Source organism: Schistocerca piceifrons, chromosome X (genome assembly GCF_021461385.2).
Source record: "Schistocerca piceifrons isolate TAMUIC-IGC-003096 chromosome X, iqSchPice1.1, whole genome shotgun sequence".
In the NCBI taxonomy this organism is placed as follows: Eukaryota; Metazoa; Arthropoda; class Insecta; order Orthoptera; family Acrididae; genus Schistocerca; species Schistocerca piceifrons.
The window spans coordinates 628,554,740-628,676,635 of NC_060149.1; the positions used below are offsets into that span (position 1 = coordinate 628,554,740).

The following is a 121,896-nucleotide window of genomic DNA, read 5'->3' on the forward strand; positions in this document are numbered from 1 at the left end:
TTGTTGGCGGTTTTCGCTACAATCTACTGGTGTTGTAAAACTCCTACACCTTCGTCTATCCCGGCTGCTGTGGCCGAGCGGTTCTAGGCGCTTCAGTCCGGAACCGCGCTGCTGCAACGGTCGCAGGTTCGAATCCTGCCTCGGGCGTGGATGTGTGTGATGTCCTTAGGTTAGTTAGGTTTAAGTAGTTCTAAGTCTAGAGGATTGATGACCTCAGATGTTAAATCCCATAGTGCTTAGATCCATTTGAACCTTCGTCTATATTTACATCTAAATACATACTCTTAAAACCGCTAAGCAGTGATGGCGTAGAGTACGTTGTAGCAGTACTTCGAATTTCTTTCCTATTTCACTATCACATAATGACAGATTAAATAATTATAGTCTATATGTCTCTGTATATGCCCTAATCCCTCTTAGACTCGCCACGCTGGATATAAAGTGGTGGTAACGCAATGGAATCGCAGTCTTCGTTGAACGCATTTTCTCTGAATAGTGTTACGCGAGAAGAACGTCTTTTTTCCGAGCTTTTCCTCTTACATACTCGTGCGTAAAAGTGACACTTATATTCTTGAGCAGTAAATAGCGATATCTACAACAAAGCTCCATGTATCTGCAAAGTTGTTTTTGATCGCGGTTCGCCTTGTCACATGGTATCCCCAATAAAAGCATAAGAAACACACTGATGTGCGTACGTACACTCTAAGTAAAAGCAAAAAACTACGCACCAAGAAGTAATTATCCGATTGGAGCGGAAATCGGTGATGTGATGTAAATGTACAGACAAACAAATGATTACAATTTCAGAAAATTTGGATGATTTATTCAGGAGAAAGAGCTTCACAAATTGAGCAAGTCAACAACACGATGATCCACCGCTGAATCTTACGCAAGCAGTTATTCGGTTTGGCATTGATTGATAGAGTTGTTGCACTTCCAGTATCGTACTAAATTCTGTCCAGCTGGCATGTTAGACCGTCAAGATCCCGAGCTGGTTGGAGGTTCCTGCTCATAATGCTACAAATGTTCTCAACTGGGGACAGATTCAGCATCGTCGTGACAAGGTAAGGTTTGGGAAGTACGACAACAAGCAGTAGAAACTCTTGCTGTGAGCGAGCGGGCATTATCTTGCTGAAATGTAAGTCAAGGATGGCTTGCCATGAAGGGCAACAAAGAGGTGCGTAGAATGTCGTTGACATAGTGCTGTGCTGTAAGGGTGCCGCAGATGACAACCAAAGGAGACCTACTATGAAATGAAATGGCTGTCAGGCCACATGGCAGGTGACAGTCAGGCTGGTATCTCACCACTGTCTGGGGCGTCTCCAGACACGTCTTTGATGGTCATAGGTGCTCAGTTCGAAGCGAGACTCGTCACTGAATAAAATTCTACTCCAGAAAATGAGATTCCAGGCCGAAGTGTCTGGAGACGACCTGGACAGTGGTGGGACACTATCTTGACTGTCACCCGACATATAACCCAACAACCAACAGCGATGATCTGAGATGCCATCTCTTCTCATATCAGGACCCCTTTGGTTGTCATTTGTGGCACCCTTACAGCACAGCGGTACGTCGACGATATTCTACGCTCCGTTTTGTTGACCTTCATGGCAAGCCATCCTGGACTTATATTTCACCAAGATAATGCCCACCTGCATATGGCCAGAGTTTCTACTGCCCTTCTTTGTACTTGCCAAACCCTACCTTGGCCACAAGGTTGCTGGATCTCTTCCCAATTGAGGACATCTGGAGCATTATGGACAGGGCTCTCCAAACAACTCGGCATTTTGACGACATAATGCGCTATTTCGACAGTATTTGGCACAAATCCCACAGAAGGGCATCCAACAACTGTATCAGTCAATGTAAAGCCGAATAACCGCTTCCGTAAGGAGCAGCGGTGGACCAACGCGTTATTAACTCGTTCAATTGCATGAAGCTCCCTCTCTCGAATAAATCATCCATTTTTTCTGAAATTGTAAACATTTGTTTGTCTATAAATGTACATCACATCTGCTGATTTCCGTCCCATTCGGATAATTACTTTGTGGTGGGTCCTTTTATTTTAAGTGTATAAGATCAGCCATATGCTGCAAGATGTATCATCTCCTTTGCAATAGAGTCTAGATCATGTGGAAGAGTAAATCAAAAGCTGCAAAATACTTGGGAAATGTATCAAACCACTAATATGTCTGTCCTTGTGTAGGGTGTTGCTGTGCATTATGGGATGCTTACCTAATAGGTTTCTTAGAGAAGGGCACAGACAATTTAAACCCACATCCTCACCTTATGCTTCCTCTGTAGTAAACGTCCCATAATACATTATTTTATATGGATACACCACCTGTATGAGTGTGTGTTATCGATTTCCACGTTAAATAATTAAAACTGTAAGTAGCCAGATCATAGTTTATATCATTTTCTTGGTTCTGGTGGTCTGGAAGGTGTACTTCTACAGAGTTCAGCCCTTATGTGTTCTTATTATACAAATATGCAAATTTCAGATCGACAGTGATGCTACACTTTATATACCCAGACCGTTTAATACGCATTAGTTTAAGTTGGCTGTATTTCTTAAGACCTGTGAAATAACATTGTTTGTAGGAACCATTCCTAATGTTTATAAAACCAAATATACCAAATACATATTGCAAAATACATATACTTGGTGTATTTGGTTATATTTCTAATTATGGAATGAACTGTGCGTTGGACGCTGTAGAAATCTGTCTAAATGTGTTAACTTCTAACAAGCGATACTCTGTACCATGTGCTGCTGTAATGGGCTTCAGCAAAGATGACACACACACACATATATATATATATATATATATATATATATATATATATATATATATATATATATATATATGTATTATGGTATTGTGGAGAATAATGTCCTGCACAGTGAACAATGTGACACGTATAAAACATGTGTCATATATATATATGAATGGTTTCTACAAAAAATGTTATGGTATTGTGGAGAACAATGCCCTGCACACATAACCTTCCATCTACCAGCCACGGTTCCCTGGATCGACGCATTGCCGCACAGGAAAGACGCATTTCAGCCGAGCAGTAAATGCAGCATTTAGAGAAGTTCAGAGGAGGGCAACAACACATGACAGTGATTTTGAGTGCTGCGATACCAAGTGCCACAGTGGCTCTAACTCTGTTGTGTGTAGCTCTTATTCTTCTAAGGCGGAGAGCCGACCGTCAGCATAAAGCACCAATACTCCAGATTCCAGTAGGCTGGTGAGACTGAGGGTATAACACTGTAGAGTGAATGCTGAAAAGATGTAATTTAGGGATAGGATAAAAAGAGGCGACGGGACAAAGTATGAAGATTAAAATTATTGCCAGAAGCGCAAAATAAGTGTGATGTATACACTCATAAGCAAGCAGTAACAAGCAGCATATTACGCAAGATTGTATGCAGTATCTAACCCATGTGGGCAAGCTGCCCAGTTATTTTAGTTATAAATTTTCTCTGAGCTAATAACGAGCATCAAAATGGATACAGGGATTAGTGAACACAGGGTTGTCGTAGCGAGACTTAATACCGTAACTCCTAAATCCTACAAAAGTAAACGAAAAATATATGTAGGCAAAAAAGCAGACAAAGTTCGCTTGACATCTTCCTGAGAGACATTTTGTACTCCTTCCAAATTAACAATGTATGAGTAGAAGAAATGTGGCTTGAATTCAAAGAAAGAGTATCGACATCACTAGAGATATTTATACAAAATAAATTAACAGATGACGGAGCTGGTCCTCCATGCTACACAAACCAGGTCAGAACACCGTTGCAGAAACGACGAAAAAAAGCATGCCAAATTTAGACGAACGCAAAATCCTGAAAACTAGCAATTTTTGCAGAAGCTCAAAATTTAGCGCGGACTGCCATGCGAGATGCTTATAATACGAAACGAAAAACTTTGTCTCGAAACTTGGCAACAAATCCGAAGAGACTCTGGTCGTATGTAAGGAATGCTAGCGGCAAGACACGATAAATGCCTTCTCTGCGCGATAGCAGTGGAGATACTGTCGATGACGGTGCTGCTAAGGCAGAGTAAAATTCCTTCACCAAAGAGGACGAAATAAATATTCCGGAATTAAAATAAAGAATAGCTGCCAACATGAGTAATTTACAAGTGGATATCCTAGGAGTAGTGGAGCAACTTAATCACATAATAAAAGCAAGTCTTCCGGTCCAGATCGTATACCATTTAGTCTCCTTTCAGAGTATGCTGATGCAATAGCCCCATACTTAACGATCATATACCACACAACTGCTCGCTCGACAAAAGATCCGAACCCAAAGTCTGGAAAGTTGCACTGGTCGTATCAATATTCAAGAAAGGCAATAGGTGCAATCCACTAAATTTCAGGCCCATGTCATTAACGTAGATATGCAGCAGGATTTTGGAACGTATATTGTGTTCGAACATTATGAATTGGCGGGAAGAGAACGGTCTATTGACACAGAGTCAACACCGATTTAGAGAATATCGTTCTTGTGAAACACAACAAGCTCTGTGTTGAGTGCTATCGACAAAGGATTTGAAATCAGTTCCGTATTTTTTTTTTATTTCCGGAAGGCTTTTGACACCGTACTTCACAATCGGCTTGTAAACAAATTGCGTGCTTAAGGAATATCGTCTCAGATATACGACTGGATTCTTGATCTCCTATCAGAGAGGTCACAGTCCGCGGTAACTGACGGAAAGTCATCGAGTAAAACAGAAGTGATTTCTGGCGTTCCCCAAGGTAGTGTTATAGGTCCTCTGTTGTTCTTATCTATAGAAACGATGTAGGAAACTATCTGAGCAGCCGTCTTAGCTTGTTTGCAGATGTTGCTGTCGTTTATCGTCTGGTAAAGTCATCGGAAGATCAAAACAATTGCAAAACGATTTAGATAAGATACATATATGGTGCGAAAATTGGCAGTTGACCCTAAATAATGATAAGTCTGAGGCCATCTCCATGAGTTCTAAAAGGAATCCGTTAAACTTCGGTTACATGATAAATCAATCAAATCTAAAGGCCGTAAATTCAACTAAATACCTAGGAGATACAATAACGAACAACTTAAATTGGAAAGAAGACACAGAAAATATCGTGGGGAAGGCGAACCAAATACTGCTTTTTGTTGGCAGAACACGTAGAAGATGTAATAGACCTACTAAACAGACTGTCTACACTACGGTTGTCCGTCCTCTTATGGAGTACTGCTGCGCGGTGAGGTACCCTGATCAAATAGGGTTAACGGAGTACATCGATGAAGTCCAAAGAAGAACAGCACGTTTGTATAATCGAGAAATACGGAGAAAGTATCACCGACATCATTAAAACAAAGGTGTTTGTCGTTACTGCTGCGTCTTCTCATGAAATTTCAGTCACCAACTTTCTCCTCCGAATGCGAAAATATTTTGTTGACCCCGACCTACATAGGAATAAACGCTCATCATAATAAAATAAGTAAAATCAGAGCTCCCACAGAAAGATTTAAATGTTAGGTATTTTTTCTGCGCGCTGTTCAAGAGTGGAACAACAGGGAATTATTTTGAAAGTTGATCGATGAACCCTCTGTCAGGCTCTTAAGTGTGATTTGCAGAGTAGCCATGTAAATGAAGATGTAGATGTAGATTTGTACACCCATGAAGTATCATTTGAAACTGGCGTTAACTTCAACCCAAAACACTGGATCTTGTTCATAAAGGGGGATAATGTAGTGGACCGACCATATACGGGCATAATAGTGTGATACATGAAATGCATTCGCAGTTGCGAATATGGACAACCGTCAGCTGTATTATGGAATGTTGACTATGAAAATTTGTGCCGGACTCGGAATCGAACCCGGATTACCTATTTATCGCGAGCAGTCACCTTACAATTAGGCTATCCCCGCACAACTCACGGCCAGATTCAAACTTCCATATGTCGTCCAACATATGTCTAAAATCTGAACTCGTATTTCATTATCTGTATTCCCATTCAGAGGACACATTTTGATTGAAAGTCGCTTGCCTGGTGTCGGCGGATAAATATGATACTGTAGTGCCTTTGTCGGTCAGAAATACGGTGCAGTGTTCCTTCGGAAACGAATGTCCGGAGGAACATTGCATCGCATTTCTGGACAACACAAGCACTGCAGTATCCCTACAACAGTGTGAGCCTGAGCTGTGTACTGCAACAATATTGTCAACAGACGAGCGAAGGATGTTGCCACTGTAATAATTCAACAAGGCCGATGCATTGTTGCAAGGCAAGATAGATTGCTGAAGCAGAGAAATCAGCAGTACTGCATAGATTCGTGAAGCAAGGGCAGGGCAAATTTCCGCACTGAAAGCGGCAGTGGTGTTTTCAGAAATGTGACTGGTAGTGGCCCATATGCACAACAAGCGTGCAACTACCTACTATAAGTACTGGACATTTTGTAACGAAATTATTCTCTGTCTCGCAGCTCTATCAGGGCGACGAGGCTGTGCCGGACGAAGTCGCCGCATGGACCTGTCAGCAGATGTCAACAATGGAGGCCATAGCAGGGCAACAGCTCTACACAGGAGTTAGTAACATGATGCAGCAAGCCAGCCCAGGTCTACTTTAGCAGCACAGCCAACTCGTGCCCAGAGGGTAGCAGGTCACTCTCCAAGCACATCAGCCGTCTTCCGCCATCGCAAGATGGCCATCTCATTGCAGTGGGCAGCCCCCACGATGACCCAGCCGAGGTATCACCTGATGCCATAGCAGATATGGCATTGTCGAGGATACATGCCACTAGCACGGAAATCATGTGGCCGGCTTACGTAACTAGGCCGGCAGCACGCGGTGGAGACTCCGCGTCAGTATCATGGGGTTTGCATGCAGCCAGACCATCAGAAATCAGCGGCCAGCAAATCACTGACCTGATGTATTACACAGCCCAGATGTTTCAATGAAGAACTTGTTATATTTGTAGCTGCCTTTCACTGGAGCCTCCAGGGCTACCACCTCACCTCCACCACCCACTCCCACTCGCACCATCCTGGCTCGTAGCCACCCCTCCCTGCGCTGGGAGCGCTATAGAGGAATCAAATGGCGTCTTTTTATCACTGAAGAAGACTCAATTCTACATTTTAGCTCCAAAGGCATGATTCCATAATGTTGACCAGCTTTTTTCCGAAGGAAGTGTTAAGATCACAATGCAAACATATTAGGAATTGATCTACTAGATATTATCTATCTCAATATGGAATGTTCATGTTTGGTGCCTATTTAGCTAAATCCATCACGGAATCTCTAACGCAACTATATAGATTATCCAAAAACATACCATCTATTGACATTCTTTATAGTCATGTAAGTTTCGTACTTATGTGGTTCTTAGGATGAAAATCTTGAAAAGTGGAAGAAAATCAGTGACATTTCAACAAATTATCCCAAGATGGTAAACAGCAAAGTAGCAATAGGAAGTGGTCATACATACGAGTGTTTACAGAATATGTCACTGTTTTCAAACGCACTATGACACCACACATTAATAATACAGTGATAAGTTCCTTACTTTACAATGTAGACTCAATATTTAGCAATAGTTCATTACTTAAAATAATTTGCTGCGGTTTTATTAAACATTATGGGCAACGGCCTTGCCGCAGTGGAGACACCGGTTCCCGTGAGATCACCGAAGTTGAGCACTGTTGGGCGTGGCTGGCACTTGGATGGGTGACCATCCAGCCGTCATGCGTTGTTGCCATTTCTCGGGGTGCACTCAGCCTCGTGATGCCAATTGAGGAGCTACTCGACCGATTCGTAGAATACCATCATAACAACCGGGAGAGTGGTGTGCTGACCCCACGTCCTTCCTATCCGCATTCTCCACTGAGGATGACACGGCGGTCGGATGGTCTCGGTAGGCCATTCGTGGCCTGAAGACGGAGTGCATTATTTAACATTATGAACCCCGTATTTACATGCATCTTTGGATTAAGATCTTGAAAAGTGAGTATTTGGAGTAGTGTGTGCGTGGGGGGAGGGGGGGAGGGGAGGAGGTTAGCCAAAAAATGTAACAAATCGCCTTAAAATTGTAAATGGCAATGGGAGGTGTCATTCATTGGAGTGCTAACAGAAAGTGTGATAATATAATTAAATTGTAGGATTTCAGCCACGCCCTTCAATTTCCCAGTAGCACACAGTAATGTCAAAGGGTTTTAAGCAATTTCGTATTCTAAAATAAGACACAATTTATAGACTTCTTTAAGTAGGATAACTCACTCTCTGGCACTACATGATGATCCTTCCACTACGGTGCACATACCTCGAAAGATGAGGCTCACACAATTAGCCTAGAGCAGAAATGACCAAACTTCATACACCTGTATGCCATTTTTCCCAAAGAAATATTTAATATGGCTATGGCATGCCACAAACTAATAGTAGAACTTCATTTTGGTATCTTTTTTTTCTTATTTATTTTGTGTCTATTTAGACACATGATAGCGCTTGAATGTATGCATATTTTAAGATTTGACAGTGCTTAGAAATTTCGGTTCTACTGATTAATGAGAAAAACTGGATACTTCCATATTGACACTCTTTATCTGCAACCAGAAATAGACCTTTCATACGGAACTTTTAAAATAAACATTTTCAGTTTATCTAAATGAAAGAAAAATTAATGTGACTTCTTCTGTTGAAAATTCGATGTCAAATAATTAGCATTAGGTGCATACTTTGTACCTTCTAGTGTACTGCAAGCTATACTTGAGCGTATGACAAGCGGTCGCCGCGCGGGATTAGCCGAGCGGTCCGAGGCGCTGCAGTCATGGACTGTGCGGCTGGTCCCGGCGGAGGTTCCAGTCCTCCCTCGGGCATGGGTGTGTGTGTTTGTCCTTAGGGTATTTTAGGTTAAGTAGTGTGTAAGCTTAGGGACTGATGACCTTCGCAGTTAAGTCCCATAAGATTTCACAGACATTTGAACAAACGAGCGTTTATTATTCATTCATTTCAGAAAATAACGACTCACAGGCATAGGTAGATCAAAATATTGCGACGATAGCAAACACCAGCTTCTTTAGACAGCTATATGTGTCTCGAATTGAATTCCACGTTTATATAATTTTAGTGTCAGCATTTTTCTTCATATTGCCTGACAGTCCTTCTAATTCGTTTACTTCCAATTCTTTTCTTGTTTCGATAAATTTTCGAGTCCATATTAAACAAGACTGGAAATCAGTCAGTTGCATTTCAGTTTCTTCAATATCCAACCAATCAAATTTAGACAACCTCAACCCAGTGAAGTCACATCTGGATACATAATAAATTTTAGTGTTTCCAACAACTCTTTGAACTGAGAAAATTCCGAGGAAAAGACTTCGACTGAAGAATGTATTACAAAGGAAAATAACTCAGTGACTTTTTCGTGGTCTGGCTATCCATGTAAATCCAAATCGCTGGTAATTCTTTTCAAATTTGGGAATTACTTCTAGTTTTTTGAAACAACATCGTTATTAAAAACCTGCAGTTTAGCATCAAAAACGAGAATAAGAGCTATAATAAAAATAACTGTTTTGTTTGTGCCTTGAAGCTGTACGTTCAAACCACTGAAATCCTGGCACATTTCAGCAAGAAACATACATTTTATAAGCCGTGTAACATCCATCAACTGCGAATATTGCGCATTTTCCCCTCATTTTGTAAAAAAACAACCTGATTTCTTCGACACAATCTACAAAGCTTTGAAGTACGTTGCCACGGCTGAAGCTGCGAATATTGTTATACATCATTAAGCCTTTGTACACCGATCTGACTTCATCTAATAACGTTTCAAACTATTTTTATTAGAAGCTTGCAGCTATAGGAGGTTCACTATTTGTGAGCTTTCAGTTAACTACGCACCCTCCGACTCAGAGTTGCAATATTAAAGTTTTGGTTGGTTTCGTGGTCTAGGGGCCAGGATACGTAGTTGCCGAATTACAGGCCAAACACTGCTGAGTCTACAGTATACGATAAGAACACACGCATGAAACGAATGGTCGAAGGTTTCTATCACTCGGCAACTGCGAATTATGAATATAACATATAAATTTATAAATGAAAGATTGCAATTAAATAAAATCTACAGGTACTATCTTAACGACTTTAAATGATGAGTACAACAGTAGAAGTACTTTCGAGAATGTGGTATATTTCTGCAAAACAATTATTGGTGTCGATGGTCCAGCAATTAAATAAAATATAAGTTGAATAACAGGGAAACAATAGATTCCTACTGCACGTAATTAGTTATGAACAACAACATAGCTCGCGAGATATTCGCTTCTAAACGCACACTACGTCTTCACTGCACGGAAATCACACAAATCCGAAACATTTCTATCCTCCGCGACCACGCGCAAACTGCTCCACTGTCCAAGTCTTTCCGCCGGCTGTGCGCCCTTCGCGCAGTACTGTCCGCGTCCAGCACTCACTCCCGTGTCGCACTCCCCTCTACTCCACAACCTCCATACGTCTCCTAGTAACGAGCGCTGTGATTGGCTAGAGCGCTCCCTCCATGTCTCCAAGCCAACGTACACTCACTAACATAGTGAAACACTTTCGACATAACTTGAAATTAAATAAATATTCCTACGGCTGGACCATACACAGGCTCTAACACACATTATTAAATACATAAATTAAATAAACATATGTCAAAGGACTAGAACAAAAGGTAGGCCACTAGCCTAATGTCTCTGTGCTTTCTAAAACAGAGTGAATATTTGACCATTTTCTTCATGAATAGTATATATCGGATATAAACAAAGACATAGACCAATAAATATATTTATAAGCATGCTGCTACCGTTTTTTCGCGTAACTGTGGAGTACTTACGGCCTTACGCTATCGATAGTAATCGGCCACTTTGACCCCCAATAACTCATGTACCATTTAAGTTACATGCCTGTAATTCACACCAATTTAAGTTTACACTAACAGCTTTCTAAAGACACGTCTATCGACGAAATCGGATGAAGCGTTTAGATTTTGGAAATTCGTTGCTTGGCGTTACTTGTATAAATTACAGTCAGATACTAAACTTTAAACTAATAATGATATTGAAAATCTGATTACACCACCAGAATCGTCATGCAAATAATAGTAATGTACATGTTTCTTTTTGAGGTATCATGATTCATCTGGCGACTATTAATTTCTGTACGAACTATGAAATGTCTGCCATTAAGGTTTCACGAAGCCCGCCATCTTTGGCCATCCCGGCGCACTGCATCACCAAGGAATTCCCAGCCATGTGCTCGATGGACCACGTGCTCCAGCAGTTGTGAGGCACCACGCAGATGCTAACGAGCTCGGACCTGCCGCGCAGCCCAAGCAGTGGCCGCCAAGAATATTTCCAGGGCGCCGCAACTCACCCTGTTCCTGTTACCTCACACTATTTTTGGGATTTCAGCCATTATATTATCAATGGAAGCGAAACCAACCTTTGCACACAAGGCTCGTTGACATATGATGCAACAGAAGTCAAGAAGAGAACGTCCAATGGGTGCTAGAAATAATCTGATACAACCTTTTATTATTATTATTATTATTATTATTATTTTTGCCCACCATACAGGGAGCAACGTCAGTCTTGTAGCAACAATTTTGCTTAAATCTATTTCTTTTTCAGTAAGCGAATTTGTACCAGCTGTACAAAAATCTACGCCCTTAGCAGGAACTGGCAACGATATTATCACAATCATTTCTTCTTTGAGGTCACTTGCAACACAATATGGATCACACACAGCTTAATGCGCAGATTTAAATGCATCGGTACTTTCGTCAAGACACAGTGAAATATAAGGAGAGGACTTGGTGTCATTCTTTTTGTTGTTCTCTTGTTTTTCCGCCAGTATTAGAATTCTGTCTATTATTATATTTTGTATTGCATTGTACAGAAAATTTCCAAAATCTTCAAAAAGTGATGAGGCGCTTGATAAACAGGATCCCTTCAAAAACTCTCCATCGGCAAAAGGTTTACCGTATCAGGGAGCCCTGGATCTCGATATTTCCGAATTTTCCCGCAGTTTTCGCAGTGTCGCCGTGGTTACAATCGGATTTGGCATGGTTAATGGGAAGTGGTGGCCGAATGCCCTTCCTGCCGCCACCCCATACCCCCCCCCCCCCCCCCCCCCCCCCCGCGGGGACGAAATCAGTGTACCTCAGCCTTCTGCGTCCAAAGTAATTCATGAAATACTGCGAACGTGTTTCAAATGTCTGTGAGTCATGTAACTGAGGTGGGACATGGGGACCAGCCTGGTATTCACCTAGTGGGATGTGGAAAACCGCTTAATAAACACATCCAGGCTGGCTGGCACACCGGCCCACATCGTTAGTCCGCCAGGCAGAGACCGAGTCCAGGAAGCAGTGGATTAACGCTCTCAGCTAACCTGGCGGGTCCTCGAGCATTTGAGAAATAATTTTTTAAAAAATCGGTTTTTGAAAAATATGTCCATTTTATAGCGCACATATTTCGCAGCATATATGCTCGAGGAAATGTAGCACATGTTATTCGCTCTTAAGTGAGCCAAAGTGCAGAGCCACGTCTTTTCACACAGCATTCTTCTATTGCACGTCATTTTATTTCGCTCTGTGGAACTCAAACGTGTATATTTCGTAATTGAAGACATCAAACCTATGTTTAGGAAACTGGAAATTAAAATGTCCCTGCGGTGCCTCTCCTGCTCCCAGTCGGACGGTTTGACTTCCTACCCTCCTTTAAAAAAAGGAAAAAAAAGGTAATACTGGGTGGGATTATTTGTGACCGGGAGAATAAGAACTCTTCAGAAAATCTGCACTCTTTATTGCCTATTAGCTAATAGCTTTCTCTTTCATGTGATATAAAATTAAATATAGGAAACATAAAGTCGTCGGCCGCGGTGGCCGTGCGGTTCTAGGCGCTGCAGTCGGGAACCTCGGGACTGCTACGGTCGCAGGTTCGAGTCCTGCCTCGGGCATGGATGTGTGTAAAGTCCTTAGGTTAGTTACGTTTAATTAGTTCTCAGTTCTAGGGGACTGATGACCTAAGATGTTAAGTCCCATAGTGCTCAGAGCCATTTGAACCAAACATAAAGTCAATAAAGAAAAGAGACAAGCAACTATGCCCCAGCATTTTTTTCTCTCTAATCTTGCTACAGCTTTACACGGCGTGCTTTCCTTTCTGCGCAGGAATCTTTAATCTCATCAAAGTTCGTCAAATGTTTTGCTACATGGAAAATCAAAGTGTCGTTGTCTAATACCGAAAAAGCTGTAAATGCGTACGAATAGCGACAACTGTAACACACGCCAAATAAGCGAGACTGTTTTGGCACAAATGGTGATTTTGATGTACTTAATTTACATAAATAACACTACAGAACATAATTCATGTAGTACCAATATCAAACGCTAATTAGACCTACTACAAGCAAAAAGTTTTATGTTAGGAAACATTTTTACATTTCATTCACACAATAGTTTCTCAAGCATAAGATCGAAAAGTAGTAGTACGAAATTTTTATATAAATTTGTAATCGTCATATTCTACCATGTAATTTGTGCGACGTCCCCATTTCTTCTCTTTCCTAGTTCTAACAAACAATCTTGACATCACTAATATTGCAACTATTCCTGCCATTGGCAAAACTTATTCTCCGGTTAACTTCAGTAACCCTGCCAGAATCTCAGGTTCAGTTATCCCGCCTTTATAAGCCGGTTAGGCGTTATTACATGTTCGTAAAATGCGTTTTCAGCACTATTCCGGGAATATAACTTAAAGCGGTTGCTAAGCGGGGAGTGTACAACTGGTAACGTAGCGATCTGGCAAAAATTTCTGAAAAGTGAAAATCTAGTGAATCTTTGCAAGATATGTTGGATAGTGTCTCTAGTATACCCGTCGACCACGTCACGTCGTTCTTTTCAGTTCTGAGCACACAGTGAGCGCGTAAACATGTCTAGAAAGTAGTGTCTCCCGCCAAGTATGAGGCCCTGGTTAGAGATTTCACCTGATGTCAGGCAGCCCGCATAACATAACCGTAATTAGTTTCCTTCTTGATGACGATTCTCGGTCGCACTCTGCAGGGGCAATGAAAATGCTCCTGCAGCGTTTTCGATTGGAAGTGTTTGATGACCAACAATACAGCCCGTAATTGGCTCCTCCTGAGTTTCATCTCGGCTCACATGAACAGCTGGCTATGAAGACCACATTTTGGAACAGTCAACGAACAGCAGACTAGCTAGAGAACTGGCGATAAGCACAGGCGGCTGCCTTCTATGGCGACAGTATTGGAAAGTCTTTTACGCTACGACAGATGTCTTAAGTCGGTGCGGCGATTATGTAGAGAAGTAACTGGAGGGTGTAGTTAACTGTTGCAAGTAAAACATTTTTGATTTTCACAGTGGTTTCCATTTCGTGACCGATCGGACCTTACTTTACGAATAGTCCTCGTAATATGTAATTTTTTTACCTGTTATTTCTGTTAGTCGTTTATTTCCGCTCTGGTGGTCTGAATCTATGGATTTCGCTAATAATTATAACAATGCTGGTCATTCGCACACCCAATGAACCACATAAACAAACACCAGTTGGCATTCACCTGTTCCGGTTTATTCGGCTCAGCTCTTATAGCCCCGTCCCCTTTAGTCTCCGGAATTTTTTTTTTTTATTTCTAGACGCGATGGGGATTTCCCTTGCAGAGACATCATGCACACTATGCACACATTCAAAAATCAACTTATGATTCGTTCGGAAATCAATTTAGAATGCGTTAAAAATGTTCAAAAACTAACTGGGATTCGTTTCAAAATCATATTAATAACCGATAGACCAACCTACGCTGGATGCTAAAGCGCTTTGTGGAACAAGGTTTTTTTCTAAAAGAATATTAATTTGGCGCCCCGAAATTGCCGCTCAGGCAGATTCCCCAATTTGCGCCCCCCCCCCTCCTCCCTCCCCCCCACCTTCACCCCTAGATACAGGCCTGGTACCAGGCAATAATACACTCCTGGAAATGGAAAAAAGAACACATTGACACCGGTGTGTCAGACCCACCATACTTGCTCCGGACACTGCGAGAGGGCTGTACAAGCAATGATCACACGCACGCCACAGCGGACACACCAGGAACCGCGGTGTTGGCCGTCGAATGGCGCTAGCTGCGCAGCATTTGTGCACCGCCGCCGTCAGTGACAGCCAGTTTGCCGTGGCATACGGAGCTCCATCGCAGTCTTTAACACTGGTAGCATGCCGCGACAGCGTGGACGTGAACCGTGTGCGCAGTTGACGGACTTTGAGCGAGGGCGTATAGTGGGCATGCGGGAGGCCGGGTGGACGTACCGCCGAATTGCTCAACACGTGGGGCGTGAGGTCTCCACAGTACATCGATGTTGTCGCCAGTGGTCGGCGGAAGGTGCACGTGCCCGTCGACCTGGGACCGGACCGCAGCGACGCACGGATGCACGCCAAGACCGTAGGATCCTACGCAGTGCCGTAGGGGACCGCACCGCCACTTCACAGCAAATTAGGGACACTGTTGCTCCTGGGGTATCGGCGAGGACCATTCGCAACCGTCTCCATGAAGCTGGGCTACGGTCCCGCACACCGTTAGGCCGTCTTCCGCTCACGCCCCAACATCGTGCAGCCCGCCTCCAGTGGTGTCGCGACAGGCGTGAATGGAGGGACGAATGGAGACGTGTCGTCTTCAGCGATGAGAGTCGCTTCTGCCTTGGTGCCAATGATGGTCGTATGCGTGTTTGGCGCCGTGCAGGTGAGCGCCACAATCAGGACTGCATACGACCGAGGCACACAGGGCCAACACCCGGCATCATGGTGTGGGGAGCGATCTCCTACACTGGCCGTACACCACTGGTGATCGTCGAGGGGACACTGAATAGTGCACGGTACATCCAAACCGTCATCGAACCCATCGTTCTACCATTCCTAGACCGGCAAGGGAACTTGCTGTTCCAACAGGACAATGCACGTCCGCATGTATCCCGTGCCACCCAACGTGCTCTAGAAGGTGTAAGTCAACTACCCTGGCCAGCAAGATCTCCGGATCTGTCCCCCATTGAGCATGTTTGGGACTGGATGAAGCGTCGTCTCACGTGGTCTGCACGTCCAGCACGAACAGTGGTCCAACTGAGGCGCCAGGTGGAAATGGCATGGCAAGCCGTTCCACAGGACTACATCCAGCATCTCTACGATCGTCTCCATGGGAGAATAGCAGCCTGCATTGCTGCGAAAGGTGGATATACACTGTACTAGTGCCGACATTGTGCATGCTCTGTTGCCTGTGTCTATGTGCCTGTGGTTCTGTCAGTGTGATCATGTGATGTATCTGACCCCAGGAATGTGTCAATAAAGTTTCCCCTTCCTGGGACAATGAATTCACGGTGTTCTTATTTCAATTTCCAGGAGTGTATTTGCAGCCAAGAAACTTGTGTCACTGGTATGACAATTACATGTTTAATCATAGATGTCGATTGTCTATTCCTGTCTTTAATAGCACATGCAAGAAATTACTTTTGATCTGGTTCTCTTTTTGGATGCATGGGGTCCCGGGTTCGATTCCCAGCAGGGTCAGGGATTTTCACCTGCCGCGAGATGACTGGGTGTTTGTGTTGTCCTCATCATTTCATCATCATTCATAAAAGTGGCGAGATTGGGCTGATCAAAGGTTCAGAATTTGTATGAGCGCTGATAACCGCACAGTTGAGCGACCCACAAACCAATCATCATCATCTTTTTGGACGAAGAGATTTGTGATGTGGTTCACAGTACCGTTTTACACCTCCTGTTCTACATACCTCACACCATCTTACTGCCTTTACTAATCATTCCATATTTCTCAGTCTACCAAGTTTGAAATTCTCTATTACATTGATCTTGCGGTTTTTGTCTCTTTGTCGAACTAGTCATGTTGAATAATACTCACAAATTTAAAAATGATGCTAACTGTGTGTAATTGCAGCACACAATGTAAGTGCACAACAAACAAAAACAAAGGTGAACATTGTTTCGCCACAACAATTTGGAAGTACAGTACACCGCACAGTACTTGTCAGCAGAGAACAGAAGTCATCAGTGTTCTAACAGATACCAACCTATGGGATCTAACAGTGGATGACAGTGCTTTTGAGTGCGCTGTGACTCACAGTGAGTGGGCATGAGCGAAGGTTTGTCACCCATAATTTCTATGAGGCCTCGACACTGATAGCCTGTTTGTGATGAAGTTTGGTACTACGATTTCAAATGCAGATGAACAAATGAATTATTTCGATTGGGTAGGCTACATGAATTCCTCATTTACGCCTTGCCCAAATTATTTCGTCACATGCCACTAATCACACGGATGCTGCTGATTTGTCATTCATGGCCTAGAGGGAGAAGGGGAAGAGAACAGAGGACTCACTTTTCCTATCATCTACAATTCATCCAATTGACCTTTATCAGTTGGGGGAGGGGGGGTGACATTGATTTTTGTGCCAGAATCGGCATATTGCATGGGTGAACTTCATTTTCCTACCATTTTATGTCATATAATTGGCTAGAGACGTGGGCAATGTAAGGTGGGGGGGGGGGGGGGGGGGGACTTATCTTGACACGTTATAGGTATCAGGTTATATAGTGACCCTGAATTTACCACATACAGTTGCCAGTGAAGTGTGGGTAGGTTATTAGGTTATATTGTGACCTAGAATCTGGTCCCAGAAAATACCACAGGCAATTGTCCCTAGAGGCCTGGGTTGGGAGGGCAGAATGTCACTTTACATCATGACCTCGAATTTGGTTCCCGTTCTCTCTTAGTTCCACTACTGCTGCCAAGAGGAAACTAAAAACAGTACTGGCATCACGCTACTGACATAATGAAGATGGGCCTGAAAAGGCTCCAAAACTAGTTTGTGGAAATAAACAAATTCTTCATAAGAGAGTGGTTGCAGTTATTTGTACTTACACACTAAAAGGAGTAGTACACAAGTAGATCTAACAAAGTGTAATAAAATAGACGAAATAGGAAAGTGGGTAACCAACTATGAACAGCACAGTAAGTGCAATATCAAAGCAAGTTAGAGACAAAGCCAACACACACCCCACTGGCGTAAGTTTCTATGCCTACTAGCTCTGCAGAAGATGAAAAGATTGAAACAATGTATGACGAGATTCTGAAGAAAATATTCACTGTGTTAAAAGAGACGAAAATTCCATTGTGATGGCAGAGTAGAATTCGGTTGCAGGCAAAGGAAGGGAAAGAAAACAGTAGAAGAGTATGGACTGGGGCAAAGGAATGGGAGTGGAAGTCGCCTGGTAGCATAATTTAATGGTTGCTAACACTTGATTTAATAAACAATGAAAAATGCATGCATACATGGAAGGGGCAGAAAGACACCTGAAGGTTTCAGACAGATTATATAAAGGTAAGATAGAGATTTCGAAACTAGATTTTAACTGCAAAACATCTCCAACGGCAGATGTAGATTTTGACCATATGCCATGAATTTTTCATTATATCTAAGAAATTTGCAAAAAGGTAGGAAATTAAAGAAATGGGCCGGCCGCTGTGGTCGAGCGGTTCTAGGCTTTTCAGACTGGAACCGCGCGACCGCTACGGTCGCAGGTTCGAATCCTGCCTCGAGCATGGATGTGTTTGAAGTCCTTAGCTAAGTTAGGTTTAAGTAGTTCTAAGTTCTAGGGGCTGATGACCTCAGATGTTAAGCCCTATAGTGCTCAGAGCCATTTGAACCATTTTAAAGAAATGGGAACTGGATAAATTGAAAGAACCAGAGGCAGATGAGGATTTCAAAGGGAGCACTAGATAAGCGGAGAAATGACTGGAATATAACATGAGTGGATAACTTTGCGACATGAAATAGCGATGGCAGCAGGCAAAAGGTAAAAACACAAGACTCAGTAAAAAACCCTGGACAACGATCGAGATACTGAATGGAACCGACGAAAGGCAAAAGCCTTAACATGTAGCAAACAAAGCAGGCAAAAGGGAATACAGACTTCAAAAAAAATTGATTGACAGAAAGTGGAAAATGGCAAAGCAGGAATGGCTAGAAGAGAAACACAAAGTTTCAGTAGCACGTATCGCTACGAGAAAGATGGCTGCCGGCCTGCCGCCTATGAAGACATGAAAGAAATCTATAGAGAGCAGAAAAGCACCAGTGTAAATATCAGTTGTTCAAACGGCACTCCATTACTAAGCAAGAAAGGGAAGGATGAAAGGCGGAAGAATTATATTGAAAGGCTTTCCACAGCAAACTAACTTCAGGGAGAAGAGAGAAAAAGCAAGTAGATGAGATATGACAGCGCGAGAAGAATTTGAGAGGGCACTTAAAGACCTCAAACGAAACAAGGCACCTCGGTCGGACGACACTCCCTCAGAATTACTGAGATCTTTAGGAGACCATAAAAACCGAAACTCAGCGATCAGGTCCAGAGAACCGCGCAATGCCGACTGGCCGCCGTGTTCTCTGCCATAGGGCGTCATTCAGAAGGGGCATGGAGTGGCCTGAAGTCAGCTAGCCGCTCTCTCGGCCCTTGTCGGCTTTCCAGGCTCTGGAGCCTCTGTTTTGTAAGATATTGGCTTGGTATATACGTTCGTTGCGTTTGTCCATACGTTTAATAATACAACAGATACACATAACAGGGACTTTAGTCATCAATAATATATTCTGCTTCACTATTTACAACAGTCTGCCAACGCTGGGGTAATTTCTCGATTCCGCGACTGTAGAAATCACGTGGTTTTGAGGCGAAGAACTCGTCGAGCAGTGTTCGGAGCGCATTTTCATCCGGAAAGGAAGTTCAAACAGTTCAAATGGCTCTTAGTACTATGGGACTTAACATCTGAGGTCATCAGTCCCCTAGAACTTAGAACTACTTAAACCTAACTAACCTAAGGACATCACACACATCCATGCCCGAGGCAGGATTCGAACCTGTGACTGTAGCGTTCGCGCGGTTCCAGACTGAAGCGCCTAGAACCGCTCGGCCACACCGGCCGGCCTGGAAAGGCAGTTCCTTGAAGGTTGTTCGATAGAGAGCGGAAAAGGTGAAAATCTCAGGGCACAAGATCAGGTGAATAATATGGGTCCGGAATGATTTCCAAACTCAGTTCCTGCATAGTGTATTTTGTCAGTCTAACTAAATGCGGGCGAGTGTCATCGAGTTATAGCATCACGTCACGCGATCTTTCCGGTCGTATCGGCCGGTGTGGCCGAGCGGTTCTAGGCGCTTCAGTCTGGAACCGCACGACCGCTACGGTCGCAGGTTCGAATCCTGCCTCGGGCATGGATGTGTGTGATGTCCTTAGGTTAGTTAGGTTTAAGTAGTTCTAAGTTCTAGGGGTCTGATGACCTCAGATGTCAAGTCCCATAGTGCTCAGAGCCATTTGATCCATTTCTGGTCGTTCTTCTTGGATGGCGTCTGCAAGACGTCTCCGTTGTTGACAGTAAAAGTCAGCAGCGATGGTTGCGTCTCGGGGAAGCAATACGTAGTTGGTTTAGAATATACGGTACCCATGCACCCGATTTTCGACCCTTCCCCATTGCCTGCAAATGTCGCACGATGGTGGAATGATTACAGTTCATCACTTTTATCAGTTCTCGAGTACAATGGCGAGGATAATTGTGGATTAATGTGTTTAAAAGGTCTTCACCAAACCCCGATCTTCCTGAACGTGGAGAGTTACTAATGTCAGAACAATCCTCCTTAAAACGAGAAAACCATTTTCTTGCCGTGATCTATCTAGTGGCGTTATCACCACACACGGCGCAAATGTTTCTGGTTGCCTCTGCTTCTGTCACCCCTCTGTTGGACTCAAACAGAAGAATATGTCAGGAACGTATAGATTTCTCCACTTGGCACTCCATTTTGTAGCGCCCACAGCTCCTCTCATTATCTCCAAATAACAAAATGACAATATGTAAACTCAGATAGCAACAGTCAACTAGAAATAAAAAATGACAATCTATAAATAAACCCATAGCAACTGAAGACCAACATGCAAAACAAAAACGCTACGAACTTGTGCAACAACCTAATATATTAGGCAGGTGAATTACCCTCAGACTTCAAGGAGAATGTAATAGTTCAATTCAAAATAAGGCAGGTACTGACAGGTGTGAATACGCGTATTACAGAACCATCAGTTTAATAGTCACAGGTGCAAAACACTGAAACGAATTACTTACAGAAGTATGGAAACACTGTTAGAAGCCGACCTCGGAGAAGAACAGTTTGGATTTCGCAGAAGTGTAGGAACATGCGAGCAATATTGGCCCTGCGAATTTTCTTGGCACGTATGTTGAAGAAAAGTAAACCTACATTTCCATTTAGACCTACGTTTATACTCTGCAAACGACTGTTAAATTCGTGGCAGAGGGTACGTCCCATTGTACCAGTTATTGGAGTTTCTTGCCGTTTCCATTCACGTATGGAGCGCGGGAAGAATGATAGTTTGAATGACTCTGTGCGTGCGGTAATTATTTACAGCATTTGCAAATTTTTATTGGAAGAGCAGTTGAATGGAATGGACAGTGTCTTGAAAGGAGGGTATAAGATGAACATCAACAAAATCAAAACGAGAATAATGGAGTGTAGTCGAATTAAGTCGAGTGATGCTGAGGGAATCAGATAAGGAAATGAGACACTTAAAGTAGTAAAGGAGTTTTGCTATTTGGGGAGCAAAATAACTGATGATGGTCGAAGTAGAGTGGATATAAAATGTAGACTGGCAATGGCAAGGAAAGCGTTACTGAAGAAGAAAAATTTGTTAACATCGAGTATAGATTTAAATGTCAGGAAGTCATTTCTGAAAGTATTTTTATGGAGTTTAGCCATGTATGGAAGTGAAACGTGGACGATAAACAGTTTAGACAAAAAGAGAATAGAAGCTTTCGAAATGTGGTGCTACAGAAGAATGCTGAAGATTAGATGGGTAGATCACATAACTAATGAGGAGGTATTGAATAGAACTGGGGAGAAGAGGAGCTTGTGGCACAACTTGACTAGAAGAAGGGATCGGTTGGTAGGACATGTTTTGAGACATGGAGGGATCACCAATTTAGTATCGGAGGGCAGCGTGGAGGATAAAAATCGTTGAGGGAGACCAAGAGATGAATACACTAAGCAGATTCAGAAGGATGTAGGCTACAGCAGGTACTGGGAGTTGAAGAAGCTTACACAGGATAGATAACATGGAGAGCTGCATCAAACCAGTCTCAGGACTGAGGACCGCAACAACAACAACAACATTTGTAAATTAATAGAAAGCGTTTTCAACTTCGTCTGGAATAAACTCTTCGTTTTTCTAAAAGTAACAAAGACAAAATACAGGGGTGGCAGATTATCTACAACTTGCACTAAAACCAGAGTCGGAGAAATGGTTCAAATGGCTCTGAGCACTATGGGACTTAACATCTGTGGTCATCAGTCCCCTAGAACTTAGAACTACTTAAACCTCACTAACCTAAGGACATCACACACATCCAGGCCCGAGGCAGGATTCGAACCTGCGACCGTAGCGGTCACGCGGTTCCAGACTGAAGCGCCTAGAACCGCACGGCCAGAGTCGAAGAACATTAAAGGGAACAGTGGTTGAGAATGGAGTAAAACAGTATTGTAACATACCCCGTTGTTATTCAATCTGTGAGCAAGTAGTAAAGGAAACCAAGGAGAAATCGGGAGACGGAATTAACATTTAAGGGAGAAGAAAGAAAAACTTTGCGGTTTTCCGGTGACATTGTTATTCTATCGGACACAGCAAAGGACAGTTGATTGAAATAGATAGTGCCTCGAAGAAACATTATAAGAAGAAGATCAACAAGGATAAAGGAATGTAGTCGAATTAAATCACATGATATTGGAGGAATTACATTGGGAAGTGAGGCGCTAATAGTAGTAGATGAGTTTTGCTTTTTAGGCAGCAAAATAAACTTCGATGTTGGAAGTAGATTGGATGTAAAATACACACCAGCAGTAGCAAGACAAAGTATTTATGAAAAAGACCAATTTGTTAACATCTTTACATATTATAAATCAAAGTTCTCCACCGTGTTTTTCTGTATATATGTGAAGGCTAATATTAGGAGCTACTGTAGGGCTTTTGAAACAGTTTTCAATAATAGATGGACTGATTCACGAGAAAGATTTGTCTAAATAATTTACTATCGCCACTCCAGAAAATTCGTCCGGCAGTAGATACTCAATGCTACCCATGCGGAGACGGGGCGGGCCACTAGTAGATTATGAATTTGTTAGGAACTACTTTCTGACGATAGTCGTCTAGAGCCTAGCGTGCGGAAGTGGAATGTGAACGTTAAACAATATGGACAAGAAGAGAACAGCAGCTTTTGAATGTGGTGCCGCAGAAGATTACATTGGTAAGTGGGATAGTTAATAAGGAAGTAGTGAACTGAACGGGGGGGGGTTAAGAAAATTGTGCCATAACTTGTCTAAACAGGAGGATCTGCAGCGAATTCACGCATGGTGCAGGGAATGGCAATTGAATCTCAATGTAGACAAGTGTAATGTGTTGCGAATACATAGAAAGATAGATCCCTTATCATTTAGCTACAAAATAGCAGGTCAGCAACTAGAAGCAGTTAATTCCATAAATTATCTGGGAGTACGCATTAGGAGTGATTTAAAATGGAATGATCATATAAAGTTGATCGTCGGTAGAGTAGATGCCAGACTGAGATTCATTGGAAGAATCCTAAGGAAATGCAATCCGAAAACAAAGGAAGTAGGTTACAGCACGCTTGTTCGCCCACTGCTTGAATACTGCTCAGCAGTGTGGGATCCGTACCAGATAGGGTTGATAGAGGAGATAGAGAAGATCCAACGGAGGGCGGCGAGCTTCGTTGCAGGATCGTTTGGTAATCGCGAGAGCGTTACGGAGATGATAGATAAACTCCAGTGGAAGACTGTGCGGGAGAGACGCTCAGTAGCTCGGTACGGGCTTTTGTTAAAGTTTCGAGAACATACCTTCACCGAAGAGTCAAGCAGTATATTGCTCCCTCCTACGTATATCTCGCGAAGAGACCATGAGGATAAAATCAGAGAGATTAGAGCCCACACAGAAGCATACCGACAATCCTTCTTTCCACGAACGTTACGAGACTGGAAGAGAAGGGAGAACCGATAGAGGTACTCAGGGTACCCTCCGCCACACACCGTCAGGTGGCTTGCGGAGTATGGATGTAGATGTAGTTGTAGATGTAGATGCAGAAACTTTGGGTCGGCTACAAAGACACATCCTGAGGCATCAAAGAATCGTCGGGTTGGCAGTGAACGGACGTGTGGGGATAAAAACCGTAGACGGAAATCAGCGCTTGAAATGGACGTAGGTTGAAGTACACTGAGGTAACAGAAGTCGTTGGATATCTCCTAATATGTGTCGGACCTCCTTTTACCTGGCCTCGTGCAGCAACGCGACGTGGCAAGGACTCGACAAGTTGGAAACCTCCTATAGAAATATTAAGCCACGCTGTCTCTGTAGCTGTCCATATTTGCAAAAGTGTTGCCAGCGCAGGATTTTGTGCACGAATTGACCTCTCGATTACGTCCCATAAATGTTCGATCGGATTCATGTTCGGAGATCTGAGTGGACAAATCATTCTCTCCTATTACCCTGAATGTTCTTTAAACCAATCGCGAACACATGTGGCCTGATAACATGGCGCATTGCCTTCCATAAATATTCTGTTGTTGTTTGGCTGTAAATGCTCTCCAAGTAGCCGAACATGACCATTTCCAGTGAATGTTTGGTTCAGTGGGACGAGAGGATCCAGCCCATTCCATGAAAACACAGCTCACGCCATTATGGGGCCACCAGCTCTTACCAACTGAAATAAGGACTCATCCGAGCAGGCCACGGATCTACAGTGTAGAGTCCAACTGATATGGTCACGAGCCCGGGAGAGGTGTAGTCGATGTCGTACTGTTGGCAAGGGCACCCGCACCCGTCGTCTGCTGCTATAGCCCATTGATGACAGATTAGCCTCACTGTAGTAACGTATGTATTTGTCATATGTCGCACATTGATTTCTGCAGTTATCTCACGCAGTGTTGCTTGTCTGTTAGCACTGACAATTATAAGCAAACTCGGCAGCTCTCGGTGGTTAAGTTAATCCCACCGGCCACTCCGTTGTCCGTGGTAAGAGGTAATGCCTGAAATTTGGTGTTCTCGGCACACTCCTAATATTGTGGATCTCGGAATATTTGTTTCCTAATGATTTTCGAAACGGTATGACCCATGCGTCTAGCTCCAACTACCATACGGCATTTAAAGCCTGTTCCCCTCGTGCGGCCATAATCACGTCGCAAACCTTTTCGCATGAATCACCTGAGTACAAATGAATGACAGCTCCTCCAATGCAATGCCCTTTTGTGCCTTGTGTACGCGAAACTACCGCAATTTGTTTATGTGCATCTCTCTATTCCATGGCTTTTGTCACCTGAATGTATTTACGCAAAGATAAAGAGGCTTGCACGGAATAGACTAGCGTGAGAACTAAATCAAACCCGGCTTCGGACTGAAGACCGCAATAATATTTTTCCATCACATAATATTTGTCCTGTGTCTTTTGTCTTTAGATACTTCGTGTATCTCATAATTCAGAGAGAAACAGAGAACCTGCCTAATATTTGTGACATTAACTAGGGGGAATCTAAGCTAGTTAACATCAAACACGGCAGCCGTATAAACTTTCACTATATAATTAATCTAAACTAAGTAAATTTAACCGTATCTAGGTCATTGTCCGTCTATCAGCTGAATGCGGTGAGATAATCTTCACTCATGCTCATAAATTAAGGTTAATTGCAGAATGTGGTGCCACACAACGTGGCACTAAACAAAACTGGCGCTAATAGCATAGGCCCATAGGGAACACATACGACACAGATCTGTAAGTCCACGGTATTGGTAATAAGTTGAGAAAACCGTCCGGAAACACATGTGCTACAAAACGCCACTGTATCCTGCGCATGTACCCCGACATCAGTATGGGCTATGATCACCGTGCACACATACAAAGGCCATACAACGGGTTGGCATACCCTGGATCAGGTGGTCGAGCAGCTGTTGGGGTATAGCCTCCCATTCTTGCACCAGTGCCTGTCGGAGCTCCTGAAGTGTCGTAGGGGTTTGAAAACGTGCAGCGATACGTCGACCGAGAGCATCCCAGACGTGCTCGATGGGGTTTAGGTCTACAGAACAGGCAGGCCACTCATTTCGCCTGATATCTTCTGCTTCAAGGTACTCTTTCACGATAGCAGCTCGGTGGGGCCGTGCGTTATCATCCATCAGGAGGAAGGCGGAACCCACTGCACCCCTGAAAAGGCAGACATACTTGTTCAAAATGACTTCCCGATACACCTGACCTGTTACAGTTCCTCTGTCGAAGACATGCAAGAGTGTACGTGCACCAATCATAATCCCACCCCACACCATCAAACCAGGACCTCCATACAGGTCCCTTTCAAGGACATTAAGGGGTTGGTATCTGGTTCCTGGTTCACGCCAGATGAAAACCCAACGAGAATCACTGTTCAGACTATACTTGTACTCGTCTTTGAACATAAACTGGGACCACCGTTCCAATGACCATGTACTGTGTTCTTGACACCAGGCTTTACGGGCTCTCCTGTGACCAGGGGTCAGTGGACTGCACGTTGCAGGTCTCTGGGCGAATAAACCATGTCTGTTCAGTCGTCTGTAGACTGTGTGTCTGGAGGCAACTGTTCCAGTGGCTGCAGTAAGGTTCCGAGCAAGGCTACCTGCAGTACACCGTGGCCGTCTGCGGGCACTGATGGTGAGAGATCGGTCTGCTTGTGGTATTGTTCACTGTGGACGTCCCATAGTGCAGCGCCTGGACACTTTTCCTGTCTACTGAAATCATTGCCATAATCTTGAGATCACACTTTGTGGCACACAGAGGGCCCGTGCTACACGACCTGCTGTGTTTGACCAGCCTCCAGTCGCCCTACTATTCTACCCCTCATAACGTCATCAATATGTGTTCTTTGAGCCATTTTCAACACACAGTCACCATTAGCACGTCTGAAAACGTCTGCACACTTACTCGCTGCACTGTACTGTGACATGCACACCAACATCCCTCTGCATATGTGACTGCTGCCAGCGCCACCGTGCGACGACCGCTACCGGCACGGTAGGTCAGCGTGTTCGGTCGGAGGGTTAGCTGCCCTCTGTAATAAACAAAACAAAAAAAAACTGAGTTAATCGATCAACAACGAACTTAAACGGATGTCTTACGACGTCCGCCCCTAGCAGATGCAACGAAAGAAAGCGAACAAAATGGGACAGCCGGCACGGTAGCTCAGCGTGTTCGGTCAGAGGATTAGCTGCCCTCTACAACAAAAAAACTGAGTTAATGGATCAACAACGAACTTAAACGGATGTCTTACGAAGTCCGCCCCGAGCAGATGCAACGAACAAAAGCGAACAAAATGAGATTAAAAAAAAAAAAAAAAACCGCAGGTCAAATGCACTGCATGGTGATACCCCGAGGTGATTTAGACACGCAAACTGCCCACCAGAGCGTTGTTTCACCATGTATCAGCATTATCCTTAATTTATGAGCATCAGTGTAGTTCCTCCCCTATCTTGTGATAAATTTCCATTTGTCTTACCAAGCGGTTATTGTTTTCTTTTTCCTTCACAGTTTATTAATCTACATGAAATATTGGAGTTTTTTGTTGACTTACATGACACTAATTCATTGCGAAGGAAACTTGTTATCTATTTCGCTTGGCTTTTTTTTTTTTTACAGGCATTGTTCATAGCTGCTTCACTAATTCTTTCACTGTTAAGAAACGGTTCAGGTGTTTGAAATTATATGGTACATATCAAGTTTATTTGCGTGGCCATCCTCCGCAGCAAGCATGGACACATTTGTTTTGTAAATAAAACCACCTTTTCTTGCTGCCACGTAATTTATTTATCCCAGACGCGTTTCGCCCTTTTCTTGTTCTAAGATATCATCAGTGAGATATATAACGATACAGTTTTGTTAATTTTAGATTATTAAACAGTTTTTACGTAAAAAAGTAATTACTTACGATTTTCTGATCTCCATTTCCTCTCATCTGATCTGAAGGTCGCACTATCACTTTAAAGAAGGTCAGAACGCAAAATTGGTTCAAATGGTTCTGAGCATTTTGGAACTTAACTTCTGAGGTCATCAGTCCCCCAGAACTTAGAACTTCTTAAACCTAACTAACCTAAGGACATCACACACATCCATGCCCGAGGCAGAATTCGAACCTGCGACCGTAGCGGTCGCGCGGTTCCAGACTGTAGCGCCTAGAACCGCTTTTTTCTTTCTTTTTTTCATTTTGTTCGTTGTTGATCGTTAAGGTTCGTTTGTTGATCCTTCCACTCAGTTTTTTTAATTACAGAGGCCAACCAGCGCTCTGACCGCACACGCTGAGCTACCGTGCCGGCTGAACCGCTCGGCCACTCTGGCCCGCACAAAATTGTGCTTATATGTCAGTAATAAAGTGGTAGTGCGACCTCCAGGCCAGATGAGGGGACGCGCAGATCAGCAAATCGTAAGTAATTACTTTTTTACATAAAAAATCACGATGTGAACTGTTTAATAATCTAAAACTAACAAAACTGTATCGTTATAGATCCCACTGATCATGCCTTAGAACAAGAAAAAGGCGAAACGCGTCTGAGATTGATAAATTAAGTGGCAGCAGGAATATATGGTACATATCGTTTGGCAACGGATCTCATGGCTATTAAAGAGTCTCTTAGAGCCACTTGTGTATCTTTGGTCTTCAAAATGTGTAACTGTTGAGTATAGCGGCGATAATTATAGCATAATATTAATCTTCCGTCATATCTCAATTCTCTGGCCGTCTCATTGGCTGCATAGTGGTGTTCAGTCATAATATTAATTGATTTACCGTGGTAGTGAAAAATAAAGGATGATAATTTACAGAAAGATGTATAATAATAGTCTACGCGTTAAATGGCTCCTTTAGCCAAATGGGTGACGCACGTAAGCCAACCTTCCGGTAGCGCCGATGCCCGAAAAACTGAAATCGCGGATTCACGCCTCGGACATGGGATTTTTAAGTGTGGTTACCGTGTGGCAGTGCGTGGTTCTATATCGTTTAAAGAAAAGAAGACAGAAATTAGTGGTTGCAATTGCGATGAATACACTTCAGACAGAACAACGGCGGACTAGTAAGGGAGCGGAAGGGGCGGTCCCCCCCCCCCCCCCCCCCACAATGCATTTGGTCATGAGGGGTCTCCAAACCTCCAAGACCTCGATATTTGGAGGCGCTCCAAGACCAAACCACTTTTAATTAAATTCCAAACAATGCCAAAATATGTTCAGTAAACAAGAGGGAACTTGGGAGTTCTAGGCCACACACGTATGCAAAATATAGACACAGGTATTAACTTACCTATTAATAATTTGGACAAGAAGAGAATAGAAGCTTTCGAAATGTGGTGCTACAGAAGAATGTTGAAGATTAGGTGGGTAGATCACGTAACTAATGAGGAGGTATTGAACAGGATTGGGGAGAAGAGAAGTTTGTGGTGCAACTTGACTAGGAGAAGGGATCGGTTGGTAGGACATGTCCTGAGGCATCAAGGGATCACAAATTTAGCATTGGAGGGCAGCGTGTAGGGTAAAAATCGTAGAGGGAGACCAAGAGATGAATACACTAAGCAGATTCAGAAGGATGTAGGTTGCAGTAGGTACTGGGAAATGAAGGAGCTTGCACAGGATAGAGTAGCATGGAGGGCTGCATCAAACCAGTCTCAGGACTGAAGACCACATCAACAACATTATCACGCCGTGGCAGTTATCCGAGGATGTGTTCAGAGTTTTTAGAATTTTTGTAAAACGTAACAAACTGCTGAAGAATAAAGAAAAACGCTTGGTAAGACAAGTGGAAAAGAGATAGGGGAGGAGGTAGGTTATCCCACGTATTCAGCTGACAGACGGTTGATGAGCTAGATATGGTTGAATTTAATTAGTTTAGATTAATTATCTAGCGAAAGTTTATACGGCTGTCGTGTTTGATACTCGTATAGATTCGCCCAAGTCAATGTCACGAATATTAGGCGGGTTCTCCGTTTCGCTCTGAATTATGAGATAGACGAAGACTCTAAAGACCGAAGACAACTTACAAACTGTATAATGATAACCAGTTGTTTGCTAGACTTAATTGTTCTACTCGGGGCTCGCACGGAAAAATTTAAGTGCTCGTTTTTCCCGCGTGCCGTTCGAGAGTGGAACGGGAGAGAGACAGCATGAAGGTGTTTCATTGAACCCTCTGCCAGACACTTTATTGTGAATAGCAAAGTAATCACGTAGATGTAGATGTAGACGTAGATGTAACGTTTTCTGATACCTGTGCCATTTATACAAGTGCACTAGAAGTTTAAAAATACGCGTATAAGTGCAGTGATTGATCAGTTTTTTTAACTAAAGTACGTACTACACTCTGAAAATTACTTTTTCAAAGGTTGTACCATAATCATTGTATAATTTATTTTATGTATACGAAAATCCAACTGGATGAACTAGAGTAGAGCGATCTAGATTTAAGCAACTGTTTTTACTAATTGTAGACCTCAGCATCAAAACTATAGTCATCTAGACTTTATACGCCGGAACTGATCAGTACAAAAAAAAAACAAAAAAAAAAAACACGTTTTGCAACTGTTTGATGTCGAGAAAGACTGCAGCGTATATGTCAAAAGATGTTCAACAACAGCTGGGCTGGATGTTGCGATGTGCGGGGCTCTAGGTTATGTCAATGCCACATCAATGTAGGTGTACATGGGGGAGTACAATGAAAATTTCGAGAAGTCAATACAAAAGCTCGTTCAGTTGCTGTGCTAAACACTCCATAAATCTTTGTGGAGTTTATGCATCCTGATCTGTTCCCTCCAGTGTTTATGTTCATTGTTCTTATATTTTACAAATGCATAGATGGATATTTCTTGTCGCCAAAAATAGAAAAAGTTGGAAACGGTTGTCTGATACTGGTTGGAGTGCTTGTTAATTCAGTTAAATTCATAAAAGAGAACTTGAAAACAATTTTGGGCACTTTGAAAGATATGCAGGATTCATCTAAGGCAATCCTTAATACTACATCTGGAACAAGCTTGCTCCTTCCCGCTATATGTGATTTTATCTTCTTGACCTACATCAACTTTTGGCAAACGATACTAGAGAAGGCAAATTTAGTCCAACAATATTTACAGTCTCCAAAAATGCCTTAGGATAAAGTACAAGCCAAATTAAAAACACTGAATAAGTTTTTAGTGATGGAATGAACTACATTTATAGACAATGCTGTTACTTTTGCCACTAAAAAAAAAAAAAAAAAAAAAAAAACTCAGTGACATTGTCCGACGAGGAAGAAAAAGGGTACATAAAACAGCATCGTGTGAACTAACTCATGACACCGGATTATCGATTCAAGAACTTCTTCGATCACTGTTGGAGCCCATAAAGCGATTTATACAAGAACTGTCATAACGATATACAGCCATGAAACAAATCACCAAAATTTTCCAAATCGCTGAAACAAAATTTATGCTTGAAGCTTCCGCTGACGCTCTGGCTGTAGCACTGGAGAATCTTGTGGAAATTTATAATTCGTTTAATATGGAGCGGGTGCAGCAAAAAATAAAAACATCAACTTGAATAAAAACATCAACTTGAATCCGATATGAATGTGGATATCCTTCAATTTTCATGTGAATGGGACTTCAGTGAATCATTGCCCTGTAGAAGTTTTTCTAAACTGAAGCTAATACAAAACTGTCTTCGTTCGATATCTACATCAGCACTCAGCAAGCCACTTGACAGTGCGTGGCGGTGGGTAGTTACGGTACCACCGCCTGATCCCCCTTTTTTATTCTGCTTGCGAATGGCGCGTGGGAAGAATTATTATTGGTAAACCTCTACATTAGCTCAAATTTATTGAATTTTCCCGTCGTGATCATTTCGCTAGACGTATGTGGAAGGAAGTAATATATGTTCCGACTCTTCGCGGGAAGTGGTCTCGAAATTTTAATAGTAAACCTCTCCGTGATGCACAACGCCTCTCTTGTAGTCTCTGCGACTGGAGTTCATTGGCCATCTCTGTAACTCTCTCGTGCCGACCAAACGATCCCATGACGAAACTCGCCGCTCTTCATTGGAATTTCTCTACTTATTTTATCAGCACTACCTGTTAAGGGTCTCAGATTGATGACCAATACTCAAGAATCGATCGAACAAGCGCCTTGTAAGCCACTTTTTTAGTGGATAAGTTACATTTCTTTAAGATTCTTCCTATGGATCTCAATCTGGCATTTGATTTCCTAATATTTGTCTTACGTGTCGTTTTGTATAGTTACTTCTAAATACGGTAGATACTGATTCCAGCAATTTGTTATCGATAGTGTAGTTGTACAGTAGCGGATTTCTTTTCCTGTGTATGCGCGGTATGTGACATTTATTGATGTGCATGGACAACTGCCAGATCCTGCACCATTCATCAATCCACTGTAGATCATTCTGCAAATCGATACTGTCTTCTGGCGTTGCTTCTTTCTTGTAGGCAACCACATCATCTGCTAACAGCGTTAAAGAGCCACCGACGTTTTCTACTAGATCGTTTATATACACTGCAAATGGTAACGGTCCTATCACATGTCCTTGGCGTACTCCGGAAATTATCTTTACATCTGTCGGACTTATACCGTTAAGAAAGACGTGTTGAGTTCTATCTGCAAGAATGTCTTGAATCCAGTCGCAAATTTTGTCTGATACTCGGTAGGCTCATATTATTTTTCACTAGAGGGCAATGTGGGACGTTGTCAAATGCCTTCTTGAAGTCAAGGGACACGGCATCAATCTGAGATCCGTTGTCTACAGCGCTGTAGATCTCATGGAGGAACAGAGAGAGCTGAGATTCGCAGGATCTCTATTTGTGGAATCTATGTTGATTTTTATAGAAGAGGTTCCCGTTCTCCAAAAACATCATAATTCTTGAGTATAAAACATGCTCCATAATTCTAAAACAAATTGCCGTCTACCGAATAGGCTAATAATTTCGTGCATCTGTCCTACGACCCTTCTTGAAAACGGGAATGGCCTGTGCTTTTTCGCACTCGCTAGGCAACCTTCTTTGCACCAGCTATCTACGATAAACTGCTGCTACAAGAGAAGCAACTTTTTTCGCACAATCTTTGTAGAACCTTACAGTATCTCATCTAAAATTGATGCGTTACCAGTACCGAGCGATTGTATTTGCTTTTCTATTGTACGGTCGTTTATCTCAATATCTGCCATTTCGATGTTCGTACGATGCTTTAAAGGAGAGAACGTATTACGATCTTCCATGGTGGAACAATTTCGGAAGCCCAAATTCAGTATTTAGGCCTTCTCTTTGTTGTCTTCTGTTTCGATGCCAGTATGATCGGTGAGTGACTGAATACATGATTTCGAACCGCTTGCTGATTTTACGTAAGACCAAAAGACTCTTCGGGTTTATAGTCACAGCGGTTGACAAAATTTTACTTTCAGATTCCTTGAATGCTTGTCTCATAGCTCTCCATACACTCATTTTCGCTTCGTTCAGCCTTCGTTCGTCAGCTAGTTTCTGACTTCTCTTGAACCTGTGATGAAGCTCTCTTTGTTTACGTAGCAGGTTTTCTGACACGGCTATTAAACCACTGTGGGTCTTTCCCATCCCTTAGGACGTTGCTCGGAAAATACTTGTCTAAGGCATATGAACAAGGACAACCAGCCAAACTCTCCATTTTAACAATTGAAAAATAAAACTTTCAAATGAAATAGATTTAACGACGTTATTAAGAAGTCCAACAAAATAAAGGCGCGTACAACTATCATGTACTTAAGTTACGAAACTAACTGATATTGTAATTGTAGAAGTTTGTTTCTAGATATTTATAATTAAAGGTAATTTTCTTTTTCTGTTCCTTATTATTTCTTAACACTTTTCGTGATGGTTGCTGTGCTAAATGATGATTCGTATTCTGTTTCTCATCTATATCTTTAAGTTTGCGTATTACAGTTACTAGAGCCTAGTGTACACACACTATAAATAGTGGATTTTTTGTTGGGTATTACATCTATAATATTTATCATTTACAAAATGTGCACCACAAATACATCAGTTTCTAAGCAGGCCAGGGGTTCATTTAGTTATACCGCTCCGGGCCTCCGCCGGGCTTAGTCGGCCCCTGAGACATGACAGTGTTAAATATAGAAGAGTTAGCTTTGTAGTCGCATATCCTAAAGCGAACACGTTTAAAAAAAATCTTGCACTCATGAAGTTTGTACAACAGTATGGACTTGCGCAGCAATTTTACTCAAAGCGCAACAGAATCTGCATTCCCGTGGCATTCATTTATGCCGCGAAAACAACATCGACCCTTGGTCGCGTTCGCCACATTTCATGCGATATATCGATTCACAAGGTCGATAAAGTAACAACTATTAGAGTAAGAAACTGGGAGCAGCAGTGTGCATTTATTTTGATAGTAGTTTGTGTTGTCGTTCGTTTGAATAATAGTTGACGTGTATAAGAAACAAAACGAAATAAATTTGTTGTTGTCATGGCAGGGTATAGGAGGGTAAACTATTACGAACTGTGTCGGCTATGTACGTCAAGTGAGGGAACAAAAATGCATATTTTCCGAGAAGAAGGACGCAGGAGACAACTCCCCACAAAAATTCAGATTTGCTTACCCGTTCAGGTGAGTGATGGTAAAAATTACTGGCTGTCGGATTTCATTGATGTTTGTCACTGTGCGACTTCTGCATTGAACGTCAAAAGGCTTCATGGTATGTGAATATTGGTGAACCGATTGGAGACTACTTACTGTCATTAGGAAAAATACTGCATATCAGTGAGACAGATTCTGTAGCAAACATGTGTGACGACTACTGCCAGAATTGATATTCATCGTCTAAGTTTTCGAAATAACTCACTAGATCGATAGATAGTTGATTCTGACTCTTTAGAAGACAGATCAAGTGCATGCATTTATTGTAATGTTGACATGTTGAAGCACTTCAGTATCTCAGTCTTTCCTTGCTAGTGATCACATGTGTGGTGATTTACAAGATATAAAAACTGTCGGAAATTATAAATAATCTACAGTTTTCAGAAGAAACATTATGGCAATTCATAAATAAATGTTCCATCAGTGCTGCAAAGCTGTAGTAGGAAGTGTCCATTAAATTTAATTGACAATTTAATTTTGCTGGAATGTAAGAAATAACTGCTTGTCATGTGTGTCATTAAAGATGTAAATAGTCATTTAAATGTTGTTGTTATCAGCATGTAAACAGGCCATTTGTGTTATTGTTTCAGTGCTAATTGCATCTTTAGTTATGATGCACAGTGGCCAAATGACAAACATTTTATAGGTGAAATATCACTGTCAGTGCATTTACACAAGCAAGTGTTACATATTACAGATAATAGTACTTAAGAGTGTTTCTGCATTATTCGTGCTTAATGCTGAATCTTCTGTTATTTGCTGTGAATACTCTATGAAACACTTTAATAACCTCGAATGATTTATAGGTTTCAGAGACTAAAATTGAGCAACCCTATTTTTGATTATCTGTCTTTCTAATTTCTCTGATTATCTGTCTGAGTGTATATCTTTCACATTGCTGTGAATAAAAAAGGTTTATCATGTATTAACTAGCTTTTCTTAATTATGTTCCGATTTCTTCATACAGAAAATTGTACCATTTACTTTAAATTACATTTGTCAAAATAAAAGACAGTCTTTTTGTTGTGCCTCTGTCCACTATATGGTGTGTAGCAGCTATCCTTTTCATAATATTGTCATTGCTCCATCCTAGATTTTCAATTATATGTATGTTTGCATTACGCAGTTCTCTATTGTTACAACTGTATTATTCTGTTTCATTCTCACAACATCACACAGTAAAAATGAAATACTTTGTAGGGCAAACAATGAACAACACTCAACACGTCCCCTCCTCTTGACAACCATGAAGAACTCTCAACTTAGTGTGTGTTACAGATCAGTGTTTTTCTGTATCTTATTTTGTGGTCATGGTGCCTTTCATTATGTTTTGTTAAATTTGCCATTTTAAAGATTTTGGTGGTGTTCCACATGTACAAAGCTTGTACCTAAAGATAGATGGATTATTTACTGACCTAAGTAGTTACAGACTTCAGCACAGAGCTGTTAGAGCTGGTTGTTGAACTGAACGAGAGTATCTGTATATGTGAAATTTTATGCAGTGCTCATATTCCAAAGCTGTTTGGAACTTTCTGAACTCCCGAAGACAACAAACGTGTAATGCTTTTCTGTCTTATTGAAATCAGTGTTTTTAACATGGTGTTAATTAGTAAGGCTGTCTGACATGCGAGTAGAGTCCTTTGTATCCTGTAAAAAATTATAGATTTTATAATGAAACAGTCCATCACCATAGCTGAATGGTCAGTGCAGCTGACTGCCATGCACGGGGCCCTAGTTCTATACCTGGCCGGGTCAAGGATTTTATGCACTTGGGGACAGGGTGTTTTCCTGTCCTAACTGTCATTTCATCATCACCGACAGGCAAGTCATCAAAGTGGCAACATATAAATACACTTGCACTAGGTAGCTGAACAACCCCAAATGGGGTCTCCCGGCCAGTAAAGCCATATGATCAATACAATCATTTCGTTTCATCTCAAACGGTGGACTTGGTGCCATTAATAATAGCAAATAAATAGGCTGTAGTGTTTCATGTTCTACCAAGAAAACATTCTTAATGAAACACACAACCTTACAGGAAACTGTTGTTATGAAGTAGTCATCTTTTATACACTGTGCAAAAATTATTCTGCATTTCAAAAATATGTTGTATGTTTACATACTTATAAATCATATTTTGTAACATTTGTTTCGGGTCGTGGTGTTGCATCTAATGGGCCATCAGTGCTTTGTTTTGCTGTAAAATAGTATGAAATAAAGTTTAGTTTTGGTTACATTGCAACATGTAATGCACTTAACTGAACAAATATATACACTGGTGATTTTCATAATCTGTTAAACCTATTTGTTGCAAAGAAGTGACAAGTTTTATAAGAAATTGCAAACACAATAACAAACATTTGTGCCCATTTTGTATTTTTATATTCCCTTTGGGATACTGTTAACATTCACCTCTGACTTATAACACACTCACTTTATACTATGGTGCTGTCTGGAGAGAGATTTGTTGTGTGTGAAAGTCTGGAAGTCGAATACAGTGAAGAAAGTCCATCGCCACTACAGAGCATGTATCTATGATGACTGTAAATCTCCAATGAGCTTTTTTTCTGTACTTGTTATCTTTTGATAATAATAATAATTAATTTTTTCTGCAGGTGTGTGAAGATGATTCGCTGCCTAAAATAATATGCAACCACTGTGTGGAGAAGCTTGAAAGTTTTTATGATTTCCGTGAATCTTGTGTTAATGCAGAAGCAATGCTGGAAAGTTACTTTACCTCACTTCGTTACTCTGATGATTTTACAAGAGAAGGAAAGGTATGATTGCTATTGTCAGTGACACATTATACAACAATTCATCAGCATATGTCATGCCTGTGCTGACCTGTGCACTTCTTTTTGTATATGTATATAAAAGCTCTTAAATTACCAACCTCTCAATGTATTTTACTGTAGGTGTATGTCAAAGATGAAAGCTCAACCAAAAAAAAGACAGCTGACAATGATAGTCTAGCAAAACATCACCACAAATCCAGTGTGACTGCATCCACAGATGGCCTGAACAGCTTAGTCCAGGCTGCAAGTATTCAGATTGTTAGTGATGCTGATGGGACACGAGTTCAACAGTACAAATGCCAGATGCAGGTACTTTTACCATACATTTGTCTGCCATATCAAGCTAAAAATTCTTTATTAATTTAATGTAACAGAAAACATACACAAGCAGTTTCAGTAATTTATAGGAACATATATGTTTAAGAAGACATGACTGGAAACTAATAATGCTGTGTGATGAAAATAGTGTTGTGGAAATTGTGATTCTGTGAGTAAGCTTCTATGCATGAATACAGACTTTTGATGTCCTGAAGTCAACTTCATTGTTCATGTTTAAAGGGAAGATCCTTATTAGTACACATTTCCTGTACGTGATATCAAGAATGATGTTCCTGGTCATTAAAGTTCTGAATGTGTAGATATCAGTGACTGGAGATAGTTGCTTCTATTTTGGCAGTGCATGTTTCCAACCTCACTCTTGTTTGTAGCAGTTTGTATTTAAGATATATCCAGCTATGAACTCTTTAGTGAAAGCAGTGGAACATACAGACTCAAAAGGAAATGTCAACACAGAACATTGTGTGTGTTTTGCAGGGCTCTCTCTGAAAACTGATACAACTGAATCAAAAATTGTAAGTAAAATAAAATAGCAAAACTAAGACATTCTCAGCACTTCCTTTCTTGCCAGTTACATATATTATTATAATCACATATTTCAAATAAAATCAGTTATGGGGAAGTCTATATGGTTTTCATTTTAAAAAATCTGGATAAGGCTTCATGCGTGATCTTTGTATGACTGAATCAATATTGTAGTGAAACCAGTTAGTGTAATTCATGTCGGAGAGCAGTGGCAGCATATAATCTCTAGTAGGATTTGCACTGGGTTGGTGGAGGAAAAAAGCTTCAACATAGACTGTTTTATGAGATAAAAATTTGCTGTTTAAAGAGGAGGAGGCTGCCAGTTTGTGATTCACTGTCAGGGGATTTATGACACCTTCAAGAGTGGCTTATGTTAACATTCAGAGTGACCAGATAATGGATTGACTGTCATAGTTCATGGAATGAAAGTGGAACAGTTAGAATACTGAGAAAACTACAGCAAAGAGGGGAACTGAAGGGATACAATCTCTTAGATTAAAGCTATGCCTGATAGTAAACATTTTCCATATCCCTATTGTGTGTTACGTACTATAGGTAAATTCTTTCAACATGTGACTATTCAGCTGCTGACTTAATCATACACAACTCCAGATTTAATAAGCTGCATGCTGAGAATATTTTGTGATGTATAAAATCCCAGAAAATGTCAGAATAATATAGCACAGATCACATACTCAATTAAATCTGCATTTCAGTTTCCAACCCTGTCATTCTCCTAATTTTAGCCATACTTTTGCATAACCACTCCAGACTAATATATTCTGAACTCTGTAATAAAACCACATATAATTATTTTTGTAGGCTTGTCTGTCAAAATCAAAAAAAGTGCTTCATTTCGAGGAACCCACTGTCATTGGTCATTACATCCCTTTGTGGAATGTACGAAATATTCTTCTATACTAACTGCTCATAAATACTGAAATCAATCAGTAATGCGTCACTCTTCTGACAGCTCCATTGGTCAGTGAGAAACAGAACAGAACAAGCACCCAATGTAACTAATGACCACTGTTTTCATACTGTTATCATGTGATGTTTAGTAGAAATAAATCAGGTGTCCAGGAATACATTGTGTAACAGGGTGAGAGCTGTATGGTAGTGAAAGGGAGGTGCTGCAAGTTGACTGTAATAGATATGTTACTTCGTCTTAAAATTCATCTTAAAATAGGAGGCGAAGCAAGTTGACTGTAATAGATATGTTACTTCACCTTAAAATTTCGAAAACAAGACACTGTGCCATCCTGTTACAGCCTTTGAGTTTGAGAAGGAGCTGTAATTTGGAAGTTAAAATTATGTTATGGCCCTTTGTTTTCTGTACCGGGTATTCGTATCATGTTGTATAATATGAACAGTAATTTATTTATTGAAGATTGTAGATTTTCAGTTTATTTTGTACAAAGTGTCTTTAATCGTTGCCAAGAGCTTATGTAGAGTTCCTGTTTTAGTTATTTATATCTCACATCACACCACAGGCTGCACTTGTGATGTACAACACTTTAATGGCACAGCAGTGCACAAGCCTGTAGCAGTAATTTTGGTTGGTTTGTGATGTGGGATGTATGCTGTCATGTTTTGATCTCCAGAATTAAGCAACCACATGGGCAAGTATTTAGCATGACTTGGCATTATTTTTCAATAATTATTGTAGTGTGCTCTTAAATGTGAATGCCATCACATATGTCAAATTTACATGCTACACAAGACAAGTGTTGAGCTCATTTCCCAAATTTGAATCTTAATTAGATGTCACTTTAATGACATGGTATGCTTGGCTCTTCCCGTGGCAATTAACATTTAGCAGGTAAAGATTGTTTTGTGTTCAGTTACAGAGAAAAATTATGTAGTTGTAGTTTACTGCAGATTTAAGGTTTCTTTCAGCTGATGAACAATTTTAAATTTGACCATGATTTTTCTATCCTCTTACACTAATGTTATCCCCTCTTACATTGACATCACAATTTTATTAAACATTTTCTGTTTCCTATGAAATCTGGGATGCAGTGCAACATTTGCTGCATTCTTTACTGCATTGTGCATTGTGCTACTTCTGGTTTTCATTTACGTATTTTCTGGCACATGATTGGCGAGAAAAAGATTAGTAATGAATACTAAATACTGTATAAACTCATGGGTAATGAAGAGAGTAGCATTGTGGTTATTATACTTCAGACTTTGTGTTCAAAATACCATATTTTTAAAGTTTACTTTAGTTTTGCTGTATCATAGCATACACTGCATTGGAAGTGAAGAAATTGCCTCAAAATTTCATTGTGATAATACATTCAAATCAATAGTAGCACATCAGCATAGTAGGAAATGGGCACCAAGCAATGGCAAGCACGCTGAGTGGAAGGAGAGTCAGTGTCCTGATATTGGAGATTCTAGAAGCTTAAATGCTGATGTGAGAAAAGTCGTGGGATACCTCCTCATATCGTGTCAGATCTCCTTTTGCCTGGCATAGTGCAGCAATTCGATGTGGCAAGGACTCAAAAAGTCATGGGAAGACCCAGCAGAAATACTGATCCATGCTGCTTCTATAGCCGTCTGTAACTGCAGAAGTGTTGTTGGTGCAGGATTTTGTGCATGAACTGACCTCTTGATTATGTCCCATAAATGGTCAAGGGATTCATGTTGGGTGATCTGGGTGGCAAAATCATTCACCCAAATTGTCCAGAATGTTATTCAAACCATTACGCACAATTGTGTCCCAGTGATATGGCACATAGTGTTTCATCAAGATTCCATTGTTGTTTGGCTGTAAATGCTCTCCAAGCAGCCAAACATAGTGATTTCCAGTCAACCATTACCAGTCAATACTTGATTCAGTGATATCACAGGACCCAGTCCATTCCATGTAAACACAGCTCACACCATTATGGAACCACCAACAGCTTGGCTCAGTGCCTGGTTGACAACTTGGGTCCATGGCTTCATGAGGTTTGCGCCACACTCGAATCCTACCATCAGCTCTTACCAACTGAAATAGGGACTCATCTGAGCAGGCCACAGCTTTCCAGTGAAGGGTCCAACTGATATGGTCACGAGCCCAGGAGAGTTGCTGTAAGCAATGTCATACTGTTAGCAAGGGCACTCGTGCCAGTTGTCTGCTGCCATAGCCCATTGATGCCAGATTTCGCCACACTGCCGTAATGGATACATTTTTATGATATTGATTTCTGCAGTTATTTCATGCAGTGTTGCTTGTGTCTTAGCACTGACAATTTCTATGCAAGCTCCGCAGCTCTTGGTCATTAAGTTAAACCCATTAGCCACTACATTGTCTGTGGTGAGAGGTAGTGCCTGAAATTTGGTGTTCTCAGCACGCTCCTGAAATTGTGGACCTCAGAATATTGTCTTCCTTAATGATTTTCAAAATGGTATGCCCCATGTGTCTAGCTCCAACTACCATTCCGCGTTCAAAGTCTTTTCCCATTGTGCAATCATAATCATGTCAGAAACCTTTTCACATGGATCACCTGAATACAAATGCCAGCTCCGCCAATGCACTGCCCTTTTATACCTTGTTGTACATAATACTACCACCATCTTTATATTAGCACATCAGTATCCCATTTGTTTGGTCACTTCATTGTGCACTGATCAGCGAGCACCTAATGGACAGTATGTCCACCTTTGGTACAGACAACAGTGGCGACGCATAATGACACAGAAGTGGTGAGACGTTGGTAGATCGTTGGAGGGTGTTGGCACCACATCTGTAGATACAAGTCACCTAATTACTGTAAATTCTGGGGAGGCGTGTTGATGAGCTTTGATGTCATATTCAATCACATCCCCAAATGTATTAGATCAGGTTCAGATCTCGCGAGTTGGGGGTCCTGTATGTCAATTGGAACTCGCCACTGTATTCCTCAAACCACTCCATCACACTCCTGTCCTTGTGACTTGGAGCATTATCTTGTTGAAAAGTGCCACTACCATCAGGAAACATGATTGTCATGAAGGGGTGTACATGGTCTGCAGCCAGTGTGTGAAACTCCTTGGCCATCATGGTGCCTTGCACGAGCTCCACTAGACCTATGGATGATCTTGTGAATGTTCCCCAGAGCATAATGGAGTCGCCGCTCACTTCGCCCCATCCCATAGCACAGGTGACAATGAAATGTTCCCCTGGATGATGACAGATTGGCGCCCTCCTATCGGTGTGATGAAGAAGGTATTGGGATTCATGAGGCACAGTAATGTAAGTGAAACCTCAACCGGATTAGCAGGAATATTTTTGCTTATGTTGCTTTATAAAGTAGTTGTATTTTGTGTGTTTCATTCAAATGGATAAACCTGAAAACTGTGCCCTCAGAAATGCTTTGCTTTGGATAATCACCACCTATTGAATTTGATAATGGTTTGTAAGGAGCCTGCTCCATCATTTTCACTATTTAAGAAATACTTTCTATTCTTGATCCTTGTGAAGGAATTTCCAAAATACTAACCAAAAACGAAGGTACTGGTGAAGTATTCAATATGGGACTGACTATTTGGTGATTAAAGGTGTTAAAATAGCTGAATCACAGGCACTCAGAAGAAGAGAGAGTAATACATTTTAGTTGAAAGCTCAGTGCAAGAGGGAAGTGACTTTGCTGAACAAATGCAAGTATGGAAATGAATTTCTCAGTAATGCTTGGCTGTCTTGAAGAAGGATCCAGCTGATGCAGTACACTGATCAGTGCTATGGGTGAGACACAGGTCTACCATTTTACACCAGAAATGAAATGAAAATCAGAGCTGTGGTTGGAAGCTGATTGGCCCTGCACCAAAAAGCCAATGTTTCTTGGATACAAAGGCCTTTCTTCTTACTGCAATGAGTAAAACAATAACTAGTAAATACTATTGAAGTATTTTGAATTAACAATATGAAAGAAAAAATATATGTAAAGAAATACCTGAATTGAAAAATAATGGAAGGGGGAGAAGGAAAATACATTTGCTCAGACAGGTGCTTTGACAACGGAAAGTAGGTGTTTGTATTAGAAACTGTTGAGACATACTCTCAGTTTGAGATTTGGCACTTCCACCTACACTGACACCTGAAGAAATTTGTAGCTGGATATTATTTTCAGTCCATTGAAGAAGTTATGCAACCTATAAAAGAGGAGTATTTTACAGTGTGTCCAGAATTGCTCTTCAGCTCAATGGAAAAATATTGTGCAAAGTCTGTTTAACAAAAAGAGGATTACACTGAGTAAGAGGTGCATTTTTCACCTAAAAATTCAGACTTTTGTTACCATACTGACAATTTTCTCATTGCACTCGTCTGTGAAAAAAATGAAAAAATATGGAGGAGGAGGGGCAGACAGTAAATTAAAGTGAATGCCGAAGAGGTGTGCCTGTTTTTTCAGCTTTGAAATGCATACCATCAAACTAGACCTGCCAGTCTTTCATATCAAAGAAAATCTTTTTATGTAGCTCTTTTGTTAGAAGAAAGAGGTCCATAAGAGACATTAACAAAAGTAATAGTAGAAACAGAAAGGGATTAAATTACACACAATGCAGGATGGACAACATCTCCCAACACAATAAAAGATATGGCTCTGAGAAACAACAACTATTCATTAGGTTACAGTGTGACAGCATGAACTTAAATAGAACAGTACAAATTAGCGACATGTACAAGACTGCCGGCCGGAGCCAGTGTGTGGCAATATAAAGAGCATTTGCCCACCAGGGGCTGCAGGTGGTTGAGGCGCCATACCCAGTTGATGGCTCTGGTTAGGGTCTGGAGCAGCCAAATAGTGCAATACTCAAATGTGTGATCGCACTGTGGTAGTAGTGATGGAGGTGTAGTAATGTGCAGGTTACAACACTCCTCCTTCCTTTGGAGGGCTCCCCTACAGGTTTGGGGGTAAGAATAGGCCCGCGGTATTCCTGCCTGTCGTAAGAGGCGACTAAAAGGGGTCTCACACTTTTTCTCCTTTATGTGATGGTCCCCTGTAGGGTTTGACCTCCATATTTCAAAATTCTTCTGAAGAACAAGCCAATTGGGGAAGGGCGCCTTACATGGTGCATTGTGTCCGTCGTGCATTGAGACCTTTAGCCGGCTTTCTCGTCGTCGCATTCCATTCCCACTCGTTCTCCATCTCTTGGGCGAGGATACATTCCTGGGTGCGATTTCCACCATGCTCTGTGCACTGTTGCTATCTGCGGAGATGACGGCCATGGACTTCGTTGCACCTAATATCCAGCATGGTAGCTAGTCCGTTGTGGTGGGGCCACCATGTACCCTGTTGGTTGATCGTGGGGGGCACTTCCCTCCCTGTTGCTCCCACAACACCTACCTCGGGAGCAGCTCCACCCCCCCCCCCCCACCACCACCACCACCACCACCATAGGTGACACCAGTCCCCACTTCTAAGCCAGAGAGGCGTAAGTCTTCTTCGGCTTCTCTCACTAGGAAGGGATCCCTTGGGTCACTCCCTTCCCAGGTTCCAACCAGCAGCACGACAGACACCTGCCAGTGGCTGAAGAAGCCACAGGTCGCTGATAATAGTACTTCGTGATCCCCTTCAGTCCCGGAGACTAAATCAAAGAAGCCCTCCCAGCTAGGGCAACCAAAGGAACAGTGCGAGAAATCGCAATCGAAGACCCCTAAGACCAAGGAAATTGTGGTGGCACCCACTCCACCCCTACCTACAAGATCTGCGTCTGAGGATGAGGTGGAGATTCTGGCATCTGCTGAGGACATAGATCTGGTGGCAGCAGGTGACCCAGTGGCATAAGCTGCTCCTCTGTCCCTTCACGCCTCTCTCGACCATGGACAATGTCATCCGCCAGTGGAACTACAGGGGTTTTTTCCATCATCTTGCTGAGCTCCGACAACTTCTCAGCCTTCACCCTTTCTTCTGCATTGCTCTTCAGGAAACTTGGTTTCCAGCGATGTGAACCCCTGCCCTCCATGGCTATCAGGGTTATTGTAAGAACCGGGCAGCTTATGAGAGGGTATCTGGGGGCGTCTGCATCTACGTCCTTCACTCTCTTTACAGTGAGTGTGTCCCTCTACAAACACCTTTAGAGGCTGTCGCTGTTCAGGTGTGGACGCCTCAGTCTGTTACTGTCTGCAGTCTTTATCTTCCACCGGATGGTGGTGTCCCGCAGCATGTCCTGGCTGCGCTGATAGCCCAATTGCCGCCACCTTTTCTGTTCCTGGGCGACTTCAGCGCCCATAACCCTCTGTGGGGTGGATCAGTGGCAACAGGTCGAGGCAGCACCGTTGAGCAAGTGTTGGCACAGCTCGACCTTTCTCTTTTAAATAATGGTGCCTTCACACATTTCAGTGTGGCCCCTGGCACATACTCAGCCAACGGCCTTTTGATCTGCAGCCCTAGCCTATTACCATCTGTCCAATGGAGTGTGCATGATGACTTGTGTGGTAGTGACCACTTTCCAATCTTTCTGTCACTGCCACAGTGTCACTCTTCTGGGCGCCCCCACAGATGGGCTATGAATAAGGCTGACTGGAAATTGTTCACCTCCATTGCCACTATTGAGCCTCTTTCCAATGACGCCATTGGTGCTGTGGTTCACTCGGTCACCACCGGCATCGTTACTGCCGCAGAATCTGCAATTCCCTGTTCTTCTGGGTCCCCTTGGCAGAGGACTGTGCCTTAGTGTTCACCCGAGATTGCTGAGGCAATTAGAGATCACAGGCGGGCCCTCCAGCATCACAAGTGGCATCCCTCATTGGAACACCTCATTGCCTTTAAACGGCTCTGCGCACGAGCCCGCCGCCTCATTCGTCGATGCTAGCAGAAGTGCTGGGAAAGGTATCGTCTCCACCATTGGCTTCCATACCTCTCCATCACAGGTTTGGGCCAAGATTAGGCAACTCTATGGCTATCGGACCCCCGTCAGTGTACCTGTGCTTTCACTGAATGGAGCAGTCTGTACTGACCTCCGACAAAATTGCAAACTGCTTAGGGGAGCAGTTTGCTCAGAGTGCCGCTCCTGCGAATTACCCACTGGCCTTCCGCTCCCTGAAAGAGTGGTGGGAACGTCGGAGCCTTCCATTTCACATGTGCCACCCTGAATCGTACAATGCTCCGCACAGTGAGTGGGAATTCCAAAGTGCCCTAGCCGCTTGCCCTGATATGGCTCCTGGGCCAGATCGCATCCACTGTCAGATGCTCAAACACCTCTCGGTGGACTGCCAGTGACACCTCCTAGACCTTTTCAACTATATTTGGGTTGAGAGTGAGTTCCCATCGCAATGGTGGCAAAGCATTGTAATCCCCGTGTTGAAACTTGGCAAGAACCCACTGGAGGTGGACAGGTACCGCCCCATTAGCCTTCCCAACATTCTTTGCAAGTTGCTCGAACGCATGGTGAGCCGGAGGCTGAGTTGGCTACTTGATTCTCAGGGCCTTCTGGCTCCGTCTCAGGTTGGGTTTCGTAAGGGACGCTCTGCCACCGATAATCTGGTCTTCCTGGAGTCTGCCATCCGTACGGCCTTTGCCCGCCGTCAGCATCTGGTTGCCATCTTTTTTGACATGCGGAAGGCGTATGCGACTTGGTGACATCACATCCTCACCACGCTTCATGGGTGGGGTCTTCAGGGCCTGCTCCGGATTTTCGTACAAAATTTTCTGTCGCTTCGTTCATTCCACGTGCAAGTTGCAGCCTCCCATAGTTCCTCCTGAGTTCAGGAGAATGGGGTCCCTCGAGGATCTGTTTTGAGTGTCTGCCTCTTTTTAGTTGCAATTAATAGGCTCACTGCAGCAGTGGGAACGTCGTGATCAGCTTCCTTGTATGCTGATTACTTCTTCCTATACTATAGCTCTACTGACATTGCAGCTGCAGAACGGCAGCTGCAGGGCACTATCCACAAGGTGCAGTCTAGGGCTGTAATGCATGGCTTCCAGTTTTCGGCTGCCAAGACCTGCGTTATGCATTTCTGCCAGTGTCACACAGTTCACCCTGAACCACGGCTTTATCTTGACGGCGAACCTCTTGCTGTGGTGGAGACACATCGGTTTTTGGGATTGGTTTTCGATACCTGGTTGACTTGGCTGCCTCATATTCAGCAGCTTAAACAAATGTGCTGGCGGCATCTGGACAGTAGCTCTGCAGAATCGCTAGACAGTTTTATCTTTGTCAAAATGACAATTGATAGTTATGTTTTATCTTTGACAAGGATTCTCTCTGCTCATCACGCGTTACTTCAGTATATATGTTGCTCTCAGATGTCCAACCAGTCAGTCGGCAAGACTCAGAGGAAGAGCGTCTCTGAAGATGTGCAGCACAGTCCTGGACGAAACATCAGGAATGGAAGAGTTTCTTGGACCACAACCTCACATCCTGAAAGGTTTACCAGTAGCTATGTTACCTGTAGGTGCCATGGGCCGGGGAACCACAGTGTCTAAAGGTAATGGTGGCAGGTGCCAGCATCAGTGTAGGGTATGTTACCTGTAGGTGCCATGGGCTGGGGAACCGCAGTGTCTAAAGGTAATGGTGGCAGGTGCCAGCATCAGTGTAGGGTATGCCTGCACTAATGTAAGAGGCACTGGCCTCATGTAGGAGGGGCCTGGCATTCTCCCTCAGTCCCTCCTCCCCCATGAAAGAAGGCACTGTAAGTGTGTTGAGAGGCCAAGAGGCATCGCCCTTGTGGAACCAGACCACTGGGAGAGCAGCCGAAGACTGTGCTGGGAGGGTGGGCTGGCATGGCCAGGTGGTGTGCTGCCCATAGCAAGTGCCCATGCCAGTGGAAGAGGTGCCAGCGTAGGAGTGCACAGAAAGATTTTAGCACTCACCTGAGGTCACAGGTATGCACTATGAACACACAGCGCTCGTGCTGGCTGTGGGTGACACCTGGCTTCCAATGCGGGTGTCATCCAAACCCTCAGGGCCCAGACCCGAGTTCTGGGTGCAAGATGCTGAAGATGTCTGTACCACCTCAAAATGCCTGTCCGGTACCAGGAAATGTAGCAGTGTGCGTGGCTGCTGGCAGTGCAAGAGTTCAGTCGGGCTCTTGTCCCTAATTGAAGTCATTCTGTAAGAAGTGACAAGGACATAAGGGCCTCTTCCATTGGAAAGTCTGTGACATATTTGCACATTTGTGGTTTGTAAGTCCACACAAGATGTTCTGTCTCACCGCTGGATGTCATTGTGTGAGCACAAATCTTGGAAGGAGGAAACTACTGTACAAGGTAGGCCTTCGATAGGAAACATGGCTGACAGCACCGTGACAGTCGCATCTGCTATGAAAGATGGACAATGAACAATAAAAGGAAACTTGATAAAGGCACAACAGTTCAAGCTGATCATACCACAAATTTTGACCCCATGGGCAGCCAGGACGAATAATGCTGCTGAGCTGCATTGAGCGTTTTGGATGCAAAAGTGTTAGGCTGCTCAGAGCCATCCACATGATGATGGACCAGAACCAACCCTACCCCATACTGGGATGCATCTGTGGCCAATACTAAATGTTTACCAAGTTGGAAGGCCGCAAGAGAGCGTAATTTGTTTTTATGATGCACAAACATGATTTAGCGGGCTGGCGACCACTTGAAAGGAACGTTTTTACGAAGTAACTGGTGCAGAGAGTGAACCAGAGTGGCTGCACCCAGAAGAAACCTCTGATAGTACGCAGTTTTACCAAGGAATAACTGTAGTTCCCGCAAATTGGTCAGATGAAGTAGAGCAAAAATAGCAGTAACATGCTGTTCCAGGTTGAACACCCTGCCTGGAAAGTTATGAGCGAGATACACAATAAAAAATTGTAACTTCATAAGATTACATTTAATGCTTGCAGTTTGCAAAGTTGTAAAGAAAGAATGGAGGTTACGTAAGTGTTCTTCTGTCATAGCACCTATTTCCCCATTATCATCAAGATAGCTGATGGAACTAGGAACTGCGAGTTAGTCCAAAAAACTTTGGGGAAAAGCCGGGTCATTAACCACCCCAAACATTAAACATTGATATTGATAAAGACCAGAAGGTGTCTTCATGACAAGCAACTGTTTTGAATCATCATCTAATGGAACCTGCAGGGAGGCCTCAGCTGAGTCGGTTTTATAAAAGAACTGGCACCCGGCCAATTTTTGAAGTAATTCATCAGTGTGAGGCAGGGGGTATGTATCAGTAACAGACTGTGCTTTTATGGTAACTTTAAAGTTGCCACAAAATCGGAGCTGACCTGACGGATTTTTGACAGTCACTAATGATGTAGTCTGCTCACTAGTTAAAATCCGTTGGTAAATCCAATTTCGATTTAACTTGTTCGCATAAGGGGAGAGAGGTATAACCGCGCGCGCGCGCACACACACACACACACACACACACACACACACACACACACACACACACACAAACTTGCCGAGCAGAAAGTTTATGTGTGATATGTCTTGAGAAGTAGTTTTACATAACCTAAACGCTCAGAAAACAAATCCAAAAGTTCAGAACACAATGAATCTAGGTCTTGATAAGGAATCTAATCCAATACAAGAGGGCCAGTGTCAGTAATAGAAAATTCAAAAGCAACAGAAGTGTCTGACACAAACAAATTCTCAGTATCAGTATCATTAATAACCAAATAGATCATGAGAGGCTGGACTAGAGATTTATTAGTGTGGTGGCAGTAAATTAACCAAAAACAGGAATATATTGTTTGTTGTAGGTTCCCAGGCGGTGTTTGATGGGGACCAATGATGAGGAGCCCAGTAATGTGTCTCTTTGAAAGTTTAGGAGCAAAACAGTCACTCAGGTGTCCACTTGCAGTGGCAATTGTTTATTTAAGAAAGAGCTTATTCTGACCTGTGGACAATGATGAAATATAATGTCAACATCCATTTCTTCCGAGGTAGGCTGAGAATGACAAACAGATGCAATATAGCATTTCTTGTGGGATGATGCTCAACGCCTTTTGTTGCTGTTGCTGCTGCTGTGTCTATCAGGGTTGTCCATTGCAGCCAGGTTTCCTGGTATGCACGGGATCGACTTCCTCTTCGCTCAGTGAACCTGTTGTTATGCGCCATTGTGGTTCACTATCAACAACAGCAATGGCCCCCCTCACTTTAATTTGGTGGCCTGCTGTGGTGGAAACTTTAAAACACTGAGCAATGTTTAAAACTTCATCCAGGGACAGGTCCTCAAACAGAAAAATCTGAAGTAGTCACTGAGAAACACACCCATTAGACCACAGAGGTACCCACTTTGTTACAAACTGTTGTGTGATCAGACCTTAGGTACTTGATGTGACTGGAAATAATGTACAATATCGTTAAAGTCCTTAGCATTTTTAATGCATAAATAATTTTACATTAGGTGGCATTGTTGAGTTGATTGAGTGTATCAGTTCATAAGCAACTAAAAAGTAGTGATTGAAGCAAAGAAAGAGTACTTGTAATGGAACTCTGCGTGAGCTTCTGGCCCAGTCACCCTAATCAAGTTTTGCATCATTTCAGTAAGTGTTTCTGGACAAAACCCAGGCATTTTGGTTTTCAGGAAGCTTGCAGTTATTTCATTCTGCCTCTCCTGATGAGTTTGTGAGATACTTTGTGGCTCATACATTATCACTCCTAACAGGCCAGCTATGTTTTCCATAGGTCATCCTACTTAATTAATATACAGTTATTCAATTACGTAGCTTTTTCCCCCTGTTGCTAATTAGATTTCTTATGCCATAGAATTTTGACACTGATTAATGTGTACATGTATTTGAAGCTTGATATTTCATTTGTTTCTCAGATCTGTTATGTTCCAGTAATTTGTGTGAAAGCATACTAGCAGTTCTTTTTGCTTGAATCTTTTCAGATGTTTCTTTGCGGTAGCCTTTTTTCTTGAATGAAAGTCTTCTGCCAGTCTTAATGGATCTTTTTCCAAAACAGTATTTATTGATGCTTGACTGCTTTTATCAGTGGATGTCATAGATGCTGTTATTGCACAGACCCATAATTGTAGCATGGGTTTTGATGTTTGCTTTATTTCTTTGATATTTAGGCTTTGAATCAATAGTGACTCCGTTTTCTTCACAGTTCTGTCTGCTTCAACTCTCTGCGCCATACACTGTATATGTGACAAATGTTTAAAGTACTTTTGCATTATCCAGTTCTATTGTAGTGGATGATGAATCACAGACAAAAATAGGAACTCTCCTTACGTTTTGTCACATTTTAGCTTCATTATTTTACTGTAAATTTGTAATCTTTAATGAAGATGTTGTGCCATCAGTAACAAACCTTATACTGATCTAAATGTTTAGAATTTCTGCAGCTGGTGTGAAATAAAACTTGTGGCTTTAATGTTGTGTGATACCATATAATCGAATGAAATAAGGTAAAAACCAACGTTTTGATTGACCTACAGTGGGCTGTCAGTGTTCACCCGGGAGCAGCTCCACAAGATATGGATGTAATTGCATAAACAAACAACTTCAAGAGAACATTCCCCATACCAATGATTGTCAGAAGGAAAACACTATCCTTGGATGCAGAGAGGCAATTAATTGTTGGCTGCCTTTTCATATACATGTACAGCAGAGTAATCACCTTCCATATACCCATGACCTATATTTTGACTGCGGGCAGTTCTGTACCATCTTAGAACAGTGATGTTAATTGTAGTATGTCAGCAAAAGTATGGTAATATATATGTAGAAAAGCTCACTCTCAGGAACCAACAGTTGTGATGCCTGAAGGAAGACCCTCACAAGTTGGCCAAAATGCCTAATTTTACTTCATTTTACAATGTAATGTGGTACAACATGCTGAGGAGTTCAGTCAAGTAAACTGTGTACTACTTTTGGTCAATTTGATGTGGAATTTGTGCCTTATAACTTGGCTTTCTCATCTAAAACAATCTAATTCTTGACTGAATGATCACAGTAGGTAGGCATATAACCACTCATTGTTGCATTCAGTCAAAATGTTCATATGCAATATGTCTTATGCTCATGTTACTGCTTATCTGTGTGGAACTATAAATTATTTCTCTAATTGGCTTTAATGTTTTTCACTTTGTTGACAAGTCAGGCGAAAGGAAGGGCTTTTGGCCACCCCTTCATGCCAAATCCATTAGTAACCATGCCAAACCTGTGCCGATGCAGGAAAAATACATAAGAAAAATAAGAAGAAACTTCTGTTGAAAAGTACTCTAAAAAATTTCAGTGGTTCATTGAAAGGTACCAATTTGCAACAGATTAATCAAAAGGTCTTCTGATTGTTACACTCTAATGATAGTTACTGAAATCTAATAGTTTTGTCTTCAAGATTTTAAGCGACATTGTTGTCCACAAAATTATAAGTTGTGTGCTAAAAGACTTCAGACTGCATCATGTAAATTATATATTTCCATCATAGGAAAAAGTACTCTGTAGTGCAATCAATTTGAGGTGCAACTTAAATGATGAGTACTAATACAGTATGAAGATATGAGCAGAGAGGGAGAGAGAGAGAGAGAGAGAGAGAGAGTGTGTGTGTGTGTGTGTGTGTGTGTGTGTGTGTGTGTGTGTGTGTGTGTGTGTGTGTGTGTGTGTGTGTAAATTGTATCTTCTGCGTGAATAATGATAGAAGTGTGTGGTAAAATTTAAGTTATTCACAGTACTACAAATCTATTCTTTTCAAAAGATTCATCTGATTTTACAAAGGTATACCTTTTACATGCATGTACATACAACCTTGGAGTACTTTTTACTGTTACATTTAGGATCGAAGTTTTCATTTACTTCTCACAAATGCTCATTGTCCCTTTACTGGACACACAACAAACATCCAGATGATACTCCAACTTCATCTTCATGGAAGGTACCAAAGCCAAATATTTATGGATGAAGCATGTTTTCTTCACTTGAGCTGTTATTTATTTATCTTCACTACCCTTAATATTTTGCTATACTAATCTTAGTGTATATGTAAAAAGAGGTACTAATAACATGAAATAAGATAAAATTATTAAAAGGTGTTTCAAAATGGAGAGTTCGAAAATTTAAATTTCACTTAGTATGAAGGCAATGTGAATAACTTTATGGAAACATTGAGGTATTTTTCTCTTGGTTAGCTGCAAGCAGAATATTACCAAATGTGTTGAATTATCTTTTCTTTATTTCAGTTTGTTTATTGGTAAGTTTTTGGGGTTCATTTTTAAAATTAAAAAAATTGAAATCTCTTACATAATATCTATTTTTTCCTCCCTTTCTCTGTTTGATGAAGGATTTCAAATTTGTTGAAAATGTTTCAGGATGTGTTTTGTTGTGTATTAGATGACGACAAATACACTTTGATTATTTTCATTCAGTTTTGGAGTAGATTAAAAGAACACCGCTGATATTTCTAGACGTCCAGAATGAGATTTTCACTCTGCAGCGGAGTGTGCGCTGATATGAAACTTCCTGGCAGGTTAAAACTGTGTGCCCGGCCGAGACTTGAACTCAGGACCTTTGCCTTTCGCGGGCAAGTGCTCTACTATCTGAGCTACCGAAGCACGATTCACGCCCGGTCTCACAGCTTCACTTCTGCCAGTATCTCGTCTCCTACCTTCCAGATTTTACAGAAGCTCTCCTGCGAACCTTGCAGAACTAGCACTCCCGAAAGAAAGGATACTGTGGAGACATGGCTTAGCCACAGCCTGGGGGATGTTTCCAGAATGGGATTTTCACTCTGCAGCGGAGTGTGTGCTGATATGAAACTTCATTTCTAGACATGCTGGTTATGAGGGATGGTGTAAACCTAGGACACAGCTTTTATTGAATACCAACACTTATGGACCAATACCTCTAAAAACTGTCAAATCACCACCCGAGTCAGAAGAGAAGCATGATTAATACAGTCTTGATGTGCAGAAGCTGAATATGTGAGCTGCAGTAGCTTAGACAAGAGATGCAATACTTAGAAAGCATTCTGAGGAACTTTGTGTAGTCCACATGTTACAGAAGTGGTATAGTGTCATGGAATCAAACATTTGGCAAAGTGGCACATCGGAAAGAGAAATATTGGGTACAGCCATACTGCCTTACATTGCCAGAGTTACTGAATGAAGTGACCTTGCACTGTGCAAACATGGCTGAAAGACTACAAAACTGGCAAAGAAGACTAAAGAACATCTCAGATACGCAAAAGAGAAAAAGGACCCACTTGCAATGTTGGGAATATATCACATACCTTGTAGATGAGAAAAAGTCTGTTGGGATGTCTGGATGATCAGTCAACACCAAAATCACTGAACATAAGTGGCATTTTAGGTTGAGACAGGTGGAGAAGTTGGCTGTGACGGAGTACCTGCTGTGTGAGTCTGACCACAAAATAAAATTCACTTGCAGAAAAGTTCTTGTGGTGGAAGGAAGCTACCACAGCCAGTTGTTCAGGGAAACTGTAGAAATCCATAAAAATGACAGTAGCTTCAACAAGAAAGAGGAAAGCCTCAATGTGAAAGGATCCTGGATTCACAGTGAATGACCATTGAAGGGAGAATCACAGTGGTAATGACAACAGAGAAGCCGTGAGACTTTGGTGCACTAGGGACACACAATCTGCATGGCAGCAAACTCGATTTGAGTACGCACCAGTAGAAGAGAGTAAAGCTTTAACGATGCCAGCCACTCTTGCGGGTGAAATGTCAAAAAAATCACCAAACAAACATTGGGTGAAGAACCTGAGGCAGAAACCAATAGGCAGTTTGTCATATATGGATTTATTGCATTCACTGCTGTTTCTATTCAAGCTCCCAGTGCACACAAAGTTGTTGGAAGTGGAGGCCCATAGACAGAGTCTTTCGCAAACCCTCACAAACAGAATCACATACCATGAGATCAAGTGACCGTGGAGGCCAGTGGTTCAGTGTGAATGGCTGATTCATCATGGTGGTAGCTCATTGTGAATGAATGCTCTTACGTGCAGGTGCTAGTGCCATAGAACTCCATTCTGTTAACAAATGAAATTTTTCAGAATGTTCTCGTAATTGTGGAAAAAGCCAGATATCCAACATATCCAGGGAGTGATTGCCATAATCATATTTTTCACAGAGAAGAACAGCATTAAATTCTCCCTTTGGGAAATGCACAAATGCATGAAGCTTGGAAGAGACTAAGTTGTGCTTGAATGTGGCATGTAGCTGCTGTGTTTCCTATAGTCTCATGTTCTGGTGCTTTTCTTTTCTACTCATCCCTGAACACTAAACGTGAAAGGAAGTTATCATCTTCTACCACCACACTCTTGATGAATCTACAAAATTCCACTTTATGTTGTTTATCACCACGATAAAGGGTTTGTGGCAATTGCATCCTGTACAGTTTTAAACATAAACATGCCAGACAGACGTGTGAGGAATGCCTGACTCAGATTTCACAATGGGAAGACTTCTGTGGACTATGTGCAAAACTGTTGCATGCTCACTACACCTCGAACTGCCACAAAAGAGCAATCTGTAAATTTCACCTTACATAAACAGCCAGTATCTTGGAAGGGCTGTTACCATCATCAGATTCATTGAGTTGTAGGAGGTGCAGTGTCATACTCTCAATGAAAATCATGCTGTATAGATGAATCTGAATTGCATGTGTTGAAATAGATAACACACAATGGCTTTTGATACTTTCTCAGTGTGACTCTCGTGAATAAGCAAGTTAGCTGCACCAGGGAGACCTCGGCCAGCAATTGTTTGAACCACCAACTTGTGGCACCCTTATTTTCACCTTTATTCATGTAGAAGATAAAGTCATGTCATATCAGATGATTCTTTTTCTAAAGACCTTCTACAATGTTTGGATTGTTGATCCATGTGATGATGTACATTTTCTATGAACTTTGGATAAACACATAATGAAAAGCTCACAAGCTTCATAGACTTAGTTTGTTGGTTGCTCTGGATCTGATATTTGTGACTTTGTTATATTATATATTAACTTAATGAATCTTTCAGTTACAAAATCATCAATATTTTTCAGGTTATGTTATATGAACTGGCAAATAATGAATAAATTGAGCATCATGGTGCATAGGAGATAATTTTTTTAAACTACTGTATGGTGTAAAGATAAACACTGAAAGAATAATATTTTGATGTTGCCAAAATATAATTTTGCACAGTACATGATTCACAGTATACAATAACAGCAGCATCAAATGGATATTTCACTCTGCAGCAGTGTGTGTGTGTGTGCTTTTATGAAATTCCCAGACAAATTATAGCTGTGCCAGATGGGCATTAAATCCCCATATTCTTGTATTTTGTGGGCTACCTTGGCAAACCATCCAACCCACTTAACATCCTCAGTCTGCCAGTATCTATCTGCCTTACTTTCCAATTTTCTCTGAGACTCTCCCCCTTGTGATTGGAAACTGGTAGATGAGTACTGCCAAAGTAAACCCTTTAAGTGGGTGATGAGGCTTGTCATGATGCATCAAGTGATAAAAGTATTGCTCACAAAAGACAATGATTGAAGTCCAGTCTGGCACACTGTTTTGGTCTGTCAGGAAATATCAATGACATTTTAGTTTAATTGTTGTTAACTATCTGCTCAATTGTGCAGAAATTACTTTTGACTATAGTTATTGAGCAGATACAAAATACTATATTGGTTTTCACAAACTACTTCTCATATACGGCACCTTCCACAATGCAAGCTTGGCAATGCTATGAGAAGATCAGTGAACATGTTCCAATATGGGTTGTTGGAAACCCCTAGGGAAACATTCGGAATAGTTTGTTGATCTTCCATGTGATGAAACCACTGGATGCAATAAATCATAGCATTCCACTTTTTCAGGTTTCATGTTAGGGTGGATGCAGTGAGAAAAGAGACAGTTTAAAGACAAGATGTACAGCTTCTGACAACTTTATTTGGTCGGTACCATAGAGTTAGAGAGATGACCATTGAACCAGTGATGTAATGAAGTATAGTACATTCTTGAAGGGCATCCAGACAGATTTTATGCTTTAAAAATGTGAGGAGTCTGTCTTCATATTTCATACTAAGAACATTTATGCTCCCACTACATACACAAATATCGGTAAAATGAAATGTGAGGCTGAGTGCAAAAGTGTGCTTGCAGCAATTTTCCAATACAACATCCATAAATGGATTGGGAAAAAGAGGACAAATAATACTGTGACAGGCACTGTGTGGCACTGAGGAAGAAAATAAATCCACCATATTGAAAACAAGGGAACTGCCAGGGCATCCAGTGGAACTATCCAGTACAGTCCATCTACTGCTGCATGTGTCACACAGAAATATCAGATATACAGTGCAAGATATGGAAAGTACTGCTCAATAAATTTGCGTGTCCTTAAATGTTATGGGGGGCATACTTTACATGACCACCAGTAAATAAGGCTTGGAGACTGTCCAAGAACGTGACATTCAGATGAGGTCATTGCCAATCTTGACTCTGGGTACTAGTTCAGGGACTCGTAATTTTCAGAGCCCTCTCATCCCTTCCATCAACCACTTCATAATTCATTTCTAATGTTAGCAAAAAAATACATTTATAGTGCAAGTTCGTATTTTATCTTTTGCATAAAGTACACATTTGCTGTTATTTTTAATTCACTTTTATTGCAAAATTTCCTATGCATGAGGATTTTACTTATCTTTTCTATGAAAGTGTGAAATTTACTTGAAGCACTTGTACACTGTTGAGCAAAGTGATTAATCAAGAAATATGTGCTTTAAAATTTGTTTGAAAAGACATGTGCTTAACGATCTTTGTCTATGAAAATGTAAAATGGAATATGCCAATGTAGTTCAGGAAAATTGTGATAATAATTTTTCATTACTTGTATCATATTGTTGTTTTTCATAATTGTTGTGCTTCTGTTGATGTGCAAAATTTGACAGTGTTGTCAGGGTCATTATTATGTAGCCATTTTGTCTTTGTTGGAAATATTGTCATCTATTTGAACTGTAATTCACTACTGTGTATGTGTAGGTTAATCATGTTTAGGTTGGTTGGTTTGTGGGGATTAAAGGGACCAGACTGCTGCAGTCACCGGTCCCCATGTTTAGCTAAATTTACTCAGTAATAACCATTTTCATTCTTAGTGTGGTTTAAAGTGTTGCTGCTTCGAACAAATATTCACCCACAAAAATCAAACAATGGAAAATCCAGGATGGAATGTAACAATACCAGAGAAGGAAAGTTGCTACTCACCACATAGCGGAGATTCTGAGTTGCGATAGGCACAACAAAAAGATTCACACAATTATAGCTTTCGGCCATAAAGGCCTTTGTCAGCAGTAGACACACACACACACACACACACACACACACACACACTCTCTCTCTCTCTCTCTCTCTCTCTCTCTCTCTCTCTCTCTCTCTCTCTCTCTCTCTCTCCACTCACGCAAATGCAACTAGCACACACGTCTGTAGTCTCAGAGTGGTTCAGTTCTCTGAGACTGCAGACGTGTGTGCAAGTTGCATTTGCGTGAGTGTGTGTGTGTGTGTGTGTGTCTACTGCTGACAAAGGCCTTTATGGCCGAAAGCTATAATTGTGTGAATCTTCACCCAGGAAAAGTTACACAAAACTCTGGTCATGCACTGCTTATAATAGTATTCAGAAATGTAGACTTGTGAAGAGCATCAAAGTCCTGGACTAACTTTTAGGAGGATAGATGTTTGCTTTGAAAAGAATTTAGTTTGTTTCCTTCCTCACTCTTTGCCATCTGAGCTTGTGCTCCATATCTAACAGTCTCTTCATAAATGATGTCTTAAACTCTAACATACCTTCCATTCTTCAGAGTAATAACTAAGGTTGTAGATAATTGATTTTCTGAAAGTGGAAACTGGGAGGAAGGAAACTGCAGTTTCTAATACCTCTGTGCAAAGTTTCAATATTGTAAGGTAAAAATGTAATGTTCACTTCAGCCGTGACCTTAAACTCAGTGAAAATTGGTAGGAGAAGTAAAATTATTGCTATTATAAGGGCAAGATCCTCCCATGAACCATGGACCATGCCCTGGTGGGGTAACATGTGTGCTTCAGTAATACAGATAGTCATAGTGTAGGTGCAACCGCATCTGTTGGAAGGCCAGACAGACATGTGGTTCCTGAAGAGGGGCAGCAGCCTTTTCAGTAGTTGCAGGGGCAACAGTATGGATGATTGACTGATTTAGCCTTGTAATATCAGCCAACATGGCCTTGCTCTGCTGGTACTGCAAAGAACTGAAAGCAAGGGTGAAACAATAGCCATAATTTTTTCCAACTGCGTGCAGCTCAGCTACTGTATGGTTAAATGATGATTGCATCCTCTTGGGTAAAACAGTTTTCCTTTCAGATCTGTGGGTGGGGACTACTCATGAGTATATCATTATGAGTAGAAGCAGAACTGGCATTCTAGGGTGTGGGGTGCGGAATGTGACATCCCTTATTGGGCAGGTAGGTTAGAAAATTTAGAAAGGAAAATGGATATATTGAAGTAAGATGTAGTGCAGATTAGTAAAGCTCTGTAGCAGGGATGAGCAGGACTTCCAGTCAGATGAGTCCAGGGTTATTAATATGAAATCAAATAGGGGTAAGGCAGGAGTAGGTCTAATAATGAATAAGAAAGTAGGGCTGCAGGTAAGCTACGATGAACAGCATAATTACACATCATAGTACAGGTTTGTATCCCAACAAGCTCCACAGGGGATGAAGAGATTGAGGACATATATGACGAGATAAAAAAAATTATTCAGATAGGTATGGGAGACAAAAATTTAATTGTAATCAGGGGCTGGAATTAGATAATAGAAAAAGGAAGACAAGGAAAAGTAGTAGGTGAATATGGGCTGGGGGGAAAGCAGCGAAAGAGGAAACTGGCGGGTAGATTTTTGCACAAAGTATAATTTAATCATCTCTTACAATTTGTTTAAGACTTGTGAGAGAAGGTTGTATACATGGAAGTGGCCTGGAGACTCCAGAAGGTTTCAGACTGATTATATAATGGTAACACAAAGACTTTGGAATCAGATTTTAAACTGTAAGACATTTCCACGGCATGACTGCTTGATTATGACTATAGATTGAAACTGAAGAACTAGCGATAAGGCAGAAAATTAACAAGATAGGACCTGGATGAGCTGAAAGAACCAGAAGTTAATTTCAAGGGGAACATTAGGCAACAATTGACTGAAAGAAGGGAAAGAAATACAGCAGAAGACAAGTAGGCAGCATTGAGTGAGAGTGAGTACACCAGGGGATCAAATAGTTAAAAAGACAAGGCCTAGTAGAAATCCTCTTAAAAGGAGAAAATATACAAATGCAGCAAATGAAGCAGGCAAAAGGAAATGCAAATGTCTAAAAAATGAGATTGACAGGAAGTGCAAAACTGCTAAGCAGGTTCAGCTAGAGGATGAATGTAATCATTGTTGTTGTTGTGGTCTTCAGTCCTGAGACTGGTTTGATGCAGCTCTCCATGCTACTCTATCCTGTGCAAGCTCCTTCATCTCCCAGTACCTACTACAACCTACATCCTTCTGAATCTGCTTAGTGTATTCATCTCTTGGTCTCCCTCTATGATTTTTACCCTCCACACTGCCCTCCAATGCTAAATTTGTGATCCCTTGATGCCTCAGGACATGTCCTACCAACTGATCCCTTCTTCTAGTCAAGTTTTGCCACAAACTTCTCTTCTCCCCAATCCTATTCAATACCTCCTCATTAGTTACATGATCTACCCACCTAATCTTCAACATTCTTCTGTAGCACCACATTTCGAAAGCTTCTATTCTCTTCTTGTCCAAACTATTTATTGTCCATGTTTCACTTCCATACATGGCTACACTCCATACAAATACTAATGTAATCATATAGAATCATATATCACTAGGAAAATTAAAGAGGCCTTTGGAGAAAAGAGAAGCAGTCATGTGAATATCAAGAGCTCTGACGAACATCCAGTGGTAAGCAAAGAAGGGAAAGGTGGAGGGAGTATGTAGAGGGGCTGCAGAAGGGAGATAAATTTGAAGGCAATATTATAGAAAGTGAAGAGGATGTACATGAAATAGGAGATCTGATACTGTGAGAAGAATTTGACGGAACATTGAAAGATTTAAGTCAAAACTAGGCCCCTGGAGCAGATTACATTCCATCAGAACTACTGATGTCCATGGGACGGCCACCCATAACAAAACTATTCCACCTGGTGTGCAATATGTATGAGACAGGTGAAATACCTTTATACTTTGAGAAGGATATAATTATTGAAATTCCAAAGAAAGCAGGTGCTGTCAATTGTGAAATAACCAAACTGTCAGTTTAATAAGTCATGGTTGGAAAATACTAACGCAATTTCTTTACAGAAGAATGGAAAAACTGGTAGAAACGGACCTCAGGAAGATCAGTTTGTATTCTGGAAAATGTAGGAACATGTGAGGCAATACTCATCCAATGCCTTTTTTAGAAGATAGGTTAAGAAAAGACAAACCTATGTTTATAGCATTCATAGACGTAGAGAGAGCTTTTGACGGTGTTGAGTGGAATACTCTCTTTGGAGTTCTGAAGGTAGTGAGGATATGATGCACAGAACGAAAGGCGATTTACAACTTGTACAGAAATCAGACAGCCATTACAAGAGTTGGGGCATAAAAGGGAGGCAGTGATAGAGAAGGGAGCGAGGCATGGTTGTAGCCTATCCCCAATGTTATGTAATCTGACATTGAACGAGCAGTGAAGGAAACCAAAGAAAAGTTTGGAGAAGGAATTAAAGTTCAGGAAGAAGAAATAAAAAGTGTGAAGTTTGCCAGTGGTGGTGTAATTCTGTCAGAAACAGCAAAGGACTTGAAGAGCAGTTGAACAGAATGGACAGTGTCTTGAAAGGAGGATATAAGACGAACACAAAAAAAGCAAAGCAGGGATAATGGAACGTAGGTGAATTAAATTAAGTGTTATTGAGAGAATTACAGTAGGAAAGAAAAGACACTAAAAGTAGTGTTATTAAGCATTTACTGAAGGTATTTTGCCTTGAGTGTAGCTATGTATGGAAGTGAAAAATGAAACATGGGAAGTAAACTGTTTCAACAAGAAGAGAATAGAAGCTTTCAAAATGTGATGGCACAGAAGAACATGGAAGATTAGGTGAGTAGGTAATGTAACTAATGAGAATGTACTGAATAGATTTTGGGAAGAAAAGAAATTCGTGGCACAACTTGAGTAAAAGAATGGACTGGTTTATAGGACACATTCTGAGACATCAAGGGATCACTAATATAATATTGGAGGGAAGCTTGTAGTGGGGGGGGGGGGGGGGGGGGGGGCGTTAAATCATAAAGGGAGACCAAGAGATGAATACAGTAAGTAGATTCAAAACAATGTAGTTGTGGTAGTTACTCGGAGATGAAGAGGCTTGCAAAGAATAGAGTAGCATGTAGAGATGCATCAAACCACTCCTCAGGCTGAAGACCACAATAACAAAGGCAGGATTACCTTTAACACATAGAGAAAGTGACTAGAAATTAATGTACCTCGAATGAACTGTGATTGCGGTGTTGGAAGAACATATATTTTTTATCAGAGTGTATCTGGCACCACACTATCTTGCCACAGAAGACAATTAGCAATGTTGGGGAAATGTAAGATAGATCCTTTCGATGTGTTATGCGTTAAGAGAGCAGTTTGTGGGCACTAAATGGTGAGGTTACCAGCACTTTAGGTGAGAACTTACAGGCCAACAAATTCATATAATTGCTAATAGTTAATTACAAGGACACAGCTGATTTTCTTCCTCATTCTGCCCAAAACCAAGCATGTGATGATCCCCTCAAGTGAGCCTATGGTAGAAACAACATGTAACCCTTCCCTCCTCCTTTATGTGACATAACCTCTCTGATTTTGTCCCTGAGATCAAAGTACAATAAATATTCCAGGGTAAGTAATATGTTCTTAGAATCCTTTGTGGAGAGAGAATCTTGGTCTCTTAAAAAAAGCCTTTCATGTGTTAATGAAAACAGTACAACACATGTTTCAGCACACAGCCACCATCAGATACTGTAAATGAAATGGGGGGGGGGGGGGGGGGGAGAAACAGTTGATGGAATATTTAACTGTAAAATGAGAATCAAAAAAATACACCACTAATTAGAAATTGTTAAGGTGCAATGTAAATGGAAATTTGGATTTCCTTGACTGTCACAAATTTCTCGCAGCTTTACACCGTGTCTATAACCAAGTAATCCTATTGTGAATTCCATAGCTCTTTTTCACTTTTATTCTCTTCAAAACAGTTTTAAATCTGGATGAAGGCATGTTTCAATAGAATTTGTACTGGAAGTTATTGTATAATTAACAAATGAAATGCCATTGTTAAAATTTATAATTGTTAGGTTACTTAATGCAGCTAGAAAGAATAATAAAGAGGATAAATTGTTATCAGTTATGGAATATGAGGAGAGCTCGTAGCCTGGAGTTTTATAACAAAGCGTTTGAGATTAAATGTATATGTGTGCCTGTTGCCCATGTATCATTCAACATTCCAGCCTCGAGTGTTACCTTTGAAATTATTATCAGACACCCTGCTTCTCCAGGAAATAGTGGTAGATATGTGAGAGATGTATAAATAATTTTTATTGTTTCCATACACGTAGCAAAGATTATTTGAAGAAGAAAAATTCTAGAGAAGGACCTCAGTGTGCAAGGTACTGCAGATTTAACCATGTGCAAAAAAGTCACATTGCCCTAGAGATAAGAAATGTGACCAAGTTACAGTATAACTAAAAGAAGCAATCCATATAATACCCACATTGTATCTGAGATTGACGGTTAGCTTAACTTTGGTAAAAAGGAAGGAGTTGAAGATTTTCTATGTTGCTTGAGACATCTTTGACTTATTAATGGAGTTTCATATAGTACCATGTAAAATGAGTGAATGTTTGCATTTCACATTAATGCCCGACTTCAAGAATAGTATCACCTAAAAACCGGACAAATAACTATAACTTTAATTATAATGATTGATGGAGTAGTCAGCAGCATGTCTTGAGTCTTGACATTATAGTATTCAAAAATAGGTTCTACATCTACATCTACATTGATACTCCGCAAGCCACCCAACAGTGTGTGGCGGAGGGCACTTTACGTGCCACTGTCATTACCTCCCTTTCCTGTTCCAGTCGCGTATGGTTCGCGGGAAGAACGACTGTCTGAAAGCCTCCGTGCGCGCTCTAATCTCTCTAATTTTACATTCGTGATCTCCTCTGGAGGTATAAGTAGGGGGAAGCAATATATTCGATACCTCATCCAGAAACGCACCCTCTCGAAACCTGGCGAGCAAGCTGCACCGCGATGCAGAGCGCCTCTCTTGCAAAGTCTGCCACTTGAGTTTATTAAACATCTCCGTAACGCTATCACGGTTACCAAATAACCCTGTGACGAAATGCGCCGCTCTTCTTTGGATCTTCTCTATCTCCTCCGTCAGACCGATCTGGTATGGATCCCACACTGATGAGCAATACTCAAGTATAGGTCGAACAAGTGTTTTGTAAGCCACCTCCTTTGTTGATGGACTACATTTTCTAAGCACTCTCCCAATGAATCTCAACCTGGTACCCGCCTTACCAACAATTAATTTTATATGATCATTCCACTTCAAATCGTTCCGCACGCATACTCCCAGATATTTTACAGAAGTAACTGCTACCAGTGTTTGTTCCGCTATCATATAATCATACAATAAAGGATCCTTCTTTCTATGTATTCGCAATACATTACATTTGTCTATGTTAAGGGTCAGTTGCCACTCCCTGCACCAAGTGCCTATCCGCTGCAGATCTTCCTGCATTTCGCTACAATTTTCTAATGCTGCAACTTCTCTGTATACTACAGCATCATCCGCAAAAAGCTGCATGGAACTTCCGACACTATCTACTAGGTCATTTATATATATTGTGAAAAGCAATGGTCCCATAACACTCCCCTGTGGCACGCCAGAGGTTACTTTAACGTCTGTAGACGTCTCTCCATTGATGACAACATGCTGTGTTCTGTTTGCTAAAAACTCTTCAATCCAGCCACACAGCTGGTCTGATATTCTGTAGGCTCTTACTTTGTTTATCAGGCGACAGTGCGGAACCGTATCGAACGCCTTCCGGAAGTCAAGAAAAATAGCATCTACCTGGGAGCCTGTATCTAATATTTTCTGGGTCTCATGAACAAATAAAGTGAGTTGGGTCTCACACGATCGCTGTTTCCGGAATCCATGTTGATTCCTACATAGTAGATTCTGGGTTTCCAGAAATGACATGATACGCGAGCAAAAAACATGTTCTAAAATTCTACAACAGATCGACGTCAGAGATATAGGTCTATAGTTTTGCGCATCTGCTCGACGACCCTTCTTGAAGACTGGGACTACCTGTGCTCTTTTCCAATCATTTGGAACCCTCCGTTCCTCTAGAGACTTGCGGTACACGGCTGTTAGAAGGGGGGCAAGTCCTTTCGCGTACTCTGTGTAGAATCGAATTGGTATCCCATCAGGTCCAGTGGACTTTCCTCTATTGAGTGATTCCAGTTGCTTTTCTATTCCTTGGACACTTATTTCGATGTCAGCCATTTTTTCGTTTGTGCGAGGATTTAGAGAAGGAACTGCAGTGCGGTCTTCCTCTGTGAAACAGCTTTGGAAAAAGGTGTTTAGTATTTCAGCTTTACGCGTGTCATCCTCTGTTTCAATGCCATCATCATCCCGTAGTGTCTGGATATGCTGTTTCGAGCCACTTACTGATTTAACGTAAGACCAGAACTTCCTAGGATTTTCTGTCAAGTCGGTACATAGAATTTTACTTTCGAATTCACTGAACGCTTCACGCATAGCCCTCCTTACGCTAACTTTGACATCGTTTAGCTTCTGTTTGTCTGAGAGGTTTTGGCTGCGTTTAAACTTAGAGTGGAGCTCTCTTTGCTTTTGCAGTAGTTTCCTAACTTTGTTGTTGTACCACGGTGGGTTTTTCCCGTCCCTCACAGTTTTACTCGGCACGTACCTGTCTAAAACGCATTTTACGATTGCCTTGAACTTTTTCCATAAACACTCGACATTGTCAGTGTCGGAACAGAAATTTTCGTTTTGATCTGTTAGGTAGTCTGAAATCTGCCTTCTATTACTCTTGCTAAACAGATAAACCTTCCTCCCTTTTTTTATATTCCTATTAACTTCCATATTCAGGGATGCTGCAATGGCCTTATGATCACTGATTCCCTGTTCTGTACATACAGAGTCGAAAAGTTCGGGTCTGTTTGTTATCAGTAGGTCCAAGATGTTATCTCCACGAGTCACGAGTCGGTTCTCTGTTTAATTGCTCGAGGTAATTTTCGGATAGTGCACTCAGTATAATGTCACTCGATGCTCTGTCCCTACCACCCGTCCTAAACATCTGGTTGGTGGTCACTGGCCCAAAGTGGCTTTTCAGAACTTGAGTTCCACTGGGAAAACCTTTTTACTGTTGTATATGTCGAATATAGTGAATGTGAACTAGATCTGGAGATAGTCAGAAAAGATCATCATTGCTTTTAGTGACATGCAGCAGACAATGCTCACAGCCTTTGAAAGGAGCTCGTGTGCATTGTCAAGCATGACTAAAATTTCATCCAGAATTTGATGGTGTCGTTCAACAGTGTTAATGAAAACTAGGGAGTCCTTGTCATTACGAATACATCTCATCAACTGCGGTAACAAGTATGTGATTTCCTGTCTATTTCTTTCATGTAGAAATTTAAACATTGATAAATCCTTAGCATTTCCAGTTGTCTTACTATGTGGCAATTTTGAGCTGCCACTTCATATTTTAGGTATGTATTTGCTACTGTCAAATTTATTATTAATATGTAACTACTATATACTATACAGGGTGGAGAAAAATTGTGGCACGAAATTTTAACCCTGGATAGCTAATTTATTTATTTACACATGAAGTTCCGTAAGACTAAATTGAGGAGCAAATCTCCAAGGTCATGGAATGTGTCAGTACATGAAATACACCATAAAACTAATAACAGTTAAAAATGAGATGTTTATGAACCTTAAAAACGTCAATCCACACGTTTAAGTAAATGCAATCGACAATACAGCAAGAATCGGCTTACTTTTTCAAAGAACTCCTTGCCAGAATAGGAGGAGTGACTCATTAGGAAACTCTTCAGTTTTAATTTGAAAGCCCTTGTATTACTGCTAAGCATTTTGAATTCGAGTGGCAGCTTACTGAAAATGGATGCAGCAGTATACTGCACACCTATCCGCACAAGAGTTAAGGAAGTCTACTCACGAACAGGGGTCAACCAGAGGTTCATGGACTTAACACCACTTATTGCCCGAACCACCTGTTTCTGAGCAAAAAATATCCTTTTGGAATGGGAAGAGTTACCCCAGGATATAATACCATATGACATAAGCAGGTGAAAATAAGCAAAGTAGACTAATTTTTGTGTCGAACAATCACTCACTTCAGATACCGTTCGAACAGTAAAAATGGCAGCATTAAGTCTTTGAACAAGATCCTGAGTGTGGGCTTTCCACAACAGTTTACTATCTGTCTGGACACCTAGAAATCTGAACTGTCCAGTTTCACTAATCATATGCCCATTCTGTGAAATTAAAATGTCAGGTTTTTTTTTTTTTTTTTTTTTTTTTTTTTTTTTTATTGTGTGTTAGAAACTGTAAAAACTGAGTCTTACTGTGATTTACCGTTGGTTTATTTTCTACAAGCCATGAACTTAGGTCATGTACAGCACTATTTGAAACCGAGCCAATGTTGCACACAACATCCTTTACTACCAAGCTAGTGTCATCAGAAAACAGAAATACCTTACAGTTATCCTTAATACTAGAGGGCATATCATTTATATAAATAAGGAACAGGAGTGGCCCCAACACTGATCCCTGGAGCACCCCCTACTTGACAGTACCCCACTCAGACCCCACATCACAGCCGTTGTCAATATTGTGAATAATGACCTTTTGCTGTCTGTTGCTAAAGTAAGAGGTGAACCAGTTGTGAGCTACTCCCCGTATTCAGTAATGGTCCAACTTCTGGAGCAATATTTTGTGATCAGCACAATCAAATGCCTTAGTTAAATCAATAAATATGCCAAGCGTTCAAAACCTTTTGTTTAACCCATCCAGTACCTCACAGAGAAAAGAGACTATAGCATTTTCAGTTGTTAAACGACTTCTAAAGCCAAACTGTACATTTGATAGCAAACTGTGTGATATAAAATGATCAATTATCCTTACATATACAGCCTTTTCAATAACTTTAGCAAACACTGATGGCATAGATGTAGGTCTAAAATTATCTACATTCTCCCTTTTTATAAAGCAGTTTTACTGCTGAGTACTTCAATCATTCAGGAAATTGACCATTCCTAAAGGAAAAATTACAAATATGGCTAAATACAGGGCTAACATGTGCAGCACTACTTTAATATTCTGCTAGGCACACCATCATAACCGTGAGAGTCCTTAGTCTTCAGTGATTTAATTATTGACTCAATCTCCCCCTTGTCTGTATCATAGAGGAGTATTTCAGACATCAGTCTCTGAAAGGCATTTACCAAGAGAGTAATATGATTCCCTGTAGAAGCTAAATTTTTACTTAATTCAGCAGCAATACTCAGGAAATGATTGTTAAATACTGTACATATATCTGATTTATCAGTAACATAAATATTTTTACTGTGAACTGACTTTATATTGTCGACCTTGTGCTGCTGACCAGACACTTCCTTCACAACTGACCATATAGTTTTAATTTTATCCTGTGTATTAGCTATTCTATTTGCATACCGCATACTCCTTGCTTTCCTAATAACATTTTTAAGCACCTTACAATACTGTTTGTAATGGGCTATTGCAGCTTCATTGTGACTACTTCTAACATTTTGACATAATTCCCACTTTGTTCTGCGTGATATCCTTATCCCATTAGTCTGCCACCCAGGCTGCTAGTACCCCGTTTAGAACGTTCTAATGGAAAGCAGCTCTCAAAGAGCATGAGAAATGTGTTAAGGGAAGCATTATATTTATCATCCATGTTATTGGCACTATAAACATCCTACCACTCTTGTTCCTTGTCAAGGTTTAAAAAACTCTCTGTGGCTGTTGGATTAACTTTCCTACATAGTTTGTAATTACATGTGACATTTGTTTGAGTACAAAAGCCTTTTAATATTGTAATTTGTGCATCATGGTCTGAAAGGCCATTCACACTTTTGCTAACAGAATGCCCATTTAGTAATGAAGAATGAATAAAAATATTATCTATGGCTGGGCTACTGTTCCCCTGCACCCTAGTTGGAAAAAACACAGTCTGCATCAGATCATATGAATTTAGGAGATCTACCAACATCCTTTTTCTTACACCATCATGCACAAAATTTATGTTGAAGTCACCACATTTAACTAATTTCTGGTACTTCCTACAAAGTGAATCAAGAGCCCTCTCTAGCTTGAGCAGAAATGCTCTGAAGTCAGAGTTAAGGGACCTATAAACAACAACAATTAGAAGTTTAATTTCATTAAATTCAACTGCCCCTGCACAACATTCAAATATCTGTTCAGTGCAGTGCCGTGATAGGTTTATGGACTCAAATGGAATACTGTTTTTTACGTACATAGCCACTCCCCCCCACAAGGAACTCCTTGAAAAACAGCCTGCTAATCTGTATCCTGGTAAAGGAAGTCTCTGAATTGTCAAATTATTTAAGTGGTGCTCCGACATACCAATAATTTCAGAGTCAACATGTGTAAGCAGTCCACTAACTTTATCTCTAATACCTCTTATATTTTGATGAAATATGCTAATTCCTTCTCTGCTTGAAAACAGGACATCCTCTGAACGTGAGCCATTAATTAGGGGAACTTCATTTATGCAGGTATACCTATCAGCTGACTTCAATCTAAAAAAGGTACAGCTCTAACGCCAACTACTACAGGAATTTTACCATCAGTGATCCCTATGCTGTCATGTATAAGCTTTGCCAGCCTCCCCTTCCCATACCTATTGAGGTGCAGACAATGTCTAGTGAAACCCGTTCTACTGATAGACTCAACTGGCACCGCTACAATGTGACCCATGCCCTCTGCCATCAGCGCCCTCTCCAGCTACATGTTAATGTGCCTAACAGCCACTTTAAGATGAGGCTGATCATAAAAAGATGCTGAAACAGTTGCACAAAATGCACATTAGTGCCACTAGTTGGAGTTGTTATCTTTACCAGGTCACCACCTACATCATAGTCATCGTCCCTATCAGGACTGTTCCCTGCTCCACCTACTATCACTATCTGATCCTCCTTTGTCAAATTCCTATAAGACTCCCTTATGCTGTCAGTCACCTGAGCCAACCCTGCACTATGCTTCACAATGCTGGTGACCTGGTACTCACTCCCCAACACTTCCTGCAACTGCTGGCCCACACCTCTACCGTGCAAACTACCTAGCTGCAGAACCTTCTTCTTTATGTTTGACTTTGCAACTAACTTAGGCCTCCTAACTGCTGAGGACTGCTGCATGTTCCCTACATCTACAGCTACAAGAGGCTCCTCTCCACTCAACTCTGGCAGTTGGTCAAATCTATTGCATATATGCAAATTATAACTGTCTGAATACCCCCTCCTCCTAGCTGCCCTCTTGCCAACTGCCAGTTCCCATTCCCCACCACCCTTCAGCCTCCTCACCATATCTAGTTCCTCCTTTGCGCATTGTAACTGCACCTGCAGGGCACAGATCTTATGCTCGTGCTCCTCTATCAACTTATTTCTACTATAGATTCTACATTCCCAGGAGAGGATATCGCTAGTATGCCCACTGACTGCACCACTGCATTCCCCCCAATGAAAATACTTTGAACAAATCCCACACCGTAATCCAATACTCACAAACCTGCAACAGAGCCCACACTTCTCACCCATGGTAAAATTTTTCATTTCCTGAAAAAAACTATACGTCTACATTACCTAAGCTCAGTTACACCAGTATAACTATTTAAAGAATTAACAATAGTGGTCTCGAAAATCTCTGTCTGCTAAGAAAGCATCTGTTCTTCTTTTGCTTGCGCCTTTATCCTGCAGTTTCGTAGGGTCTGCATTGTTAGATTCAGATTTGTCAATGGCAATGTTAATGTTAAGGGGTGGCCGGATGCTCTTCCTGTTGCCACCCTGTATCCCCCAAGACGGAATTTGTGTACCTCAGCTGTCTGCGTCTAGTGTAGTCCATGGAATAGTGTGAACATGTTCAGATGTCTCCGATTCGTATAACTGAGGCGGAATGTGGGGACCATCCCAGTATTCACGTAGCAGGATGTGGAAAACTGCCTAAAAACCACATCCAGGCTGGCCGGCATACCGGCCCTCATCGTTAATCTGCCAGGCAGATTCGATCCGGAGCCAGCATGCCTACCCAAGTCCAGGAAGCAGCACATTAGTGCTCTTGGCTAACCTGGAAAGTCTACTAAGAAAGCAACTACTTGTATTAATACTACTACACCACAGCTAATACCAATACCAACAAAACTTCACAAAATTATTAGCTAAAACCAAAAATTCAAGTGGCCACTCGAACACTCAATGAAGTTAAAAAAATGGTTCAAATGGCTCTGAGCACTATGGGACTCAACTTCTGAGGTCATCAGTCCCCTAGAACTTAGAACTACTTAAACCTAACTAACCTAAGGACATCGCACACATCCATGCCCGAGGCAGGATTCGAACCTGCGACCGTAGTGGTCTCGCGGTTCCAGACTGTAGCGCCTAGAACCGCTCGGCCACACCGGCCGGCCTCAACGAAGTTGAAACACTGCATGAAAATTTTACTGAAATATTTCACTAGAAACAATAAGAAACATCAGCTGAAAACTAAAGTACGAGATTTACTAAATGACTTCAATGCACAGAAAACTCTAAAAACACAGCGAGTGAACATTTCCAAAAGTTTATTAAATTGTTATTTTGCCACAAACAGCACGAAACACCGCTGAAAACTGTCAAATTTAATAACTGTATAACAGTGCACAAATAACTTACATTTATACCCACTACAGCTGCTACTGCATGCTGCAAAATGTAAACACACTACCAAGGCGTGAGTCTCGGACAAATGACATAAGCACACTCACGAATAACAGACCATTCAAGTCAATAACACTGGAAGAAAGACTGAGATAATGAAAATCCACTAATAAGTTACTTTTACGGCAAATACTAACACAAATAAACTTTAAAATAAGTAACTGAAGACTAAAACTTCATAAAATAATGACGGGCAACTTCAGCAGCGGTCCAACACACGTACGTGAAAGATAGAGTGCAGCTCATCATATAGAGGAGATAGTGAATTGCAGACAGGCACAACAAAACGGCTGCTATAAGTATGAGCTTTCAACTGGAGCTCTCATGCAAGTCTATTTGACAGTCTTCTTGCAGAAGTAGCTGTCCCACCTTTGAGGGACGAACATCAGCAATCCCTTGTTCCCTTGTTATCCCACTCTGTTCCAAAACCAAAGGATCCAGCTGCTCATGAATCAGCTCCAAGTAGGCAGAGTGTCAATGTGCAACTTGTGGACCTGTGCAGGGAAACCTAATTCCCCCACTTGGCTGTACAAACAAAACAACTTCTCAGATTCCCCTATGATATGTCCCCCACCAAGTAACACATGTGGATGTGCTCCACAATCCCAAAGAAAACACTATTCCACCATTTATCAATATGTATTTTACTTCTGCTTCATGATTATCCACATTATGGAGTCGTGTGCTTGGCCCAAAAGTCAGTGATTGTGTTTGTTATGTCTACACAGGCAACCACCATGAGCAACACACATTACCAAATGTATAGTGCATATTCAGTGCAAAACTGACAGGTACATCATTAGCTCAGCAACACATTTAGAATTCTTTGTACCCAAAACTATCTCATGCACAGTGCTTCCGTGAGTGAACTGCAGGCAACAGAACAATACTACACACACAACATAGTTGTCTCCAGTATCCATGACCTACCATACAATGTACCCAAAGCTGGAAATTATATCAACATGGACAAAGCAAACAATGAATACACAGGTAGGCAGACTGAGGAGGCAACCAAAATGGCTACATTAAAACTGGAAATGCCAGGCCCTGTGTAAGGACACATCAGTGACATTGTATGATGAATGTCTGGGAAATGGAATAGCAAACTATCATATGCCCCAACAAATAGTGAGCAATCAGAGAGACTGCTAAGGTATGACAAGTTTCACTCCAAGCCTCTAGAAAAGAAGCCATTGTCTTATGTGGCTTACACATTAATCACACCTGACTTGCACAAGAATTTATCCTGCGACAAGTGGACCCTCTCCAGTGTACCTGTGTAACATCCCTGATGGTGTCCTATGCCTTTGTGAAGTGTGTTTCTCTAGCTGATCTGTGACATGGGTTGAAGCTGGATACATCGTTGCCACAGACACTGGGCAACAATGTGGCAGCTGCCATCTGCATGTTACATTTTTTATGGGAAATAGGCACTATAACAAAATGCAGTGCCATCCCATTCTATGTTGATGCAGGAGGCGGGCATGCAGGGAGTGCCTTTTACTACATTTCTGGCTTCAGGGGGCCTCCGGCTATGGTACTCTCATGAAACAACATATATGACAACTTCAGGGCATAAAAGAATAATCTTGTACCAAATTTTAGTGTATTTAGAGGTGATAAAAGGAAACACTGGTTTTATATGACAAAAAAAGTCACGAATGCTCTTGTTTCCTCAGTAGGAATCCATAAAGGGTTTGATGCTATTGATGTTCAGAATGGTGTCCAAACTGTCATGTGATGAATATTCTTTTAGAGATATTGAAAATTACATCTGTTTGCGTTAATATACAGCTGCACATCTGACATTTGTGTGCTAACGATTTTCTAACATGCTTAAACAACCAGGTGTTTTGTGATAGTGACGGAACAGACAATCAGTTCTCCTATAGTGTCTTATCAGTGTCTTGTAAACCAAACATTTCATCTCTCCCAAACAAAACGAAGTTGACATGATTAAGGTGGGGAGAATGTGGTGGCCACCATGCTGGCTCACCCCTCAGAGTTAAACTGATGTGTTGCTCAAGTCGACACAGGGAAAAAGAGTGATCAGAGTTTACAAAAGTTTATTGACCATGGAAAGAAAACGTCTGCTTAGATGGTAATAACAAAATCACAATTACAGTGTCTCACAGGTATGAAGAATTTACTGTATGGTGATTCCACAGTCTGACAAAGTAACACAATTGGGATCTTCATAGACAGGTCCGATGAAGCTGTCCTGAATAACATCAGCCTAGGAACAGAAAAGTCTGTCCTGGATACAATCCAATTGCACCAAGGCAAATAATGATAAATGCTGAATATAGTGGCATTGGTCTCTATGATGGACTTTGAGAGTGTCCTAAATGTGATGGCATGAATAGCGCCCACCAGGAGGCTAGGAGAATCTCTCGAAGCTGGAAGAAGTGACTGTGTAGCTCTGGCACCAACCTTTACAGAGGCCGGCAGCGGAATACTCGTGGCACTATTTTCTGCTCATCTGTGTGGTGGGCACAAATAGATCCCTTGAATATGGTGGCCTCTGCTAGCCCTGGTACTGCCACCTGGTGTCCGTCCATTACTGCGGCAGGGCAAGTCTGTGATGCTGAGGCCTGTAGGAACCATGTAGGCTGCACGCATACCCAAGGTGCCTCAAGGGTTGCTGATCACTTTTGGGAAGATTGATGGTATAGCACGAAAAATTGGAGAAAACATTGTTTAAATGTTCTCTGACATCAACAGCAAAGTTTGGTGGGTCCTCATCATTCTGGAACTCTTAATTGCTGCTAGAGTGCTAGCCAGACATTTCCGGTATTACTTCATGGAGAAAGATATCGTAATTTCTTCTACCAAGCGTGTTAGGCAGAAGATACGGCCCAATGAAGTGGTTGTGAACAGTACTAGCCACACATTTATGGTAAATCTGTGGTCGTGGTGGAACATAAAAGTTACTATATGATTTTCCAACACTCAGGTATGACTATTGTGGCTGTCGAGTATTCCTCCCATCTTGAAGGCAGCCTTGTCAGTAAACAAAACACACGTTTGGAAGTCGGGAATGTTTATGTTAATAAACAACTGGCATCTGCATGCTAATGATTGGCATAATTCCATACATTGTTGAAAGTTGTCAGCTGATAGGTATTGTACCTTCTGATCCTGAATGGCTATATTCGTATCTCATGGGGGCATTCCACACATTGATGTTAAAGGTGTTTAGTTCCTTGATGTGCAAGTGCTGACATTGTCCTCAAACTGAACAGTTCCCACACTATGAAGTCTATCAGTTACCCTTTTGGTGTAGTCTAAGGGACCCTGTCTTACAAAGATGGTTATCAGGTCTGTGAAATGACACGATTTGGTAACATCCTTTCTGGAAATTGTTCTACATACAGGCACTTTGCTGCACGACTGCAACATCGTGCCTCCCCATGAATGAAATGCAGGTCAGCTGACTCAGTTAATGTGCAGTCAGCCATCAAAAACATATAAACAGCAGTATAAACTTTCATGTAGATGCAATTTAACATAAACAGTGTTAGTCTAATTGTTTATCCAGGGAAGTGGACACTAGTAACAATAATAGAAGCTAACCCTTCCTAGCAGTAAGATGTAACTGTGTTACAAATCACATTCCAGAATCAGTGTGTTGCATATGAATTGGCCTAAACAGCTGTGAATGTTGGCTTAAGGGAAGCCCAGCATCAAACCCTTCAATGATGCCTAGTAGGGAAACGGTGTACCTGTGACAGTTGTGTCACATAACAAAAGTGTTTCTTTTTACCTGCTTTAATAGCCCTACAAATCTGTATATGTAGTATCTTACACAGTGTATATACACCATGTTTTTACTTTGTGTGTGATGTTGATGGGGAGAGTGTGGGATGATGTACTACTCAGCATTGGTGCTAGTAGTGCCACCCCCGCTTATCTCATAGCTGTGACCATATTTACACTGGCAAACATTTGCTCTCCATTTCCACCATAATAATTTTATTGCAATTTTTAGATATGTGTATCACCTTTTGTGATCCTATTTTATAGAAGTCACACATTACAGGTATTATCTAAGGTGGTTGTCTGAAGTGTAGCCTTGTATAGAAGTAAGAGGTGGCCAATATACACTTCACACAACAAGAGAATAGAAGTTTTTAAATGTGGTACTGAAGGAGAATTTTGAAGATTAAATGCATAGGTCGATAACTAATAGCAGATGCAGCACAGAACACTGAATTGCATGACCCTGAAGAGAAAGTCATATGGCAAGAAAAGATGTCCATGTTTGTATGTTGCTAAAATATCAATTAACTGGTGTTGGTCATATCTGTAGGATCGTGCCACAATGTACACGTGTATGTGTGTATGTGTGTGTGTGGGGGGGATTAAACAATCATCCAGAGAAACAACTAAAGTGAGAGCATATGCCTCCTTTACTCCAGAGTGAAGCAGAAGTAAATGATTTGATAACTGAGACAGAATTTCAATTTCTGTAGGTTACCAACAAATTCTATTCCTGTATTCTTAAAAGAGTATTAGAAACATGCTTGCTTTTTTTCCCCCAGTGTATTGCATATGTTTTGTCATCACATTTTCTTGTGACTTTGGAGGCTCAAATGTTGCCCAGTCATCAACTCATTCCCTTGCCTTATCAATTCCAGCCCTCCAATGGTCAGTAGCTTATGCATGATCTTTAAGGGTTCTATAGGCAACTAGCAATCTTCTTTCTTATGGTCTTGTCACCAAATTAGTTCCGATTTGGTGAGAAGCAATGCAATGAAGTTGGGCAAATTCCCACAATGTTAACAACCTCTGCTAGCATCTATCTAACAGCATCAAACATCCAGTTAAGACAGCTAGTTAACCTGGTAAAGAGAGATTCACAGCACATCTTCTTATATCCAGTTATTGCAGAATATGAAGTGAGTGTTATGAAGAGTGTCATAGCCCAAGGTCAGTAAGGCAGCTTAAATAACATGCCTGTGTTGTATGCGTTTTCTCGGTTCTTATCCTTGTTATTGCTGTATACTATTCAAAATTTATACTTAAGTGTTAGTATCCATTCTTGTGCATACCACTGTCCTTTTCTGACACTGTAGGAACTGCTTTTTTGGAGCAGTTGAGCAACTCGTCAGTCTAGTCCATTTCTCCATCAACAGTATGCCATTGCTGATATAGTCTTTCATCTCTCCATGCACACCTCCAACTGATGGCTAATCCTTTCTAAGACTGTAGTCAAGATGATATTGGAGTTTATTGCTGAGCTGTTGTATTGCAGTTATTGTAGTGTAAGGTGTTTTAAACTCTACCAGGCACGAACTTCCTAATGTCCTTACGTGAACAACATTGAAGTTTATAAAGTGTGAAACTTCATTTAATTTAGGAGAGAGATTGAAATTGTAGGATGACAAGTCTGATGTGCATGGTGAATATAGTACTGTACAGAGATACAACTTCCTTCACTCATTTTTGCCTGCACGTTAAGTGTGTGCTCTAACATTGTCTTGTTGCAAAAATGTGTGACTTTGAAATCTCCATGAGTACCATTTGAAAACTTTAAGTGTGTGTTTGTAAGAAGTCAAATTTATTGGTCACCCTTTTTCCATAAAATTAATAATGATAACAAAATCTACATTGGGCAGGATTGATGATGTAATTTTTCCATCTAATGGTTGGGTTTAAAATCGTTTTCTTTGGAAAGTTTCTGTGGTACTACTTCATAGACTGAAGTTTTGTTTACTTTGTAATGATATCAATAATAAAATGAATAGCCAAATTTTTAAACGTACTGTAAGCAGTTGCGCTAGTACTAACAAAGTAAATACTGCAAGAACAAAGATATTTCAAATAAAATCATATCAGATACATAAATCTTGCATACATACGGGTTTTACTGCATGGTGCATTGTCTTAGTTGTGCTGTTGACCTAATTTCAATGTTGTCCTCAGGGAGCAACTGTAGGAATTGTTACAAAGGGCAGATAATGTACAAGTGTTATTAGCCACTAATTTTATTCCATACTCAGTAGGTGTTCAGAAATAACAGCTGCACAGGTTTCTCCATATGAGTCTGAATTTCTTTAATTTTGCTGCCGTGGTAATGTGTATTTCGAAAATTGAATTGTTAAAAGGTATATGGCTCTGAGCACTATGGGACTCAACTGCTGAGGTCATTAGTCCCCTAGAACTTAGAACTAGTTAAACCGAACTAACCTAAGGACATCACAAACATCCATGCCCGAGGCAGGATTCGAACCTGTGACCGTAGCAGTCTTGTGGTTCCAGACTGCAGCGCCTTTAACCGCACGGCCACTTCGGCCGGCAATTGAATCGTTCTTTGTGTTTTCTCAGGTGGTGCGTTAACAAAAAGTTAAGAGCAAATCTTCTTCTGAACCACAACACCTTTGATTTAGCATCTGCCTCAGCAGTCTCTTGAGTATATCTGTGACATTTTAGTGCCAGATAAACAAAGTGGTAACAATATGTGACAATGCGAATATTTTAAGCAGTGCTCTCCAAATATGATTGAATTTTTCTAAGAATTTTCCAAGTGAATCCTAAATGTATTACTGCATTTGATTTTTGGGATGTTAGCAGCCAATCATTGCACCAAATGGTGATAATCTGCAAGGTTTTGAGTGTTCTACCCTTATCTCCCGAGTTCAGCTACAGCAAGATGCTCATACAGTGTGCTAAAGTAAAATATCATACTAATCTACATGGCACAATTCAAATGGCAGCTTTTGTAGTAACTTACTACTTCTTCTGTATTTTTACTTCACATAATAACTGTTGATTTGCTGGTTGGAAACACTCATATCTGCTAACTCATTGAACTTTTAATGGTTCTCAAAGTAGTTCTCTCTCTCAAATTACAACTTGTTAATTTGAGAATTTTTTTAGGATATTTTACTACACCTTTAAATGTCTTACTCTCACTCTAAAACTTTTAGAGTATCTTTAGCGCAAATTCATAATTTATGGTATTGTTTCCATTTTTACATTACACTGAGATGACAAAAGTTATCGGATAGTGATATGCACATATACAGATGGCAGTAGTATCTCATACACAAGGTACAAAAGGGCAATGCATTGGCAGAGCTGTCATTTGCACTCTGGTGACTGATGTGAAAAGGTTTTCGATGTGATTATGGTCACAAAGTGGGATTTAGCGGACTTTGAATGCGGAGTGGTAGTTCGAGCTAGGTGCATGAGACATTCCATTTCAGAAATCGTTAGGAAATTCAATATTCTGAGATCCACAGTGTCAAGAATATGCTGAGAATACCAAATTTCAGGCATTACCTCTCACTGTGGACAATCCAGTGGCTGACGGCCTTCACTTAACAACGGGGAGCAGCAGAGAGAGAGAGAGAGAGAGAGAGAGAGAGAGAGAGAGAGAGAGTGTGTGTGTGTGTGTGTGTGTGTGTGTGTGTGTGTGTGTGTGTAGAGTTGTCAGTGTTAATAGATAAAGAACAGTGCATGAAATAACCACATAAATCAATGTGGGACATGTGAGGAACACTACCACTAGGACAGTGCTGTAAGATTTGGCATTAATAGAATATGGCAGCAGATGACCAACACAAGTGCCTTTGCTAACAGTACGAAATTGCCTCCAGTCACTTTTTTGAAGTCATGACCATATTGGTTTGACCCTAGATAACTGGAAAACTGTGGCCTGGTCAGATGAGTCCCAATTTCAGTTGGTAAGAGCTGATGGTAGGGTTTGAGTGTGTCACAGATCCCAAGAAGCCATGAGCCCAAGTTGTCAACAAGACACTGTGCAAATTGGGGGGGGGGGGGTTCCACAATGGTGTGGACTATGTTTGCATAGAATGGACTGAGATCTCTGGTCCAACTGAATCGATCATTCGCTGGAAATGGTTATGGTCAGCTACTTGGAGACTATTTGCAGCCATTCTTGGACTTCATGTTCCTAAACAATGATGGAAGTTTATGGATGACAATGTGCCATGTGACTGGGCCACAGTTGTTCATGATGGGTTTGGAGACCGAGCTTGAATTCGAGCAACTGATTTGGCCACCCTAATTGCCCGACATCAATCCCTTTGAACATTTATGGGACATAATCAAGAGGTCAGTTCATGCACAAAATCCTGCACTAGCAACACTTCTGCAGTCATAGACGGCTATAGAAGCAGCATGGCTCAATATTTCTGCAGGGGCTTCCAACGACTTGTTGAGTCCTTACCACACAGAGTTACTGCATTATGCTGGGCAAAAGGAGGTCTGACATGATATTAGGTGGTATCCCATTACTTTTGTCACCTCAATGTGCGTAAAATCTAAGGCAGAACTGTTTCTACATGACAGATCTGAATTCATTTTTCTTTATTAATAAATTAAATACTGAAATGAGAAATTTTTGAGTGGTGTTATTTTATTTCCAGCTGCAGCTGAACAGTGATAAGTCTCTTGAAATGTTAATCCTGTACTAGGATGTAAAATTAGTAAATGATCATAATTACACTGGACAACAAATTTGAAGTGAAAGTGTGTAAATTGCATGGTTTTGAGTTAGTTATGTTTATTTCAGTATAAAATGATACAAATCATCATCTTCATAAATATTTAGCTGTAGTTTTTTTTTTTAAGTAATCTGCATTTTTGTATAAATAACTCACTCTCTAAATATGCATTCATGTTTCAAGATTCGGCGTAACAAATTTTAAGTGAATAATTACTTGACTTATGTTAAGTGTTATGCATTGATAAATTTCAGTGACATTCTGGTAGTATAAAAGTAAAATATTAAGAAAAAATGAAGGTACTGTTACATGAATGAAAGTACTTTGAAAGTCTACTTTGTACCAGTACTATGTAAAGCACAAAAGAAAATATATAAATTAACTGGTCACAAATATAGATAAAGGATTACAAATGTTAAATGTCCATATTTACAGTACATACAATTGCATATTTTATTCAGAGATAAATTCAGAAGATGACCATTTTCGCTTGGCTTGACGTTTATCCACATACTCGGGAACTTCCCTTATGACAGTCCAGCAGTAGTAGTAGTAGTAGTAGTAGTAGTAGGGCTCCACTTTCCGGCATACCTCTTGTCAAATGTGGCAATATCATGATGAAATCGCACCCCATGTTCATCACTTACTGCACCACAATCTTTGGAGAAGAAGTCAGGATGACTATGTAAGAAAGGCATTTTCAGTGACATGCTGCTACTGAGTTTTTTGTAAGATGACAAGATGTTATCTACAATCTCCTTGTAATTGATTGCTTGTTTGTTCCCTAAGGACTGTAAACAGGCTGTCTTAAAACATTCCCAGGCATGCTTCTCATCACCTTGTACGATTCCATCAAAAGTATGGTCTCTAAAAAGCTCTCGAATCTGTGAGCCTACAAAATGGTGCACACAAGTAAGACCAGGGACAATAATATAATCCATTGTTACTAGTTATTATGACTTTCACAAACCATTGTAATATTTGATTTTAAACTTAACATGAAAATCTGTATATAATTATCTCACCATAATAAAACAGTGTAAAATGAAAACTAGAGCTAATTTTGAATTGGCTTTGTGATATTCACTATCAGCACATTAGAATTGATAGGAATGGGCTATTTTCATTGTTGCTCAGTGTTATTTTCATTTTAGTGGTTACTGATTGGCATTTTCTGGAATGTCATTCCAGTAGTCTACCTAAGTTGATCCTGCTGAATACTTGTCCAGAGAAATATGAACTGCAAAAGTGTTCAATATAGAATTTGTAGGCATTTTTGCTATCAGTGTACTGTGAAATATGCTGAGATGGTAACAGATGCTACCCATCCTGCATGTGATAGCAGATTCATTAGATTTTGGGAAGTAACTTTCTTCTAACATCTAAATAAGAATTGGTGGATTGATTCCATCTTTTCTTTCCACACAGGTTTTTCTGCTTCTTGGTGATTCGTCGAAGTGTTCATGCCCATCTGCCTGTTCTGTAATGCTAGTTCCAGAGGGAATTTTCCGTAGGTCAGTTGTTAGATTGTGAAATTGTTGTTTAGGAGGTACCCTCTAAGATTAAATAAAGGAAAAACAACAAAGCCTATGAACACACTTTTATATCTTAAATTGTTTTGGGAGTTGATAATTGTTTAACAACAAGCTGTCTGCATCATATCTTCACAAGGTTGTTATTATTACAATGAAATTCTTTATTTAATGTATTCTTGATTTGTGTATATGAACCTTATAATCGTATGAATGGTGTACTGAATGAAATTGGACATTCTGTTAACAGATGCAACCAGGTAATCCAGTGGCAACTGTTGTGGAAGCTGCAGCAACTGAAGCTCGTTACTCATATGAAACATGCACAAACAGTCCCCGAAATAATGAGAATCCTGCGCCTAATTCAGAAGTAGGTGTTTCTCAACAAGTTTCAAAAGTCGAAGATGGCAGTACTCAATGCAGCGAAACAGACTTCAACAACAAGGTATCTAATAAATAACACCGCATTTACAATTTTACTAACTTCCTGCATTTTATTGGGCTATTCCGTATATGCTTTTGAGGATGTTTTTTACATTTGCTGCAAAATAATGCAACCAATGAGAAATTTTGTTTTGAGAGCTATCTTTTCATCAGCAGTTGATTCAAAACAAAAGCCTAAGCAAAGTTTTGATAATGAAAGTAAATCATAGCTAGAATCTTAATATCTCTATAAGGGTAAAAATTATCATAGCTAAATCGTGTACAGTGACAGCCAATCAATCATCACCAATTCACCATGGTATACTGAAAGTATGGCTATGTGAGGATAGATAACTGCTTACTGAATAGAGCGAGCATTGAGCAACAGGCAAGTGTTTTGAAAAAGACTGATTACCAGTAGAGCTCTGAGAAAAAGTCCTTTTGTTAAAGATTTTGTGAAAAGTGATCTGTTAATTAATTGCATATATTCATATAACAGTCTTTTACATACAGTGTTAATGAACAGATTTTGTGTGGTCTGTGGGCAGAGATTTGATACTGAAAACGGCTTTTGCCTTAACCTGATTTTCTTGAAATGAGTAAGTACAAAGTTGATAAATGTGAGATGATGTATTTGACCGACATTATGTGTATATCGTGACATTAAATGATTACTAGCCAGTGACAAAAACTACTTGAAACCAAATGTGATCATAAAAATTCTTTTCATTGGCAACTAGTAGTAATATTTGCTTTAATCTTCTCATTGAGTTGCAATACACTATAGTCTACAGAATTTATAGAATTGTGTGCTATGCTTATTTGTCCAGAAAAGAGGTAAAGTTGTGTGAAAAATAATTCAAATAGTAGCGAGAACGAATTCCCCACAAGAAATATGACTACCTCATTGCCTCATTGGCTGTTTTTCGTACTTAACTACCTTCCTCAGACATAAGATTTGGCCCATTTGTTTATAGTTTTTACTTACTTTTATCATTCATTGCTGTTTCATTTTCCTGTTTGATTTATTTTTTAACATATTCTGATTAATCAAGATTACAACTTCTATTGATGTAAGGGATCTCCCCAGGAAGTTAACATTACACGTATTCTAAATGTATACCATTTATTAATTGTCTATGTTTTGATAATACAAGGAAAAATAAAATAAACAAAAAGAAATTGGTTACATTAATTTCTGTCTTCACTGTCATTTTTCAGAGGTTGTGGTTACTGTCGGACCTGAGACAGAGCTGTCCTTTTTATTTTTTTTAACACAGCTGATTTCACCTCCATAGTGACGTGAGAATGTTACTATGTCTCTTGCTTCCAAACATATCATCTGCCCACTGTTCTCTCATTGGCTCTGTAGAACCATCTGCTGACACACCCGTAATCATTCCCATCATATCTCACAGTGAGCGTTGACAGTGTTGTTGTACAAAATGTGCAAATATGCCTCTGGCCCCCATCTACACTTTTAGTGTCTCCTGCAGACATGTATGCTGTTGTTGAGTATTCGTCCAATTTTAATGTCAGTTTAGTTCCAGTTGCAAATGGATTCAGCCAAACTGCAGTTTAAACATGTTAGATGTTCGTGAAAAGACAATGTATGTAGTATACATTCCCACGATTGGCTGCACAACAAAATTTCTGGCTGCTCAACACTCCACTCCCTGCACTCATAGTTCTAAGCCAAGCTGGTTCACTGTCCCACCTCCAACTTTCTGAGCAACACTGAAATCTGCACAGCAATGTCTTCTGGGGTGCAGGTCGTACATACAAACAGCAACTAATACACAAATAAAAGATCGAAATCACTATTCAGTCTGATTATCGATATTTTGCTTGTCCCTCGATGTAGTGACGTCTCCACAACAGGTCTTTCTGCTGTAATTTATTCTCATGACAGCAGTTACAGTCAGTTTAATATGATTTATTTCATTTGTTAGACATTTCGTACTGGATCTTTTTTTTTCCCCTCTCTTTTTACCTGAATGTCCTCATCTTGTTCTAAAGCTAATTAAAAGCTGATAACAATTTTCTTCAGTATTCTAATGTGTATATTGACTGACTTTCTCATTTGCAACTCACTTGGTAAATCATTAATTTCTCATCACCAAATAAAATATTGACCAGGGCTCATAATCAAGTATTGTTTTTTAAGGACAAGATTTTCTTCTTTGAATGTTACCTTTACTTAAAAAGCAGCATAAATGTATGTATACAGAATCCGTATATGTATAAGAACATTTATTGCAATCCCATTAAAATACAACAAAAGTTTGTAAGTTGATATAATTTAATGTTATTTCCTCCTGTGTTTCACAGAATTGTCATTTTTTAAGCAAAGCATTATATATAAATGTTGGTATTTAAAACAACTTCCAGTCGTCTCAGAATGTATAAACACAGGTCCTGTATGGTTTTCAAGGGACTCTTGTAACATTCTTTCTGTAAAATACTGGAAAGTTGGGGTAACAGTTATGGATGTAGATAGTGATCAGGCACCCCTCTCTCCAAAGTAAACCACCAAGGCTCAAAAAAGCGAGATATGGTGACAATGGTGGCCGGGAGAGATGCAGCAGTACATTCCAGTGCTCATAAAACCAGTCCTGGAAAATGCGAGCTGCCTGAAGAAGGCCCCTGTCACCTTATAATGCAGCATAACCATTGGAGAATGAACATGGAATACTATGATATGCCTCTCAAATCACCACCAACCCGCTGCCCCCCCCCCCCCCCCCCCCCCTCAAAAAAAAAGTTTCACTCTTGGGATGTAAACTCACCCAGAAGTTTGAAACAAGGCTTATCAGACCAAATGGCATTCTTCCATAGTCAAAGTTTTTATGGTTTCACCACCACATTTTCCTGTTGAGGGTATTTGCATCACTGATGAGTAGTTTTGAAATTCCAGCTCACCCTGCAGTTCCCTGCTACTGGAGCTCCCCACATGTTGTTTTGGTGCTAACTGTGTTCAGGAGTATGACATTCAGTTCTGCAGGGACTTTTGCAGCTGTTCTCTTTATTTTTTATCACAATTGTCTTCAGTGATCATGTCATGATTACCCAATACACACTTTCAGCCACATTATGACCTAGTGGATGATGACAAGTTGCTAAGTGATAAATAGATGAACGTGGACAATGAAACTTTAATTCAATGGTATTCTTCGTCAGATAATTTTTGAGTGTTGCGTAATAGCTGGCATTATCATGGTGAAGACCAGTGTGACTTTTCACCATTGTTTTCCTGATTTTGTCAACAAGTTCTGGTAAACAAATTGTTGTATGCCGTTGGCATTAACTGTTCTTCAGTTCTCTAAAGGGTGTCCAGCATAATAAAAGAAACAAGCAATGATTTTCTTGGAAGTGTTTTGTAAATAACCACTTTTGTTGGTTTTGGTTCACATTGGAACACCCAAACAGTTGAGTGCAGCTTAGTTTCTAGATCACACGAATTTATCCAAATTTTGCCTGCCATTATGGTGACGCTTCTTGATTACACATTACTTAAGCTGAATTTTTCTAACATCCCCTCACTCCAATTGATACAAGCTTGTTTTTGAGCTCCAGTCAAATTGTGTGGAATTCATTGAGAACACACCATTTTCATAGTTAATGCAGCATTCAGTATGCTTTTATCTAGCAGTAAGTTATATGCTTGTCCTCTTTAATCATGTTATGCACAATATTGTGTTTCATTTTTTATGAACAGTCCCCAAGATATATTAATAATGAAATTGTGGCTGTGACAGAATTCTAGAAACAAATTGTAAACAGTCTTTTCTGAAAGTGATTGATGTCTAATGTTGAAGAAAGCTATTTGATGCATTGTTGTTGGGTTATATCCTTACAAAAAATCACAAAAACAAATCCATGTAGAATTTGCATTTTTTGATGGCCCTGTTTCTTTAAACACTCACTGTAAATGAATTTCTTGGCCAGTTTCTCAGGTTCATTATGTTAACAGTAATAAATACCAAATTTTAGAACAATAATAGTCACATCGTAATAGTGTCTCCTAACAATTTTTTGTAAAAATCTTAAAATGTGACACTTGTACAAAGGATCAGTTTTTGATAGTGGGGATGGAATAGTGTGTGCTCTGCTTAGTGAGAGCAGTTGAGAATGCCTTTGATGAGGAAATAGTGGCTCTGGTTTGGGAAATGTGTACATTAATGATCAGGAGAGTAGTGTGCTAAGTGCATGTCCCTTTATACTGACATCCAGTGACATTGTAACTGAGAGACTGACAAAAGAAGGTGCTAGGCAGTGAGTGATACACTCGGCATGATGACACCATTACATGTATTTCTTCATTGCTATCAGATTTTTCTTAAAAAAAGATAATGTTTGTTGTTTAAGAACTGCCATTGCGTTCTTTTTTCATGTGGAAGATTATTCAATAGTATGGAAGGTAACATTGTAGTATATACATCAGCTGAGGAGCAAAAGATTATGTACTACTGTTAGCCAAACTAGCACTTGCCTGTGTATCATTATCATTTTGAATTTTGAAAAGTGATCAAAGGTGAAACAAAATTCCTTATGTGAAAAATGTTTATCATATGAACAAACCATGGATATGGGTCACTAAAACAAAAATTATTGATTGTAACATGTACAGTAAGTTTCAGTCATGGAAGATACGACGAAGTTGTAAACTCAAAAATCAGGTGAATATGAGCGGTGAAGCATTAATTTGGTGTTTTTCTTAATCAAATAATCAGTTTTTGATGTGCAGTGTAACAGCTGGCATTATCATGTTGAATAATGTTATGCTTCTTAGTGTGACTTTTAGTACTGCTGTGTCAAGGTTTGGAATCTACGTAGTGAGGTGTGTGCACTCTTGTGTTGCGACCATCCCATGTCCGAATCTGTAAAATGGTTGTGTGACAGGTCCAGTGTAGCCTATCCAGTGCTATATTCTAAACTGAAGATTACATAGATACACGCTTCATTCATGATCTGACAGAGGGTGATATTGAAGAAATATTTTGTTAAAACAGTGCACAGATATGGGCCTTTCTAATATCATTTCTTACTGTTGACATGCTTTAATGAGAAGCAGTATCCTACGCACAATGCATCTGTACCGTCCCTGTCTCGTGCTGATCGGTGACTTATACATTTGTTAGCGTGAACATACACTAATAAGTTCAGTGACATGACTTTCAGCACAAATTTAGCTCATTAGGCATATTTATGTTGTTTGGCATCCATTATTATTATTATTATTATTATTATTATTATTATTATTATTATTATCATTATCATTATCATCATCATCTTTTATCTGTGAATCGTTTCATTTGTGTACATACAACTAGGGTACCTGTTGATTAATGAATATTCTGTTTATTTGTAAGCGTGCTGAAACTGGAAAATGTCGGTGTATGCTTTATATGGCACAACAAGCAGTACTGAAATGTTTCCTAGTGGTATGCCTCAACATTTATTTTTTTTAAGTTTTATTACCATGTATACTTTTTTTGTAGTAAATATTCCTTCAATAAAATCTGTAACTTGAACTGTTTGATAGGCTTGAGGATGTCCTGGTCTACATTCCAGAGAGCAACTGAAGCACTCAGTCTCAACTGATTTCAAAAACATGTTTAACTTAAAAATTAAGAAAATGGTAGACAGCTGATGTTCCCTCCTAAGGCACTCAACAGAATACACTAGCCTATTTGCTAATTTGGACAAAAGAACATGAATTCTGCAGTTATGTGTCAGCTGGTGTGGAGACAATGGTCTCGTGTATCAAACAGATCCCAAACACAACTATCAGAATGACAGATCAACTGCTCCTAACCGACATTCACAGTTAACAAATGCTGACTTTTGTGGCCCATCAGAGTTGGCTGCCGGCCAAAAGACTAGGCCCAAATGGCAGTCCTCTGACGTTAATGCAGCAGTTTGTGATAGTCTGGGGCACTCAGCTTGTGGTGCAACAAATGAAAAAAGCCCCATGGCTGGCACTTGTGTCAACATTGCAGCAAACTGCACCCATTAACTGGTGACACCCAGTTGAAAACTAGACAGTGTATCGCCACGCTACAAGGCAGTACAGACTTCTTCATTTGGATCTTGAATGTGCACACAAAATGCCCTACCGCTGAGTTAGAAGTTGGGTGAAATTCAGCAACTGGGATACAAGTCGCTGACTTTTATTAGTTACGAGGGTACAGGGGGAACCCTCAATAGGAAAAGTTAGTGACAACACACACATAGTTGCTGTCAATGTCACGGAAGGCAATTTGGCAAAACACTTTATTTTGGGCAGCCCATCCGCTACCAACAACAACGTGCTTCCCAAAAAAGGTCCTACAAAGTTGATGTGCCCCAGCAGATGTGGTGTAGTGGTAAAACCTTTATTCAAGGTATACCACATTGCAACACATGCAGTAGCTGGAGTATGCAAGGACACAACACCAGGGGGACAACCACTTGACAACTTGGCCTCTCTCTCAACAATATTGAGTTGGCCATATAGCAGGAAAAACGTATGCCACACTGAACCCGTTCCTCAAGGTGCACAGCGAGGCTACTTTGTCTGGACTGCTGAAACGACATTCCATGAATGTGGGTTGGCGTCTGTGGCAGCCATGGCCTCCTGCACCATCAAAGGAAAATCCAGCAGTGTCTGCTGCAAGGTATCGTCCAATGCAAAAATGAGAGCCTCCTTTCAGTAGAACTCCGGATTGGGTCCCACTGGTCGCCGTGGTAGTGCACCTGCATTAGCTTGATCGCGGTGGACCAGTAACAAATGTCATAGCAATAAGTACTGAGAAAGAGTGCCGACTTATGCAGTCGGTAGGCAATCATATCTGGTGGCTTATAAGGAGTGCCAAATAATGCAATCAGTGGCTTGTAGTCAATGATGAGTAGGAACTGCGCTCCTTGCAGAAAAACAATTATACTTTTTAATGCCATAAATGATAGCCAGTGCCCTCTTTTCCACCTTTGAATAGTTATGATGTGTCGTTGAAAGTGTCTTTGATCCCTAAGTGATGGGCTATTCGGTGCCATCTGGGTTCCAATTTGACTAGACCACACCTATGCCATACTGGAACACAGAGTTCATAGTTTACCTCGTATAAAAGAAACTGGACAGGGAGCAGAGCACAAACACTGCTTGAAGGACTGAAAAGCCTGTTGATAGTCCACAGCCATGTGAATTTGATGACCTTTTGGGGAAGCCAGCTAAGAGGTTGGGGATGAACTTAACATAATAGGAAATTTTGCCCAAAAAGGACTGAAGCTCCTTCAGGTTCTTGGGAGCTGGCAGTGTGATGGTGGCCTTCATGTGCTCGCCCGTAGAATGAGGCCACCTTTGCCAATCACATGTCCCAAATAATGCACCTTTGGGGAAAAAGAATTACATATTTGCAATTTGCAATGAAGGTCATTCTGCAGGATGCAATGGAAAACCACCTGCAGATTTTGGAAATGCTCCTCTCGTGTTGATCCCATGACCCAGATGTCATCAAGGTAGTTGACACAACAGAGAATGTTCTTAATCAAATGCTGAAAATATTTTTGATAAATTCCTGGGGCAGACAAAATTCCAGATGGCAAGCGATTAAACTGATAAAGCCCAAGAGGGGTTTAGAGCACAAAGAAATGCTGAGAAGCAACATCCAAGAGTAACTGCAGGTATGTTGTGTATGTTGATGTGGGAAAAATACTGGCTCCATATCAGCATTGCTAATAGTTCCTTCGGACACAAATTGTGGATTGACTATTTAAAATTGTTGCAAAGGCACATGGCACCATTTGGCTTCTGGATCATCACCAAAAGGGTGGCTCACTGACTAGATGAAATAGGGGAGATAACTCTTGAGTTCCTGCCTATAATGCAACTAGATCTTGAACTTCTCACACACAGTGAAGGGAATGGGGTGGGAGTGACAAAATTTAGGTACTGCTGACAACTTAAAGGAGATAAGGGCCTTGAAATTTTTTGCTAGATGCAAGGTATTCTCAAAAAGCTGGTTTTATGACCATTGTAAAGAGCCCATATCTTGACAGGTGGCCAATTGGGGCACCAAATGGAGTCTGTCAATGATTTGCAATTCAAAAACAGAAAAGGCATCTAACCCAAAAATATTCTGCACCAACAGTGAATTAACCACTAACAGTGTAAGTTGCCATCTCACATTCTTATAATGTGTTGAGATGGAGAATTGTCTCCACTTTGAAATTTACTGTTTGCTATAAGAAACAACTTGACATAGCAGTCATTATAACACAAGGCAGCCCAAGAGCCTATACATGTATTAAGTTAATTAGACCAACCATTGCCCCTGTGTCTACCTGAAATTCGATCAGTCACCCATCCACAACTGACATTAGCAGAATACACTTAGGGCAGTGCTTGTGGGGCATCGGAAATGGCCTCTACGAATCTAGGGAAAGCACTGGAGCCTCCAACAACCATCCTGCAGCTTGTCAGCTGCCACAAACTGATGCCAAATGACCTACTTTATGGCACCTGCATGCAAGCAATCCTGTCTGATATGCACCAAATAACAATTGGAGCACCGACCGCTGACACTCATTGAGCAGAAACAGATGCGGAAGGATGGCCTTATGTTATGTTATGTTAACCAGGGACCTAGAAACGACAGAGAGACTCCATCCCCGCCACAGCCCCAGTGGTCCGCAACCTCACAACGACTATCGCAGTCCACTTCACCCCTCCACCGCCCCACACTGAACCCAGGGTTATTGTGCGGTTCGGCCCCCTGTGGACTCCCCAGGGAATGTCTCACACCAGACGAGTGTAACCCCTATGTTTGCGTGGTAGAGTAATGGTAGTGTACGCGTATGTGGAGAACTTGTTTGCGCAGCAATCACTGACATAGTGTAGCTGAGGTGGAATAAGGGGAACCAGCCCACATTCGCCGAGGCAGATGGAAAACCGCCTAAAAACCATCCACAAACTGGCCGGCTCACCAGACCTCGACACAAATCCGCCAGGCGGATTCGTGCCAGGGACCGGTGCTCCTTCCCACTTGGAAAGCCGTGCATTAGACCGCACGGCCAACCGGGTGGGCAAGGATGACCTTACTGAAAACCCAAAAAAATTATTTTCAGCGGTCAAAATGCTTCAACTTATTTGTATTTGCTGAGCTCCATGTGAGGAAAGGTATGCAGTAGTGTGATGTCACTGCACTTTAATCATCAATGTCATCAACATAAAGTGGCTCAGGGAAAGACAAACATGTCTGGCTAACTCCGTGGGGCACTGGCAGCTGTGCACCACGCATATAATAGAGGGTGTACATAAAGTCCAGGAACACTTTCAATTACTTATTACACAAGAACTAAACATTGTACAGATGTCATATATTTTTATCTGCCCAGTGTCACATTGCCACAAAACCACCCAGATGGCAGAAATGTAACTTCTCTATCCAGCAGTGGCTTGACTCCAGAAGCCAGGGAGCTGGACCCTAGAAGAGGAAAGCAAACTCTACACGTGGGTCAGTCTGTGGGTAGCAGATAGTCCAGACGTCGTGTAATGACAGACATGGAGAAAAGTACAAAATGCGAACAGTGTGAATGACTGAACACCTAGCACGCAGAACAAAGAACATGGCACAGTGCGAAGGCAGAATGCAAAATGGTCGATGTTAGCACAATAACTGATGAGCCTGGCCTTTTGCCGCAGGTAAGTAAACAAGTGAGTCAGCAGTTCTGCCCTTACTATGCTCCATGCATACTGCTCGTGATAACTGTGGTGTCACCGCCAGACACCACACTTGCTAGGTGGTAGCTTAAATCGGCCGCGGTCCATTTAGTACCTGTCGGACCCGCGTGTCGCCACTGTGTGATCGCAGACCGAGCGCCACCACAAGGCAGGTCTCGAGATACGGACGAGCACTCGCCCCAGTTGTACGGACGACATTGCTAGCGACAATACAGACGAAGCCTTCCTCTCATTTGCCGAGAGACAGTTAGAATAGCCTTCTGCTAAGTCCATGGCTACGACCTAGCAAGGCGCCATTAGCCTTACCTAGTTTGAGAGTTATCGTATAAATGTCTCAAGAAGAACGTTGTAAACCAACAAAGAATAAAGTTAAGTATATTCCAAAGCTACGTATTTTCTTGATAGCAGTCATAACGTATCCTGTTCCAGACTTGACGCCAGTCGGCGTGTGTGTACGCGTGCCTTTCGGCTCCCTTCTCAGTGTGGCGTAACTAGCTTGTTACGCCACAACAATAACTTGCCGCACTACTCTGTCATGAGACCCCTGCCGCTTACCTGCATCCATATTGATGTTCGCTGGTGGCAATACTAAAGTCAATAATGAAAACCATATGGTGCTTTTTTGTATCATGACACATTTGTCATATGGAACAACCTGTAGTATGAAGCATCGTGTTTCCTTTACCGTGTGGTGAGCAAATGGGACACACACAATTTTTTACCATCATATTATTTTGAAATAAAGATCAACTTCTTTATCTGATATGAAACCATTGTACATATTTACTACATTTTCAAGAAAAAATGGAAGAGCATACGGTAAAGAATGCAAAGGTCTCTCTGTGTAATTATTACGTCAAGAGCTGCATTTTCCTCTTTATCCTAAATAACAAAACAGTCTTTTATTTTGAGACCTCTTAACTAAACCTAGCTAATATCTTCATTGATTGTCATTGAAATAGTTTTCTTTTGTCCAGAACACAGTTTTATTCATAATATTATTAAGCTTTTCATCATTTACTTGTGACTGTTTTTTTCTGTTGTTCCGTGATTGTTGTTGTGTGTAGCAACTCACCTTTATTCATTAATAGTGCAAGGATATGGAAGAACGATGTTAGTGACATCAATGTGTTCTTGCTAAATTAAAATATATGTGAGAGGACTGTTGAATGGTCTGATATTGGAAAGGAAACTACTATTAAGTATGAAATTTGAAGTTTAGCTATTGATGCACTTAGCACAAGTGAAGATCATTGGAAGGGCAGTCGGGCTTGGTGGTCTAGTGCTAAAGTTTTTCAGTCTGGCCTTACACCAGCCTTCACTTCTCAGTGATGTGGGAATGTGGAACTCCTAGCCAAACACCCCATACAAATTTATTTTACATTATAGGAGAGCCAGTGGACATCTTAACTCTGCTGATTACTCTCTTCACTATTTAAGCAATGAAGCTGTCAGCTCACAAGAGTGGGCTTTGCAATTTTGGGAGAAATAATTAACACTAAAAAACTGCCACAGTGCCAGGGATTGCACAATGGCTATTTGCGTTAAAGGGAAGCCATGTACTGTATTTACCCGAGTATAAGAAAACACTGAATATAAGATGACAACCTCTCTCCTCCTCCTCCTCCTCCCACCCCCTTTTTCCATTTTTTAAGAAGCTCATTGAGAAAAATTTATTTTTTAAACATATTCTGACTAATCAAAACTACAAACTTTTATTGATTTAAGGTATCTGCCTAATAAGTTAACAATGCATCTAACATAAACTTGTGGCATTTATTCAATGTCTACTTTTTGATAGTACAAGGAGAAGTAAAATAAACAAAAAGAAATGGTTTACAGTAATTTTTATCGTAACTGCATTCTCTTTGTTTGCTATTGTCTTTGGTATCATTATTTTTAGCCATCATTGTCATCATCCTAACATGAAATTGGTGAATCTTATAACTTCATTATCACAAATATTTGGCTATTTCTTCTGAATGTGTTGTGATTTCTGAGATTGTGGTTACAGTGGGACCAAAAAACCACCATTTTTTTCTCAGCACATAATATTTTTACTTCTGTTCGGTGTGAGAATGGTACAATATCTCTTGCTGTCAAACATATTGTCTGCCCAGCGCACTGTCATTGGCTATGCAGAACTAGCAGCTGACAGATCTTCTATCATTCCCTCATACCTCATATCCTCATACCTCAGTAGCCAAAGCTTCAGTTACAAATTTAAGACAACCTCTATATTAATCTGTTAAACAACATAAAAAGTTGTCCTCAGCAGCAATAGTTTAATCTGCAAATATAAAACAACTCTATATTTTTCAGATGACAAATTTTGGAAAAGACCTCGTCTTATCATGGGGTAAATATGGTAATTACGCAAGTACGTACTCCAATATCCACTGAAGCTGGAAAGCTACAACAGTCTTCAACCTGACACCCTGTCTAAGTGGAACTGATGTTCAGGGAAGGCACTTCCCGTAATGCTCCAAAAGTTCTCAATTGGGAAGAGATCCGGCGACCTTGGTTGCCAAGGGTTTTGACAAGTATGAAGACAGGCAGTAGAAATTCTCGCTGTCTGCGAGTGGGCATTATCATGCTGAAATGTAAGTTCAGGGTGGCTTGCCATGAAGGGCAACAAAATGAGGCATAGAATATTGTTGACATGCCACTGTACTGTAAGGGTGCCATGGACGACAATGAAGAGAGTCCCGCTGTGCAATGGTACCCCTTACCATCACTCCTGCTTGTCGGGGCATATGGTGGGCAACAGTCAGGTTGGTATCCCACTGCTGTCCAGGACGTCTCTAGAGACTCCAGGCAATCAGATTCCTGGGAGATGTGTCTGGAGACCCTGCCCTCCCTCCCCCCCCCCCCCCCCCCCCGCCCCCTACTCCTCCCTTGGACAGTGGTGCGATACCAACCTGGCTCACCCGCCGTATGACCTAACAGCCAGGAGTGATGGTCTGGGGTACCATTGATTGCATGTCATAAGAGGACCCCTTTGGTTGTTATCCATGGCACCCTGGCATCCTTACAGCACAGTGGTGTGTCAACAATATTTTATGGCCCCTTTTGTTGCCCTTCATGGCAGGCCATCCTTGGCTTACATTCCAGCAAGATAATGCCTGCCCGCACACAGCAAGAGTCTCTACTGCTTATCTTCGTGCTCACCAAACACCATCTTGGCCACCAAGGTTGTCGAATATTTCCTCAGTTGAAAACATTTGGAGCGTTGTTTCAAGAGACCTCCGATCAGCTCAGGATTTTGACAGCCTAACACACCAGTTAGACAGAATTTGACACAACATCCCTCAGGATGACATCCACAACTCTTTATCAGTCAATGCCAAGCTAAACAACTGCTTGCGTAAGGACCAGAGGTGGAACAATGTGTTATTGACGTGCTCAATTTGAGAAGCTCTTTCTCTTGAGTAAATCATCCAATTTTTCTGAAATTGTAATCATTTGTTTGTCTATACATGTACAGCAATCTACCAATTTCAATGCCATTTTTATAACTCCTTCATGGTGTTGCTTTTTTTTTATGGGTTTATTTCTCAGCATTTCTCCCAACAAGAGACCAGTTTGCTGATACCATCGCTGTAGAATGTTTGACTTTGTTGATGGGAGCCACAACCTAACCTCTGCTTGCACCATGTCATCACTATCAAAGTGAAGCCCTGAAAGGTGTTCTTTAAGTTTTGGAAACAGATGAAAATCTGACAGAGTGAAGACATGACTGTGTGGAGATGGAGGGTGATCAGTGACAGTGACCTGATACATCACATTGTTGCAGATCTCACAGTGCTCATGTGTAGTCTAGCATTGTCAAGCTGAAGGAGACTGTGCGCTACATGTGGATGAATTCTTTGAATTTGAAACTCAATCACAGCACACTGTTTCTCACATTCTGACATAGTTACAAGCTACAATCTGGTGCCCTCTAGTGGCAGAGGGCTGTAAGTATGCAGTTCGTGAAGAATAAAGATGTACAACGTTACTGACATTTGTTTTATTTTTAAAAGAGTTTTCACATAAAAATTTGAAAATTGGAGAAAATCGTATAAATAATTTTGCATTATTATGACACTAGTACAAGATGAGAGAGACTTTGAACATCTTATTGAGTATAAAGTTACTGTATTAAAAAAAACTCACAAAGTGAAGGAGAGCACCCACAATTAAAGATAAAGGAAGTCTGGAAGCTTTTGGAGCCAGTGGCTCCTTCATGCAGAAGGGTTAGAGGGGAAGGAAGAGGGATGAAAGAAAAGGACTGGTGAGGTTTAGGAAATTGGGAGAGTTTGGAAAAGTTGCCCAGAACCCCAGGTCAGGGAAGACTTCCTGGACAGGATGAGAGTATAAGTTTGAGTATAAAGGAAGAAAGAGTGTCTGAAGCTGAGTGTGTTGAAAATGAAGCTCATAGGCATGGAAGCTAATAGAAATTAATTGAAGAATGAGTGGAAAGGAAATTCAAATTAGTCACTGTCTTTCTCTTTCTCAGTTTTATGACATATTGCAATGGAGGCGCCTCCAGGGAGGGGGGTGGGCACAGGTTTTTCCCTGTTAAAAATACACTTTTGGTGGTGAAAATAAATTTTTTTGTGTTAAGTGGCACTGTACTTTCCATCAGACCTATAAAACTACTGTTTGAATAGTAAAGGTTTTATACACATGTGTAGAACTTCCTGGCATTTTAGGAGATGAAACCTAGCAAAAATCAGCATATTTTGGGAAGATCTGTGATGCACGACAATATGTACATCCCAGATTTTCATATTACGAAAGTATAAATACGAATTCCACCAAATACAGCATGGTAGCTTCCAAAGCTCTGAAATGGAGATTGTGTTGCACAATGCATTTTCACCAACCAGTCATAGCTCATTGCAGGTAGTCTCACCAGCAATTGACAGCAGATATTCAGAACATAGGATGGGTGATGTAATCAGCCAGTAGCAAAATCTCACAAATTCGAATAGTTAATGGTCTAAATTAATATACATATGGTATAGTTAGAAGAAAAGCTAAAATTTCACATGTACCATAGGTCATCAAAAAATTATTGCTGTTTTTTTTTCCCCTCTCTAGAGGTCTGCGTGGATAAGAAAAGTGCAATCCGCATCCGCAAGGTCCTAATCTGCAACCACATCCGCTTGGTCCTAATCCGCAACCGCATCCGCAGCAATTAATCTGCATCCGCAAGTTCCTTATCCACATCCGCATATATTTAAGTTTTGAATGAGTAATTAATAGTAATAGACAGTAGTTATTAGAATTATGGTATGTAATGACATAGTTATTGTTAGGGTGCCATTTCTGCAACAACTTAACTACTCTTGACTTCTTAAATCACAGGAAATGCTCTATACCTAATCTAAAGCAGACCATTCCAAACAGGAAAGCATTGGCGCTCCGGAGCACACACAGAAGCGGCTCAGATCTCGTGAGATTGGAAATGCTATTTAAAAAAATAAAATTCAATGTAATAGTATTAAATGGTGAAAATACGTGTTCAGAAACAATTATATTTCGCTGCTCTTGTGCCAAGGCAGCTGAAAATGACGATGGTTTTAAACTGTTACTAGCACATTGCATCATTTATCGTCAGTTTTTTTTTTTACTGCTTGGATGTGTCAAATTTTGAAGCCATTCATGTCAGCTGATGATTATATTATAGCTTACACATTCAGTCCTTGTCATTTCCAGGTGAAAGTATTTGCAGTATTAGGCCTACACTGCAAAACGCTGGTGCACCTGTGAAAAAGTTAAACTGCCAGCAATAATTGACGTTGTCTGGAAGAAATAACTCGTCTTCCGAAGAGTGACAACAAAATCAGTGGTTATAGAAATTAGGAGTCCATTTAGCTTTAGCTAAAAATACGATTCAAATCTCGAACCTCACCTTTTGGCTGATTTATTGAATTAAGACCTAGCGATAAATGAAATGTCTGTTTCATTCTCAACTAAACAAAGTTTTTCACACTTTAAAACATCCTCAACATTGGTCTAAATTACTAAGACAAAATTTGCAGTAGATTTCGCAGTTAATACTTTCAATGTTAAAAAATAATTTTTTTTTTCAGATTTTAATGGAACTGCAAACAATTTCAAGATGTCTATATAAAAACCACTGTCCCATAACTTCAAATGTTAGGCACTGTTCCCTGTTAAGCAATACCGAGTTACAGTTAAAATGTTCAATTTTGTTACGAATTTCGGCCCTTATCTTTACTAATTGGCTGGTAAATTAAAAGACACATTATTATTTTGGATGATTTGAATATTTTGTAAGTTTTCAATGTGATCAGAATAATCTTTCACGGGCTATCGCAGTCACAGCTTGTTGGTGGTTGTGAGCCATAGTTTGAAGTCCCACTTGTAATTAATTACAAGGCCCGCCGTGCCACCACTCCGGCCGGGCTGTTTCACTGTTCACAAAGAGCGACAATGCTCGGTGGCTGCAAATGTTACTGTAGTGCACGCTAAAATTTATGTAGGCACTTATGAGATCATCATTGCCTAGTTTAATAATATTGGTGTGTTAGCTGTGGAATGTTCTTGTTGCAAAGAGTAAAAACTTAAAATTGAGCTCTTTAATATGAAAATTACAACAAAACAAATTGTTTGTTAAATATTTCCTTCTTTTACCTAATGCTACTTAAATGTTCTTGTTGGGAATAGTAAAAATACTAACAATATGTCGAGGAAATTCTTTACTATAAATATTACAATAAAAACTCACAGGCTTCAGATTAAATATTTTCATCTTCTGCTTGCTTCTGATTCAAATTCTGTAAAAGAAAGAATCAGATGAAAAAAAATGTAACTAATTCAGATAAACCCAAAAAATACAGTGAAGTAAGAGAAGCTGTACAAGTACCTTTTTAATTTGGAAGATTACTATTCAGGAACATGATGTCATCAATCGTCTGTGGCTTCAAAGATGTGCGTCGGTCCTGCATTATTTGTCCCGCAGTAGAGGAGCTTCTCTCAGATGGCGCACTGGATGCTGGAATGCAGTGCACGAAGTATGCAAGTTTGGAAAGACGCGGATAGACGTTTTCACGTCCATGCCACCAAGCTATCGGGTCAATGCCTTGCGAAAATTGGACTTTATCATTCGTATGACGCAAAGTCAAGATCTTCTGAGGAATCTTCAAATTGATTAAAAAGTACGTCAGACTTCTGTTTCTTTGCAGGAATTCCAGATGTTGTTTCCTCCTTATCTTTTAACTGTGGACAATTTCTCGCAACATAGTTTTTCGCTTCCTTTACAACTTCATCTTTTTCGGCACTGCTAAGAAATTTTAGGTTTTTATATTTTGGATTCAAAAACGTTGCAAGTTTATGGGTTACTGTTATGTCCCATTTGCTGATTAAAATAGATTTGGCTGTACTCTTTAAATCTATCAGAAATTGGCTGTCTCCATCATTTTTTTTCAAGGAAGGAGAGAAGTTTTAACTTCCACAACACACATAAATAAAGCGTAGGGGTTTTGGAGGCTTCGAGATCACAAGAAGCTATTTTAAATGGTGTCAGAAAGGTTATTATATCTTCCAACATCCTCTTGTCTATAGAATCAATCAAATTATCTTGATTTTTCTCTGACAAAGTTGACAGAACTGCAAACCATTGTGAATTAATAGACTCAAACATATCCAATTTACTGTTCCATCATGTGTCTATATCTCGTTTCAATGACTTCTGAAGGCGATTCTGAAGACCAGATCTTTTAAAGAAAGTTGTGATAGCTCAACAGGAATTTATTAGTCGCTGCACGTCTCTTCTCATCATTCACGTCTCCTCGAGTCGTGTGCTCCAGCACAGTATTAAGAATGTGTGCTGAGCACGAGAGCCTCTTGTATTGGCGAAGTGCTGCCACAATATTTGGACCTCTATCCGTAATGAACACGATGTTATTCACAGCACTGAATAAATCGAACGACCGTAGTATCTTAATTAATTCAAGTTTAATGTTTTCTTCTGTTTTTTTAATCTCACTCTCAAAATTTCTGATGCACAACACTCGATCCTCAAGTTTCACTTCTTCATAATTAACATGATATGCAGTCACTCCCATATAGTTTATTTTACGGTACGAATCAGTCCATAAATCGACAGTTAGTGCTCCGCCTATATCTCTGAATATATTCTTCACTTCTGCGGAGACAGTTTCACGCAGACGATCGGCCATTTCCTTCAAATTTCTGAATATGGTGGTTGGATGAGGTAGCAGTTCCTTAGCACTCACTGCACCGTACTTGGCCCCCACATCAATAAGAAACTGTGCCGTCTCGAGAAATCCAGATCCACATGCAGCTTCGAATGGTAAAATGTCTTTGCTGACAAGATTGATAAGTTTTTCTGTTGCGGCTGTCTTCAAATTTGGCGGAACTTCAGGAACTTTCACGTCTCTCTTGGTATTTAAATAAGTAATTATGCTACTTTGTCTAGCCTCACACGAATGTTTTAGCAAATTTGATGTTCCATTTTTGTGTCCAGTGTAGGAATATACATTTTTACATGCAAAACAAGGCACTATATCTTTTATCTTTTCGTTACCATCAAATACGTATCCGAATTTTTTCCAAATAGGCGATTTCAATTTGTTTTCCTTCACTAATGTAAAATCACCTTTTTTCACCTTACACGAAATTGTATCCATCGATATGGTGTTCATTTGAAGAAAGAACTCTCACTGATATTTGCTACGATGCATGTTGTCACTCGATCACTACAAAGCGCTAACTGAAGGCAGCGGAAAATTGCAATGGGCACCTGTCTGGTAGACAGTGGGCAGGTTTGCCACCCAGAGAGCACTTCACAGGCCACACAAAAGACACGGTCGTGGAAACGGATTAGGTGCAGGTCTCTTGGGTACAGCTACGTCGGTCGTAGCCAGGGGCTGAGGACAACAGACATCCGCTCTACCCGGGCCCTGCAAGACTCCAAGAATGTCAACAGACTTGAAGTTTTCAACTAACATTGCAACATACGTACTGGGCAGATGCCTTGCTCATTATCCGCAGATGACCCGCGGATATCCACACCGGTCGCGATTTTATCCGCCAAGTAACAAATACCGTGGATATATCCGCGGATATCCGCATCCGCACAGACCTCTACCCCTCTCTCTTCAAGGGTGTGGTTAGTCAGGATCCTTAGAGCACATCTTAAATTGCAGCAGCTGAATATTACTAACAAGTATGATTATAAATTTCACTGTTATGCACTGAACATTTTGTTTGTTACCTGGCAGAAAACATGTACCATCAACCACTTCAGTTTTCTCCATAGAAAAGCCAGTTAAGTGTTAAATTACTCAAGAAATCACTTCGAACTTTTTTTGAAGTATAATTATAATTTTTGCAGTCGTTCTTGTATAATCTATAATCTGTCAAAGAACGAAAATAAATATGAAAAAGTAGCCGTGAATCTTGGTCTCGTTTAGCTTGTGTTACCCTTCAAGATATATCAAACACAAATGTGCCAGTAAAAATTTAAATAATGGCATAAATGGCTGGCTGGTTTTCTAGTCCCAAAATTTTTCTAAGTGGCTAGTCTATCAGAGTGTTAAGTTTTGAAAGAGATTCAAATGCTCCGTGATTTAAGAAAGTCATCAGACAGTCTCACACGAAACATAATTTGTCTTGCGTAAAAGGAAATTTTGTGTGGAGTAATGCTTCCCAAACCACCATTCGCAATATTTTCCTACAACCTGTTAGAAATGTAAGTAGTTGTGACATAACACTCATTGAAAGCAGTTTGTTGTTACGAAGTATTACATAATCTTCATTCTAAATTTTGCTGTCGGCAGACAGTTGTGTGTCCACTGTGTTTTGTTGTTGTAAATGGCACATTTTCTTTGCAACTAAAGTTTTATTTTCATGTTATCCTCTCATTTGTTATTGCTGCTGTATTTTTCTGCAGTAGCTGACTAAAGTGGAATTCTTTGTTACTGTATCAGTTCTTATCAGGCAAAATTTTAAAAATTTAACTGAAAACTAAAACAATAAATAATTTCCAGAGTGCTAAAAAATTCCCTGGTTTTTCCCAGTTGTCCCAGGTCATTATGTGACCTGTAGTAGTCAATTTTAACACAAGGAATCAAAAGAATAAACTATTCTTGGACACACTGGTACATGATACAGAAATGCTTGAATGAGTTATGGAAGCGAGTTCATATCAGAAGCCCCAAGAGTTGTTTCCAGCTGAACAGTTGAGGGGTAGAGTATGAATGTAACCATGTATACTATCTGCAAACATCTTTTCCCAATGACAGTATGTATGAAACCAGGCATAGTTATTCCTTTATTTCATGAATTACTTTCCACTAGTTTGCATGTGTCCGCTGCTCGTGGTCTCGCAGTAGCATTCTCGCTTCCCGAGCACGGGGTCTTGGGTTCGATTCCCGGCGGGATCAAGGTGTTTCACCTGCCCCGAGATGACTGAGTGTTGTTGTGTCTTCATCATCATCATCATCATCATCATCATCATTCATCCTCATTACGGTTGGAGGAAGGCAACGGCAAACCACCTCCATTTGGACCTTGCCTAGTACGGCGGAGCGGGTCTCCCACATCTTACCCTACGCTCTGACAAGAAGCATGGGACTTCATTTCCAGTTTTCATGTGGTATTCCATCATATACTTCTTATACTCATTTATATTACTTACATACCGTTATATTGTTTTATATACCATTTCATTTTTAGGGTTCTGTTACCTTAATCAGTAAAAGTGGAGCCCTTATAGGCTCACTTTGTTCTCCATCTGTCTGTCAGACTGTTGAAAACCATTTTTCTCAGGAGCAAGTAAATATAACAAGTCGAAATTTGTCGTACCTTAAGGTCTATGGTCTCTTGGCAGTGTAATAAATATTAGCTTCTAAGTTGATCTAATCGAGAGATATGGCCATTTATGTCATATACTTTGGTACTCACAAATTCATTCATTAAAACCTATAGAGTACTTCCGGTTGGTCTAGAATCATGAAACTTTGCAGGAAGCCAGTATTCACAGTAAAAGCAAAGACAAGAATTAGGAAATTGTTAATGTTTAATTATATCACATGAAAAAAATTTACTTTTGTCATTTGGTATCCAACTTTAAATTAAAACATTCTCAAAAGCCTTGAGATCCCTGGGATTGATATCTTGTCATTATCAATGTTAACAGGCAAAAATTGTTGAGATTCTCAATTTCTGGAATGACTGAACCGTCTATATACATAGTTAAGTTTTGTATGGAACCATCGAAGTGCAAGTCCTACTCACACCTGCCCAATTATTATTATTATTATTATTATTATTAGGAGGCATATTTTAAAAATACTGATTGTGAGATATCATGTTAGGTTTCGTAATGCCACAAAAAATATAACACTTTGAATATTTACACTTCAAAAATTACTGGGCATACCAGAGGACCAGTGAAAATAATCATTAGCAAGAACATTATGACCAGCCATATAATAACTTGTTCCTCCAAATTCAATACACAGAACTACTGCAGTTAATTGTGGAATGAATTTAGCACATTGTTGTTATGTGACAGAGGATGCCAAACCTCTTTGCAAAGATCATACAATATCTGTAGATAATGAGAATTTGTTTTTTGTTTTCTCATCTGGCATCTCCAACTTATTTGATTGGGTTGGGAGCAAGAGCCTCATATAAAATTCATTGTGCTGCACAAACTTCTACAAAATGTTGAACTCTTCTTGGGAATTGAGGGCATCATCTATTGGAGTTCAAAATTATCGTATGCCACAAACATATTACATTGTGGGTTTGTCAGTAAACTTAGAATTAGAAATCGTGAATCATGCACTAAAATTCCTGTAACTTGCAATGCTAGAGTTGTTAAGATGTTAAGAAAGAGTTAATTTTATTTATATTTTTATGGCATTTTGTTGGAAAAGTGATTGTAACAAAAGTATTGCTGTGTAAAAACTGAATCTTTATAAGCCCAGATTATATGAAATCTAAAAATTTTTCATGAACAAGCAGGTAAAACAATGTAGACAAGTGGAAAGTGTACGTTAAACAGTAATTGAAAAATATACAATCCGTCACCTACAAACCATCAGCAAAATGTCGCTTAGCAGCAGTCTGCATGCACAAAACAGAGTTCTCAAGAGGGCCTCGTTGTAGCACCATTGCTACATTCCTGGAGATTGACACTCAGATTGTTCCCTGTTTATTAACTTTCTTCACTTTGTTTCAGTCACCAGAAAACAGTGATGAGGGTGAAGTGACAGCCCATCAGCATCAGCAGGCAGCAACTGTAGCATTTGCAACTGCTGGTCCTGGCCAGGAAATGCTTCTACACTTCAATTTCAATAAAGAACGAGATGGGTTTCTGAGATCAGAAGATCAAGCTGCCTTGCAGAGGTATAATATTTGTACTAAAGGCTCCCACATGCATGTAAATAGATCCTCCAGCGCTAGGATGTCTGTACCGAAGCTAGATAAAAAGCTTGTCGTGCTTCTACAGCTTCATCTGCAGGGAGTTTGTCATACTGTTCAACTGGGCTGTAATGCTGCATGTGCACTTCTTTCACAATTGCATGCTTGTCTGTTGGTTACAGGATGTGGTCACTTTGTGCTAAACATTATTTCTTCTTCTTTTAAACATTTATTACCTTCAGTTTGCTTTCAGTCCTCTGAGCATTGTTGAGTCTAACATATCCATGTCCTTTATTGTAAGCTTGCAGAGAGACCAGGCAAGTGCTTCTTCAGACAGTTGCATTTAAATCAATATTCATATGTTCAGTTCATCAGTTAATTTGAAACAAAGATATACTTTAACTTGTTGTACTATTCATGGTCATCTTTGTGATAAATGAAAACTGCACTTGGAAGAACCATAAACTGTAACAGAACTATTAAAAGTTATTTCTACAGGCAATAAAGATAAGAAGAAACAGAGGGTAGAGAAGTGGTCCCAAAAGTACTTGCATCAGTAGTAATGAACACTTTTTATATCAGAGTGCCAGGAGCACTCCAGCTGCACATAGCCTGGTGAAAGGTCTTTTAAGTTTTTGGTTGAGCCTTGCTTTTTAAATAAAGCTGTACATAAGCTCCCACTCTGCTGGCTGTCCATTTAGGAATTGATCAGAAAAAATATGGAACGGACAACACATACGACAGATATTTTGTGACATTAAGAAGCAGGTAAATATGTGAACTTCACTTGTGTGAGGGACACAGGGAAAACATGAAACTTCCTGGCAGATTAAAACTGTGTGCCGCGCCGAGACTCGAACTCAGGACCTTTGCCTTTCGCGGGCAGAAGTAAAGTTGTGAAGACGGGACGTGACTTGTGCTTAGGTAGCTCGGTTGGTAGAGCACTTGCCCACAAAAGGCAAAGGTCCCGAGTTCGAGTCTCGGTCTGGCACACAGTTTTAATCTGCCAGGAAGTTTCATATCAGCGCACACTCCGCTGGAGAGTGAAAATCTCATTCTGGAAACAGGCAAAACATGTTGCTGGAGGAGGAAACATTGGGGTTTCATGTTGTTAAAGTAAATTACAAAAGTAGAAAGTTAATGAAGTCAACAGTGTGTTGACAAAAAAATCCAAAGAATGGTAATAACCTGTTTGGGAAACAGGCATTGGGGTCAGAACAGTAGACGTGAAAAAATGTGGTTTAAAATTCTACTCTGAGCAGTGCAGTGTCATCAGAACTCAAAGAAACATGTTGTCAATTATCCATTATGGGCTTATTCATCCATTTAAAAACCAGAAGCTGTGGGCACAGGAAAGAAATATAAATAAGCAGAGAAATAATTTCATCTATCTAAATGAAAGTTAAATTACAATAGTTCTGGGAAACTATATTAGGACAGTACTAGAGAGTAAGAAGTAAAAGGTAATATGGAGTCTGGACTAGGAAGAAAAAGTAATGAAAGGAGAAACAGCATTCTAAAACTCAATGAAATCTCATATAACTGAAACATGCTTATTGTTTTAAAAATCAGAACATGAAATAGTCAAACATACTTCTCAAAATACACTGTTGGCCAACATTTTTTAGTAAATTGAGTTTTCATTTGCATGTATATACTATAATAACAGTAGTACAAGATGAAATATAGAAGGTCAAATCTAGAAAATGTGGATTACTGGAATATAAAATATGATTGGTGTGAGATTTGTTTTGATGCTCTGAAGGTTACATCTAAGGTAAAATATGGGAAGAAGTGCATCAGGTGACCAGAGAAACCACAAGAAAGAAATAACTAAAACTACTTCAGAAATTAAAGATGTGAAGAAAGATGAAGGTAGATCACCGCTGTCCTGACTACTCGCAAATGAATGTCAAAGTGCTGTGGAGCACTCATTGGAGCACGTGTATATATTTTGGACATTTAGAAAAGTAAGAAAGGGGCTTAATCACTAGCTAGATAGGCTTGGTTTTTATGTGGACTGTTCTACCTGTACTGTCTAATGTGACTGAGAACGGTGGGAATGCTGTGCACTGTGTAAATGCCAGACAGATTCTGGAAGATATAATTTTTTTCTAGCCTTGCACTCTATTGCTCATCATTTGTCAATGACATATGGAATATTGGTTTTAATGAGAATAAGTCATTCAGGTGCATTTCAGACAGCTACATGAGCAATAAAATTTCAGCTAATAGTATTGAACTAAATATACCTTCTAGATGTTCTCTCCGACACCTCCCATTAATTTTATTACACGAACAGGTTTGCGAGCACATCTGGTACCAGCGAAGCTACATCAAGTAATAATTAGTAACAGAACTGGGGTGTTGTCTGGACATCATGACCATTGAACCATGTATCCAAGGCAACACAGAAACAAAGATTTGGTGTGAAACCTCACATTGCCAGAAAGATGGCACAGTATTTTGGAACTTCTATTAACCATGATTTTCAATCTCTTATAATTGACATTCATGGAATGTACATCCAGTAAGTCTGCAGAAATTTGAAATGTCTGTTTGCTGCTTTGGCTGCTGATTCTTTTGTCCTGTTACCTGTTGAATATGTTTAGGATCGTATGGTGAGGAAACATCTGTCAGCTTCTCATATGAAGGATTTGGGGTGTCAGTTGCAGTGGCATGATTTTCCTGAAGAGCTCACCATACATATTCTGTATGTCTCCTCATCAAGGGGACTGAGTGAAGGGGCATGGCAATTAGCACACTGAACTCTAATTCGGGAGGATGTTAGTTCAAATCCACCTGCAGCTATCGGGATTTCAGCTTTCTGGGATTTCACTAAATCGCTCCTTTGAAAGGACATGGCCAATTTCGTTCCCCATCCATGAAACATTCCAAGCTTGTGCTCCATCTCTCATGAACTCTATGTCCGTGGGACATTTTTCATTTGATAAGAAAACCTCTTATTTGCTCTTGTATCCTTCAACTATTGTGAATGCCATATTACTAGAGATGACAGGATGGCAATAAATTTTAATTTTTTGTGTAATATTAGGAGATGTCTGAGTTTTTAAGTGAAGTCATTATATTGTTATACCCTGCATACAGTTCAATGTCATACCTATTGGGATAGCTGAAAATCTATTATATACCGTAAAGCATTTGTGCAAAAGAGCGAAGTAAGTGAATGGCACCAATGACCCAAAAGTAAATTCAGAAGAAGAAGTAGTTCTCATTGTACTATCCCCAGTTTGGTTCCATTACACATAAACATGTGTTGTATATAATTTGGACTTAACAGGAAAGGGAAAAGTGTGCTCCTCAACTCCTACAATAGCAAAAAATGCACAAGAATCGTATTTATTTTAAAAAATAAGTTCACATGTAGGTGATTAGCTTATAACTTTTTACTTTCAACTTTTAATTATTTTCAAAAATACAGTCTGTAAAGCTACCATGTACAACATTTGTCAGGCAGATACGATGAGAAATAACATTTTCTTTTGAAAGTTCTTATTCCTTGATAAAGTCTCATTTTATGCCCAGACAACTTAAGACGAAAATTAGGTACAACCTGAAGCATGTACTGCCTTATTTTTTTTATCTTGACACCCCTCTCTATAGCAAACATTTAGCACTGACAGTTTCATAACTGGTTATAGAATATTGTAAAATTTTCATCTCTATGTCACTGCAAAAGTTCTGCCGTAAGGAACAAAAAAAAAAACCTCATTTTTTGCTCAATACAAACTGTTCAATCCCATTGTTGATAATTTCTGGGATTTATTCGATTCATACTCGAATTCTTTCATTACATTTGTCCGATTGTTCCACCTCATAATTCAGTGCATTGATAATCTTTATTTTTGATACAGGAGACTAATTACAACCATAATTGGCCAAGGCAAGGCAATAGAGCTGGAAACAATTACCATGAATGATTTTTTTTTTTGAAATTTTGAAGGCTGTTGTTTTAACGTCACAAGGGGCATGTAATTATGTTTACACATACACACTGATAATGAAAAACAATTATCATAAATTTCATTCACTTGTAGTGGCAATTCAAAGCCATTGTTGGACACGAACAGTTTCAAGCAGTAAATAGCTTATGTCATCCACCTCGCAAGATCGATAGCCCTAGAGTATTGAAAGATATTCCACAAGCTACGGCAACAAGAAACATCACGGTTAATTTTAGAACTTAGTATAATCATCTCTAATCTCTAGAAAATGAATCGCATGCTTCATACACCACAATCACAATATAGAAACTTTAGTTGTTCCAGTATCACCACTGTCAACAGTCTTATGCTGCCACCATTTGATTTAAGGGAAAAACATGGAAGGTAAAAGGAAACAGGGGGGAGGGGGGGGGGAAGACTGCTATTCATTTCACCTATTATATACAAGGGGGGATCAAATATAAATGGTATTTTTGTTCCTGAACATCAACAGTTGGTAGGACTAGCCCCACGCTTCTGCTATGCTTAGGCAGGACCGTTAGAAGTGAGGAGAGCGTGCTGTCAGATATTTCCACCATTTTGTCAGTAATGCTCACGACATCTGAGCAACAGGTGCACCTCTCCATTGCGCAGCGCATAGTTATCAAATTTCTTGGTCGTGAAGGAGTTACAGTGGTGGAAATTTGCCAGAGATTAACTGCACAGTTCGGGGTTGAAACATTATCTAGGACGCATGTTTTTGCCTGGCATAAAAGGACAAGAACACGTGGAAAATCAGAAATATGATTGCCATCCTCGGACCAGCATTACAGACAAAAACATTTGTGTGGTTAAAGACATTATTGATGATGTTCGATGGGCAAGAGTATCAGAAATTGCACAAAAAGTTGGAATCCGTTATGGGAGCTGTCAAGCAAACATCACAAACGGCCTACAGTTCTGTAAAGTGTGTTCCAGGTGGGTCCATTAACTTTTGACTGAAAATCTGAAGTTGAGACATTAGGAAGTCTGTCAGAGGCTTACAGCAAGGTTTGTGGAAGACAGTTATGTATTTTTGAGTGAGATAGTCACCTACAACGAAACATGGATTCACCACACACTCCAGAATCCAAACAAGCCATTAAAGAGTGGCAGAGGAAAGGGGAGACAGCACCAGTGAACGCCAAGACTCCGGCCCACCCCCCTCCCCCCCCCCCCTCCCCCATCAGCAAGGTATTTTGCTGATTTATTTTTTGCATGAGCGATGCACAATCAATGCTGCTTACTACTGCAAACTGTTGAACAAGGCGAGAATTGCATATCACTGCAAAAGACAAGACCAATCAATTCGACAGGTCATCCTCCTCCATGACAATGCATGAACCCATACTGCTGCTCTAACTTTCTCCAAGCAGCACTAGACTACACTTGGTCATCCTCCTTATAGCCCAGACTTATCGCCCTGCGATTTCCATTTATTCACACCGCTTAAAGAAGCTCTAGGAGGACGACGATTTGAAGATGACAAGAGTGTGGAAGACTTCGTGCGCAACTGACTGGTGACACGACCCAGTTTTTTTTTTTTTTTTTATGATGAAGGCATCAAAACGCTGCCCATAAGCTGGGACAAATGCATTGCCAAATCAGGAGACTGTGGAAATATAAATTATAATTGACTTGATTTTTTTCAATAAATGAATTTAAATAAAAAATAAAATCCTGTTTATATTTGACCTGCCCTCCTAAAATACAAAATTGCACTTACCTTGTGGAATTTATTATAGAAGTGCCATGTTACATTACAAGAAGACAAAGCACAAAAGGCACTCCACACTTTCACATATCTTGATAAAGAAACACACGATTGATAAGATGCACACAGTTGATATCATCCGCATACCATCCATGCATATTGGCATCGAATATAACTCTTCCTAGCTTACCGCACAGGGCTATGCTACAGGCGGAGTGTTAACATAGAGGTACCAGATCTGCTACAAAGTTGCATATCTTTTCATTGGATGACGGAAGTAGTACACTCTAATGATCAATGGCTGTAGTTGTCTGCTCTCTGGGCTACTCTATTTAAAATACCTTCAACAAAATACAGGATTTGAGCCATTTTAACTAGATACAAGTGTGCCTTGAACTTTCTGTGTTGAACTGAAGTTAATGATTTATTAGTATTGATTCCAGATCAACATTATGAATTGAATGGTTATATGATACTCTCAAAGTAAACAGGCCGAGAAAATTAAGCGTTCTGCTTTCCAAAAATTTGTGGAGTTCTGGAAACTGTTTTAATCACTCAAGTGGGTGTCGGGTATGAATAATTTGAGCTTTCCCTGATTACTGAGTCCTGATTACTGAGTGGAGCTTCAGCCATAATGAGAAGGAATCCACCAAAATCTCAGAATTTTTTAATTCCTCTGAAACTAATTGTTTAATTGAAAAAGCTAAGATTACCAAAAAATAGAGCATTAAATTCTGCATCAGTTAGTTTTGGTATTTGATTAAATTTCCCTGAAAAAAGTGACTTTACCAGAAGATGATGGGTACGAAACTCATTGAAACGTTGCGACAAGACGATGCCACCACTCGGCTGATAACCCAAGAAGAATTCGTCAGTGCTTTTTAACTGTCATAGGGTTAACAAAGGGGCATAATGCCGTTCCTCAATCAAGAGCATTCCACAGATGCTTGATGGGACGAGCATAGTTTAGGAGTGGAGGAGTCACTTGATTCTTCCAATATTATGCGTCTCCAAGTACTCATGACTCTGTGTCGTACATGTAGATAGACAAAGGAAAGAAACTTTAGTCATAAAGCTTATACATGAAACCAACATTAAAATTTTTTACCAGACTTGCACTTGTTTGCAAATCGCAGGTAGCTCTCTGCTGTCTGATCAGCTTCATGGACCATCTCAAATTTCCAGTTTAGTAGGAAGAGAAAGGTTCTGGCAGAATGAACTTTGAGGTGATACATGGGTCATGCTTGGAGAGCTTAAACAGGAGAGTTGCCTATGACAGAGATGTATGTGGGTTTGAATTCCATTATAAAACAGTTTTAATCTATCACAAAGATTCGATTTGATGTGTGGCCTGCTGTAGAATGCAACCATTTCTGAATGCGGCTAACACTTTCTTCACCATATCCTTTCTGCCAAAGATCCAGCTAGAAATGTAAGAAAGCTTGAAAATATAGGGGGGAGTTGTCGGAAGATTCAAGCTTTTAATTTGTCCATGTGTTATATTTGGCTATCCCAGGTGAAAATCACAGTATAGTGTACATTGAAACAACAATAAGATTTTGTACCAGACTTGTATTTGAAACTGCTGATCCATATTCAATTCTCAGTCGAGTACAAAGTGGTAATAGTCAGGAATGTTCATCTTGGACACAATTTTCTCTCTTTATTAATAAGTGAATTGTGTCACATGACAAACAAAAATGTCATCCTACAACTTTTCAATAGTTGGGCAATGTTGCAGCATGTAGTGCTTTGTCTGTATTGCAGGAGAGATACCACAAGACCACTCACCATCAGTTCCATACTGACCTCTGTCAGTGATGCTGCATAGATGCTAATATACGACTACTTCCTTTTCTTTTTATCTGTGAAACTATGGATTCCTCAAGGATCTAAGCCATGTGTTGTGATATTCCTTCAAGCACTTGTGCATATCTATTAGTCATCACTGGCCTTAACAAGCCAACAATAGGTGGAATGTGTGTTGTGATATTCCTTCCAGCACTTGTGCATACATATTAGTTATCACTGCCCTTAACAAGCCAGTATTAGGTGGAATGTGTGTGTTGTGATGCTGGACACTTAAGCAGGATGCATATTAACCCTTCATAAAATTCCAAAATGAACGAAATATGCAAAACTGGAAGACATGGTTATAGCAAGGAAATAATTGTAAAACATTACAACCCTCTGGTATTAAACCATTAACTATGGTTAATGAGGAAATGGCGAGAAGGATAAAATTTTACCTCTTGCATGGCTTCAATAATTAAGTCATATAAATCATAAATTCAGGTAAATTATTGATTGTATAGAGCTTTAAGAAAATAAAGCTCACAGTGTATATAATTTCTAAGAACCTTGTGTGTAAAAAATTCATAATTCAAATAAAATATTATATACTATTCTGATAACTCTTACCCAGTTAATTTCTGTTCTAAATATACAAAAAATTTTCAGCATAATCATGATTTTTACATGTTCCTATTGCAGATTGTGAAACCAGAAGGCAAAAGAAATTTTAGACTGCTTTTTGTCATTTCCTGCATATATATTAGATTAGTTATTTACAGTTTCGCCCAAGATATTGTTTCCAGAAGCACTTGTACAGAACTGAACTTCATTTCGTGAATCCATATCTCATGGAGAGAATGTTGATAGCTATTTTGGAATAAAGAGTATTTTGACCAATCACTGTGTTGCTTTCATTTTTGCATATCACATTCAGTTGGTGCCATCTGCAAAGGTGATTGAAGAACCAAACATATGCAAACCTCTGACTTGCTGTAATAAATATTATATAAAATTCAGATGCTTCAGTGGGCTACAAGAACTACTGCTTCTGATCTTTCTAATGTATTCTATTAAACATTCCTATTTATAGCCTGTATTTGTTGTCTCAGTGTTGGAGATCTAATGGTTGTATGAAATTGTACATCAACAGTACATTTGTTGAACTGGGCATTTTAGAAAGTTTATGAGTTTCGGTAAAGTTGGCTGAATTTATAGGGTTCTGTGCCCCAGTCTGTAAAAACGGAACCCTTATAGGATCACTTTGTCATCTGTCTGTCTGTGTCTGTCTGACTGTTAAGAACCGTTTTTCTCAGGAACGGCTTGATGTATCGAGTTCAAATTTATTCTACATATTGAGGTCTATAGTTCTTTGGATATGTAAAAATTTTAAGCTTCCAAGTCACTTCAATCAAAAGAATTTCCCATTGATATTGCATATTCTGATACTGAAAACACACTCATCAAACCTGTCTTTCAGACAGACGAACAGAAGAGATATGGACCCCTTTTTCTCTGGAACAGGTTGGCGTATCCAGTTCAAATTTATGTCATGTGCTAAAGTTTATGGTCTGTTGGCAGTGGAAAAAATTTAAGCTTCTAAGTCAATGCAATCAAAACATTCGGTCATTTATACCACATATTTTGATACTCCCAAAATCGCTCATCAAAACCTATAGGATACTGCAAGGTTTCACAGTACAAGCAAAGCAAAAAATCTGAAACTTGTTAAATTGTAATCATTATTGCATGCAAATATAAAATGTAAGTAGTAGTCCTGTTTTAGTAAATAAATAAAAATGTTTTATGAAATCTTCTCTCACTACATTATAAATGGAAATTTCTTACTCACTTCTTTTTGTATGTCCGGGCTAGTCTGAGAAACTACTGTAGAAATTTTGATAGGGATTTTGAATTCCAGGGACCAATATCATGCCAGTATCAATATTGATAACAGTGGGCAAAAAACCCCGAAATTCTCAATTCCCAGCTTTGTAGCTCATCCATCGTGTGAATCGAGTATCTCAATGCTTTTTGCATGCTGTTATCAATATAGTTGCTGGCACGGTAATAGTCCTGGGAATTCAAAAACTGTATCAAGATTTCTACAATAGTTCCTGCACAGACCTTTAATGCAAGAATCCTACTCACACTTAGCCAGATTTTTTATTGTAGTACGGCATTTTGAAATCATTGTTTTTCTGTTGATGGCACTACTTTCTTGTAGTTTGAAAACCACTACATCATTTGAGTATGGAATCTGTGATGCAAATTCGTAACTAGTCTGTCTCAGATCATTTGTATAGGGGAAATTTGGTTGTTGTAAACAGAGTTATGTGTGCTCAAGTATTGCATTTTTCTCATTAGATGGCATTACTGAAAGTGCTCTGAATGTAATGCAACTTATTAATGCTATTTTAGTTGTTTTAAAAGTTACACAAATAGCACTTGACAGTAACGTTATTGTAACACCTTGAAGGTTTATTTAACTATCTCGTAAATCAGTGAGTTACTTTTTAGCAGATTTATTAGTTCTTAGAGTGATATCAACATTCTTACAGATTTTTGCTCTGTTATTTGCCTGAAATGCTTAGCCATAACAGGTACAGGGTGCAGCAGAACCGCCTAAGCAGTTTTAAGGAGCAATAAAAAGTAAACCTGGATATATAGAGAAAAAATGATTTTATTTTCTAAATTAGTACAATATACCATTTTACATTCATTTCGCTTTGAAAATAATGTCCTCAAGATGGCGGCCGTTGGCATCAATACATTGTCGTAGTGCCCTGAAGTTTCAGCAGCTCTTGCAAACATATAGCGAGGTATGGCATTCACTTCATCAATAATCTGCTCTTTTAACTCTAGTAGGGTGTGAGGGCAGCTTCTGGCTTCTGAAAACCTTTTCCTTCAGATATCCCCAAAGAAAGCAGTCACACATGCTCAAATTGGTGACCACGCAGGCCACCCGACGTCACCCTTCAAAGATACGAGGCATCCCGGAAACATTTGTCTCAAAACATCAAGTGAAATTTTAGGTGTGTGAGCAGTAGCTCCATCCTGTTGGAACTACAAGTCCCCCAGTCCATGTTCTTCAACACTCGCGTCCATTCTGGGTTGCATAAAATTTTGCAACATTGAAACATAACGTGTGGAATTCACTGTCACGGTCACTCCTTCCTCCTCAAAAAAGTAAGGGCCTACCACGCCAAACTGTGATATGGCACACCACACTGTCCCTTTAGGAGAATGTTGTGGTCTTTCGTGAATAATTCAGGGGTTATTGTCAGCCCAGTAGTGAAATTTTTGCGTGGAATGTTGAACTGTCACCGAAAATCTCCTTGTGTAGCGATCGCAGATCTGTTGTTTTCATAATAAGCGCGAACAGCAAAACGACGATGTGCACCTGTCCAGACCATATTGCCTACTGAAATGTGGTCAAAACGACTGAACAAAGGCAGACCACGTGCATCTGCCTAACCCCGTCCCCACCTACAGCCCCAGCAGTAATCGATAGAAACTGCTAGTCAGTTCTGCCGCACCCTGTGTGTAGCTGCAACACTTGCAGTAAGACCAACAAAAACTATAAAACTTTCTTTACCAACAACATCATTTCCAACATTTACTCTGTAAAATTACTTGTCTTTGATATGAAATATTTTGTTATGGTTTCAGTTTTCCTGCCTCTCAATCGTATCAGTTTATTCAGTAATTTAATTCTGAAAACTTTGCTGTAGGATTAATATAATGTCAAAAACTTATAATTATGACGCATTCGTAGTAATATATATTTTTACCAGTAGCTAGAAAGCTTATGAGAGAATGCCACTGATATTTCTGCAGTAGCTTCATGCTCTGAAAGAGTTACAGTCATTCATACATATCTATACTACAAAAACCAACTCAAATGTTTATATTCTTGGCTGATAAGAATCAAATGAGCACATGTTTCAATTTTTATTATGACCTTTTACAAATATTATTAATAATAAATTCCCTAGTTTCTTTTTGCAGCTTTGAAGAGCTCTCTTCTTATTGATTTCATCTATTATATTAGCTAACATACTATTGCTATTTTGACAAGCTCTAGGGACAGTATGCGCCATCCAGGAAACAAAATTAATAAACTACCCATTACACGGTTTGGGTAAACCGAACACTTTGGACTGTAATTTGGTTAAATTCTGTGCACTGTTACATTAAATTTTCACCTGTCTTTTATACTACATGATTACTACATGTGTTCACAGTGGCTGTGTGCTCACACACAGAATTAATAAGTTTAAATCCATAGCTAAATGTTATATTAATGTGAGTTTTTGTACTGTTACATAGTACAGTTTGTATTTTCTACACTTTTGTACCCCCTATCAGTTGTGACTTGTGGTATATGTATTTGTTCTGTCAAAGACTTTAATGGATTTCTAACACCTTGTATAGAAGGCATTTCAAAATTTTTACTCGTGCATCTTTCAGCATGTAGATTGGCAAACATGATAGCCATCTTTTAAGTTTCTGCTGAAACGATTAAAGATAAGCTTTTCTCATATAAATCATTTTATTGTTTCTCAAAACATTTGCCTTTATACTTGTAATTTTCATGTGTTAATACCAGTTCTGAAAACATTTTTATGACCCTGATTTAAAGGATCCAACAAATGATGAAAAATCATTGCCCATGAACACTTTTTATATGGCATAAAGGAACAAAAGAGGTCTTTACATGATAAATCAGATGAATACAGACAGTGAGATATTAACTACACTCTGCAGTAAAATTAAAGGCTCGCTTTTTCGAAACCCTGTAATAGTCTCCCACTCTGATGAATAAGTTCGAAATTTGGCTCTAAGGTGCCTACAATCTTCTATAATGGACTGGAAGCATGGTGCCATGTGATGTCACCCCCAGGCTCAGTGATGCTTCAAACAGCAAGGTGTCAACAAATGCGGAAAAGAAAGGCCACAGCGCAGAAGTTCTTGTGAGCATTGAGGTGGGTTAACGATGTCACATTGGCACCAAATTTCACCACAATACTGCCCAATTCCACCATGGATGTGTCACGCAATAGAAAGGTCATCATGTCCCTTACTACCTACATTTTACCCCTTCTTTTTCCTCCTGTGTGATGAAAGTCGGAACTGTGACACCCAACTGAAATTGTGTGGTTTTCTTACGAGTGGCCAAGGGAAACATTTCAGACATGCCACTTCTCAGAATCTACATGAAAAGTCCTTAGGGTGTGGCATAAAGGGCGTCAGTGAAACCACCCCTTCCGTCGGGGCATTGATTCCCACACATTTCACTGTTAAAAATGACAGTTTGCAGTGCGATGAGCAACACGACAGTGTTCATAAAATCCATCCACACTGCTTCCGCTCCCTGAGCATTTCAATCCTACTCTAAGAACATCATGAAGCTGCAACCCCACTGAACACTTTGGAGAGTGGTGCGACCACAATTTTTTGCTCTGGTATACAGGGTAGGCCCACTATGGATGGTTCAAAACCATTCAACAAAATTTGAATGTGATCTGAAGCTGCAAAAAGGTTTAATGCTTTTTCAGCACTTGTGTTTCATGACCACCTGTTGAGGGGAGGTGCGGTGGGGGTACTACATTAACACGTGTATGAATAAAATGACAAAGGGTCCCTCTAAGCCCCCAGTTCAGCAGCACCATAGGTGAGAACCATTCCTCTTTGTTTGGCATGTTGAAAATGTATCTGTCATAAATTTCGTCACTGATTCAGCCATGTGGGTAAAAGGGGGTGTGACAACCTTCCCATCGTTTAAAACATCTGCAGTGATGTTGGGCATAATTGTGGTGAAATTTGGTGCCAATGTCACACCATTAACCCACATTCACAGGAACTTTCATGCTGTGGCCCCTTTTTTTCTCTCCTTCCCCCCCCCCCCCCCCCCCCCCCCCCCCCCCCCTCCGACACCTTCATGTTTGAAGTGTCGCTGAGCCTGAGGGTGATGTCACAGGGTGCCATGCTTTGGCACCATTACCGAGGAAGGTTCTAGGCCTTTGAGCCACATTTCAAACTTGGGATGCATTGTAGATTTTTTTGTGTCAAATAAACAATCATTGGATGTACTGTGTGACAGTTGGTTTTGTTACAATGAAGCATTGTGTGTGATTTGGTTGTAGGGAAATTTAATTAGTGATTTCTGACAAACAAAATGTTGTATACGATTCTTCAGTAACTGTTCTTTAATCCTCTGTACCAGTGATTGCAACATGTCCAGGGTAACCAAAGAAACAAACTTTTTATGCTTCCATTCATTTAGGAACTCCCAAACATTTGACTGCTGCTTCATTTCTGGCCTGTAAGTGTGTGTTCAAATTTTGTCTCCTGGTACAGTGTTGTACCAGATTTTGCATTTCCACAGTCAAACTTTTTAGCATTTCCTTGCACCGGTTGACACAAATCTGTTTTTAAGCTTCAGTCAAATTGTAAAGACTATGTTAACAACAGTTTTATTCACAGCTAAATTACTGCAGTTTTGGATATGGCTTAGGAAGTCCCTACCTCACAGTTAATCACATACTGTTCCTGTTCAGTTATGCTGCATTCAGCATCAGTATTTTTGGGCACAACAGTCGATCTTGCCAGACCTTCAGAAATTCATTTATACTTTACGTGTGACCATAACAAAATTCTGCAAACCAATATATAAACAGACTTTTCAGAAGGCGATTTGTTAACAAAAGCTGAACAGTGTTATTCGAGGCCTTCGTTAAAAATTGGAAAAATTCCTCCATTGAAAACTTTAATGTGAAATTTATTTTTTTTTTCATAATACTGTTTATGTCAATACTCAGTGTAATCGAGCGACATTTTCTGAGCTACCTTTGTTTTAAAAATCAGGAAAGACTAATTTTAAAGCAAGAGTAATTTCATATCTCAATTGGCCCATCTAATGGTCATTTGTAAAATCTTTAAAAGGCAACTCTCACAATTTGCCACACAATATTGGTGTCTAGATGTGCAGATAGTTGATAAACTCCATGTTACAGTTAAAAACTACTATTTTATAGTAGTATATGATTGAACAATATGTTTTTTTCCAGATCTTCAATTGCACAGATAGGAGAATTTCTTCGCATGAAAACAGCAAATATTGTGGATGGCACTGCACAGTCCTCATTGGTTGAGATCGCTGGAAATGTTAGTAGACCCTGCAACCGCTGTGGAAAAATCTTCTCATCGATTGAAGAGCTGCAAACTCATTCTCCTTGTCAAGAAAATAGTGATGCAAGTGACAAAAATGGAGGACCTGGTTGCAATTATTCATGTGAAGTATGTGGAAAACCATTTAAAAGAAAAGAACATTTATTTCAGCATCGTAAATTGCATACCGGTGAACGCCCGTATATCTGTAGTGTGTGTGGAAAGGCATTTAGTCGTAAAGAACATTTGGTGCGGCACGCAGTATCACATACTGGACAAAAAATGCATTCTTGTGATATGTGTGGTAAATCCTTTAGCAGGAAAGATAACCTTCATAAACATAGGAAAACACACGGAATATCAGGCCCTTACATCTGTGAAACTTGTGGCAAATCGTTTGTGGTGAAACATTATTATTTATTACATAAAGGTAGTCATTCGTCTTGTTCTTCAGCTGTTTCAGGTGAGGAACAAAATGCAGTTAACACTGAAAACTCACTAATGTACAAGTGTGATATGTGTTCTAAAAGTTTTGGAACAAAACAAAATTTACTAGCACACAAGTTGCGTCATCGAAACAAGACACCACCAGTCAGTGCAAATCCGACACTTCATAATGTTTCTCAGCAGCAGACTCCTGTGCAGTTAGAAAGTAGTGTTGGTGAACCACACACTGTTGCCTTATCTCACAATGCTGCCCCACTTACAACTATCAACAATTCAGCATTGTTGGCTCCAAACATTTTACATCACGTCAACACACCAGTAAGTGGAGCCGCTTCGCAGAGCAATGCTGCGAGTGCTGCAATGATTCAAGTGTCCTCATCTGCTGCAGCCTACCTCTGTACTCCAGGAACAGTTGCAACTAATGAACTCCTGGAATCTTACCGACGAATGCATTCAACGTGATCCACGTATTAATTAATGAACTGTGTTAACCTATAGTGACTCCACATAGGATTCTTTTATAGACTTCCTTCAGGAAAAATGTGAGTTCCGTCTTTCAAAATTTTTAACATGTAAAAGTACAATAAAGAACTGCAACTCATCAATTTATTTGGCTAAGGTAAGTACAAATTTTAATTAACTAATTTTATTGAAGCTCATATTAAAGTTATTATTATTTTAATAACTACCCTTTGTACCAAAATCATACAGCATGTAGTTCAGTATCTTTAATGTGTGGGGAGGGAGGGGGTTGCAGATTTTTCTATTAAAGTGTGGCATATATATCATATTAACACCACTAAATATTTAGCAGATTGTAATTTCATAAACAGTTTTGATACATATGTCTACAAGGCTTTTTGTATCAGCAGCCCATATAGTATTGAAAATGCAATTTATACATATTTTTAAATGTGTATGTAGAAACAAGTTTCTACAATTATTTATTTTTGTAAATCTATAATTTAAATAAATATTGGCTGTATTTTAATTTAGAAAGTGTGTGATTAGATGATGATTTGTGCAACCTTTCAGTCATAAGCCAAGCGTTGTGTCTTTAGGCTCCGTGCACCATCTCGATATATGCATTGTGGAACACTTCAGAAAATGCTTAATGCATAATGGAGCTCCAGGCTGATAAGTGTAGTTTTCCAATCTAAAATGATATTAATTTGACAAAACACCTTCTTTAGGAAGTTGTGATAAATGTAGGACAATTGCAAGAATGTATCGATGTGCTTTATTCAACAACATAACATGTTAAATTCAATATCCATAAGCGTTTAAAAGCTGTATCTTCTTCTTCTACTTCTACTTCTTTGCATTAACCCAACTAATATGTGATCTGCTGTACTCAAAATTAGGCATATTTATTTTTTTTTTATTTAACTTCGTAGCTGGTTGCCCAGACTGTCATCACAGTCATTAGTCGCTTAAGGGAGGGAGTTTGTGTGTGCCACCTGTCTGTGAATTGTGTGAACTTTGTTATGTGTGTGATCGTATTTCAACTGTTAATGTGTCACATTTTCTGTGGCAGAAATTGAGGACCAGCCTATATTTGCCTAAATGAGCATGTGAAACTGCCTAAAAACAACACTCGGGCTGGCTGGTGCACCAGCCGTGGTCATTAATCCACCACATTGGTTCGATCCGTGTCTTAAGTCATATTCCTGTTTCACAAGCTAATGGATTACACTGTATGAGCAGGTTCATCAAAAGCTGTACATTGCAAAATAAATTTTCAACCTGAAC

General features: G+C 40.3%; 1 protein-coding gene across 1 annotated transcript; it reads left to right on the forward strand.

Moving 5' to 3' along the window:
* Positions 1-34,544: 34,544 nt before the first annotated feature.
* Positions 34,545-121,030, forward strand: LOC124721992 (zinc finger protein 85-like). Its single transcript, XM_047247164.1, has 6 exons — positions 34,545-34,791; positions 37,437-37,598; positions 37,737-37,925; positions 82,732-82,926; positions 104,855-105,021; positions 119,598-121,030. The coding sequence occupies exons 1-6, from the start codon at positions 34,651-34,653 to the stop codon at positions 120,604-120,606; spliced, it is 1,863 nt and encodes a 620-aa protein (XP_047103120.1). The 5' UTR covers positions 34,545-34,650; the 3' UTR covers positions 120,607-121,030.
* Positions 121,031-121,896: the final 866 nt, after the last annotated feature.

Coding starts and splice junctions, on each gene's coding strand:
- LOC124721992 (XM_047247164.1), top strand. CDS start 34,651: ATGGCAGGGTATAGGAGGGTAAACTATTACGAACTGTGTCGGCTATGT. Junction 37,926..82,731: donor AGTACAAATGCCAGATGCAG/GTACTTTTACCA, acceptor TTCTGTTAACAG/ATGCAACCAGGTAATCCAGT. Junction 82,927..104,854: donor AAACAGACTTCAACAACAAG/GTATCTAATAAA, acceptor ACTTTGTTTCAG/TCACCAGAAAACAGTGATGA.